The sequence below is a fragment of the Dicentrarchus labrax genome, unplaced genomic scaffold, assembly GCF_905237075.1.
Source record: "Dicentrarchus labrax unplaced genomic scaffold, dlabrax2021, whole genome shotgun sequence".
Classification (NCBI taxonomy): Eukaryota; Metazoa; Chordata; class Actinopteri; family Moronidae; genus Dicentrarchus; species Dicentrarchus labrax.
This window is the reverse complement of record NW_026136715.1, coordinates 16,445,903-16,575,423: the sequence shown is the minus strand read 5'-3', so window position 1 is coordinate 16,575,423 and position 129,521 is coordinate 16,445,903. Positions and strand designations below refer to the sequence as shown.

The window sequence follows — 129,521 nt, the reverse complement described above, 5'->3', positions numbered from 1 at the left end:
TGTTTTACCTAAAGACACATTTCTTCCCTGTCCATTTTTTATAGCATGTTCACCCTTTTCTCCACTCTCTGAAAGAAAAACTGAAATTGATTTGAAAAGGTCCTCTGCCTCTTGCCACCCTGAGTTCCTTTCAAACCATCCAAGGCAGCAGAGGAGGCGTAATAGTTTATTAATGAGATACATCTGTGCACTCTATGGCCACTTGCCATTTCAATTTAAGAGCAATATTGCAAATGAGGGAAATTGTTGGTGGATCTGGGATTATAAAGCACCATTTGGAGAGTAGTGTGTGTGTGTGTGTGTGTATGTGTGTGTACACACAAATGGGAGGGCTAAATATTGGAGCTAAGACAGGAAATAATTACAACAATGTGAAAGGCATTATTCTTGCTTGTGTGTTGATGTTGGAAAGCACTAAGCAATAAAAAGAGTTCTGCAACGCGAGCGCTTCTGTCAGTGGGCGAGATATGAGGATGCATTATTAACATTCAGAAGAGAATGAGTACAGGCACCATTTTAGTCTGTCATTTGAATTGTCATGATTAAATTATCAAGGCAATCATCAGTGTAATGCACTGTGCCCTGCATCTTTAAACTGAAATAGACTTCACTGGGTTTAGCTTTGATTGATTTTATATAAGCAGGTTTTCATGAGCCTTTAAATCACAGAACAGTTTAATTGAGGAGATTGGCAATGAATTAGTTTTAATGTAAGAGAGACCAGAGTGCAAGCAGAGGTTAGGATGTTGACAATTTTATAGTTGGTCATCTTATCTTGACTCTCATTTCACTGATGTTGAGTTCATTTTTGACTTGTAATCCACCCATCTTTCATCCATCCTTTAATCAATCCATACAGCCATCCATCTATCCATCATCAAGTGTTTCTGATTGATTCTTGATTGATATTGATTTTGGCTGATTTTATTCACAGATTGGGGCACTCTTATTGGTTGTTGTGTTAGATATTACTTCCCTCCTAAGTCTATCAACAACCATAAATATTTACCGACACGAGTGACACCAGTATTGACATTCCTGCTCCCCACTCAGAGGTTACAGTATACATACAGTGTCTGTTTGTATGTACTATTTCAATATGCAAATTGCTTCATGGCTTTGCATGTTCACAGGAAATTCTCTCTGATTACTTCTTGACCCAGTGACCCTGACAGTGCATGTGACAACCACGCAAAAGCTCTTCATTAAATGCTTCGTTCGGAGCCAAATGCATTCCCTCCCATGCACTGAAGTATATGCGTCCTCCATCATCCACCACCATCCATATTGGAAGTCATGTTTGTTTCTATGGCAACAGATATCAATGTGGGAACGAATGCACAATTTTCAGTGGAGAGAACATTTGCAGTGTTTAATAATATAATCATGCATACAACTCAAGGTCTTATAAACACACACACACACACACACACACACACACACACACACACACACACACACACACACACACACACACACACACACAAGATGGTCTCATTAATTGTTGTGAAGTCAAGCTGAATGTTTTTGTTTATGGTGGAAACGGGCAGGGGAGGTAAACACCTAGAAAGAACAGATGAGACTGCTTTTACAAAACCACCCAGTGAGCATTTTTCCCCTCATTTGCCCCAAAATCCTTTTAACCCAGGCATCTGGACCATGGCAGCAAACAACTTAAATGCTTTACGCCTGAGCAGTCCAAGTCTATTCACTCCACAGCGGAGAGATGGAATAATGCTCGTGAAAATAAATAAAGTGAAAAGGAGAGGTGGTTCTTTGAGATTAAGACCTCCAAGCTGTATGTGTATATGGGCCCATTAAAGACCAGATGGGCTGTGAGTGTAGGAATAAAAGTGCCAGGCCAGTGTGGTCATAGGAGAACTGTTTTTTTTTAAACAGGAAGTCACATTTGAGACATGACAAGGAAAAAGAAACAACGACAAAAGAGGCTAAAATACAGATAAGCTTCAGTGATTATAAAGAGGCACTTGAGTATCACTGAGTTTAGATTTTCTTACTGCACGATGCACGTGAGTAGGTGTATGTGTATGCATGGGACTTGTGTGTGTAAGGATAAAGGGGGAAGAGTGAAAGTGAGAGGGAGCGAGAGAGAGAGAGAAGACGAAGAAAAAAAATATATGGGGAATCTCTGGTCGGGTCCCATGAACAGAAAGGCATTGGGGTGTAACTGGGGCAGGAAAGGACAGCTGGGTCAGGCCAGAGTTTTATGTATTTATTTATTCATTTATTTATCTATTTTGGTTTTACTTTTTTTGATTTGTTTGTTTTCCTTTTCTCCCTTTTTTGTCCTTCCTTTCTTTGCTTTGCCCTGCTTTTGGCTATCACAGGAGGTTTCAGGTCCATTGCAGGTCAGATCCTCTCAGTCCCCCCATGAGACGGGGCCTGTTCATTTTAGTTTGAGGACCAACTTTATCCTTGAAAGGGGACTTCAGCTGCAATCGGGCCTTCTTTTCCATACCAGTCCATTTCTCCAATCCCCTCTCATCTGCCAGTGCAGAGTTGTGCCCCCATTCAACATTTTGGTTTTGGAAGTGGTGAAGAGATTAATAATATATAATAGATGATACATAAATAAGTATGAAAACAAATCAGTAAATGAACAAATATATAAATTCTGAGGTTCTGTATAATAATAAGTTGTGTGTAAAGTGTGCATGTGAGGAGTCTGTGTATTGCCATACTTGCTATGTGGTGGAAATGGGAATAAAGTCAGAGGAATCGGAGCTTCTCGGATGATGCAGTCAGTAATTGTGAACCGATGTGAAAAGAAAGAGTTTAACATCTCAGCATTTAGCCAAAATGACTGTCCCTGAGAATAATTACATTTCCTTCAATTGACAGTTGCTTTTCCAGTGGCTATTGAAGCGTTCATGCCTCATTACACACAGATGGAGAGAGAGAGATTGTATCAGTCGCCACAAAGATCTGCTGGAATGCATTAAGGACAATCCTGAACACGAAACCAATCATTGTCAATGCTGGCAGCGGACAAACTGCTGACTGACTCAGTGTTCCTAAAGCTGAGGTGTTACAAGACTGTGAAACAGCCAGTGGCGTCTTCCTCTTCTATTAGCATATTCATGTGCAAGAATTGATTCTATTTGACACAACTCGAACACACAGTCTGCAGCTGCAACCTGAGGCTTTGTGCTACCTTATATCGTATTTTAAATTATTAAGGGAGAAATGTTATTTTTACTGACCACAGAAATGCTGTAAAACACATTTAAACACTGACTATGAGCATTTCTCACTATAAATGTTGAGGCCGTGGCGGTGAAATAAACGTCATGCAACCTGTAAGATACCCTTTATAAATCAGTTCACCTATATACCTCTTTGGGCAATGAAATATCAACTGCCAGAGTATTTACATCAAGATTCAGACTCTGCTGGCTTAAACTGACCCTCAATGACAGACTAGCTAGGTCACCACACATTAATTATGGCTCAGGTCAGGGTGAAAAACAGCCTGGGAGGAAATTTGGTTTTAAAATCTTGCCACTGTGTGTGTTCCTTGGCTAACACACACAGTGTACACACATGTAATAATAAGCTTTATTCGAAGCATCTTGCAAAACAAATCTTTTTGCGCAAAAACCAACGACCAAAACCTCATCAAAAGAAATTACCCTCAAAGTCTCAGAACCCAATCTGTAAATCTTTCATAACATTTTAGCTTCAGTCTATAACTGGAAATTGTCAACAAAAAAAAAAATAGATCTGAGATTATATCTTTCTTCATACTAACTAACCAGTGAAGCAATACAGGCTGTTTTTCTTTGTAAAGTTCGAAAATGATTTGGAAACTAGTGTGAGTGTGAGGTCAGAATACGGAGAGTGGTGAATAGAGAAATGAAATAAAAGTATGAATAGTTTTTACTCCATGGAAAGCAACTTTCAAAGCAACTTCCAGAGATTTATGGCTGCTCTGAGGATGCAAAGGTCACTGGTTTCCTTCTGGACCCAGCAGCATACAGAGTGCAGTTGGCTAATGCACGGATGTTGTATCACGACTGATAATCACTTGGTTTCAACATGACACTGTGCTGTGTCATATGCAATCCCTGCAGGCATCTATATGAGCAGCCTGTGATAAATATACTGCAGAGGTGTATGACATTTAATGTTTTTTTTAAATCATAAGACACTGTCAGCGTGAAAAATTTCATAAATACATTTACATTCATACATTACAGTAGTTTACAGTCCTGGTTCAGGAAGGCTGATATTGGAACTGGACAGTATCCCTACAAACAATGAAGTGAAATAAATATTCATGACATGGTTTGAAGCTGTGAAGCTGTTTTCCGTTTTCTCATTTCCCCACTTACCCTTGAGTCTGTCTTGCTGGACTAACTTGTACTACGCCACCAGAAATGAGTTCCAGGGGATTGTGTGAACATCGACACAGATTAATTTACACAAAATGTAAATTTCCTCAGTAGGAATGAGGCTTGAACATGTCTGTGTGCGAGACAGTGAAAAGTATGTTACAAGAATATGCAGGGCTGACTGAAGAGTTTAGATAAGAGCATAATAATCGCAAAATAGGGGGATTATGTTAGTTCACATAATGACTGCCCCAACCTCAAAATAATTAACTCACCTCTTGTCCAATTATGCACTTAAAGAAATTACTTTATGATTAGTCACTTTACAATAATGTTACAACTTTGAGAGTTATTTTTTTGTATATGAGAGAAATGTTGACTTAACTCTGTAATGTTAGTTGTATTGGACTGTCTTATAAACACTGTTTGTGACATATTGCCCCTTCATGTATCTCATTTTTTTTCCAAAGGTAGTATTAACTGCATTGCGGTTTTTGCTGGTGAGTCTCTGTAGCTCAGCAACTACAGGCCTGAGGATTAATTCTAATGTTGACGCCCTGATCTCCTCCTCTAACAGCACTTTCCACCTTTACTGAATTGTCATTCATGGAACTCATTCATGCTTCACAGAAGACAAACTCTTTCCATTTTGGAGGATCCATGAGCTTTTTTATGCCTCACCCAACACTGTTGAACACATTCATTCCCCCATGAGGATTTTGAGGATATGAGGTTTGCCGAATATATCTTTTAAATCACTTTGTAAAACCTAAAAAGCCCTTAATCCACTATGTTTTATTATCTTATTTCACAGTTTTTCTTATTTTATTGTATTTCATTGTTCATTCTATTGTTTGCATTTTTGTAACATTGTTTTAGTAGTAAAATCAAGCTTATTATTATCATCATATTTACACTAAATGCACCATTTCAGTTCCTTCATTCAAAATGTACAAAAGCTTTTTTATATATTGGGATGTATGTAATAAATATTGCAGTCTCTAGGAGCCACCGGTGGGTTTTGACATTCCTGGTTTTGTTCACTTGCATCAGTTTATGTACTTTGTTGATTTCCACCCCAAGTCATGATGCAGATGTCATTCCCAAGTGGGGGTTATTTGGTATATATGTAGGTATTTATATGTATTTTGGAGCCTGCCAAACAGAGAAAAATAAAGATAATTTCCCTTTTATAGATACAGATTCATCTCACAGGAAGCATATTTTTTAGCATCATTTATTTTGTAATTTTCAATCATGAAATTCTCCGTGACCTGGCACACACTGCAGTGCCCAGTGAGGAGGAATGAGATTGTCTCAGCTGAATTCATGTTATATTTTTTACTGACAAATGAAAGCACAGATTAAAACACATCTCACAAACAGATGTGGTGATGCTGGGATCCGGATAATCCCAGTGTTGTTAAGGTATCTGCTGAGATTCTTTGATGTGGTGGCTGTCTCAGATTTAAGATCCTCCACTGCATTTTTAAACAAAATGGTAATAGAAGAATGCATCAGCATCTCTGTTAACGTTGTTTAAATCAAATTAAATTGCATTGTACAGACACGTAACCATACAGATTGAGTTTTTCTCCTACTGTTTGCTATTATCACATGCTACATTCAAATCTGTGTCAATCACAAAGTTGTGATTATATTTAGTTATTCATTACATTGTTGTAAATGCACATGAATAATACATGCCAAGGTCAAGATGTTCTATCATTTCTCTTTAAAAGGATCTAGTGAAGTGTCCGGGTCTTTATCCAAGGGCAGGACATAAGGATCATGCTCCTGTGCATACTGATCACCTACAGTAAGTAACCTTTCACAAACAAACCCAGTGACATGAAATAATGAACACAAGTTGAACCCCATGCTTGGCCATTTCACATTGTTAAATACCGGCTTGTTTCCTACATGAAACTGCTAAATGATGTTGCATATTTCAGCATCAATGGCAAGATTGTAAAGCACGAGTAGACAAGCCCACTGGCATTTTCTCATTTATCTCTAGTTGTATCCAACGATTGTAGATTTGTTTGTTTGCCTCACGTTTGAGACTTCTATCTCTAAAATTCCTGACACTAAAAATTTAATGAGATTGCTTAACCAAAATGTCTGCAGTACCCGTTTGTGTTAAGTTTCAAGTGTAAACATTTGAAATAATTCAAAAAATGTCAACAAAAGGCAGAGAGAAGGACAGAAGTTTAGGGGTAGATGGATGGGACCTTAACATGGGAAAACGTTCACTTTCTGGTACCTACTGAGTGTAAAATAACTGTTGTATGGACTACCGTAAAACTTTAGTAGAAAAAAACACATTGATGACCCCTTTAAGATGAATAGTATTAATTGATTGGTGATTCTCTGACTTTTCTTTTAGCGCCATTATCATTTTAATTTCTCCAGTACTTTGGTTAATGGCCAAACACCTGCAAACTTAATGACATTCCCATCAGCCTTTGGAGCAAGAGGGCTTTTGTTTTCTTGGCAGGCTGACAGACAAATGGATTTCGGTCCCAGGGGAAGTTTTTTGGACAACTGGGGTTTTGGAACAATGGACCACAGTCGTTACCTCATTAAGTTGATTTTGTGCCATAACCTAACCAGACCTCAGCCCTAGCAGCGTCAGAGCAGAATAATGGTGATGTATCAGTTTTGGAAGGCAAGGCCGATAGAGATATTTGCAGGATTTGTTGGAAACACGGCAGCAACCATGTAGAGCAGAATGAATTGCTTATGGGATGTATGTCAACTCATTCAGCATAAAATAAGGTGTGTTAATCCTTTCATGCCACAGCCAAGCAGCATTTTTCAATTTCCATTTCCTCTTTCTACTCTACATCTTATCTACTTAGAAAAATCTCATGCTGTCTAACACAGAGGTCTGACTTCGATACCCAATGGTCAACTTGAGTTAATTAGACACTCCACCACAGAGCATTTGGGGGAATCACCTGATCTGAAATCAAACAGCACTCGGCCTGATTGTACCGCAGACAAAGAGACCGGAGAGAGCACACTAACGCTCTGAAGTCAGCAACTCCACGGGACAAACCTGCTAAATTATAGATGACCTGGACAACTGAAAGTGCAAGTTCTTTTAATGGAAAACTTTTTAAGCGACATGAGGAGAGTGGGAGAGAGAGAGAGAGAGAGAGAGAGAGAGAGAGAGAGAGAGAGAGAAAGCTCTTTAAAAAAAAATATATATATATATATAAAAAAAATAAAGCTCTGTAGCTCAGTAGAGAGAGGTGGGTTTGGAATTAATATTTTATCCTTGCTCTCTCTCCGTCTCCCCTCACTCCATCTTTCTTTATCACTCTCTGTTTCTGACAAGACAAGCTCTGCTCCAACAGTGTCTGCCTTTTGCTGAGGCGTTTCGCGGCCTCAGCCACTTGCTCCCACCGAGACCAATCATAGGTCACGCCTGCCTTCAAGTCATGGCAGCCCTGCTGACAGCCAGCCAGTAGAATTTAAGATTTAGCACAGCGGAGATTTCTCCTGCCATCCAGTCTTACGGTCATACCACTGTATTCTCCATCTTTATTTATTTTTAACTTTATTTAACCTTGGTTGTCCCCCCCCCTCCACCTCTCCGTTGTCTCTCACACACACCATATAACTTTTTTTTTTCTTTTCCGCCTGTCCAGCTGTGTGATGTTTCTGCTTCAGATCTCCACTTTACTGACCTTTCTTTTTGCTCGCTATCTTTTCATTTCTGCTTTAATACAGTACTTTTGGCAATACAATATCTCACCTCCCACACCAGCCACCCACAAACACACATTTTTGCACTCATGTAAGCCTGGTGTTTTATATTTCACCAGCTGCTGCCACGCACATTACGCTTATGCTGACACGAGGGCGTTGTCAATTAGAAGAGGACTGTAATGTAAAACTCTGGGGTGCTCTCAACAGGGGGCTAAGCGCCATTTCAATCAGAATACAATCAGGGATGACACTTAGCTGAACCATGAGTCTGACAGCTAATCCATGACATGTCGTCATAGAAATGCCCATTTAATGGTGATGGTGGAATTTATTCCCTACCTCTTTTTGGAGGTTTTTCCATTTCAAATTGCCACATTATTTTGTGTGCTATAATGCTGCGTGGTATTATGAATGTGTGCGTCTTTTCCCCCCATGCCAACATTTGCCCATCATGTCAAATCATTTGCTAATAGGAGTTAGATGGCACACGTTAACATTTTCAACCCTGACATGGTGGCAGGTGTAACAAGCAGCAGTATTCCTCAGAGAGTATTTTCTGTCTCCGCTCCATCACTAACATCTCTGAGAGTCACCTGGCCTACTCTGAGGAGCGCTCGTCTCACTAACCGGGAGGAACCTTGTGCTACAAAACTGTCGATCTCTCTCTCGAGGGAAGGAGACATCTCAGGGTTGATGGCATGTCATCACCTCATTCTGCTGCTCTTTTCACCTGTGCAGATTATCCACTGAGGGATAGTACAGAATGGAATAGAATTACTTTATTGTCATTGCAGTGCAACGAAACTGAGCAGTAATGCTACATTGACACATTATAAATAGCAATTAAAATGTATAAATAAGGATGAGGTGGCCCATAGTTGCAGAGAAGGCTTGAAACTTGTACTGAATAAGTATATTAGAAATCTGGTACAGGAGGCTCACACACAGTCAGCCAATTAGAAAGGGAAAGTAAGAAGCAGTGTGGCGTCAAACATACATTGTTATACTTACACAATAATAATTATTGTTACAAAATCCAACACATGCTGTACAGCTACTAACATGAAAAATCTATATACTATACATAAAATGCGTACATACAGCGAGTGCTCTCACATTAATAATGAATGCCCACTCATGCAGCTCTCAAAATAGTCTAGTGTCAACATGGCAGCCTGGCATGACAGTAGAAGGATACTGAATATTGGATTGCCTCTCTCATTTCTGCAAATCGATAGCTGGCAGGTCAACGTCTCTTCAGTTTAAAAATCTGACGCACCAAAAAAAAAGGATATTCAAGGTTATAGAGACTGGAGTGCACCTGCAACACGTGGTAAAACTGTCAGCTGCAACTGTCGAAATGATCTAAAACTGAATAACTCACGGATTTAAAAGGTCTGGTGTGTAACATTTAGGAGGATCTATTGGCAGAAATGGAATATAATGTTGATCAACTGAAAATACGAATCACTGTGTTTTCGATACCTTAAATTAGCTGTTTTTATCCACAGAGGGAGCGGGTCCTCTTCTACGGAGTCTGCCATCTTGAACTGCCATGTTTCTATAGTAGCCCAGAACGGACAACCCAAATATTGGCTCTTAACCACCGCTGGCCACCACAATTTCTCCTGCACGCTTGAAACAGGAGGGTGAGGCAAGGGTGTATTAATCCGCAACTACACTGCTAGGTGCCAGTAAATCTTACACACTGGTTCTTTAATGTTGGTAAAAGAAAAAGGGAAACAAAAAAAAGGAATGAAAAAAGTTTTCAGTTTTTCTGCTCTTACTCACAATGAGAAAATCTGGCCTTAAGAAAAACATTAAAGCAAATGCAGATTTCTGATTAAGTACGATTGCAATCCTCCCTTGTGGGCTCGCCTCTTTGTGACATTAATTGTGGAAGCACTCCATAGTGAGTCAAATGGTGTGAGGGTAGAATGAGACTGTGGGAGTTTTGTACAGTATCCACTTAATGATGGCTGCTCTGTCTTTACAGATGCAACTATCTTAGAGAACACGTAAGGAATCATTTGTCTGAAAGAGATTATGCAGGTGAAGATCTGAGGGATTCTTACTCCACATTTGACAATCAGGTCATAATTAAAAATGTTGCCTCTGCAGGGCTGAATGACCCCTTCCTAAAAAGGCTTTATTATCTGTTACTCATGTACACAACACTCTCAGCCTCTGTCCGCATAAGTGGCTCAGTGAATTTCAAACAATCCACCAACATTCTCTGACAGAGATAAGGTTAACAGCCCTTTTAAAGTGCTGAGATGCTGAGTTTCCCGGCAATCTTTTTTTCCCTCTCTGTTGATTAGGCTTATCTTTTCTTGTGAGATGAACAAGCACGTCTTCCAGTATATGATACACTAAAAGCTGCTGATGATTTGTAAAGAATATCACCAGCACGAGATGTCTCACTGGTGTAAGTAATTCATCAAGGTAAACAACGTGACAATAAAAAGACTACAACCAGATACTGAACAAGATCATAATGGGCTGCAGCATCGTAACATGCCAGGACTTGTTACTTGTTGAAATATTGTTCCTTCTTGTAATTTAGTTTCAACAAGGGAGAAATACTGAGCTGCTGCTTTTAAAATAGGATTTGGTTTCACACTCGTATTGATTTGTCCAGGTGCAATCAATAGAAACTTTCAAGGTCTTTTCTGTGCTTTGATGACATCCTGATAGAGAAACAGATGTTGTGAATGTAGAATTGGAAGGTTTGGTTCACCTAAAACTGATGTATTAAAGTGCATTCAAGTAAAAGTCATATAAAATCGACAAACTCCAAACTCTGCAACTTCTTGATCCTGAGCTGTTATCAGCACTGCACGAAAAGGTCCCAGCACAGATTTAGCCTTTTACTGTCTGAGCTCTGGACATTCAGTCACTGCAGTTTCGGCCTGAGAAGATACTAAAAATATCTAGGGCAAATGTCTGAATCCTGTTTTAAGTTAATTCACTCCAACGGAGTTCGAGGCGTACAGCACTCTGCCAAACACTCTCTGCCAACTGGGCCTCATAAAATGGTAATGAGAACGCTGCTGTCTGCTGACAATGAGATAGACGCAGGCAGCTAGCACTGGCAGCAGATCGAGATTGGCTGCTTATTTTGCTCTTTGAAAAATGCTGCATACAGGAGAAGAGAATCAGCTTGGGGAAAAAAGGAAAAAAAAGTATTTATGAAAGTTTGACTTTGTTTCTCTGTCACAATGTCTACAATAAAAAAAAAAAAAAAAACATTCACTCAGTACTGAGCAGTTTCTTCTGCTGACACTGAGCGCCACAGTCTGTGATAGAGCTGTGTGCATGAGTCCCCCTGTTATCACTACTGGGAAAGTTTCATATTTGACAGCAGCAAAATCAAAGCAGTCCATTTATCATAACCTGTCTATTTGGGGATAGCGCTTTAAAAACTCAAGAACAAGCGCTCCATTAGCTCCGAAGCACACTTGCTTCTATTTCTGTAATCTGCTCTCTGCTGCAGTCTCCTGTGAATAGCAAACATCTTTTGTTAACACTTTGAGCCCTGTGTAAGACCTCAACCCCCTGGGGGCTTCTGAAGGTATTAATATTTCACTCCCTGTACATAAGATGAAACTTAAAGACCATCAAACTGACAGAGTGTGTTTACCTAAAGGGTCAGCTGACACAACAGATGGAGAGAGATGAATGTGGATCCAAATCTTTCCAATCTCAGTGGAGGAGAGTATGGAAATCTGCTTCCTTCCTTATGCAGTAAGATGCAAAGAATCAAATGCTTCCTACTGTGTAAACTAGGATCAAGATCCTACTGTGCTGATTTAATGTAAGGTAAGAGCAGTGTTTCATAACACAACTTAAATCATTTTGACCAGGGTTGACCTGCATGGTCTGTTGAATAAATAATTAAGTGGCTGTAACCAATGTTTTAAAGCTGGTTTTAAACATGACTGTTTTATGTAAAAGGGATCACTTGTAGAGAAAAAAACCCACAGAGTTACCCCCAGAGGCTGCAGTTCCCCTAAGCTCTACAGAGGGTTTTTAGCATCTTTCAGATGACTATTTTGGCTTTCCAGCTCTTATTTCAGCTGCAGCAAGCAGCTGTTGTTAGCAAAAAAGCTTTAAAACCCACTGTACACTACCTGCTCAACACCAAACACTAGACAGATAAAGTTAGCAGCTAGATGGTGAACAGTGGATCATATGGGTACAAATACGACTCTAAATGAATGATAATGTTGCTCTGAGTCTGCTGGATGTGTAAATAAACAACTGTATGCAAACTGCAAAATGTTCACCGTATGAATTTTAAAAGACCTGTATGTAACATTATGTTTATAGCTTGTTTCAGCTAACCCCCAACAAAAGTTGCCAAAAATCATTTGTTCGTTGGTTCATCAATAAATGATTTACAATGTGTTTATTTTTTACAATTAGTAATTGATCAGTTCCTCATTTCATAACTTAATGATTCCTCCCTAATTAGTTTTTTTAAATGAACATTTTTATGGGGCTTTGAATATGCTTCCTCTCCTTGTTTGCTTTTTGAGTGTTTTTCTATTTATCTGTGATCTCTTCACACATCCTCCTGCACATTGTATGTGCAGCATTTCTATCTTAAAACACATTGTTTTGAGTCATTAATTGCAATTGCACTGCACATGACCTCTCCTTTAATTTCACTTTCACTGACAGCGAATGTCTTGTCAAAACATCGTATTTATTATCCTAATAAATAAATGTAGCCTACTGGAGCTACTGTACAAGTGTGAGGCCTCATCTTTTATTTAACCTGTGAGGTCTGCTGTCATGCTATCACACCACTGAAGGCTGCACCGCCTCAGTGGATTTTTAAACTTTAGTTCAGGCTTTGAAGTCTGTTAAACGAGACAAGAGGTAATGAAGACAAATGAAGGCTTCCTGTTTAGCCTCATTATTGGAAATCGCTCTTCTGTACAAATGTGGAGCTCTTTGCATTTAGACTTCAGAGGGAACGTCTGCAGTCTTTTTACTCAGCCAAGGTACAGCAATTTGCTTCATAGCAGAGTCAAATTGGCAATTTCAGTTCATCTAAATGACATAGACTGATTTACCAGCTTAGTAGATACAGTCTAATGCAATAACTCCTGCAATAACAAAACTTTGTTTATGAAGTTTGTAATGTTTTTGAACACGTCAGAAAGGAGTTGAGTCGCTGCTACCGTAATTTGGTGTATTGTACTTCGTTATGTTTAAATAATTTAATGTTTTGTGGATGTTTTTTTGGGGTGGGCGAGGGGGAGGGAGTAGACGGGCGTTGCAAACTAGCTTCAGCAATAAATCCTGTGGTATGTGGCATTGGTCAGTGCCAATAAACACTAAATTAACTGGACACACCTTTCAGTGCAGTGCAGTCCAGAACACCACCACCACTAACTAGAGCTTTAAAAATGACAATAGCGCTGAATCATCTCTGCACAGTGTCAACAGAAACTGAACATTACAAGCTCCATAAAGACAGCCAATATATAGCAATGCTATTGTACTGGATTGCCTTTATGATACAGATCCAGCCTAATAAACTTCTCATTCGCCACATATCTGATATCTGTACGGGATACACAGGACCACTGCAGTTATGTACATTACACACACGTATATATCCACTCCAATATACATTCCCTGCCCCTGTCTGCGTCAGATGAAGACCTCCCTTTGTGACCTTTAAAACTGTTGTATCAGCTGTCTCTGTCCTCCATGGAGCCCTAACATGTGCACAGCTTCACCTCAGTTTACACTGGCTGTAATTGATGCTGAGCAGGCCATCCATAAGCATTAAATATCGGCATCTGGCTGGGGCACAGGAAGAGGGAGAGAGATGAGATAAAAGAGCATTTTTCATTCACTTCCCTCTCTGTGGTGGAAGCACTCTAGGATGTTTACCTGAGTATCTCTCTCCCGTTTTTTTTTTTTTTTTTTAAATATGAGAACATCTGGCTCCTTCAAAATCTATGCAAATTATGTCAATTATGGGCTGTTCAATTTTGACTTTTACCAATTTTAAATTTTCAGCAGAACTCAATTATGAAAGCACATATATCATGCTAAATATTCATGCAGTTCTTCTGATTTACTGATCAAAGATATACAGAAAATAAAATTTTTATGTGTTGTGAGTTTCTCTTTGATATAATCCCAGTGTTTCAAGCCCTGTATGCCCTGCATATTTGACACACATGGCAAGAAAACCTTAGCCTATAGAATAAGACACAGTATGATGTTTTACTTGTGTTTCCATCTGATTATTAATGCTACCACTATTCTGATAATTACAATTTATTGCATAAAGAAGTGGGAATATGAAAAAGAACTGGTCTAAGAACCAAGAAACCTGTGAAATCAGATGAAAAAGGCTGCGGTTGGAAAAGACAACACAGGCATCTGAAAAAACTGAGAGAAAGAATAGGGAAAAAAGATGGGGAGAGATGCCATAAAAGTGTCTTTTATGTCAGCCCAACTGGAGCTGCATGAATAACTTCAAACAATTTTCTATGTGTGAATCCACAATTTTGTAAATGATAACTAAAGCACAACAAAAAAGTAGGTTAGCCAGAACGCCAACTAAGAGGAAATCCAAAGGAATCATCTCGTTATTTCAGTTTGCCCTCAGCTATCTCATACCACACAAATAAACAGCTACAAAAAGCTGCAGCATTAATGTGGTGACATCTGCCAACATTCATACTTTGACTAAAGATACAATTTAACTTCTACTTGCAAATCTATTGTCCACCTGAGACGGAGTACATGAAACTCACTTATTCTCTGTGCAAATATACTCAGCTGCCTAATCCTGCAGGTGAGATAAAAGTTAAACTGCTATCAAAGCAAGTGGTACGGATCTCATATTTGATATTTACTGACTTAACATTGCTTTTAAGTGATTGCACACCCTGCAGACAAAAGGTCATGCTGATCACCGTGGCATGACATTTGCAGTAAAAGGCTGTGAATCTCCAGAGCCTAAAAGGCCAGATGACAACATCCTGGGCCGTCACTGCTTGTTGCTGCTGTAAAATGATCTTTCATTGATTTATATACACAAATACAAATGATCATGTACCTACTTTTATACAGTAAATAATACTGCACAGACATTGTATTGATTTGTCTTGCAGTCCCATGTGAATACAGCTACCATTTAATTTACTACAAATCAATCTGTAATTGCAGGTACATGGGCGTATATAATGGCTATATTGCCATATAGTGTTAATAATGAGCCAGCTAATGAGTTGTTACACACAGCCTTGTACAGATTGACTGGTACCTGGATGGTCACCAACCCGCTGCTGTACTGCCCTGTTAATCAACTGTAGACTCACAGGGGGTGCTCACATTAACAGACTGGGCTTCAGGCCTGCAGTGTGTGCGTGTCCTCTGGTTCCTCATTAGCAGCGGAGCAAAGCGTCATTCTGACGTTTGTCTGCTTTACCTGACAGACTGTATTAGGCCTAAACAAGGTTACCCCCATTTTTCTGCAGTTGCTCAGTATAAACCCCTTCAGGGTTGCTGTCAGCACCTAACAAAATACACACACCTCAGCAGTCACCCACAACAACAGCAGAATATTTCTTCCATCTATTCCCATCGGGCAGCATTACAGGGAATGTGAGAAACGAGAAGGGAAACAGTCATAGTTAAGTTTCCTTGTAGTCTTATGAGTAACCGTGTTGGGAAACAATTGAACAGTTCTGCAGTAAAAGCAAGTCTTTACCATCCTCTTCCATAAGTGCATTATGCAGTCCCTCCAGAGAAACGCGATTATGCGATCTCATAATTCAATGCATAATCAGCCAAAGTCCGCATATTTATGCGGGGGCCGCATTTCTTTCAAATACGCCGCACTTTCGCCGCATAAATTGCCAATTTCCGCGCAAAATATGCGGGGCTTGCATGATTTCATAATCCCCGCATTTTCGTTTCAAAAAAGTCACATATATCTTAGCAGAAAGTTGGAAAATGTTTCGTTTACTTCACTCAAGAGCAGCCGTTTTCCCATGTTGCCATGGGAACGTTATGAAGTGACGTAATTACGCGACGTGAACATCATCGAAAAGCTGCAAACCCCGCGATGAAAACCTTACAGTGGTAAGTATATTAGTAGTATGTAAATTTACGTTACAGTAAGAGATTGCACTTTGTGCATTGGAAGCACTTATTTTAACAGAAGATGTCTGTTTTGTATAGCTACCTCTGGAAAACAGGAAGCACACATTTTATTTTTTTATATTTTATTTATTCATTTGTGTAGCATATTCCTTTTGTAAAGCTACAGAACTTGTTTGACTCATCAATGTTTTGTAAGTTTGAGCCATGTGTTTATTTAGGTCTAAAATAAAACAAAATGAAAACTTAAATATTCCCAGCACTTTCTGTGATGTAGTATGCTTCCTTATCATAGGAAGTAATAAGAAATGACTCTTTACATTAAGGTAGTAGCCTAGTGAGACCAGGGTGTTGGGGGAATCACTTTTTTTTTCTTTTTCATCAAACCGCAGTTTTTGCAAGTTCTCCCCAATTTCATCACATAAAATTGCATAAATATCCCGCATATTCCATCGCATTTTTTAAGAAAACGTGCCGCATAATCAAGGATTTTTGCCCGCAACAATCATAAAAAAAACTCCGCATTTTTCTGGAAGGACTGATTATGGCCATGTGGAGCACTTTGCTAAATCAAGAGCAAACGCATCATTTGTCAGGCACATTGATACATCAAAGCATATCCCATGGTCCTGCCAGTACAGCCTCTTTGGGACCTTTATGATCAATTATTCATCATGTCTTTTATTACAGTTTAGTGTAGGCTACCATTGGCATGAATCATTTCTTTAGATGTGTGACATCTGTTAGCAGTAAAAGCAAAATGACAGTGGTCACATTTCATGAATTGAAATTACATCAACTCTGAACAGTGGTCTTTCAACTTTCAGACATGGTTCTCCTTGACATAACCACCTCACATGAAGACTTGCCATAAGCACAGTGGATTCATGCTTTGCTCTAATATAGCCTGTTTTTTGACCATGTTAACCCATTTTGTACTTTCATTCGAGCCTGTAGCCGGCAGACTTGAAACTACTTGAAAAGCAATTTTTCACGACTGAATGGGAGTGTTTCTCTTCCAACTGAATGATGCTTTTACCGCAGATTTTCATTTTTTCGACCATCATCCAATCTCTGGGCCATTTCAGTAATGCACCTACAATATTAGTTCTTTGTTGTAGGGAGAGAAAAAGAGTTTCTGGAAGCCTCTTAGTGCATAAGTCCTCTTTCTTCTTTGTATCCATGGGGCTATTAAATCTAAATGCAAAATCACCTCTGTGAAATCTTGTCCTGATCCACATGAGGAGTGTAATGGAGGCTGACATGAAAGCAACTGAATGTCTGTCATCAGAGCAGTAAATGTATATAAATCTAATCACTTGATGGTCACATTTCTCCTCGCTCACGTGGAAGAAGAGATGATAAACAGCTGGATGTTGTCATCAGTACATTTGTGAGGAGTTGTCAGTTTGTTGTCAAGGGTAGTCATGTGAGGATCGACAAGAAGAGCTTTAACAAACAAATATGTCTGCTCCAGCAAAACTGCAAACAATCTTGGGACTCAACTAAAATCTCTCTTTTGCACGATTCAGCTTTTACCTATTCCTCAAAGCAAGAATATTAGTTATGCCTGAGCCAGAGATAAATGGACTATTACAAACAACCTTAGGCAAATTCAATACAGCACAAGAAACATTATTTGCAGTGTCAGACAGTGTAGTAAACATTGCTTTAATCACTTTTATACACCCTGACCTTCAGCCAACTCTTGTACATGTAGGGACAGTGCACAGCTAAATAATTGTTATGTATGTTTTAACATTTAAGCAAAGACACTACCGGTCTATAAAAGCAAAAAAAGAATTACAGCATGTTTCGTGTGCAATTTTCTCATAGTTCATGTTGTTATTCTTCCTTGTACGACTGAGGATCAATATCAATATGTCCCCCCTCAGGAGCAAGTGACCGTCCATATAGGGAGAATTAATGACCATCTCCAGCCCTATTCAGATCTTACAATGCTTATTAGGATGGCACAGTCAAAGAGTTTTTCAGTCCTTATCAGCTAGGATTTTCCCAAAGCCTGTGTCCTACCAAGATTAATTCCAAAAGCCTTGGAGCCCTCCAGGAAGACAATTAAAATCATCTTTTTCTTTCCCCTTATGCAGCGCTGCCGTGACAGCCAGCCATGAGCAAATTCCTATGCATTATGCAGCCCCTAAAACTGCACCCTTCGCTGGTCTTGGGGGATCTTCTGCGGGCTGACTGCGTGCCCCACCACTCAGCCCACTCCTGAAAGTCTAATGAACTGAGCTAATCAAATCAGTTGAGTCGGGGAATCAACTGGCTCTCAGAATCCACAGTATATTGTAGCGCGCCAGGGCTTGAAGCCTGGCTACAAATAGCAGCTCCTCCACCACTGACACTAGGTGTTGTTGTGTGGAAAACAGAGTGGTCACCAAAGACTGGCTGTAAAGAGGGTTAGACAGCAATCACGCTGCTGTGCTGGTGTGTCAAAATGATAAACAGTAAGAGCACAAAAAGAGACATCACGAAAACCTTACTGGGGACAACAGAGTGGAAGGGAATGAAGTCAAGAAAACGAAATCGGTACAGAGAGAGAGACAGAAGGGGAAACAAAAGGCTGACACAGAGATAAACAGAGAAAGACAGATGGAGTGAGAGAGAGTGCACGCCAAAATGAGAATATGTGTTCTCACCAGCTCGTCTTCACTGGCAACTTGCTCTTAGCCCCCAAGAGACATCTTCGGCTCCTCACACATGCCCATAAATATCTCTGCAGGAGTGTGTACAGCACCACTGCATCATCCCTGAGGGGATATACGAAATAAAGCTGCCACCACCTCTGACTGTACAAATTTGTTGACTCAGATGAATGGAGGCAATGGAGATAGCTCACACTGCTCATTACTCAGATTGGCTCAATAAATAGTGATAAGAGAATTCGGAGAAAGCCCCAGACGACACATTTTTGGCATTTAACGGACAGTTTGGGAGTCACAAAATGTAATTTAGACATCAATGCAACTGTGTAGAACACCAAAAAAATGAAAAGTGCTAATAGTTTCAAGTTCTAGTCGGTAGAACAGAAGAAAGAATGACATACAGGAGGTTAGGAGAAGTGTATATGCAGGATTTAAAGCATTGTTTTTAATAACAGCAGTGGCAGATCACAGACTGTGCAGCCATCTGCCTTCATAGGATCACTGCTGCTGTCTGACAGCACTTTTGTTTTTCTCTGCAAAACAACATGACAGAAAAGACAACTCATCTCTTGACCTCAGCAACCTTTAGTTTGACACATGTAAACAGTGCTGCTGTTTTTATTGTTATGACTGTGCTTATTTTCCTATTATCTTTCAGTGCACCTTGGTTTCGCTGTACAGTGGTGTTACAAAGAAAAACATGAGCTGGGGGTTCAGATTTTAAGTGTTAAATGAGGATGTTCAATAATGTGGGAGGTGAAGTGTTGCTGATTGATTATCAATACAATACATGTGGTAAACATATTTTCTTCCTGTGTGTTCCTGGAGCTGTAGGTATTGTTTTACTGTATGTGCCGGGTATGACTGTTCACTATTCATTTGACAAAAAGTTATACATGTGACGGTAAAAGTAGGATCTGGTAACTAGAAATTAAACATGACTAGGGGAAATAATCTTAAAACATTACCAATAAATCAAAATCAACTTTAGTATAATACACTTGAAGTAAAACTGTAATTAATCACTTGCCAAATTGTCTCTTGACTGTGTAACAGGACCCCATACTGTGTGCAATCATCTTAAGGGCATCCAGCTGTGTAACTTAACACAAAACATAAGATGTGAACGGTAACAGGGACTCCGCTGATTTCCCTGACAGAGCTCGACCCACTCCTGTTCAGTTAATCACCGGCTCAATGTACTCCATCTAAAGCATAAGGTTTTCCACAGGGTGTGTGTGTGTGTGTGTGCGTGCGTTGGGAAGGAAGATAATTAACTGTAAAGCAGGGTATGATTAATGCGCCCGTGGCTGTGAGGAGAGTACGCATGCTGCGTGATAACAGAGGAATGTGCAGCAATCCCAGGTATAATCCTGAAAAGTGAGCAGTGTGCAAACATAGGGGGGAAGGGGGGCTACAATAGGTCGCTGTCACCATAGCAACGCCCCCATTTAGTAGTGCCCCCTCAACCCCTTAGTATATTGAAAAAGTGTATACTTTACAAATATTACAGATAGTTAATGTGATGATGTTTACAACAACAGGATTATGTGTGTTTATAAAAGCATCATGACAGATGAGTCAGCCAAGGTTTTGGAGAGCAAGGAAGTAATCCATCATCCAATATTACAACCAGATAAACACTAGTTTGTGTTTGTTTTTTTATTAAAAATAAGCTTCCAAATATGTGAGAGATTCAAGACATTTTGTCCAGTGGATGAAAAATTACAGTACAAATAAAAATGAACATGAAATATGTATATTTTCTGGTATTTGTTGGATAAATAATCCTTTCCATCTTTAGACTCTCCTAAAATATGTGCAGTTTACAAATGACAAACAAATACAAACACACACACAAATCCAATTGTCATAACAGTTTCCTCTCTCTTGGCGCCATCTTGTGGAGAGTAGAACATAATTCAGTCAATTCCAGAGAGATTTACTGAATCTGGACAAAATAATGTTACTGTTGTAAAACAGCTACAAAAAATAAAATACTTTCTAAATCAGGTACCAGATAAATTAAGATGTAATCTGTGAATGTTTAATCTGATGATTAATATCTCTTTTTTTCCTAGTTCCTCACTTGAGATCGTAATAGTGCCATTTTGTGTACACTGCTTTTTGCTCTAGCATTTTGCATTTTCCGTGTTCCTGATTTTGGTGGGTTTATTGTCGTTAAAGCACATTAGGAATAATTAATATAACTTATAATTAATTATATGGAAGCCCATTTTTGCCATGAGAAAGAGTGATGTAAAGTTAGGAAAGACAAACAAATATCTGTTTTGACTTCATACATCTCCATTAGTAAATCATATACTTTTTTTTTTTGGCATTCTTAATCGTATTTTGATTTTCCTGGCAGAAATGTGCTCCCATGTTGATCTCTTCTTCTTTAAAGTTTAGATATTTTCATCGAGACCAGCAGGGGAGCCAGTGTGTCCCAACATGGTCCGACCGCTAGGTGGCAGTATAACACAACAACCAGCTACAGTCCAACTCCAGAGAAGAAGAGAAAGGAGGTGTGTTGAGTGTTAAAATTGAAAACAGAAATGGCGGGGTCCATAAACTGTTATTAGCACTGTACCTGTGAAACGACGACCAGCTGCTGGTGATATAGACGCAAAACGATGTTGTCGCACAGCAACAAGGCGCAAGTATTTAGCGGAAGAACGCTAAGTGCAGTTAGCCGCACTGTGCTTAGCAACGTCGGCAGTTGTGTTCAACGTTAGCTAGCAACCAGAGGAGTGTCTTTTTCTATCTGCGTCAATCTGTCTTTGTGGCTGAGGCAGTGTTTTACCTGCGCCATGTACACCGAGACAACCACACAGCTAGTGTCCACAGTTTCAGCGAGTGTGTGTGCGAGTCGCTAAATAACATAAATGACCAGCAGGTAGATAAACAGCGGGTATCGTGATACTTGTGACCATTATCGTCCTACCTGCGACACGGCTGGATGCGGGACATCCAGTGAAACCATGTCAGTCAACGGGAAAGTCATCCCCCACACCCCGCTGGCCGTAGACTTCTGGCATGTGCGGAAGTGTCCGGGCACACGGTTGTTTTTCCTGTCGCACATGCACAGCGACCACACGGTGGGTTTGACCTCCACCTGGAGCAACCGGCCCATCTACTGCTCCCCGACCACTGCCGCCCTGCTCAGACTCAAGCTGCAGGTGAATTTACAGCGCAAACATATGTTTGTGGAGGCCCCCTAGTTTCTTATGGCTCCAAAAAGCTGCTAAAGAAATAAAGTCTATGAGGTTAAATCAGTATTCACTTAACTTTCCTTGGACCTAATGATCCTTTTTCAGTTTTCAAAAGGGGAGGCAGTCCTCTTTTATTCTAATTGTTTTAAACTCATGTTGTGTGGTAATCCGAATTTTATTTTAGGTTCTGCTTAAGATCCCAAAGTTATAAGTAGGTCAGGATAAATGATGGGAAGTTATAGAGGAATGAGAAGTGATGCACATTTGATGCATTGGTGCAGCCATTATAAAGGCATTTGAATATTGCTTCAGTGTATGACGTACAGGTGGATGATAAAGTAACTGTACGGGTTGGGGCCTCCAAGAGTTGTTTCTACAAATCTCTAGGAAACTAATGGAGTGATGAACGCTGTTCTTCCGAAAGAGAAGAGAAATTCCCTCATTTGGTGTCTTGATGGTGGTGGAGAACGCTAACGTGTCTGTCCAAAAACATCTCAACTCATAGGCGTTCAGTTAGTTGAGATCTAATGAATGTGAATGCTACAGCATAAGATTATCATAATTTTCACATTTATCCAGTCAGTGACTCCTACCACTCATATGGAAGTATCTTCATCCATTTCTACACAGATTTATGCAAATCAGAGGTCATCAGAGTTGTAAGGGTTGAGAACGGCAGTAGACACATTGCTGCATTAAGCTTTTTTAAAAATGTTATCTTCTGCTGATGATTTCTATTGTTTCTCAGGTGAAAGAACAGTGGATCCATGCATTAGAGCTGGGTGAGCCTTACCTGTTGCCACTGGATGACATCGGCAAGGAGAGGCTGACAGTCACACTGATAGACGCCAACCACTGTCCAGGGGCTGTCATGTTTCTCTTCCAAGGATACTTTGGCTCTATACTGTACACTGGTCAGTATCTGAACGCACTGCAAAAACACACACACTGTTGCCTCTTGGATGTGGAAAATATTTATTAAGCTATGGTTTGTCATACGCACAGTTACTATATCGAGTACAGGATCACTGGAAGTAACAGACACACATTCTTCATTTCAGGTGACTTCAGATATACTCCCTCTATGTTGCGTGAGCCGTGCTTGAGGACCAACACCACTATAGATGTCCTGTACCTGGACAACACCAACTGTGACCCCAACCGCACCCTCCCCTCCAGACAGCGAGCCACTCAACAAATCAAAGAGATAATCCGCAGCCACCCCAACCACAACGTTGTCATAGGTGATATCATAGAGACCTTTCTAAATGTGCATCTACTTTATCCTCATCTCAGCAGGGTGTAAACATACTGTAGGGTTGCAATAAGCTAACCAGAAATTACCCAGGTAATTGCTAATCAACATTTTGTGACCCTTTGTCAATATACATGGTATTTGGGAATGTGTTTTTAGAAACTTCCCTCATTAATTGTAGCTTATCTTCAGTAAAGATAAGTTTAGTGTAGAGTGGTTGGTATTGTTTATGTGACTGTGTATTTGAGTTTTTGCAATTGCAATTGCAGTTATTATTTTTATTCAAATATTTGAGTATGAAGTTGAATTCTTTTTACTCTCCTACATAAAGCTGTGCTCTCTTCATTTATTTCTGTGACCTTGCTGTTGCTCCCTGCACTGAGCAGAAACCATGGAAACACAGACCCTCATGCTCTCTCTTTGCAGGCCTGTACGCACTGGGTAAGGAGTCCCTGCTGTTGGAGCTGGCAATGGAGTTTAAAACCTGGGTAGAAGTGAGCTTTGAGAGGATGGAGACTCTCAAAGCCCTGGAGCTCCCTGACGTCTTCACCACTGACCCAGGAGCCGGCCGCATCCGAGCCGTGGAGCAGTCGGCGATCTGCTCTGCCGCTTTACACCAGTGGAACCAAGAACAACCCACTCTGGCCATCCTGCCCACCAGCAGGCCCCTGGTCTCCTTTCACCCCAACGTCCACGTGGTGCCCTACTCCGATCACTCCTCTTACCAAGAGCTGGAGGATTTTGTCTCTGCGCTAAAACCTACCTCCCTTGTACCCATTGTAGGGAACTATGTACCTGGAAGCCTCTCAGCTTTAGTGTCCAGCAAAAAGCGCCATGAAATCCTGGTGCCTGAGTCAGTCCGACACTACATGTTGAGACAGCCTGAGAGCCAGCTCAACTCATCAGCATACACCAGCCTGCGCCGCAGACATTTCCGACCTCTTGCTCCCAAAGGGGTGGTATTCGAGTCTCCTGTAAGGGGAACCAGGAAGTCATGCGAAGAAGCCTGGGAGGCAGAGTGCCCAGAGCAGGATGCTTCTGAAGAGGAAATGGACACAGAAAGTAGTGAAAAGGGCTCTGAGTGTATCCTTATTGACCTGAGCAAGGACCTCCTCCCTAACAAACACAAAAAATGGGCTGGAGACATGTGGAGTCTAAACATCGTCAAGACAGTGTCTGAAGATATGGTGATGGCAGAGTCGGTGCCACTCAGTCAACTCACCCAGAGCAACTTTGCTCCAATGGAGATCCTGACAAACCCTGAGCCCGGCTTGAAACCTGTCGGGACCACGACAAGGCCTTTTGAAACAAACGCCAAAAATATTAACAAGACAGCATCAAATGATTGCCCTAGTCAGCATAGCAGCACATTGTCAGACAGTGATAGCAAGAGTCAGCACAGTGGTATTGATCAGGACGATGACATCATGTCAAATGACAATAACGTGAGTCAGCACAATGGACACGATCAGAACGACAGCGTGACATTATTGCAAAGCGATAACGATTCCTGCTCTTCGTCAGGCTCGTTGACCGAGCTGCGGCACGAGTACATAGAGGAGCTTGAAAACAGTATTTTAAAGGACCTCCCCTTCACACAGGTGGACATTAAGACATGGGGCCTCCTGCCGCAGCGCTTTGTGCATCAGTTTCCCCTCTGTCCTTTGTATGATGACCTCTCCGATGGTTAATGTGACCTTACATTCAAGTGTTTGCCTTGCTTTAGAGGCCTTTTTGTGTTGTGTTGTGTGCAAAGATAAGTACTTACGTTCTGCCATTTTCTCATTGGTACCTTCCTTTCTCATGTAATTCCTTCTTTGTGCCTCCATTTTGAATGAGTGGTCTTAGAAAAGCAGGCTTGTGATCAAAAGTTCACAAGTCTGTCTTTGGACTGTACCTGTGAAGTGATTGGATAACCTTCATTTATAATTTAAAAATAATTTCTCTTGTAATGGAAAAAACGAATCGGTGACTTATTGCCGTTATATTCATGTATGTAGACATATATAAATACAGGCGTAATTGCAATTACATTTCCACAAGATAGACAAGTAAGCTTATTATTATTTATTCGCCTTGAGAACTAGCTGGTCGGTTTTTTGTTCCTTGAGCAGTTGAAAACGAGAGTCAGGAGAATTTGGAGTGCTTTGAGATTTCAGTGGATGGAGAAGTTTTTGCTGCATTGTGAGTTAAAAGCCAAAATATTCTTGTGAGAAAAAGCTTAAAATCAGTTAACTTTTTTTTTGCCAGATTTGCCTTTTTCACTTAAACTTTCATTTTTATATTTCCACTGTGTGTGAGTAATGGCCGTTATATTTGAAATCTTCCAAGTCTGGTGTCGGTTGTTTCCCTCTTTACTGAGAATAGTATTAAACATTAATAGTGGTTGCTACACTGGTACATTATAATGAAGAATTGTCTTTGTAACTCTTTGCCTATTTGAGGTTTGTGAAGTTTAAGATAAAGTATTTTCTCTTCTACATTATTTAGCACATGTGATAGTGTTTTTTTCTGTGATACTTTCTGTGATACTGAAGATAAAACAGTGTGAAACACTCCTCAGCACTTCCAGAATACTTTTACTATAACATTTATTTAGTAACTGGTCATATTAATAAACAATCCAAGTATAACTGTTGGAAAAAACCTAAATGTCTTAAATAAACAGTTCGACAGTGAAACACATGAAGACTTATATTACATTCACGTGTATTGAATGTCACTATTGCTTCTGATTTTATTCTTACAACAGCTAATGTGTGTTTTATAGTTGGTTTTGTTCCCTTTTTTGATCACCTTCGCCAACTCCAGAAAGTAGCTGCTATTATACTTTGTACATCTTTTAATTAGAGGTGACAAACCAGCGGTGTGCAGCTCGGCTGCTCCCTGTGGGAATCTAACTTTTCACTCTGGCAAATGTTGGACTACGTAGCTCTTATAGACCTGTAAATATCATGAGGTTTGGCACTTTGCCTTTTTGTTTGGGAACTTTTTACTGTATTTTATTCAAATGACAAAAGACACGTTCAAATTGAATGGTCATATTACCTTTTTTTGTTTGTCTTGTTTGAAATAAGGAAAAAGACATCCAAACTTTAAACTGTAATATTTATGTTGCCTACAGGCTCATTGCATGTGAACTGTTTCCTAAATAAATAACCCTGATATTTGCAAATAAATATGTTGTTGTTTCTCGTTTTTCACTTCTTAAGCCTGATCACTCTGCATACTATACAGGACAGAGACTGTCATCAGCCTCTAATGTGTATGTGAGCCAGTTATTCACAGCTGTTTCCTGTTGCAGTGCTGTTGTCCTCCCCTAAGATGGCAGTAGTTAGCTAAATATCTCGATGCTTTTACTTCTTGTCTTGCTTCTCATTTAATCAGGGTTTTAGGCCTCTGCAGCATGTCTGATTTCTGCAAATGAAAGGGAAAAAATCATATATATTTGGTTACAGCGTGCTGAGCAGTAATGACTCAGCTCTCAACAAAATGAACTGTCCCTCCACGATTTGTATATTAACATTAAATTGCAAATTAAGATAATAGAAATGTTATATGACAGAAATTAGCAAGTACCGAACCAGGTAAAAAGTCTGAAAACAACCAGAAACCTGCTGTGCCCTTAATGTGAAAGTCAAGCTCAAACCCATTTAAGCCTGTTAAAATCAGTACAATGTTGAAGATTGAATGCTGCACTGCAAGACTACAGAGCAGGACCAGCTGTCACTCATTTTAGCTACCATAGAAAGGTGGTTTGGATGTCTGCATGCCTTCTGGCACCCTGAGCAACAACCACAGAGAACCTCGTCCTCCATCCACTAATAAAAGAATTCTGTTACCTCTGAGAGACCAAAGTCCACACTCTAATTGTAAAGAGGAAGAAGGGCAAGAACGACCAAAGTTATGCACTGGAAAACAGTATGTTCTCAGAGCTTTAACAGCCTCACTAAGGGGTAATAATTCATTTGCTATTATACAGTACATCTCCTCCTCATCACCTCCCCAGAACATCACCGTGAGCAGTGTAGTAGCTCTAAACAAACAAGTACAATCGATGCAGCCGTATAAACATTTTTAGTTCGCCCTAAACTGAGCACGTCCCATTAGGCTGCTCTTTGAAAAAGGTGCCATGTAAAAAGTAAAGTTCAGAAACCTCAGAGGTGTCATGCTGAGACATCATAAAGTCACCATCAGTGATCATGGGCTGCAGGAGTCTCCTCGTGTGCTCATAAAGGATGAATGACCGGCTCCTGCACGAGGTTTCCCTGCATGTGGGAGGAAGGAGATCTGGGATTAACAATCAACCACTGATGAATACTGATGATGACCTGTGGTGAAGGAAATATTCAAATCCTTTACTTAAGTAAAAGTACTAATACCACACCATAAAAGTACTCCACTACAATCCCTGCATTGAAAAAGCTACTTTCAAAATATTTTAAGCATTAAATGAAGAAAAATGTCCCCTGAGACTGTTATACATCATTAGATTGTTATCAGGGGCAGATCTAGAGGGGTGACTGCCTGGCCTCACCAGTTTGGTGTTAAATGCTGTCAGATTTAACATACTAATTGAGCTAAAAATGGAAATGAACATATAATTGAATGATCTGTTATGGGCACATTTTAGGCGTTTCAAGCAAAGTGTTTCAGTTCTGTGAAAAAAGTAATGTATTTGGAAGAAATGTCATAAGATTTGGAAATTAAACAAGTTATTCATCTACTTTAGATTCTCTATTCAGTGCTTACTAATGTGCCACAATAATGTAATGTCTTAAAATATCTTCATTTGGGTGCTTTTTCATGCAAATATTGAAAATGTGATTGATTGTTATTAAATCAGCATATATATATTCCTATTGATGTATATTTTGCAGCATTTTAACATATGATTATTTTTCTTGGATTGATCTGATTATCTTCTGGATAAATTGATTGTTTGGTTTGTCACAATTACTCAAAACCCAAAGGGACACCTTCAAATTGTCCAATCAATAGTCCAAATCTCTGGAACCACTGAAATGCATTTTCATATGAAAAATGATTGAAACAATTAGCAAAATCATTGCCAATTTATTTTCTGTCAATCGTCTAATCAATTAATCGACAATCATTTCAGTTATGTATGTATATATTGTTAGGTAGGTAGTTTAATCTAAAAGAAGCTCTTCGTATGTTTCGTGTCCAGAATCTTAATTTGAGTTCATTCATTTATCTTTGAGCTACAGTGAAGTAGAAGAACATTAAGTGGCATGAAAAGAAAATAACCAAGAACTACAAATACCTCAAAATTGTATTTAGGTACAGAGGTTAAGTAACTGTTCCTAACAGCAGCTGCGAGTGCCACCAGGCTCTTACGTGCAGATGTTAAAGCCCATGAGATGTCCCACCTTTGTGCAGAGGACTAGGCTGTATCTGGACTCCTCATCAGGACAAAAGAATGGATTGTTTTAGTGCGCTGATGTAGGGGTTTAGATTATAGTCAGTTATAATCTTTCTCGACAGCAGAGGAGGATGAACTCTTGTACTCCTGAGATTGGTTGAATTCTAATCAGGGCGAGACTACGCCTGAGATTGAATTTGCATTAAAATTCCTGCATATTTTACACAAGCCTGCTTTTTTTGCCTGCAGCTCCAGATGCTATTTTAAGGCATTGCACTTGTATTGCAAAAACAGAAAACTTGTTTTTGAAAAAAAAAAAAAATAATAATTTGGGAGGCAAAATGCATTTTATTATTTTTTACCCTATGAGAGAATATGAAGCCCTGGCAGTGAGGCCATGAAATGAAAGGAAATGGAGTGTCACATACCCCCACAAGCAGCACAGCAGGGTATTAGGGCTAAAGTAATGGATTCCTCACACACGCCATTACTTCAAAGTGGAAATCATGAGGACACTGCTACCTGAAAGCCCAATCCCTTTTACCAGGAGTAAAACTGCTCACAGACTGAGGTGACTATTGCAATTCTCTCAACTCTCCCTTAAAAGTAACATTTCCATTAATGATGGTGATCTGATACCAGCTCTGGTTACCTACATCATGTGTGTGATAGATTACAGTTTTACCTACAGAAAAAAATTGCTGAGCAAGGTGTACAATGCTTTGCCAACACAATTCACCCAAGGATCAGAGTGTACTTTAAGGGCTTTTACTTTTCCTCTTGCTTTATAAAGACTAAGGGAATGATCCAGCTGTGTAATTTATAGCTCTGTTCCAGCAAGAGCTCTCAATACATTCTTCAACCGTTTCTAGGGACTAAAATTTGGCTCCCCCAAGACCCACAAATAAAAAAGTCAATGCACAAGACAAGCTAGCACACCAAACTTTTGTTCTGGGTATCGAAGCACTTAATCACAGAGGTCCTACATTCACCGCCACTGTAATAGGTTTCATATGAACCTGAATGAACCTGAATATGAAAAACATCGCCAACTCTTTTGAATATCTTATTGTCAAGTTCATGTCTGGTCCTTTTTTGTATTTAAGCAAGAATATTCAGCTGTGACTGACATGACATTGACATGGTCATGAGAGAAACAGCTAAATGTCCTTGTCTTCATCTGCCATTGTTAAAAATACTTAAAATCTGCACTTTAACCTCTAATAATCAGTGGTATCCAACCTTTTTTGTCCAACATACCCCCACAACCCAATTTTGACAGTATGTTTTATGATGTTTAGTGGCATACTATTATTAAGACCATTTATCCATTGCTTTTATCTATCTAATCCACTCACTAAGTACTTGTATCTGCAACACTTGGCGTGTCCCTGTAGTCGGTTTCAGCTTCTGCTTCAGCTTTAGCTTTACTCTCACCCTCTCACACCAGATTTGAACATAAGCATAAAACTTATATTAAAAATATGTAAAACATAAAACCCACCATGCAAGCTCACATAAAACACAATGTACCTCATCAGATAGCATAAAAACCAGATCCCATAAAACCTGGAGAACGTTGTAATAACTGATCTGCACCATATAAAACTGTATTTGTATTTATTTTTGTGTGTGTGTGTGTGTGTGTTCATGTACACTCACAAATAGATAGATAGATAAAGCTGTTTACATAATAAATCATCTTTAATAACCATAAAGGGGCCATTCTGCTGCCTAATGAGTACCATACAACTTCAATTAAAAGCAGAGTCCCAGATTGAGGCAGGTCACCTGTACAAGCCTGGTGGTGTCATGTTTTGACAAATAAACACAGGTCTCAATTAGAGGCCTGGTCTGGATGATCTTTGGATGTATAAAACCTCTTAGCATACAGTGAACTCTGTTACCATGAATCATCCCTGAACACAAAATCAGCCTAAAGTCATTGCAATTTTTCTCATCTTGCTTTAAGTCGAATAAGGTGGGTTAGAAAATATTGCCAACATGCAAATTAATACATTTTCCACAGGGTTTGGTTTTGAGAAACATTCACACAGAGGGAGTCCTCACCCCGGTAAAGCATCCCATCTTGACTGTACTGGTGTGAAGCAGAGGATGACAAAGTTAAACCCAATGCATCAACTTGGCAAACCGCTTGACTTGACACAACTGAAACAAGGACTTTCCTGGAGGCAAAACCAATGAGCAACAGAGCGGCTTTTCAACTCAGGCCTCAGAGAAAACCTCATTCCTTATTTCATTTGCACTTTAATGTCTAAAAATGCTGAGTCTGTCAGTTTGTAACAGTTCTTCAAAGACGACGCCTCTCTGACGGAGCTATGTGGGAGACGAGCACCAGCTCAGAGCTCAGTGTAGGTGATATCAGAAGAGCAGCACAAGTCTAGGGATAGACAATAAGAAATCCACTGGTTTCTGCGCTTTGTCGTGGTTTCTTTCTGTCCCTCTTTCCCAAACTGTCGCAGAGAGTTGGAACGTTGAATCTGAGTTGTGTCACACCCACACAGTAGCAGTGGCTGTTATCTTTTTGCTCACAGTCTACAGCTATTTCTGTTGCCTCTGCCAGTGTTTCTCTGTGCGGGGGTATACACACACACACACACACACACACACACACACACACACACACACACACACACACACACGTATGTGTTTGTGTGACTACTGAGGGGGTAAATGCACAAGCACGAGCAGGAGTAAGAGGGATGAGACTGAGCACAGCAGTCACAAAACATCTCAGAAATGAAGGATTTGGGGAGCAGAGGTAAAAGCTGCCAAAAAAAAGGCAATTATTTTAAGAAATGTAGCTTTTTCTTTGTTACTTTCATAGAGCTAAGATAATTTCTGAGCATTTCTCTTTCCTACAAACCATCATTAGTGGGGGTTTTCCACAATACTCTGCCCCATCCTAGAAACATATTAACTGAAAAGATTTGTCTCTTCATCATTAAACGCTCAGGATTTTCTTCTCTCTTTTTTTTGAGCGACAGCGCAGTAGTGTACGGTATAACTCATTCATCACGTTCTTTCACATCAAAAGAGACTCAATCAGGCACCCTTGAATTCACCAAGAGAGCCTTTTTTTCTCTATTTTCTCTTCATCCAAGGAGCAGTCATTCATCACTCTCTCTTTGTTAATATCCCATAAGACCATAGGAGGGAGTCTCTGCCTTACATGGGCCCAGATGCTGCTGCTTGCGGATGACTCACAAGACAGTGCTTCCCTATAGGGGGCTCCGTCTTCCCCTCCTCTCTCCTACTGTACTCCTCATGCTCTCTCCCGCTATCTCTCCTCCTCACTACTCTGTCTCCCTCCTCTGTGCACTCTCTAATCTCCTTTACTCCTCGTTCCAGCTTCCCACCCTCTCCCTCTGTCTCTCTCCACCTGCCAGCGTTTTCCTCCCTTCCGATGCCCCTCTCTCTCATCTTTAAAGCCACCACTCGCCTTCCTCTTCCCTCCCATATATCCTCTTTTACTAGCCTCCTCTTCTCCTTCTACTCCAGCCACAGAGATTACAGTCCTGGCTGCAAGTCACTGAAGAGGTAATCTAAGGTGTGTAGTAAATACATGCAGAGAGAGCAGCAGATAGAGAAGTTGGCAGCGTAGGAAGTATTATCTGAGCACTATGTGAAGCTACCACCTACTTTCACTTATTTGAAATCTCCAAAGCCTTTTTCTGCATGACAGGGCTGGTAAAGCCAGGCATTGTGTGTACTTTTCAGTTTGCTGCTAAATGGCATGCATCAACCAGGGAATGGTTCTCACCGCTGAAAATGGTTTATGGCTGCTGGCAGCATCAGCACTCGGCGATGTAACAGCCATTTGATTTGCGTGTGATTGAGTCAGTGTGGATGTTTTACAGTTCTAAGGGACTGTAAGAAAATTGCTAGGGGGAGGGTATTGGATTTCTAATATTTGCTGAAGGGAGGTTAGTCTGACTTTTTTGGAGAGCCGTATCCTTTTTTTCTTTCCCCCATACTTATGTGAGATTTATTTAGGCTGCTTACAGTTTAGAAAGTTGATAATTTAATCAGTCATATTTTCAGTCTATTAGCAATTTACAACAAGCCCTCCAAATTAAATGACAAAATACATTACAGTTAATGTTAATGCCCTAATAGGACACATCTAGCAGGAGGACGACACCATCATTTGTCTGTTTTTTACAAAACTGTTCAAAATGAACAGTTGAAGAATAAATCAGTTTTAAGATGTGACACCGCTATGGTTAAGGTTTGGTTAGGTTTAGGCAATCAGGGTATGAATACGAACATGTACTTAGTTAAGGTTAAAGGGGCCGTCATTGTAATTGTGACATAACAATAATTTGGTTAAGGCTATGGTGGTCATGCCTTAAAAAAGAACAACATTGACAGTTGGTCAGGAATAGGAAAGGAACAGCTGAGTTTTACCAGCTTAGTACCATTGTATTAGTTTAAGATATAGGTGGGAGGACTCATGAGGGGGAGGTATAACTTAATTTAAAGGTTTCAGTCTCCCCTTCACACTTTTCTTTTCTATACAGTTCCTGAAAAGAACAATATTTTTAGCAGTTCATTACCTCACAGTGTATAGAGTACAGTCTGAACAGGGACTAATAGATTAGCCAAGAAAAGAAAATGTGGACACAACAAAAATAAAAATACTAAAACAGCAACAATAAATTAATTAATGTATAGTATGTTAATATAATCAACTACATCTTAGATCAATATTCATTTTTTCAAATGTCTGTTTTAGATTTTAGAAAAAACTATCTATGCTAAACTTTATCCATATTCTGTTTTATTTTTCATAAAAGTGAAGCACATTTTGCTTTTATTCGTGTAAAATGTGCTATTTTATTTTATATCATTTAATGTTTCTGCTTAATTAAACTCTGCTCTCTTTCCTCTATATAAATATAATATAAATAAATATTATATTTAAGGCTCCAATTATCATTGTCATAATCTGATGATTATTTTCTTTCTCTCTTCTTTACTCTATCAGAAAATTAAGAAAACCAGCAAATATTCAGAAGCTGATCATTTCTGCTTAAATATAACTTAAACAATTAATCAGTTATCAAAATTGTTGTAGATTCATTTTCTGTCGACTTCTGAAATTGATTAATCAACAACTTGTTTAACCTGTAAACATATTCTAATTGTTTGATTTGTTCAGTATACAAGCAATTAAAACTTTGTACAGTTCATCAGGTTCAGACTGGGTTATTTAATGTCTCAGTATTCTTCTGTTATGTGTTGGCATGTAGAATCAAATAAAATCTCTTAAATATCCCTGACATTTTCAATTTCAGTGTTGTTTTTGTCCATAATGGGAATGCATTTTTATGAGGAACAGGCTGTTCCAGCATTCAGCAAACAGTAAATAAGGCTCACTCTGCCAAGATATAATGATATTCATTACATTGGACTCCCCCTGAGAAGTCACCACTCTCATACTGTTGCTACTCAGCTCTTCTCCACTGTGCATTTGCTGATCTTATTAATGCACATTAACTAATGCTTTGTTACTCTTTAATGTCAGTTTCATCCCTTCAAGGCAGACAATGATATTTCTTAATCTGCTGTACTTAAGGTTACTCCAAACCAAAGATCTCCACTGTGTCCTTCAGTTTGAATGTAAAATAAGAAGGTAAAAGAAATATAGCATGTTTGTATGTCTTTTAAGTAATTCCAACATGATAATTAAGGTGATTCATCACAATTATTTTCTAGGTGAATGGCTATCCCAGCTGACAAATCTCTAACACATTACCTCATATGGGCGGTAATGGGAAACCACCCACTGCTCCACTCTGGCTCCATTACAGTGCACTGGAAACTCACTCATTCTTCTAATATCTTTCTTTATCGGTCACCTAATGATGATTTATAGCCAATACAAGGGCGGCGAATGAATTGTGGTGGTGAGTGCATTTGTTCTGCTGAGAGAGGCCTGTGTTGTAGCCCTGAGGTGAGTGGAGTTCATTTTGAACAGCAGAGCAGAAAGGTTACAAAGGAGAGGTGTACCATACAGTCAATGAGAGCTGTGAGAAGCAGAAGCTGTAACGATCCTTCCCACTTACTCCAGATCTTAAAAAGAAACAGCTATATAATTTCAATATGAGCTCTACAAATTGGTGGTTCTTCCACCTACCATCAGACATGAAACAGCTCTTCTTCCTGGCGGAGAAGCTGGAGGCTCTTTTAATTGGGTAGCGCCGGCAGTGCTGTGATATACCAGGTGAGATCTGGTTCTGGTTGGTTTCAAGGTTAATACTGAAGCTGCAGTCCACCCTGATCTCTGATTAGAGGGGGAATAGCTTCAGCACACCTCCCGCCCTGTTGAACAGATTAAAAACACTGGACCCCAGAGTGGCTTTGACCCCACTGACTGCAGACTAATTCCTAAATGCACTGTTGTCATTGCTCTGCATAATTCAGTGTTGAAAGCAAATTATTTAAATGATTTTTTTCAGATGATTTAACATCTATATATATTTAACTATATATAGTTATTTATCAGATTCAATTCTTGGCGCAGTTAAAATGTGTTAGAGATAAACATTTCATTATATACTGCATTACCAACTGCCCATACAAACAGTTCATTATTTGCTTAGTTATTTGCTTTCTTACCAAGCATTAGATGAGCAGATTGATACTAATCTCATATCTGTCGAATAAATATGATGACTCCAAACAAAGGAGTCTCGCTGGTGACAACTTCAGGAACTTCCTGCGCCCGGTCGAGCAGTAGGCTGACACATAACTGGATTAAACAAATGAGATATAACATGTTGAGCCTTAGAGGTGCAGGTAAGTGGATTTTGTTGTCATACAGAGCCGGGCAAGCTGTTTCCCCCTGTTTCCACTCTTTATGTGATGCTAAGCTAGCTGCTGCTGGCTGGAGCCTCATAAATAGTGTACAGATATGAGAATAATATGTTCTCATCTAAATTTTGGCAGGTGAAAGTGAATATGCGTATTTCCCAAAATGCCAAACTATTGTGTGACTAAGTGTGTCTTTGCCATGAGACTGGTTTTTCAACATCTATTCTGGCTCATAATATGTTGCCTGCCAGAGCTCCAGAGTAATTGGTGTAATTAGCTCTGTGCAGAACTCTCTTGTGAATGATTTTTGCATATTATGCATGTGAAATGTTATATATAAGAAGGGTATAATTCCATGTCATTAGCTGTTGATTTTCTTCCTGGCTGCCAGTCGGTGGTTATTGTTCAAGCAGTAAGTGGGTGGGCAGGGGAGGTGTTGGCTCTATCTTAGGCTGGTAATTTATGGCTCCAGCTGCTGTCTCCCTCTCCCCAGGTGGACATCTTGATTCGTCAGCAGTGCATCTCATTAGGAGGAGAAAAACACATTTCTAAGAGGAACGCGATCTGCGAGAGGACAGCGTACAACACTGATTGGACACCAGTCTCTCTCTGGGGGATAGATAGATACAAATCAAACATCATCATGACAGCAGCTTTTATAATGTATGACCCAACAGTGACAATTGGATTCATCAAAAAAAGGAAATGTAGTTGAGACAGCTGAGCTTAACTCCATCGATTTTATATAGTCTGCTCACAGGAAAGATTTTGTAATTCTGTAATACCATCCTCACTGTCAACAGTCTGACTATATGAATAAGATCTGCATGCTACATTAAACTAGTTTCTCTATCAACCCCAAAACACAGTGAAACGACCGCGATGAAGTTAAGTTTTAAATTGGTTTTGACAGACATTCACTCTGGATCCAGCAGCATCTTCTTACTCAGTGTCAGCGAGTGTTGGCAGTAAGAGGGCGTTTAGCTCACCTCCCAGCACTTAACTGTTAGGGGTTGACTTAGGGACCATCAATAAATTACTGTTTAAATTACTATTTAAATGACACAAAATCTTCTTCTTTTTTTTAACAATACCTTCATGCTGACTGGCCCATAATAGTAAAAATTATGATCTTTGTTTCAACAGCACCTATGTAATAGAACTGCATTTGTAGTAGAGGTGTGTCCGATGTGTCCAGTGTTGATATTGATTTGGAGTCGTATTACATGGAAGCTATTGAGGCGGGGAAAAAATCAATAATTTTCCACAAAAATATTTCTATAAAATAGAAGAAGCAGTAAAATCCAAAATAAAGAGGTGTGTCCTTTTTGTCCAGTGCAGTAATAATTTTTGGTATTGATTTGAAGTCAGTGGGTCTCATTACATGAAAGATATTGAAAAAACTGCCATTACTTTCTATCACATCAATAATTATGTAAAAAAAAGAATGTAGAAGATTAAACAGTATGTGTGCATATTCAGGCACACTGAATAAATGAACGACACAACAATCAAAATTAGTGTGAAACCAGTTTTTTATGCTTTTTTAATCATAAATTTAATTAATATGCAAGTCACCGTTAAGGTATTGAAAAAAAAATGGTATTGTTAAAATAGTAATTTATTGATGGTCCCTGAGTCAACCCCCAGCAGTTAAGCCTGAGAGTGGGGAGGTGCAGCTCACCGCAAACACTCAGTGATTTAGGCAACTCGTAAATCTACGTCAAATACACAGTATCTGCAACTATGTGTTTTATAAATGTATTCAAAAGACTAAATTAGCATGTGCACATAAAGAATAAGGCAGAACTGCCATCAGGGGCCCGTCAAGGGGAACCAGACAGACAAAACCTTATAGGAACATCACAATTAAGAATACAGCGGATGCATTATAGCCGACTGCATGATATCTATTTATTTATAAACATATATTACGCTTTACAGAATACAGTAATGACTGTTTTATATGAATAAAAGAAGAAACGTATTCATAATGGGACCACTTGGTGACAGAGGGCTCTGGGACGGCTGGATTCAAAATGTTAACTAACTATTTCACACATTTTTAAATGACAGTGTTACAGGAGTGCAATGTTAAATCAGTGTTACGTGTTCCATCTTACTTGCTCAAAGTGACCAAACACACAAAAAAAAGCATCTTGCATTCTGCCAAAGTTGTCAATATTTTATTAATCTTAAGTTAAGGCAATCCATTACAAAGCATTTCACAAACCACAGTATGACGACAATATCATGTCCAACACCTGGTTTGGAAATTATTCAGCATGCAAGTCAGAGACCAAGAGAGGTATGTAAACAACCTGGGATAAAACAGGAGTAGTGGCAAGAACCCATACAGTATGTGTCTCATAGGAACAGAATGGAAAGAAACCAGAGATTCAACATGCTAGAGGTGGCCGTTATCTCTAAATAACATCCGAAATAACCAATGAAGCACATGGCAGATGCACTAATCAGGTGAAATGAAGGCAGACTACCAAACTTCCTGCCATTTTGGCACAAACATGCACATTGTCTAAAGAGGCCAAGTTCAACAACTGAACACATTTTGGCACTAAATACTCTTTATATGGGGCTTATGTACATAATTAGAGTTCAGCCTCAAAGAAAATTCAAAATGAAGGAAAATCAAAGCCATTTCCACTGAGAGAGAAAATAAATAATTGTATTATTGGAAAGACATCTTTTAGACTGCAAAATATGTTTAATAATAATCTACTGTTTTACAATTGCATAAGTGTCATTACTGTGCTCATTTAATATTTATTGATTAGGATTTTTTTTTTAATTTCCCTGTGGAAGAATCAACCTCAGGGAAAAAAAGGAGAAAAAGAGTATAGCTTGTTATAATCTTAGAAGAGCAGCCTACTTTAACTGATTTTGATTAGTATTGATTACATAAAATATGTTTGAAAAGTGCAAACATACGGCCCCAACTCCACTTCACGCTTTAATTTCATCTCGCAGACATTCGGTATCACACTCAGTACATGAGCTGAATGCTGATGCGGACTTAACATGCCTGCCAAATGACGTTCTTTTCCTAATTAATTATCTGTGAGTAATGATAACCTTGTGAAGCAGATTTCAAATAAGTTAAAGTAAATATATAAGCTATCTGAGTTAGTAATTCATAATACTTCTATACTTTACAATAAATCTATTCAATGTATAATATATGATATTATTTCCTTTTGGCTTGAATGGCTGTCTGTAGAGGTATTCTGTTATTTATGTGTGTTACGTAACTAAACTTAATGGCCTCATTTAATTTCTGATGAACAAGTGAATTTGGCAGCAGATTAAATGCTGCTTTGTCTTCTGAGGGAGAAATGTCATCACTAATGAAAAATTAAAATAAGAAAAGAAAAAGCCAAATATGGATCTGGGCCTGTGACAGAAGGAGTTCACTGCCTCTGGACTGAGTTTCTGCAGCATCACCAGACTCTATCTTCTCTCTGAGAGCACTAAAGCAGTGGGAGTCAAAGAACATTAAATGGCTAACGAAGACCGCAAAGCAACGTGAATCAACACAAAACAAAATATAACAACAGTGAGAGATCAGAGCTTCACATTCTCAGAGAACAACACAACAAATCTTTGTAAACGTTAGTTCTCCAGTGTCATTCGATGAAACTCTAAGACTGAATAATCCACAAACACAACGGATCAAAGATAAACTCAGTTCTTAATGAAAACCCATGAATGTTTACTTTTTCCTTGAGGCAATGTAAATAGCCACAGTTGAATTGTAAACAAGTCTTGACTTTGAGTATTGTACAACAAGGCTCAGCGACACTGTCAACTTTCATTACTTGAAGATCGTTAGTGAAGAGCTGTAAGTAGAAAAAGTACTGAACACTGGTTGAGACAGCGTGTATCAGCCACTGCAGCTGGAATAGTCCTAATCTTGCAACAGTTTTATTGTCACTAACATTTTCTGTGTGTACATCTGAAACATGAGACCTGCTGCTGCTGGCAGAATAACACCTGGGTAAGTGAATTTGGATATGTTTCCATATAATAGGCACATTTGGATCGAGATATTGAGAGTGACTGAGAGATACTTATGGTAATGATGGCCATTATAAATAGATAAATTAGGATGTACACCACTTGGTCACAATGGCTGTAACTGGCTTGACAAAATGTGTACACAGTCACTGAAAAGGAACGCAGTGAACAAATGTGAATATATCCACAACTGGATTGAATTAAATCGCAAAACAAGATTGTGAAAATTAATCTTAGGTATTAAAATGTTATATGTTGTGTTAGAAAATGGGTTGTTGTGCATTAGTTTAGTAGTAGTTTCTGGGAACACTCAGTTAAATTGAAAGAGTAAAACACAGTAAACAAAATGCATTACACAAGACACTGAATGAATCAGAAAAGATGGTCTTGTAACAGTTTTTTTTTGTGCAATTAGTTTTTGTTTACTTTAGATAATTAAAAAAATCATAATTCAACATCTGATTATCTTATATTCTTGTTGCTGATTTGTGGTTGTTCAGTTTTCTTTCTGGGGAAACAAATCAATTTAAGGGGGAGGGGGGGAGGGTAATGGGTATTAGCTGACATGAGTCTTTTAGATGTTTATTTGTAGGGTCCTTTAAAAGTACCGAGCAAAATCCCAGACAATAAACTGTAACCACAACAAATATAATGGAAAGAAACACAAACAGCGAGATGACAAATGACATATGGCAGCAGGACTTAAGCTGTACATTTTACTGCTCTGCATAATAACAAAGAAAGCAAGTGTGTGCTTTGAATTATTCCTCTATTGTTCTGTAAACATCTCTGTTTTTACGATAAATATAAGTTAATTTTAATATATCAGTATAGTAATTTTCTTATAAACATTCTTCCTTTTGTCATGTTCTTTAAAATGATGGTGGAAGACAATGTTAAAGCCATGCTTGAGGGGTCCTTTCCATTATTTTCATTGTGGTAGGTGTTGGTTCTTAATGGTTTTCAGCTTATTAACATTATAACCTTTGTGCTTTTTATTTGGACAGTAATTAGTGCATTCTGTTAATATAAATATTAGAAATACGTACAAGACATGGTGCTGGAAAATCAGTATGGCAACAGCTCACAGCAGGTCCTCTACATAATAGCTTGCAATCAAAAATTATCCATCAGTGAAAATGGTTAATAAACTGCTTAATAGGTTTCATCACATGCTTTTATATTACAGTCCTTATCAAAGTAGAAATGGGGATTTTTTTTTTATTACACTGGTCACAAAATATAAGATGGAAAACTACAGGGGAAATATGACTTTAATCCCCACCTTTAAAACCCCCTCAAAGCAATAAATTATTTCTGCAATAAGTAAATAAATAAATAAATTAGTATACACATGATTTCTTAGTTTAACACACATCGATTCCAAAAGGTATCACAAACATGATACACACTGGCACATTCTAATATATTTATGCCTTCAAACAGGCTCTCTCTACGGGTTTACTTGCTATCCATTACATCACCACTTTGACAGGTTTGACAGCAAACAACTAAAACCTTCCTTTTACACCGGACCGCTCTCAGAGCTCTCTTCCTCAAACACTCCCTGATCCTCAGCAGGTTCCCCCAAAGCAGTCTTATTTCTCCAAAGCGAAATGGAGTCTATTCATTTAGACTAATATTTGCGAAAGGGCCTCGAATGCATTTCCATTTTCCCAAAGGACGGTTGTGGAGGCGGGTTCCTAACAGTCCCGACCTGGCTCCACCCCAGTGTGGAGCTGTGAGTGGGGCTCAGACGGGGTTGGTCTGGGGGTGGTCAGAGGTCGAGTAAGCCGGTGGTACGGGGTTCGGTTTAATGGCTCTGCTCTTCATGTACGAGATCAGCTGGTCAGGGATCTCGGCCAGCACGTCTTTAGCCAGCCGCGCCATGCTCAGCACATGGTTGCCTGTGCGGTCCATGTAGTCTCTGAACGGGACAAACTGTTGTGACATGGGAAAGAAATCTATGACTTTATGAACAGAATGTATCACGTGTGCAACTAGTGGCCCGATTACACTTGACAATATGGAGAACTGGGCCAAACATTTTACAGATGATTTTGCTATTGATACTTGACACAAGTGGTTTTAGATTATAGTTCACCACCAAACTGAATACAGTAGCTATCTGAGGCTTACTGAAGACTCCTTAATGTTGTTTTCACTCTCAACTCTACCGGCATCAAAAACTTAGGAGAAAACACAAGCAGCCCAAGCCGGCTGATCACAGTACTTGTGGTGGCCATCTCAGAGCCGCCATAAAACCGATGGGTTGTTTTTGAGGAGGCATATACAATAGGGATACGTGCACAGGCTCCGTAGCTACATCATGACGCCTTAAAGGTCCAGTGTGTAACATTTAGGAGGATCTATTGGCAGAAATGGAATATAATATTTATAGGTTTGTCTTTAGAATGAGCCGTGTTTAACAACACAAGGAGTGTGTCTCTTCTTCTGTTCTACAGTAGCACAGAATGGACAAACACTGGCTCTAGATAGGGCTTTTGTTTAGTGTCTTGGAAGGTCAGCGGTTATTCAGTTAATTACGATCTGCAAGTTCACTGCTAGGTGCCACTAAATCCTACACACTGGTCCTTTTACTCTTTAGAGCATTACCAGTACTGATGCTTCGAAGATGAGTAAGTGTGAAAGTTTCCCTGAAGCTGGTGCTAGTAGAACACCCAAGAGTTTACCCTCTAATTTTGCAAACACTTGCCAATCAGATCATGAGAATTCATGTTGGAAAAGTTTACATTTAAATCTGACTGTGGTGCAAGAGTAAAGGACAAGGGATCACCACAAAGCACCGGGGTTCATCTTCTTAGGATGAAAAACATGCATAGTACATTCAATCGAGATCCATCCATTTGATAAATTGTGTACAAATTGCCATTTTGGGTTGAGTGTGGATAAGAAAACTTGTGGAGTGTCCACAATGTGAGGGGTTTACCCCCTGTGAAGCAATAATGTGTTCATTTTAAAATTAAATTTCATGATGTACATATAAAGATTTTGGTAGCAGCACAAGATGAAAGGAAATCTTTAAGGATGATGATCTTAGGACCCGAACTATATGTATTTCAAGACAACGTAGCTTGTAGTTGTTCAGACATTTTGTTTTGTAATAAAACAAACAATCAACATTACCATGTATAGACTACTACTGCTATCCTGTATGTATAAATACTACTGGGACAAAAATTATCCCATGACAATCTGAGAGTGAGACAAAACACGAGAAACGCCTCACCTGTACAATGTCTCTCTCTGCTAACTTCCCCCGCGAGGAAATCCTGATGTCATCACCATCCAGCTCAACCATGGCTACAGAGAGAAGATGCGATATGAAAAATTATCTCACATAAACAATATTTTCATACTGTGAATTGTTGACATGTACAGTAGTTGTTATGCTCGAGGGCAAGTCTGAACACATTTGAATACAACAAATAATCCTTGATGCAAACAGACCACAGTGGTTCCCTATTCTCACCATCAAACTCAGCTTGGCCAACTCCAACAATGATGATAGACATGGGGAGTTTAGCTGCCTGTCATGAACAAGAAGAACAAACAGTCAGTTGCCACTCAGTTGCCTGGAAGAACACATGTACTGTGTTTTCTGAAAAAAAAAGGCTTGAGATCAGACTTTTTATCAGAGTATGGAGAGGTTACATTTCCAGTTATTTGTATTTTTCTCACAATACACTCATTCTGCACAGTCAGTATTAATCTGCAAGGACCGTTCTCCAGAGACACCAGAGACAGAAACAATAATGGGCAAGATAAAATAAGAAATGCTACATGCATCATAACTTTGTTTCACATCATATTATGTTGCATAGTTTGGGCTGCCCATGGTACTGACAGAAAGTACAAAATACATTATTCAACTCAGGGGCCCCAAGGTTGTTACAACAGCCAGCATAAAACAGAATGTTTTAGCAAACTATTACACGGTGTACACGTTTTAGAGGATGCTTTTACAATGTCGAATAACAAGTGAGTACATAAGGTTACTCGATGTTCTGGACTTCACAAATAAAAGCAGAATTAAAAAAAATGTAGAAACATGAATAAAGTCAAACTTTATTCATAAAATATGATTATTTCAGCTGACACACTTACATCAGTCAGTCTAACATTATTTATTCATGATGTTTACATATAGAAATGTTTCAAACAGTGTTAATATCAAAACAGAAAAGCCAAATGTCCTGTCTTTTAAACTGCAATCGAAACAAAACCTACACCTAAGTAAAGATTTAATAAGGCTTATCTTTCAAACAGCTTAAGGTGTACAGGTTTCTCCACTGCTTGAAACTAAACCACAGTCCTGATGTGGAGAATGTGAAAGCTCTGGCATGAATGAATGATATATTCTTGTGATAGAAATGCATTTACAGGGGTAAAAGTAGGTCAGCTTTCCTGGAAAAACCTCCCAAGGGGAAAGACCTGTCACAGATAGGAGTAAATAGGTGGAGGAGGAGGACCACCCTCTCCATGTTCTCTATCATTATTCTAGCTCCATCTCTCTCTTCTCATTTTATCTTCCCCTCCACAGGCTCATTCCTCATGACCTCTTGCTCTCTCACCAAATACATACATTCTATTTGCCCCTTTTCTGCAGCACAAGACCCCACAAGCACATACCTATAAATGCCAAATCAGATTCTGTATCCAGAGCTGAATTATTCAGTCTACACCATTTGTTACTTTGCCTGTACTGTAAAGTCACTCGGGGGATCTCACTCCATCAGTCTGTCTGAACACATACTCCCTTCCACCACACAGAATCACAATAAACATAGACTGATAGCAGATACCTTCTCATAATAAACCTATAATTGATATTTGCCCCGTTGGTCACATTAACAAAGAGGAGAGAAGATTGCCAATAAAATAACTTCTGTGTAACTGGTAGATTATGTTTTGTTTTTTTTGTAGTTTCCCCCATTAATTTTCTCTTAAAGGTTCAGTGTGTAACATTTATGAAGATATATTTGCAGAAATTGAATATAATGTTCATATGTATGTTTTTATTAGTGCATAATCACGTCCTCTTCTACAGAGGCTGCCATGTTTCTACAGTAGCCCAGAATGGACAAACCAGACACTGGTGGAGGAGTTTAGTGATCTACATTTGTTTTTTAATTCTAGATGTCTCATGCATAATTTAATGCACATTTACCCCAAACAAAGTCTGACATATCTGTATTTTTGTAAACTCTTGGTTCTTTAGGTTTAAACAAAGTTTGGTTGTACAGCGAGTGTTTGGAATGAATGTGGAGATAAAGAGTTAATTCTAATAGCTTACATTTAAACCTTGCTGGCTTGAACTTGAATTTGGTTAAATAGGAAATAACGTGACAAAATAAGTACAACTTATTATTACATTTTTCTTCAAAGTTGGCCATATAGGTTAAACTTTTTCTTTGCTGATTCTGAGTGCAGTTTGTTAAGTGTCTCTAGATTCTAAAATATTCATGGGTTTTATGAAGTTACTGGTCGAGCCGGGGCTCCTATCCAGACAGTAAACAGACAACCAGAGACATAATCTAATACCTGAGCACAAATCAGTTTATATTTTAGCCTACCAGGTCAGAGAGAGACCCTCTTTTATAATTTAAAGTTCTAAAATTAAATTTGGATCTAAAAAAAACAAAACATCAAAGATGACAACAAAGATGGCCCCATGCTGTCCTGTCAGATGTGTGGACATATTAGTCACAGGGGACTAAGCTGGTTTAAAGAACAGATAAAACATTACAGAACAGTCTGGTCAGCAGCAGTACTATTCACAATATTTTAACATATCTCTGAAGATACACCACAGCATCATAGAGCACAAATAAGAAGTCAAAAGTGCAGAGATGAGCATTGCACGTAACTCTCGTTATGATTCCTCTCAGGACGAAGGCTAAATGCCAGGTGAGGCAGGTCATTCAGTCTTTTGCTCTGTGGGCAGAAGAAGGAGTAGCCAGGTCCCAACTGAGAGGCAAGAGGTGGCGGCAGGACACAGCAGGTTCAGCAGTGCAGAGCAGCAGACAAGATCTTAAAAGGAAGGTGTGGCTGTTCGAATGGTTTGATTAACAGTCGCAAATTCCCTTTAAACCCAGTCTGCTGGGGGTCAGAGCACCGTGTCGCTGTGAAGGGTCTACCTGGGTGATGTTAACTCACTGATCTGTTTTACCATTCCAGCTATATTCCCACTGTTAATGACACAAACAATATGCAGCACACAGCAGACGCGCAAGAGAAACACAATGATATTTTAAAAACCAAAAAGGTGCCTCAGATGGTACACTGGATAAGACTCTTCCCTCTAATAAAGTAAACCTGTTGACCTGAGAGTGAATCTCAGCTGAGCCCCTCAGCTGCCCAAGGGTCTCAATAAAAAGGAAAAATATTGGACAAACAGAGCGCCCAAGCACAGGGGGTGAGACAAGTGGAGCAGAAAACATCCCATAAATCCTCAAATCTAGTGCCACTGGCTTATAAACCCCTCAAAGTAACAGAACGCCTTAGAGAAGTGCCACAGTAAGCTAAAAGCACCTGAAATGTCAGTGCCCTGCAGGGGAAGGGAGAGTGAGAGAGAGAGAGAGATGAACATCCTCCAGGTTAGCGTTAGAGCAGCACTTACGTTCACTATGGCCTCCTTCGTCTGAGCCATGTCTGATATGACGCCATCTGTGATGATGAGCAGGACAAAGTACTGGGATCCGTCCTGCACTGCTGCCGCATAGCTGAAACAGAAAAATTATCAGCACAGAATGATTTATGACACGCAGACCATGTAAAAGAAAAGCAAAGTTGAAGACAGATGCAGACGTTTGCAGATGTTTGTGGATTTACAGAAAACTAGAACCAGAGGGGAAATCTAAGAGCAGCAGAGCAGCAACCACTGTGTCAGAAATTAAAAAAAATAAACATTAAAAACCATGGTCTTCTAAAACAAACTCCCCCTCCGCCCATCATGTGACACAAAAGCTTAACATAGACACGCAAAGAAGTAAAATATGTTGTATAGCTCTGTCTCAGAGGTCTATCCAGACACTATTATGAAACCCATCAGAGACACCACAGTGAGTGTGGCCTAGTTTCAATCGCCCATTGCTGGCTGCTGGCAATGAATAATTTATTAAACTGTTTATGCAAGTGCTGCAGTCTTATTCTCTCAGAACATCATTGATTTCCAAGCACATGATTGACAAGCACAGACTGATGAGCGAGAGGGGAAAAAACGTGGCAGATCATGAGAGAACCAAGGACAGGTCAGAGGTCAGCCCCTTCCTGTCACTTTCAGTTTAAATTTGACTATGAGGCGCTGACATTTTAATCAAAGTGCATACCAAGTTAGTGACAAAGGCAAGAGCGATGATGGGTGTTTAAGGGATTAAAGAGACATTTGTCTTCCTCATCTGCCATTCAACCTTGTGAGCCACACTCACTGGAGACATGTGACCACATTATCAGCGTCACCAAACACAGTATTGTATTATAGATAGATCCCTCCATAGTTGACCACATTAAGAACTAGCACATTAAACATATCAACAATTTAACATCATACTGCACATCTAGTTAAGTATGTATTCTGCTTGAACAGCTTTTATCCATTTAAGAGCACTGTTTGCTTTCTGCTTGTGCAACATGCAAAACCTACAGTGCAAGAAGACTTGCATGTTCTGCTCAACATCCAATGTTAAGATCTGTTTCTAGTGGTGTTAAGAGTCATTTGAATCTTTTCATCATTGGTTTACTGGATGACCTATTTCACTTGTACTGAATAGCTGAGGCACTCTAATAGTCTGCAACATCTTTGTGAATAATTTTCAGTATTTGAGTTTTACTGCACTCTTAGTTATACTGCACCCTTTAGGCAAGGAGAGACTGTAGAGAGTGTAGTTTTATAAATGCATAAAGTCCCTTACTGCTTTCAACCCAGACTACTTGAAGCCGTAACGTGACATTTTTTATTGGGCATCAAATGTTCGTGATTTTTATTTATTCATAATTTTTATTCTTTGAAATCACGCAAAGAGGTCTGCAGGGGGACTTTTTTTTTTTTTATCACAGTTGTGTGTCTGTGTGGGTAGTGAACAGGGCTGGATGGGGTATATGTGAATCTGTGGAAGGATATTCTTCTGTTGTATTTATGTGTTGTGGCAAGTCAAAAAGCATAACTAACATACAACAACTAGCATAAAGCTAACTTAAACTGAACCTAAAGAACCAACAGAATTTTCAATTTACATCTGTAATAGTAAAACCTAGTTTATTGTGACTTTAACTTATCAATTTCACTCCATCATGGACAAAACACATTTTCATGACATGTAACATTTTACTTTAATGCTCATAATCAATCATCAGATCAGTATATGAACTTTTAATAAAGGGTTTTTAACACACTATAATGTAGCTTTAAGCAGATATGAGTGTTTATAATTATGTTTATAAACAGTGTGGGCTGATGTATAAACAGATAACGAATGACATTATAGTAAAACACTGTTTAATAATATAAAATAAGTTAAGTTATAATTGTTTACAAATACTATACATTGATAAAAAAACATCCTTATATCTATAAAACATCCTTATATCTATTTACAGTATATGAAATGTTTATATTATACTTATAAAAGCTCAATGGAGTTAAAGTAAAGTGTTACCTCATTGGGTAATTGTTAACAAACCAGAAATACAGGTAAATGCTGAAGATCTAATCTAAAATTTTAATTCAGGTCCTCAGTGCACCAAGTGTGATTCATTAATATTCAAGTCCAAGCCAAGTCATGAGTCATCATTACTGGGAACTCAGCACCAGCTTGAGTCTGAGGTCGGGGGGTGAGACAGTGTACACCTGTGCCGTTTTATAATTTCACTACTGTTTCAATCTTGAGAAGAACATTTCCAACAAATCTGCTGTGTGTGCTTGTATTTAATGTGGTACAGCCCCATCTGTAGACATAACCTACAAATTCACTTTGTACACTTGTTCCATTTGCAATGACGGGAAGTTTGTAATGTTGAATTAAAGCGTTCACAGCATTCACAGTCAAGCTCATTTATTGAACAATGTGACTCATCAGCAAATGGTGGAAAGGCTACATGACATGATTCCATTTACAAGTCCTCTGTCAATCACCTTACCTTAAAACTCTCACCACACTTTTAAAAAGCAATGTAGCACCTGCGCTGCATATGATTACATTTCTATTCATCTCAGCCTGGCAGCTGATTGTTTATTCTCGATTCATTAGTTCTGCACCACTCATAGAGAAACCATCCCTCACTGTCTTAATACCTCTGACGGAGCGTCTCCCTGCTGAAGATTATTTACAGATTGGCTTTCACAGAAAGGACGGCTGTGCCTGTGATGTTCACTGGAACAGGTGTTGGTGCTTGTACCTTGCCACATGATTAACAACAGGAGCGAAGTTGGTTGGTCCATACAGCTGAACCGTCTTAAGGCTTTGATGGTAAGCTTCGAGAATCCCCTCCATGCCGTTGCAGTACGGGTTCTCAATGTTTCCATTCTGAAAAAAACAAAAACAAAACATGAATGTTACAGAAACTATAACAGTAGTCAGAGTTTTATATCAGTGTGTTATAATATTGGAATTCAATAGGGCTTGCTAATCGTAATTGAGTAACTTAATACCGGACCAAGACCTAGTTTTAGTGATGGGTGAAATCGGAAGTGCACCCTGTTGCATCTGTAAACCACGTCCAACAGTGATGTCACAGTGTACTGACACATTGTGAAGTATACTGCTACATCACTGCAGCAAAGTGAGAAGTTTAACGTTCACATATTAGAAAACTGGCTTGTTTACAATAGAAGACTGATATCAATTTAATCTCTTTTTATTCAATATAGACATGAAGTACCTAAATACAAAGACTGGAGTTGTGTCCAAAATTGTTGACTACTCATTAAGATGCATTTTCTATTATTATTATTATTATTTTTGGGGATTTTTATGTTTTTTTATTTTATAGAGACAGCTGAAGATAGGCAAGGGGAGAGAGAGAGAGAGAGAGAGAGAGAGAGAGAGAGAGAGAGAGAGAGAGAGAGAGAGAGAGAGAGAGGGGATGACATGCAGCAAAGGGCCACAGGTCAGAATCAAATCCAGGTGGCTGCGATAAGAACTCTGCCATTGATATGGGGTGCATGGTAAACATACTTCTGGGTTTCTGTACTGAAGGAACAAGTTGAAAAAGTACTGGAATGTACTTGATGAAAAAGATATCAGTCTAACCAGTAGCGACTACATGCTCAGAGGTGAGGAAGCAGCTGGGTGTTTTCTCAATAACCAAAGACCACCCTGACCACACCCAGCTGTGATCATGGGGGCTGCAGGTTCATCAGACTTATATCTTGCAACCCATTAACCCAGTTCAGTGATTGCCACAAGGCACATTTCTAACCTACATATATAACAAATGTTTCAGCCAGGACTGTAACTTTACTTTTAAAATAACTTACAAGACAAGAGCTTGAAAGAGTGAGGCTTCAATTATATGGTGAGATGAATCTTAATTTGCAAATTTTAATGGAAACATGGAGTGATGCAGACGTTACCCTGTAGACAGACTCCTCATTAGGCTGTACTATGCAGCAGCCAGAGCACATTAGTTGGCTGAGAGAAGGCAAATTGATTTAAGAATCCTTCAGCCTTACAGAACCTAATTTGCACTATAAAAGGTAAATGAAATTCACTCTGAATTATGCATGTCAGAGGTGTAGCAGCATTCATCTCAAAATGCACATATCCATATTGCACATGAAAACACACTTATCCATACATGTTGGAGAGAGCATAAGAACATAAACGAGTGCTCACACTCAGAGATAAGCTCCACTGAGAGGGCCAAAATCAATTTCACACAGTCAGACTAACTTTTATGAAAAATTCTGATGATGAATTACAATCTGAGTGTCTGAGATAACAACATAGTTTACTTACCAGAGGGAACTCATGGGAGACCCTCCCATCAGGGGGGAGCTTAGCACCGAATCCCAGGGCAGGGAACATCTTATCACTGTCGTAGTCCTGGATGATCTCTCCCACGGCCTTCAGGGCCATGGCATAGGCATTCATCTGGTACGGGTTCATGTAGTGCAGTGAGGTGGACTGGGATGGATTTCCTTCCAAGACAAAAGAAGTCAGAGTCAGTGATGCAAACCATCAGACACCGAACTGACAGCTGCAACCAGAGAAATATGAAATACGTTCTGAATCAGAGGTGAAGCTCGATGTAACTCGATGTTATTAGCAATACTTGTGTTTATGGATTCCTGTTTATGTTTTTGAAGTTACAGTAACATTGTGATCAATTCCCTTTTATACTGAAATTAATCAGTAACAGTCAAAATATCACATGTAGTTAAATAAATATCTTCAGAATGATCCCACTGCAAGGTTTTAATGCACATAAAAGCTTTAATGGTTGGTTGTTTGCAAAGTAACTAGTGACTAAACCTCTCAGGTAAATGTAGTGCAATATTTATAAAAGTATAAAGTAGCATAAAGTTGAAATACTCAAGTTAAGTACTCAAGCAAATTGAACGTAGCTAGATGCCACCACTGCATATTAGCACAAAACATTTAGATAGATATATATTACCTTCAGAAATGTGTTCCTGACTTATGTACATTTGTACATCTGCTCATGAATATACCACCTTATTTGTATTATTTGTTGTTTGTACTAGACAGAGCATTTAATTTTAGCTTTCCTTAATGCAGTTTATAATCAAGGCTCTCTCTCTCTCTCTCTCTCTCTCTCTCTCTCTCTCTCTCTCTCTCTCTCTCTCGGTCCACAAGTAATTGCATGTAAATGACTTAGTTTACCATATGAGCACTTTAAGAAAAAAGTTTAACAAGAAAATAGGTTATTATTACAAGCAGGGAGAAAACTCCAGCCCCCTCTTTGATTCATGGGGAATGCCACAGTCATACATCAGAGGACGGGAATGGAAGCAGAGCAGGGCGATGGTAGTCAAAACACTCACCATTTGATGCAGTGAAATCAATGGCCACTGTGAAGTGAATCTGAGTCCTGAAACAGATGAATAGGGGAGAGGATGCTGTTAACAAAAGAGAGGCAGGAAAACTCAGCGCCGCAGTTTAATGAGGCTCTCCCAGGTCTGACTGTGCTCTACCTCTCATCTGAGAAGAGGTGTGACAAACGAAACCCAAAACAGCATTGATAATACACCTTTACTGTCTCTGCAACATTGGATCTATTAAGGTTTTTATGAAACGGAGAGAGCATACATTTGCTTAGGGTCAAACAGCATCCGAAGCACTGTTTTGATCTTTAAATGAAACACCGTATTTAATGATTTAACAGCACAGCAACCAAACCACAAACACATCCCACAAAAACCTAGAAAAACTGCTGAAGGCAGAGTCATTTCTCAAATGGTCTCCCCAAATACATAATGAGTTGCTGCAGCTGGCTTAATGATTAGACTGAACATCACACTGAGGAAAAATATAATTATTAACAAGGCACAAGATTTGTGAAAAAATAAATTAAATTAAAAATCCCAATTCCTCACTGGCTGTTTTGACTATTTCCCTTGTTTTTTCAAGATATATGAACATTTACACAATTTTGTATACTGTGCTCCCAATCGTCCGTTATAGTCACATAATAATCATAATAATAATCATAATCATAATCACGATCATCATTATAATCACCATTATTGTCTCTGTTATACTCAGTCGCTATTGTATGATCAATGGAAAATTTGAGCTCTTCCATTCACTGCATCAATCTGAAAAAACAGCCTCACAAAATGCCCAAAAACTACTGAATACTTTTTATTCATGAGCCTGTAATGATAGCCAAAACCTTGAAAAGAAACTAAACAGAGCCTAACTAGTCTCTGCTGGATTTGCACGTTTCCCCAGAGAGACAAACGAAGAGTGAAGGGAAGGGAAGCTTAGATCAAAGTGTGTGCTCTTTCATTGTGATTAACACTGATTGCCTTTTCCTGACTTCTCCTCCATTCAGAAATTCCCACAAGCATAGTATCGGAGATAATGGCGGCTTCCTCCTGGGGAGACTCTGACCCCAGCTCATTAATCAGCATTGAGCCGGACTGCTCAGCTGACAGAGGGGAATTGTTACACTGGCATACTGCCTCAATTTGAAAGTCTCTGCTGATTTCTATGGTTAGTTTTGAATGTTTGACCAGAAAGGCAAAGCGGTGAGTTAGAGTTAAGGCAGAGTGCAAGACAGTAGAAATAGTCACACAGGAACTGTCAGTCAAACTGCCAATTAGATCATCAGAACATTACCTGGGACTTCATCCTCAGTCAGTTCTTGTTAAACTCTACAGGGACTGGAAGTACCAACAACAGGACCTATTACTTTTTTTATCAGTTTATATGGACACAAGTGTTGCATTTATAGCATTAAGAGCTTAAACCCATCGACAACCCACAATCATTTTCTAAATATAAACACTAATAAGATACACAAATACGTGTAACATAAAGAGCTTGAACACATTAATGATGGAAGTATCTAAGAGTCGTAGTCCTTTTAACTAATCTATAATTTAACAAGCTGATATTTCTGTGTCCAGCTTCTCAATTGTGGTAATTTGACGATTTTCTCTGAAATAAACTGAACATCTTTTCAATTTTGTTTTGGACTATTTGTTGGGCAAAAACAATATGAACGTAATCATGGGCAATTCTCACCACTCCCTCACTCTTTAAGTAGACCAAATACAAATGAAAGCTATTTAATATTCACCACGTGCCTGATCAGCTCTACTTCAATTTGGATATAAAATGATATTATCGAGAGTATTTGGAAATTACGTCCATATTATTGGGCAATGCCACACCTCCAGATTTACATCCAGTGCCAACGTTCGGTACCAATGCAAGAAGTTTTCTTTTTGTAGCGAGGATATAAAACAAAATTAAACCAAGTTTAGTTGCTTAACCCTAACCATAGAGTCTCATGGTAGTGCAGGCAGACACAGAAGCCATTTTATAATCACATGTTCCATACACCCTCCAGTCATGTATGTCCACAACCTCTCACAATAGGCGTTTTTATAAATATTTGGCGCTCAGTCATGCACACAGCGGCACTAAGGTTTGTATCCTTGCTGCTACACTGCTGCCTGCTTTTACAAATCTAACTCCCTGTGTTGTACATTAATGTTTTCTACATCTTTTGCAGACATAGTGCTGGCATATTGTCACTGAACAAAATCCAGGTATTGCACAAGGGTTAGGATTGTTGATTTTATTTTTATTTTTTAAGCTTCCTATAATAAATTTGTTTGCATGATTGTATATCAACATACATTATCTTAAGGTATCTACAACATGACTGGTGTCTTGCAGGAAAAAATTAAAACCCCTTTGACTTTTGGTCTAACAACTGCTCCGTACCCAAGGTAGATATTCCTTGTTTTCCTTTTAGGACTAGGGTTTGGACTAATTTACAGTTAGTAGAATAGCCTCCACTCTACTTTGCCTCCATCCCACTCTGTACAATAGTTATCAACAAGGAATCACTGGATGAACAGGTTCAGAAATCAGTGTCTGTGTCCCTTTCTATTAGAGAAAGATACTTAAAAACAAACAAGCCAACAGACCATGGACTCCTCTGGGGATCAGTTTTTGCTGCTGTCTGTGGCTTGTTGCAGGAAGAGTTATATCGGCCATCACACATTATGTCCGTGTTCAGTTGACTGACTTGCAGTGCTTGTTTTCTTTTTATTTCACTTGTGACGCACAGTGGGGATTTGTTTAAGAGCTGAGCTGACAAATTATTTTGAGACTAAAAAAATCAATATAGATTGATATTGACTGATGCTGCAGAATTGTCTGTTTTGTAGGTCTTCTTGCTAAGAACCACTGGCTGGTCTGCAGTTTCTAATTTTATCCCTCCAATCCTCACATCTATAGTCCTTGAGAACAGGTAATCCTTCAGTCATATTTCATTTTTTCTTCATCTTCCTTGAGTAATGCATTGCTATGTGGACAAATTAATATACCATCACTATTTCATACAGAGTTCATAAATCTGACACCAGCCTTTAAATGGCCTTTCCAAACATGATTCAGTGCAAATCAGAACAGGAAGTCCAATAATTCCCTATGGGCTTCACTCTGTCCTTTCATATTATCACTAACTCACTCAGCATCTCCTCTTCCCTCAGTTTTGTTCTCAGCTTAAATGACAGCTCCTCAGCCAGCATTTGTATCACCTTGAATCACAAACAAATGTATCGGTGTCATATTGACTTTCCCCTTCCAGTTAGACAAACACCATATGGCAGGAGACTTTGTAATGTGAAGTCCCTGCAGTCTTGGCAATCTGGATTGGGTGGGATATCGTATAAAATGGAAAACAAAGAATGCAGCTACAGTACACCTACAAACCCATCAGTATGTGCTGGAAACTGGCCAACACAGACTACATCAATGAGCAGATTGGCACAGTGTGTCTCTTGCATAATGAAATGCAGGAACATATACACAAGAGTGAAGGTTTGAAATTGAAGATAATATACAGTTTCATTTCCTTGTTATAAAATGGACTATTTCTATTTACTATATATATTCTATAAAAAAAACAGTAGTGCTATGTAAGGTTAATGATTAATGTATTATTATTTCTCTAACCTTACTTAAAGTAATTTTTGGTTTCCTTGATAAAGGCATGATCATTTCTGATGGACATTTTTACTACCAAGAGCACTTTGCAGCCTTATCTCTGGCTGATGCTCAATTCTAACATCTTTTTAAGAGAGTAATAACTGTGAGCCTAGATCAAAATACAGATTAATTGCTTTACTTAACCAACACAACTAAAACAGTGTGGAGAAAGCTGAAAGTACTTTTTTCAGCCCTGTGTAACGTCTGCAAGTATTCCCTTTAAGGCTGCATACAGCCCCAACAACTACCGCCAAAAGTAGGGCAGCCTGTATGTAGCCTGAGAGGTGAAACACAGAGCAAAAAGAGTCTGTCAGGCACTCACCACTACTCATTGAGATTAGTTTCTGTAAGCACATTGTGATATAACTGAAGGCTATGATGACAATAGGCTCAGATGAAAATAACAATATTTTTAGTAACTCAGAACATCTCTCATCTGGACCTTGGTGACTGGACAGTAAGAGAGATAATATTAAAATCAAACTCTAAAAGAGGGGGTTGGACAGTGGGATTTAGAAAAATGAGGTGGGCATGCCCCCCCCCATCCCCAGCGGAAATGACACCTTTCAATATTTAGTATGAGGCACTAAAAGTGGCAGTAAACCGAAGTAAAAGAAAGGTCAGAGAGGTTGACAGTGGTAAAAAAATAGATGGCAAAAAACTGCCATGACAGTTTCCAGTTGCAGTGATTCCCTGGACAAAAACAAACACTACTGTGTACATAAATCTAAAGCGAAATGCTCTGCTACTGCTTCTCTATAAACTCAAACATGAACAGGACCAATGGTGGCCATGATGTCAGAATGATACACAAAAACAGCACAGAACCTAGCGGTCCAGCACACAGTAACTGAAATATTTTAACATCAATATCACCTCTTTCTTGTATTTCTATGAGGTAAACAGATAGCAAACCACTGCGCCTGCATTAAAATCTAACCTGGCAGAAGAATGACTGTCAGCTGTGAAATATCTCCCTATTTTCAAGAATCAGTAAAAGACAAGGAAAACAAGATGTGTACGCCTGTTTAAAAAAAAAAAAAGCCCATTAAGCTAAATCAATAGAAAAAAATAACAGTATCAGTTTCTCCCATTTCAGGACAACAGGATATTTTGGGATGAAACTATTAAAACTTAATAAGATCTCCACACAATAGAGGCTCCATACAAGACGATCTCACTGTGGATTTAATTTTAAAAGAAACATTTCAGCGTGTGATGAAAAGAATATAAATCTTTCATTAGCCTCTCAGAATCAGCACAGTATGTGGCTTTTGGACTTTAATTACCTCTATTTGACTGTATCTCTGCTCCAATTGAACGTTAATGAAAATTTATGAAAAACCAATTCAGTGTGAAACCAGTCAGGATGTGATGGTGTGTCTGGAGAAGAAATTGCTTTTTTACCATCCGCTTCAAAAAACCATCATGTTAGTTATGACTTGTTAAAAAGGGAGCAGTAAAGCAAACACATATGAAAGGAATCAATAGCACAAATCTAAGACTCATACAGCCTGATGTAGGCTTCTGCTTATATTTCTCATCATCTTTCTGAATGGCAGGGTTGGCAGGTACTTTTTTTCAGTTGCTTTTTATACAAAAGTAATCTCTTCCACCCAGCTACAGTAGTGCAGATGCCAAATCAAAACTAAGTGATCCATTGGACAAACACTCACTGTGCTCTGTGCCAGAACTCATAAATTACAAATTTTGTTCTTGCAGATGTGAATAAATAAAGTCAAAAGTAACAAAAGTAGAATTAAATCTGAATCTGATTCAAACATATTTTTGACCCTAACCCTAAGCCAAACCCTATTTCAGTGGGTAGAAACTCCAACTAAACATACATTTCCAACTTAAACATACTACAAGGAGTTTTTATTTGGTCGTTAAGCAGTTTTAATTTAAAGTTAATGCCTCTACATTACCTACATAAACAAGCTCGTATTTGGTCCGAAATCAATCAAACAAGGAGGTAGAAACATTACCGCTTTTGTCCACAGGGGCCACCAGAATCAACAAAAAATGAAAGGGACTGTCAGCGTAACAGCGTTCATGTCAATGTGTTTTTGTAGTACTGATTTGTTGGAAATGTTACATATTCGTTACCGTTTGCTCAGATAGCGAACATCATTTTCTTCTATCCTGGTGATAATCTGACTTGTTTGTTTCCTCGAATGCTATCTAGTCAATTAAAACATCCTATAATTAGACAAAACATACATTTAATCTTCAGTGTCCCAGTCTCAGCAACCACTGAATGTTTGACCGTCCCAGTGGGGCAAATGTTTTTGTTTCTAATGAGGTTCTGTGAGTTTTTCTCATCCTCAGTTGAAGGGGTTAAGGTTATGGGGGTGTGGCGTATTTTGATAATGTGGGTGTTGTGAAGCCCTTTGAGACAGTAACAGTTATTATCTGACCTAACCTGAGGAATTTTGGGGCAAAATAGGCTCTAAATATAATGACTAATAAGACTTCAAAGGTGCCTAAAGGTTTCCAGTTTAATTGACCAAAGCAGCAGATTCCATTAAACACTGTAAGTCTGGTGTTTCATTTTCCATGGATACAGTTAATCTTACCCATCATGGATAAGCAGCACACTCATTGTTTCATCCTTTCACTGCCAGCACTAGTAATCTTGTTTATTTCCTTCATCAGTCTGTCATGCAATCTGCTCAAAGCAGGGAGTCTGTTGAATGCAAGATCTTTTTTTCCTCCCGCTTTTCTCACTCGATAAATCAGGTTATTTATTGTTGTGTAGCTTTGACGTAGTGAAATTATATATTTGCAGCCACAAATCTCTTAGCTACCATAACTCCACAAGCTCTACTGGATAGTAGCAGTGCACAAATAACATCTTAAAATGTTTAGGATTGTATATCTCTAGAGATGTTGTTGTAGCAAAATGCTGTCTCATAAATACACATCAAAGGAAGGAGGAGAAAGCCACACACTCATAAATCAGATACAATCTTTGTATTTTCAATTATATGAATCAATGTTTCAGCTCATATAGGCCTTCTTCAGGAAAATAATTGGATTGGATTTGAACTGACCTGAGATCAAATTCTGTGGTTTTGTATTTGATTGTGTAACTCGGAGTTGTATATTCTTCTGCAAACTTATTACTTAGTTTAAATAAAACCATCCACATGCTTTTATGCTTTGTGATTTTAACTCCGTTTTTCTATTTTGTACTTGCTGGTTCATAAAATGTAGACATAATATTAATGTTAGAGTTCTTTCCTGGTTATGAATGGCCTCTCTATGGAGTCTACGTTATATATATATATATATATATATATATATATATATATATAATCTGTGTTCTTGTTGATTGAGCTGTGAACTCATTGCTTTGAATGAACTGTCATATTCTGTATTAACATCAGTCAGATGATTCCTGGCTTTTATCCAGAAGAGGATATGTGCAGCAACGCTGATTGATGGATTTCCTTCAACATCAGCAAATATTTATTTTCACAACACAGCTAGAAAAACCAGGGATGACTGAAGCAAGTTCGTAGAAGAAAGAATAAAAGAAAAAAATTACACAACATAGTTCAGGAGCACTGCAGAGAGGTCACAATATTGCCATTTATCTTAACAGCCACAAGTGGAGATATAGATCTCATATATATATGATAAAGTGAAAGAAATAAATGTCTGAATCATTTTAATTATAAATGAGTGTGAGTTAATTTTCAATCCTCGTGTTGAGATGAGTAAAAGTTAATCTTGCCTTCAATCACCTACATATGGAATAGGTTAATATATCGTCCTCTAAAAAATACATATATGTTGGTTTATGTTCTGCCTCCAGAGACAATTTAGCACAAAAACTAAGAGCCTCAAGCAAAAACATAAAAAGGTAGACGCAGAGATAGGCTTGACTTACAGTACGTAGGGACCAGGAGATACGACTAAGTAATATTGACCCATTCTGCATCCCCCATAACTGTCATGTTATTGATGATATCTTCCAGACAAGTCTTATCTCTGCAGCTCCTTGTGATTTTAATACACAAGGAGTCCCATTGTTGAGAGCACTTCTCAAAGAAAAACATTAGGGAGACAATGACAACAGAAGGCACAGAGGCTGCAGTAAGTCTGTCATGATGATTTAAAAGATCTCAAGAGAAAATATCAAAGCACAGATGCTGGAGCGTTTTGGTTTTTGGGGTTTTTTTCAGAGATTTAATTTGATTTTTTTTAATTGACACGATGATGAGTGTTTTTTAAGTAATAGTTTTTGCCGTCAGCCCCTCTTCCCAAACACGACACTGAAACCATACAAAAGAGCTGATGAGCTTTTAACATCTCTAAGTACCACTCTACATAATGCTTCACTCCCTGTGCTGGGTCACATTAATTAATGGGGTAATCTGTCTCTCATTTGTGTCTGAAACAGTTTCATGTGAAGATTACCACTTTTCATTTAACATGATGGATAAAAAGCTGTAACAGATGACTTTAATAACTTTAACAACAAATTTGGGTGAAAGTAATGTGGGTGCAGCCTTTGACAGTAGTTGCACTTATGTTTATTCTAATAAAAATCAGAATTAGAGCTCAGTCAGATTTCTGTTAACGTCAGAATAAAGTGGCTCTTTAGATTGAACCTTTCATAACCATTAGAAAGAAATTTATTGTCATATAAATACTGTTTTTTGGATTACTTTTAAACTATACTCTTCCTACACATGTCCACCCACTTGGATAAAGTTCAAGTTGTTCCCATGAGAGTCTTTCTCAGGGTAACCATCTATAAATACATGCTGTTAACAAGTTAACTAGCCGATCATCTGTTCAACAACTCCAGCAGTAGTATATTCTAATAAAACGTTTACTTCAGTGGACACAGACAGCAGGTAACCAATGAAATGTTTTCTTTTGGTGGTGTATTGTGCATCCCGTATGACAGTAAATCATATTTTTCTCAGCACTCTACCTCAGTGTAAAGCAATCTCAGTGCTCAAAATCAAGGCTGTCCTGTTGTCCTGGGGACAATAAAAATAGCACCTGGGACACAAAGATAAAGTGTCTGAGACAGTAGAGAAATGTATCGTTACAAATAAAATTATTACAATACCCGGAGTCTCTCCCTCTCCTCTTGTGTCGTGCTCAGGCAGTCAGTAGGTGGTGTGTGGGGCACGTTTAACCTCTCTTACTCTTTCTCTACAGATCTTTGGATTAGTATTTGAGCTTGTAAATATTTAAATAGTTTGTTTGATCTTCTCAAACATACAATGTCCCTGTAATGAGTTTGTGATTATTTGGCAAAATAAGAATAATTAACACATAATAATATACACACTTAAAATAATTTCAAAGTGATCAAACATTTAGAAATAAACAAGAAACAGTAACTCAGCCAATGACTAAAAGAATAATTAAATTGATTGTGGCCAAACACCTAGAGTGATTTCAATTAGCAGACAACTAGCAGAACTCCCATGGCAGACCAGAGTGAGTCGATGAAATGATGCAAGTTACTGAAACAAAAATTTTAAATATACTTAGACAATTGTTAAGTCTGGCACAGTTTAAAGCAAAAGGAAAGGAACAATTCAAATTAATGTAATCTCGAGTCCTGATCTGCCATAAATTTGGGCGGGGTTTTTTATGGTGACATCTTTGATCAACAGCTTGGTGGTGGTGTCTTCGTCCCTATATTTGGGAAATAAGATTTTGCCTTTTGTGGAAAAGCACTGTTTATGTTGTAATATTTCTTTTTCTCTTCATGAATTCTGAGTTTCTGTAGATATTTATCTGTTGCGAACAATTATTTGGTATATGAAAGCAAAATCTGATAAAGTGGTACAATGTGGTCTTAAAACAGTTTCAGACAATTTGGACTTCTTGTTTATCTTATATTAGGGTCTCATTTTGGACAGACTGATTACAGACATTTATTATTCCACTGAATCTCTAATATCCCACACATTTATGAACAGTGTGTTATCTCTCACTCCTGTCTTTGAGCTTCCTTCCTACCAAATGTCATGCAGAAATATGTCGGCACCCAACTAAGAGAGTACGTGCCCCAGCATCAGCAAATCCGAGTGCTCATATTTAGGTTAGTAAGTGTTTATCTGGGTTTTTGTGAATATTAAATTACCGTAAATTATCTTAAAATGATTCAACAAAAAACAAGAAACCACTGAAATATGTATCTAAATGCACTACATTCTTTTTTGAACCGACAGTGTATTAGTACTTATTGTTTGTTTATTGTCCTTCGCCCTCCACAATACAGTGACTCAAGGACAAATTAAATCAGAGGCAAACAGATAATAACGGTAAGGGTGAAAACACTGTTCCTTTGAGTCTGTGTGTGTGTGTGGATACAGTGCATGTGTCCACTTGTGTGAGCTGGAGAGAGACCAACAGGACAGATCTGGGACACTCAGCCATCAGTGGCAAAGCAGCAGAAAACTAAAACCAGGGCAGCCACTGATCCACTGAGAAACATTTCCATATGTGACAGGTTGTGGGCCCTTAATTAAGCTCTCAGATTGCCTCCATATTTTATCATAGTCATTCATATTCATTCACACGCACAGTTGTGAATGTGGACAAGGTCGTCTCCTTTGGGGCCACACTTTTATACTCACATGGAAAATTCCAGGCAACTCAGGAACCGCAGTCAACAACAGTAGAGGAAATGTGGACGGGTCTTTGTATTGCAATGGAGAGCAGTGGAGCCGGAGTAATGCATTTAAATCTACTGCGTGAAATCTCACAGCACTGATTGTCTTCCTTACTTTCATGTATTAGTCACAGCGCTGACATGTTTACAATACCCACAACACTTTGTTTTCTGTATTGCTGTAGCAACTTAACTCCCACTATTGACTGATAATCTAATACTGTATCTATGTAAGGTGAAACTACAGAGAGAGTTCAGTAAATTGTGTTTTTCCTCTCACTGCCTACGCTTCTTATTGGTTCTAACAGACAATAACACATGACAACAATCCTGGCTTCTCTCCATTGGCTCCCTGTTCATTTTAGAATTGATTTTAAGGTTTTACTGATCACTTTTAAAGCACACCTGGGTTTAGCCCCAAGCTACATAGCAGAGATGCTGACCCCTTATGAGCCTTACATCCTAGAGTGGTCAAGTTCACAGACAAAGCTTAAACCTAAAAGTGTCTGTGGTTTTGTCCTCAGTTTTGGAACAACCTGCCTGAGGATATAAGGTTTGCAGAATCAGTGGGGGAAAAAAAACACTTTTTTATAGACTTGCCTTTATGTGATGTTGTCTTTTTACTCTTGCTCTTATTATTTAGTAATATTAGTATTTTGGTATTTACTTATTTTTGTCTATCAAGGCTTTCCTAAAATCAACAGCAACATGATGGACAAAACACAATAGATCAAACTACATTTTTATATTTTTGGGGATTTTTCTTTTTCTTATTTGTGATACGGTAGCAGACACTTGAGAGACAGACAAGACATTGGGATGACTCACAATAAAGATCTCTAACCGAATTAAACGGCGGACAACATCTTATACCACTAGGCCAATGTCACACCCCCACATCACAGCACAACCCATCTAAATCAAAACATGCCAGCATGAACCAAAACCCCACTGTCAATAAAATACAGCAAACCGAGGCGAAGGCTCAGGAGGCTGCCACTTAGGTTGCAGCAGCACCACAATCTTTGACAATAAACACTAGCAGCCAGTCACAAAAATAAGTCAGTTTTTCCAGTGGACTGTTTTTACTGAATTCTGTTGCAGAAGAAATTGCAGATGGAGTGCTGGTGTATGTGACAACAGGGGCTATCGTTATTGTTATTACAGGAAGTATCGCTATTGCATATAGCAGCTGGTAATAGGTAGCAAACAGTTAATGTCTTCCCCTCTTCAATCACGTTGCTGTTGTAACAGCATGTGCCTGTTCCTGATAGTTGTTAGGCAAGTAGGGATATATGGGATGGATGGTAGAGATGGGAAAGATTCCCATGTTTACAACTTGCACATTTTCACATGATCAAGATGGTTGTATGATTACAAAATTTGTTGTGTGAGAATTTGAATACTGTGCATGACAATATAGCACCATATCCATTAAATTTGTGGTTATATTGAAGGACAGTCTTTGAATGACGTGAGGCATCCATATTTGTTTGGTTTTCAGGTATCTCTGTATTATGAAGTACCACATGGAATATATCAGTTTTCATAAAAATCTAGATTTCCCAGTCATGATTATGGTTTATATGTGACATTTAACTTTGACTTTAGTCTGAGACTCAAAGATAACTCTGATATGATGTGAAAGTGGCATACAGGATCGCCCTGGAGAAACTTACATGCTGTGCATACTGGAAAATGTGGTCAGTTCTTTATCTCTGCAGTTTGAATGATGCAGAATTTTTTGTATTTTTAATGGACTACATACGCACAAGCACATAATGGACATGAACATAACCAGTAGCTAAATTTATCCTTTACAGTAAGCCTGCGGTTGTTCAGTTTGTGACCAACTATTCACACAGAATGTCACAGCTGTGTATTTACAAAGCTGAAAAAATAAATGTTAAAAAAGATAAAAGTCATTAAGGATCTCATCCAGACATGTTATAGAAATTAAAAAATACCCTGTTTGGAATAATAATTTGTGTCTGATGTGGTTTTCCAACAAAGATTTCAAAGATTTTAAGTATTCTTAAAATATACTTCTTGTCATTCATTGAAAAATCCAAATGTAAGAATAAGCAAAAACAATTATTTTCAATAGTTTAACTGTTGGACACAAGATGTCTCCAACATTCTCAGTGTATGTGCACTGGAGGCACTGAAGTTTCCCCATCTCACTTCTATAATTCACATGATGAATTCAAATTTCAAAACAGTTCTGATGTTGCAAATCCTGCCTGTACATACATGCCTTAAACTAAGATTAAGGTGTGCGGAGGGAAAGATTCTCTCTCCAGCAGCTGAATGTGTAAACAGCTATCAAACTCATCATTCTGCACAGTGAAGCTCAAACATCCAAGTTGAATAACAAAACCCATTTTTGAGGAGGGGAACTTAAATTATATGTTGTCAGACTTTCTGTGCTTATGCCCTAAGGAGCCTGGCACATTGTAATATGTAAATATAGTGTGTATTTATATAAACAACACAACTGTCAGACAAACATCAAACTCACCCCCCTTTGATGTAATCAAGGAAGGTGTGCTCCGACTCCACATTGAACGACAACAAAGACACCTGAGAAAAAAGGTCCAAACAAATTATGTCATGCTTGGTAATTAAGGAAAGCAAAATCTACCAATCTACACATTAACACTGACCTCCGAGCTAACCACCCACCAAATCACTTATCCACGCAGAATGATTTTGACACCTGGGCAGTCTATTAGGAGTACAATCACTGAGAGAACATCGGTGTGGCCGCGCACCGGCGGATGATCAGTGTGATGGATAACTGGCCACAGATTTTAATTACAGAGTCAAGCCAAAGTAAGAGCGGGCAAAGAACTGAGGCAGTTTCATAGCTGTGGCTCATTTATAACATCCATCCTGACTCTTCACTGACAGGACTCAGACAAGAGTCCTTTTATGCATTACTATGGACTTGGTTATTCACTCTGTTTGAGGTCACGCAAATATTTTCCCATCTACTTAAATTCACTCTCTGGATCATAAGCCCTGAGACTGGGAATGGAACAAAAACATTTAACAGAGCTGAACCGCCTCATGCAATCCACTTAGAGGAAACTTCCTGATGAATACAAAAGCAAAGGAAGGCAGGGACGTGCATGCACTGGGGAGGGTTGCTCTTATCTGAGAACTCAGACTCACCGTCCCAGAGTTGATGTATCTCTTTTTCTTTATTTTCTTCTTGGCATTCACCACCTGGTATGAAGGCAGAATAGAAAAGAAGGATAATGATAATGTAAACTTGCAGCACTATTCTTTTTATCCACCCTTAGGCAAGTAATAAAAACATCTTTGTCCTCCTACTCCATGTCCGTGAGGGTAATGGAGCAGAGGGACTGAATCCAATAACCACAGTAGGTGAGAATGAGATAGCATTGATCATGCCTCGCAGCAAGATACAGATTATCCAGGGGGATTTCTATAAGTACCTAGACTGTGCTGTGCATCTTATATGTGCATTGCCAAGCTTGGGGACGGTGGAACGCATATCTCTGTCCCAGCTATCACATATCATTACATTGTGTGTAAATTCACCGGTGAAGAATAATGTGTAAAATGCACAAAAATACACAAATATCTGGCTGATTATGAGCGACTACAGTACCCCCTGCTTTAAATCAATGTTACTTTTAGAGCTTACAGCCAAAAACATGTGCAACAGTGAGCCATTAAGGTCATATATCTACTGCTTATTCTATGGGTCTGCACACAAACACAAAGCACAAGCCTGGAGCAAACAGCACTGTATAATAAAGTAAAAGGTATCTCGCTCTCTTCCTTTCTCCTCCTCTCCTCCGTTCTGCCTCTGTGCTTCCTGATGCTACTCCTCAAACTCCTCCAACACAGATTATGCCTCATAGCAGCGCAACCATCGCTCAGTCACTTCCAGGTTCACATTACGTCACACAGACATCACCCTCAATTACACCAACCTCTATTAGCATTAGGCTGCTGTCATCTCAACTCACAGAGCGAATGTTTGCAGGCCCTGTGCACGTCAGGTTGAGCACACAGGAATCTGCAAAGAGTTGAACACTGCAGGCCAGTGACCTTATCAAATGTTTTATTTGTCAACAGTGAAAAGGTGGCTTCGTGTCGTTTTTGACCACATCTTGAAACTGACTCAAGGGTACTGACCTGGCAAAGAGTGCATGAAGAAACTGCTGTGTTTCAGTTTCTGATTAAAATACAGAAAGGTTTGGGGAAGGGTAATGGATGCACCTCCTTCTGCCATGTCAGCAGTGTGAAAGGGCAAGTCTGCTTGCCACTCACTAATTCTCTCCTTACCTATCCCAATCTACTCACCATCCTTTCCCTCTCACTCTCTTTATTGGCCCTGCTCTTTCCTTAAGCCACCTCCATGACTAATTCAGAGGCTAATGTAACATGGCAAGTGTTTTAATGAGCAGGGACTGATAGGAGCACCCAGTGCCTAACAGTAATGCCCATTCTGACCCTCCAAGAACCATCCAAAAAAACTTTAATCAGCTGCATAGTTCTGTTGTGTTCCCATTTGTATTCTCACCACAGAAACACCCTTCCTCAACAGCTCTGCTGCAACACTTAACCTCTAAGATGCTTTATGCTGTGTAGGGTGAGGAAAGACAGACGAGGCGAGCTGTTCAAATAGCCACAACTCTGGCTCAAACAACCACAGCCTCCTAAGTCATTAAACTTTGGATAACAAGACCTTGTTGAGCCAAAGGGCTCTTAAAATTGCTCTTAAATCGAAGTTGTTTTCTCACGCTGGTACCCAGAAATGAAGGTTTGTTTTTGTGCCCTACCAGAATAACCTTGTCATTAAAAAGGTTTCTCACAGCTCTGTCCAGCCACAGTATGGTCTATGTGATTCACTTGACTTAAAGTATTTACTAATGGGTGTGGACACACAAAGATCTACATTGTGGCCTGGATTATACTCTAGTAGTTTAAAGAGATCAATGAGGAATAGCAGGAAAAAGTAATGTATAAAATAATTAACATAACTACAATTTTTGAGACAGTGTTGTGATCTTAAAAGGTTTTAAACAGAGCTACTTGTCAAAATAAACCTTTATTTAAAACAACAGTCTCTGTCGTTTTAAATAAAGGTTCTCAGAAGAAAAACAGAGGGGGTGATAACAGTATCGACTGTCTTTATCTCTACTCACCTCGTAGACATTTAGCTGGCTCTGACCTCGACATAGCTCTTTGTAGCTGGTGGTGAATTCACCAATAAAATCGTGGCTGGAGAAAAGAGACAAAAACTGTATCAGATACAGTTCATTCAGATATGGTAGAAACAGCCCTGAGAGGTAGAAGATAAAGTTACAGCACAGACACTGAGGCACAGATGGAATCTAATAATCAATTGTTAATGAAAAAAATATTAGCAGTTAAGGAGAAAAAATTGAGAATGTGATGAAAATGTAATGTATGAAGGAATTTAAAGGGACATAGACGGTTGGCCAGACATGGGGAACTTTTGATAAATGACATAAATTATGAATGCACTGTGACTACAGTACTGTCTGTGTGTCTATTACCTCCCATCTCTGTCCCAGTCATACACCTCCACTTTGATTGTCCTGTAAAACACATCAAAAGACAGGAAGAACTGTTTGTGTGAGCAGATTATTGTAACACGAAAGCCACTACCTAAATGTCCTTGGGGGGAAACTTCACAGAGCATTTCTAAAATGACATAGAAGAAAAAAACAAGTTATTAAAGCTCATTAATTGTGAGTGAAGGCTGAATAAAATCAATCAAAGAAAGCCTGCTCTGTGTTTTGCACGCAAAGATACATCCTTCTGTGGATCAAATGAGAGAATTAGATACGTGTTTGAAGCAAAGACTGTGCTAAACACTGAGGCTGTCATTCTTGCATCCAAAAAAAGCGAAACAAGTCACTTTAGAGCGGGTTGGTAAACTGCCATCAATGATTTTAATGAATTGTTTACTAGCAAGTTTGTGTTTGTCACAGAAGAGAAAAGAGGTTGATAGGAGTTGCCAAAAGTTTGGGTAAAGCATTTCCCTGCACAGGCCGAAGATAGAAATCTAACCTCTTGGGAGGGAGCATATTTTGCAAGTTCCCGAAATAAGTTGGAAGGCGAGAAACCAAATAAATAAGCCTGAGAGAATTCACTGAGAATGAGAATGAGTGCTTCCTCTCTCTCTCTCTCTCTCTCTCTCTCTCCTTGATCTGATGGAAAGATCAGCGCCCCCTCCCCCCCCCAACCATCAACTGCTGTCAATCATGTGTCAGCGGGTCCAGAAGGAGGCAAGGTGATGGAGCGCTGCCCTGTTATCCTGACCTGAACTCATTCTGTCTGCATCTAACGTATTTCTCCTCCGAACAAACGTCTGCAATCCATGTAGTGCAGAGAGAGAGATAGGGAAAGAATTGTGTGCTCAAACCATCACAACCAAATCTGTGCTTTTCTCCCTCTGAGTACCAAAACAACATCTAACACAGCCACATTTCAGAGTCCGAGTGAGAGATCAATCAAATCTTCCTGGCTCTCTTGACTAACAGACACAAAAAAGCAAAATGTGTTTTGCCATCGTGACAGATGATTACCTAGTGATCTGTCAGTCAGCATCAGTCTTCTCCCAGCACTACGACACTATTTGTTTTATTATTTTACCTTTACTTAAGCAGGTGAATCAATTGAGAATTGTTTACAATGACAACCAGGACAAATCCAGATATAGAGATTTAGTCCAGATGAAATTTTATTTCCGTTCCTGTACCCACTGCATGTTTGAAAGGGAACTGGGAGAGATTTCACTATCTGATAGCTATTGAAGCCAGATGATTACAAGATTTGACAGATTCACATGAGGCTGAAAGATGTGACTGAGGAGAGGAAGTAAACACGATTCAAGTCTCTGTGTGAATGGTATTCCTGGGTTTTACCTCTGGGTGTATGTGTTTATATATGTTTACAATCTATCTAGCAAATATTGTTACTTCTGTCTACTCTGTGCACATAAAATCTACTGCATGTCAGTTCCAACCTGGAAGAGGGATGCCTCCTCTGCTGCTCTTCCTGAGCTTTCCTTTATCCAAAACCAGGGTCTATAGGACAGAGGATGTTGGATGCTGTACAGATTGTGAAGCCCTTTGAGGCAAATCTGTGGTCTATATAAATTAAATTGACATGAAACATTAAAAAGAACACAAAGGAAAAGCATAGTTGCTCAATCTGTGAAAGCAGCATTATCTATAGAGTAGAAAAGTCTGCGCATTTGATAAACGTCTGAGTCAAAGAAATACAAAGCCTGCACGCGCTGTGGGTCAAAACCAGGCCAACTACTGCAATTATCACAAAGCCATTATATTGTAAACATAATTTAAAATTGAGTCTGCTGAGAAGTGATGAATAGTACAGTACGCTATAGTACACTGCTGTGTAGATCTACACAGCACAGCAAACTGTAGCTACTTCACACAAAACATTGGGGAGACCCTAAATTGCAGCAGATTTCTCTTGCCATCAAAATCCTCAAAGGGAATCAGGCGTCTTTCATGCTTCCACTCCATCTGTCTGACCCAATTAGCTTTTCTAGGCAGGTGAGCAGAGGCGGGATCGAAGTGAAGAACCTCCGTTGACACCCAGCGTGGTGTAGAGGGCGAAGTTTGACATGTTCTTTGACGACTTCTACACACTCTCAGGGCTGTCTGGGTCTACACACTTTCATGCTTATGCACACACACACACACACACACACACACACACACACACACACACACACACACACACAAACACACACACACACACACACACACACACACACACACACACACACACACACACACATAAAACAGGGCTCCTCTGTTGTTCCAGCCACCTGTCAACATCTATAGAATGAGTACAGCCATTCTCTCATCTCCTCTTTCTTTCTGTCTGCTCTTATTTTTTTATTCTCCTGCCAAAACTCTTCCTGCTCTTCAGGTGTCCATGAGTCACCCTTTGCACTGAAGATATTCAGGTAAGATGGGAGATGCCACATGAATCAGAAACTTAAAGTGTTCTGAAATGCAATCCATGAACAGCCAGGCATGGTAGCGTGTAGTCAGAGCCAGTAATAATTCTCTATTTCAGCAGCAGATAAAATAACGGTAAGAAATCAATGGTGTCTAAATTTGACGCACCCAGCCCATTTCGAAATAAGTACACAGCATATTGAAACTCTGCGTGGCTTTCATTTCCCCTGGAAAATCACACTACATCTGAGTGTGTGTGTGTGTGTGTGTGTGTGTGTGTGTGTGTGTGCAGAATACTTTATTGTACATCATTATTCATCCTACCTGTCATAGTCTCCATTGCAGAGTGCTCTGACAGGGATGGAGAAGGGCTGCCACACAGGGTTCAGCGTGTTCTTCACCACTTCAGTCTTGTGGCAGATGGTGAACCTGTACATGCAGGTCGACAGGGGTTTAAAATCCTAAAAGACACATCTCTAAGGAAAAAAATGATAAAATCTTCCCACTACACTTTGCTTCGAGAGCATGTCTGCATGAATTTATCTTTATACCGCTGAGTTCAAGAGATCTCGATCTAATTCTCTCGACCTTGGTTCCCTTCCTCTTTGATGTCCCCACCCTCCTACCTGTCTTTGATAAGCTGAAATGAAAAACCCACGAGAAGCAGAGGCAAGACTCACGTGCCATCCTCATTGCTTCTGTAGAAGACCATGAATGGGTCAGACTTTCCAAAGAAGTCCTTTTTATCCAGTTTGTTGGCACAGAATTGCATGGTGGCGTAATCCTACAGACAGAGGAAAACACAGTCAGATAAATGAAAAGACAAAAAAGTAAAGGACATTGTAAATCCATGCTCCTGCCCCTTTTTGCCTCTTGTTATTTGTTTATACATGCTGTGTGCCAAGATATAAAAGCACTGAAGCACCAAATAAAAGCAAAGTGCTGACTGAATCCTAATAAGAGCAGAGCAAAAGCAGCCAGTGGGCTCTAGTTTTCAAAACCTGCAAATGCATTCATTACCATTTCTTTATTATGCAACTCCTGCATGACAACAGTGGATGGGATAAGGGATATCAAATTGAAAATACCTTGTTGTGCCGAATGTAATCATAGTAACAGTATGAGAGACCATACAGAGGCACAGAAATGGATTCTAAAACCCTGCACATGAAGGAGGGAGGGCTGTGTACAAAAGGATGTGGAGGGTGTGAGTGCAGCTAATGATACATTAGAAAGGCTGGTATTACCATAATTATACTCATTTAGTCAGCATTTCAATGTGTGCTGCCATTACAAGGACAATGAAATGCCCCATAATGCTCTTGGTTCCAGATATTCTCCCTGTGGTCAAGGTATTAGTCTGCATTTTTATAATGATAATGAGGCTGCACATTGGGCACATACTGGACAGGTGAATGTCCACATCAGAACAAACTTTGAAAAGTGTTAGCTGACGGCCTTAATCTCTGTGTTCTTTCTTTAAATCCTTGAGTCTTGCAACATACAGCATACGTAAGTGTCTAATCATCATATGTTGAAGAGTGAGATCTGGTACAAGAAGACATTCAGTGCCTTCAACTAGCAAAAAGAAGCGCTGTTTTCACCCTGCTGCTCTCCCGGGCTTTTAGGTTTTGAAGTGCAGCTATTAGATCTGAATCAGCATGGTGCTGGGCAGGCCCTCTATCGACTGCTTTGACCCACATCAGTGTGGTGCCCTCTGCCTCTGACCAGCCTCTCACTAACCCCCATCACATCACTTTATCCCTCGGACACATCCGAGATACAGAGCAGCCGCTATCTCTGAGGCAACCACTGAGAGAAAGATGGATGCCACTAAATAAATATATAGTAAAAAAACCTCAGAGTATTCTCGTGAACATTGAGCTAATTTGATTATCGTTGTTGTTTCCTATCAAAGTGTATTTTACCCATCAACACTGTGGAAATGTTGAGACAGAAGCAAAGTAAAGAGCTGATTAAAACAGTCAGTGCTGGCTAAATGAAGCAGGGGTGTTGTATATCTACTCAATTTTCATTCCCTACTGTCATTTTCAGTTATTATCTGTGTTTCTACCACTTCTACAATACAGATAGAGAGCATGTTAGTGGAAGATTGCCTTTTTCCAATTTGTGTAGTTGGATGCGGAACAGCCAAGTTATAGAGCCATCCTCTGTGCAGTTTGTACCTGAAGTGTGTCAAGCTCTCCCTTGATGGCTTTTCACAAGACCATCTAATTTTCCAAGTTCCCATTGTGGCTCGTTTTGTGGATTCAAAAAAAAACTAAACACATTATCTTAGAGGAGTTTGCTTAGGTCAGTTTATCCAAGCCCTTAAAAATAGAGGCATCTCGTAACTGTCCTGCTTCGTCCTGACATGGCCTCTACAATTACACTATCATGGCAACACAGTGACTTAAGCTTTCATTAGGCACAGATAACACATACCCACTTTGGTGCCTAGCAGTGTTCTCTCATTACATGGGGGAAAAAGGCAGAACATTCATTTCAACCGCTGAGCTTTAAGAGCAGCAGGGGAATACTGAGTGCAGTCTGCATCCTTCTTCCCATTTCTCTGCACTACCAAGATATCGCTGCATGGGGTAAGTGGCGGAGCAATGCACACTGTCACTTTTGGAAGTGGGACTGGTCTTTCAAAGGAATACAAAGCAGTGTAGACAATACCTGAATTCATGTTACACCAGCTTATGACGTCCTGAGGATTGCTGACTATAGTGAATCACCAAATGAATCATGAGCCAGAGGATGGTATGAATCAGACATTTACTTAGTTCCTTTGTATGGTTCATGCATCACCTGATTCAAGTGTTTGTCTATTATGACTATAAGCCTCAGGTGAAGGATTTTTGTCAACGTGAAGAACAGTTTTATATGTAGCCTACTCACAAAAAAGAAAATAATAAAGATAGTAACAAAGCTCAATTCCATTTTACGACTACAGTGATGAACTGAAGAATACTTTCTTGAGGGAAATCCGTCATACAATCCTAAAAGTCAATGGTAATTGGGATTATTGGTCAGTATAGGAATGGGGGGCTATGATCTGAGCGAATAAAAAAACCTCTCTGTGGTTTACTGCTGTCACATGTAAAGTGTTTGTAAAGTTTACTTCAATTTAAATCAGCCAGAGCTGCGGCTGGACTGTGAGAAGGATCTAAGGGAGAGCGAGCCGTCGCTCAGCATGTCATACATGCCAGAGATAATGACAGCCAAGAGGAAGCCTTTGATCCATGCAGAGGCTGTTGCTCTGCTTAATGATACCTGGCAAATCTTCCACGAAGGTGAGAGCCAACCTGCCTCTTGGTTAACAGTCCATGCAGAACTTCCCCAGTCAATTCCCACTCTGCTGGTTTCAGTTTCCCCAAACAAGAGATGCAGTGTTTACCTCAGGCGAAGCAACAACTCTGCTGCCTCCATTTATTGGTCACAGGTGGATTATAGAATAAACACCATCCAGATGGATGGTAGCAATTCCAAACTGCTATAATTCATAGGTGTGGGACAGAACAGACAGCAGGGTCTTCAGACTATTCAACTATAATGCGCCTTTTCTCTGTTTCCTGTTTTTTTGACTTGAGGCATTTCCACTCAGAGTCACACTTTGTGTAAACAGGGCAGGTCTGGTGTGACATGTCAAGTCTGTGTCTCTCTAATTAAGTCTGGGAGAAAGGAAATGGTCATTTGTACCAGGGATGATCATTTGCATTTATATTACAAAATCGCTTCTTGAAGTGGTGCTTTGCAGTGATTATGCTATCTCCTATCATTGCAGATCCAATGCACCTGATGACTCACAGCAGCCCTTCAATGACTGTGAGCACTGACACTTCAATCCAGCAAGGACCAAATCAGTAATGCTTATCATAGCACTTTTATTATCAGTATGGCTTATCTGTCTCACTCTCACCAGAGACTGTTTATTTGTCAGGAAATTAATTACACTATTAGGAAAATGTAAACCAACAACCTCAAAGCCAGGTACAACTACTGTTAAAACAGGTGTTTTTTTACTCAACATGTATGACTGGAAGTTAAAAAGTTTTGAAACGTTAGATGCTTACATGCATTAAGATATCATAAAACATTTATATAACAGTTGCTCAATGGCTTGCTTTATAGCCTCCGAGGGAGGCCAGTTGTTCTGGCCAATAAGTCTCTACTTTCTTCTGCTCCACTGGCAGCAGTATAATGTGATTATTTACTATCTTCATTTAGCAGTGCAGAGAGAAAGCCAATGGGCATTAGTGGACAAAATCGTGGATTAACACACCACACATCGATAGAAACGCCTGTTTCAGTGATTGGACTGAAGGCGGGCTCATTAAATATCCATTCAAACTCATAGTATATTCACTATGTACACAATTTCCAAATGACAAACAGTTTCATAGTGACATGGCGTATTCTGCTGGTTTAATAGGGAACAGTTATGACATAATATATCTTACTGAAGGCTATTAAACATCCCACTTCACTTCAGCAGGCTTGTGAACATTGCTAAACGTGCATTATGTGACTTAAACAACATGCACCATTTCCCCACACTGTGTCACATACAATTTCACAGTGACATGCCATAATCTATCAGTTACACTGAGTATGTAAAATAAACTCTAATGTACCGTTGTTAAACAGCCCTTTTCAAATCAGATCAGTGAACATTGCAAAACATTTATTATGAAACAAAGTAAAAGATATACTGGTTAAATCCTTTTAGACTTACTCTGCAGTTTCCCAGCTCCTCAGCAGACAAGACAATGGTTCCACATTTCTTCCCAGGTATGCCACTGTGAAAACAAATAGATATGAGTCACTCTTAGTGAAATGGAGTCAAACTCCACACACTGGAGATAGAAAATTGTTAGTTAGTTATTTCAGCAGCAGCTTTAAACAATATTGATGAGTCCAGTTATCTTTTGAAGGAGGTACACCTCCTCTCCTGTATGCTATTCCCACCAGAAAGCACACACAGAAACTTAAATAATAATCTTAAATAGAAAGATTCATAAGGCTTTTCTGCAGTCACATTTTTCATTTCCGGTTGTATAATACAGCCATATTTTTACATAAAATTACAGCTTTATCCCAATATTAAATTACAGAATGGCAAAGTGACATTAGACTGAAAGTTTGACAGCACTAATGAGCACATTATTTTGCTTCACCACTGTAACTGAATCAAAAGCAAGTTATAAATACTGACTCTTGAGTTTTTTAGTACAATGTGGAATAAAACTGCTGAGACACAAAACTCCTCTGATCTCTGTTTGCCAGCACCGCATTGAGACTTTAAAGCTCTGCAGGTCTGCAGTTGTTTACAGCTGATTCCCGCTCCAGCAGATGATCAAGACATATCCTAGGACACAAGAGGTTCCCTCCGTGTCTGTGTTTCTATGCATCACCCCTTCAGTAGCTTGCCAATCCAATGCCGCAAACAAAAATAGAGACATTGCTCCAGAATTGCTCCTAAACGTTATTTGGTAGTATGTTTTGAAGCAGTACAAAATGAGCTTTTTTTTATATCCAATCTCACCAACTCTCAGCATCCAATGAAGCTGTGAGAAGAAGTCACAGCCCATTCCACCCAACTCAGAGCAAGAGAGCACATCTACTTTCCAATCAAACAGTAGCACTCCAGCTGCGGACACTCCTGTCATCTTTCCGGATAAAGGAGGAAATTACACGAGAGCCCTGCTGGGGCCTTAGCTGGAGGACAATCATTAGAAGGTCAGACTTGCTGCAGATCCTCATCAAGCTGTGACAGTTGATCTGACTGGCAGTGATACTGGACTCCATACTGCTAAATGGGAGTCAGTCGACTACAGCAGCAGAAGTTTGCATTATTTACAAAGATGATCTAAAGCATAAACCTGCAATGGTACTCAGGGATGTCAGGGGACCTATTAAGAGATCAAGTGTGGTTTCCTCTTTCTTATCTGCATGTGCAGGAATTATTTATAGTGATTTAAAGAGATATGGTACAGGGTGCTTCCATTAACCTTTACTGGCCTCTATCAGATTTCCCAGACCCACAATACACACAGCAATGCTCTTTAAAAGCAACTGTAGCCCCTGATGTGTCAACTTTGATCAATAGCTCAATATAAATCCACTGACCAAAAGCATCCGACTGCAAATGTTGCATATCCACTAGTGTGTGCAAGAGAACTATCACAATCTCAACATTTAATGAGGCAAAATGTAAAATGAAGACTCTGAGAGGGCAGGCACACTTCATTCTCTGGCTCTATCTTCAAGCTCCATGGAGACCAATCTCAAGGTGAATTAACTGTCCTTGAATAATTTATGTTTCACTTCAAGTCACCACCATGCAGTTTGATGACTCCTCAAAGTGACAGTAAACCCCTCACCAATGAACCCAGTAAACCCTGCATACTCCACAGGTCAAGTTATCTCCCTCAGGTCATGATAATGACCAACACTCCTTTCAAACTGGGAAATGGGAACCGACGATTGGTAAAATATCAGCTCCAGACGCGTTAAGATGCACCACCCTGCTCTAATCTGTGCTACTGAGACGAGAGCAGGTACCAAAAGGGCAATGGTCTTTTAAATGAGGCATGCATTATTGAGTGTGGCCTTTTCTCTGACAATGACTAGTTAACTTGATGAGCAAATAGGCACTGAATTGATAAATACAGTTTCTGTCATTTATCTGTGGTACATAAGCTCATTTTTATTGCGCAGACCAGCAGTTTTTGTACTGAAATGTGACTGCTGGTGATATGAAGTGTGTCCGGCATCATTCGCTCAGCACTCATTCACTTAGGGTTTCTCAGAGGGAAATCGCTTTGATGATGAAATTATGTGAAATGCGCTGCTGTAGTCCTGTAGTATCTGCAATGAACAAGGCCTACAGTCTGACTGCAGTGAGACTGACGTGCTTTAATCAGCTGGACATGTAAATGTGTGTCATTTTTGTCTCGACTGATTCTGCTGTTGCTCAAACATTTGAATATTCAAATTACTACAGTCAAACACCATCAGGGTACTTTGTGATGTACAACAGTCTATAGCTATTCATATTCCAATAATGAATCGTAAGGTGTGTTTCAATAATCGTTTGTCATACTCTCCTTTACTTCCCCTCTGCACCTGATATTGTGTAGCATCACTTAATGAGCGAGGTAGCAGGGTCAGAGGAGCGCAGACCCTCATCTGCAGATAAAGTCCTCAAATACTACTTAACAATGAATCAGTTAATGCGTCTCACGTACCAATTCAAGGTCAATGAGGAGATATTTTCAGAAAATTATTGCAATATGTGATCAACTGAGTGTGATAAGGTAAACTGAGTATTGATAAAAAGTGTATTACAATCATACTTTTCTGAACCAAGTTGTGTTAAATCAGAAACAAAGATAGAATGTAAAATAAAGTTTGTCAATATCAACTGATATCGGGCTCTCACAATTTCAGATTTTCACTACAGAACTATCAGGGCCAAAATAATTCATAATAACAAATGATCTCGGTAGCTATAGAATATATATATTATAACAATATATATAACAGTCAAATCATCTTCAACCTTTAGTGTGTTTTTGTCTCATTCTGGAAAATTAATTACACTCAGTTGTAGCGCTGGCAACCAACATACAGGTGCATTAACATAGGCGCAACCCACTTTGTGGGATTTTGAACCACAAAGCCGGAACGGAAAGAAATGGAAATTATTTAAAAGGCGCGGAACTATTTATACAATATGTGTACTATTAACACAATATCAATATTTTATATTTAAATATCACGATTATCTTAAGTATCGGTATATTGTGCCACCCCTAAGCTGATAGCAGGTACTCAACACTAGTCCACTTCACAGTATATACGAAGGCTTGTTAAACCTATTAAACTATTTATATGCATTGCTTATGTTTTTAGTGACCTCCTGACCTTTCCTCTGCTCCCAGTAAGAGGCAAGAAGTTCCACTTGAACACGAAAATTTTAAAGTCAAACAGACATATTGCATGAAATTTACCAAGCAAATTCCCAGAGGAGGATCACCTTTAGTCAATAAGTTTAACAATGGCAGATTTTTAGCCACACTACCAGGAAGGCTGCAATATCAAAAGCCTTGGTATACTGTACATTTCATAGTGTGCCAGGAATACAAGGTCTTCATTCAAATTATTAACAAACAAAGGACTGAACCTACCAGTAGATAATCTTCCTCTGCATGATGTCAATCATAAGTGTAACAACTGTCCAACAACTTTCAGTGCCAAAGTAAAATATAAGAACATTTAAATTGTATGTGATTCATGAGAAAGGTCCCAATTAAAAAGTTTAGTTTAAGGATGCAGCCCCATCCCTTCTCCACTCAGGCCTGAGGGCGGTTTTTCATGCTGAATGACAGCCATAACAAATAAAGTTTATTTAAAGAATAGAAATTAAAGCACTGAGGCCATTCTATTACTGAATTTCTTTAGGATTTAATGAAACTCACAGCTAAAAGGAACAATAGCAAAGAATGGATCATTTTGTAGAAGCAAAAATGACATCTAAATTTAGTGAGTGAAGTGCAGACATTTGTATAGAGATTTGATGAGGTGGTCTTGTTCAGAGAAGACTGATGACAGCCTATAATTATCCACGGCGTCCACACTTCAAGAGAGTGATTAATATGACATAATAAAAGAATTAAGCCTTCCAGCATCTCAGCAATGCAGGTGAGTAGTGACTGCACTAACCACATGCTGAGCAGCTATGATACTTAACACCATTCACAATTCTCTCTAATTCATACAGTCACTTACAGGCTTCCCTTGGCAGTCAACAGACACTGTGCCATATGGTCCTGACCAACCCACTGCCTATCCATGATGTGTATTGGTGTTGTCGTAAATCCTCACAGGGCTTCATATTTACAGTCACATTAGCATCATGGCAGTGAGGCTACCTCCTCTGCTGTTCCTCCTCTTCAACAGAAACCCAGGATCAAAAAGGACTTCATAAAGGAAACAAACAAACAGAGACAGAAATGAAAGAGGGGCTTGTAGCTGAGTGGCTTCCTTAACCCAGAAGGAAATGGAAGGAAGAGGCGCTGTCATGCTTTTAGCTCACACTGAAACAAAGAGTTAGCCACAGCTGTCTTGACAGATCCCCTGTTTGATCAACTGAATGGAGGAGATCAAGCAGCATATTTCAACATCACCACAATTATTTGGCCAAAGTTTGTGATACTGCGGTTCTGCTGAATACCGATGAGAATACTGGGTCTATCTCTTTTCTGAGAGAGAACACTCACGCCGTTTATTCCTCAAAAAACAAGCATCTAAAATCATTGTGCATGACATATAATATTATGGATATTCAGGCTCAATGTATGGCCTCTATAATTTCCCATCTAGAGGCATGTGCTGTCGTGAAATGGTGATTCACAATGCCTGTATTCTCCATTACCTATCAGTGCGGAGGTGGGGTGGATGGTGGTTGGTGAGATTAAAGTCCGAAGACGGAGAAGGAAGCAATTGTTGATGCCATTCACATTAGGTCATTAGGATGAGGAATGGTCTTGATATTTAACAACGCTGCAACGTGTCACGCATATGAGAGTGGGGGAGGGTTATCTGCTCAATGATATGAGTGAGAGCCAAAGAAAGAGGAAAATCTTTTTTTCACACTGCAGCTGTTGCAGGGTGGGTCCACATATTTCCAGACAAGACAAAATGACTGCAGTGTGTTCATGCTAAGAAGATTTTTACTTTGCAATTTCACACCTAGGGATAAGAAAATTAAAAAATATTATCTGGGAAGGTGGAGTGCAATAAGACAAGAAATAGGATCGTTTTCACGGCACAGTGAGCTTGCCCAGGTTAGTGAATCCAACGAATCTCTCTGGTTGACGAGGGGATATGGGTAAATGAATCTAACTGGTTTTAGTTGAGTCAAAGACCAACAGAGATGGAGGACAGGCAGAATCTGGCTTTGTGCCACTGTAAACGTTTGGGGCAGTGGGCAGATCATAGTTGAACAGAATTAGACAAGGTTGACAAAACTGTATGTGGGTTCAAATGGGATTATACCCCTAATCCCCTTGATCTTCATACACCGATAAGCATCCCTAATCCCTCACCTCAGTGGGATTAAAATAGAGGATGAAAAGTGCACTGGCCAATTCAAAAGGACACCAGAATACCTGAGTTTAGTTCTCAGAGAGGAAAAAGAGAGCTCAGAGTGTTTGTTTGTAAAGCAGGTAGCTACAGGCAACCTTTGCTAAGCTCTTTGAAGCTTTGTTAAAATGAACACAAAGCAAGTAAATAGGGCAAAAATGGGGTGCAGAAAATGTCAGATGGATACACAAAACAACCAGGAGTAAAGAATGTGTTTCCTTTCTTTACAAGTGGAAACTAAGTGCAAAGGCGTGAAACCACATTGTCACCAACATGTCATCCCTCCGTCATCTTTTCGGCATGCACAATCTTAATGAATAAAAATAATCCTGTTACTTATCGGAATTCTGTCAGGGCTCAGGTGGTGGAGCGGGTTGTCTACTGAATAGAAGGTTGGCAGTTTGATACCCACCTCCTACTGTTCACATGTCGAACTGTCCTTGAACCCCAGGGTGCTCTCCAGCACTCGGGATGCACAAGCCAGTTCATTCGTAATTGCCGGTGCCAAGCCCGGATGAATGGGGAGGGTCGCATCAGGAAGGGTATCCGGCGTAAAAAGCCTATGCCAACAGTTACCAATGGTTGGTCACTGTGACAAAGCCGAGAGAGGATTTATAGGAATTCTGTTCACTCCTATACGTTCCCCTAGTTTCCCCTAACACTAAGTATATGAAATACCATTGATGTAATGAGACCATTGTTGAGGTTTTGATTACATAAATTATGGCACAGGCTTTAATCACTATAACAGTGTTTGATTTATTGTGTTTCTAAATAAATGAGGCATTCATCAACCACCTGCAAGCTAAAAACTGCTTGTTTTGACAGAGAAAGAGGGGATTAGGAGAAGCTGTCAATCAGAAAGAAACTTTCCCTCTCGGTCTATAGGCAAAAACTACTCAAAGTCATGACAGCGTTCTCTTCCTTCCCTGTGTTCTCTCCTGCCAACAAGAAAACCCCTTCTCTAGAGGACATAACAAGCCCATTTCAATTTCCCCCGGCAAGAACAGAACATCCCTCTCTATCAGAGGCCAAAAGAGATGCCCAGTTCTCTTTGTTATTCAACGTATGATGTTACCTCACATTTTATTCCACTTTTTCCCACTCAACACCGACATCAAATCACATCTGATTCTCCTCTCCCTCATCCCCGCTGTGTCACGAGGACGTAGCACCTTTAGCCCGTTCACTGGGGCTGGGCAGCGAGTAATGGAATTCATATCATGTTACGCTGGGTTGCCCTGACCTCCTCTGTGGTGGTTACTGCTGACTATAGATTGCAATCTGTGTGGTGACAGATTGTTTTCGTCTGCTGAATAGATTAACAACATGGAAGTGTTAAACTGGGGCAGCAGAGCGCTCGTTCAGAGGCTTTCGGGGTGCTTTCCCACCTTCCCAGCAGATGACAGCGCGTGGCCATGACAGAAATTAACACTGTCTGCTCTGAGTGCAAAACAAATCAGCTAAGCTTATCCGCACAGTAAAAACCTCCGTTGCCCTTGCCTGCTCTTGCACCTGAGGCCTCCATTATTAGTGTGAAGATAAAAATCTATCACCTTATTATCAACAGAGCTTTAAAAGACCTTTAACAACCACAGTATATATTAAATGAACAGTTTCTTTTTATGGCAAAAAAGGGGGATACTTTTAAAGCTTGTGTGACGGCAAAGTCCTTGAAGAGTCATAAGCAGAGCAATTCAACTGAACGTGGGAAGGCCATTTGAAAAAACAGAGCTGTGCTGCTGAGGAGGGAGGCTTATGAAACCAAAATGGTACCTAATAAATGCCTGTTTCATCAGACAAACAGGGTTCTTGTACAATCAGCACAGTTGGTGTTTTCCACACCTAAGCAGGAATACACATTATTAGAGAGGGACCTCTTGTTAGTACTCAGCCTTGGAGCCCAAATTGGCATTTAGCGAGGCAGCAGAATGCTCTAATTGTGTGTGATGTCCCGAGGCAGAGGATGCTGATTACTGTAAGCCGTCTAAAACACTTCACCTTCCAGTTAAGTAATACAGGCAAAGAAACATAGTACCTGCCTCCCTCTCTTCATTTACAGGAGAACTTTTCATTTTCACCCAAAAAAAAAAAAATCTCCCCCTTCCTACTCATTATTTAAATCTACAGCATAAGTTTTTCGAGTTTCATCTCAGAGGAACTGCGGCTGTGTAGCCCGGAGTCAGTCAGCCAACTACATTAACCAACAACTTTCAAAGAACGGTCTCTGAAGTAAAGATGAGACGAGTGATGCCCACTACTTCAGTTTTCTCTGAGTAAACTTCTGGTGAGTCATGCAGCTCAGACATTTTAAAGATTTACCTGACCTTTTAATATACATTTTGATGGTGAGTCAAGAGAGTTTGGATCAGAAACATGAGAGCAACGGTGTAAGGAATGGACAAAGAGTTAAGTTATTCAGCCATCACGTTTATATTCAAGACCCCTTTTCCAGGATTCTCATTTTAAAACAAGTAAGCTGCCAACCAACTCAGCTAACGTTTGCTTAATTAAACAGCTAGCTGCAGCTCATCAAATTAGAGAGCATCAGTTTATAAGCTGGAACAACAGGAAACTGTGTGAAATCAAATAACAATGAATTTCAATGGTGAATCTGCCATAATTGTCACTGTTAAGAGTAACTAAGGGGGGTGGGGTTAAGCAAAGGATCAATTACAAACTACTAATCATTACTGTTTCTTATTGTTGTCTTACAGTAAACAATTATTATTTATTTTATCCACTGATGGACTGTGAGCAGCAGAAACACAGAGACAACTACATTACAGGTGGGTAGTGGGTGAGAGCAGCACAGTACAGCTTACTACTGTGTGTAATATAATGCAAGCGCAATCTAAATTTCTGAAATGTAATCTAATAAAATACCAGAAACTGCTGTTCAAAGAATAACCATGGAGTTAAATCAACACCTCTGACTCAGTCTCAACAAATATCAAACATTATAGGTTTCACAGATATAGTATTTATTACATTGCTGTTGTGTTGCATTACATCGTACTGGTGCTTCTATATTTAATACTTAGTCTAAAACTCAGCTATAGGGAGAAAAAAGGATTCTTGAGCACAGATATGATGTTGAAATGTCCTCAGTGGACAAGGATGAGAGCTTGAGGGAGTATTATAAAATAATTCATGTCTATACTAAATAGATTTAATTTGATACTATCTATTTTTCAGATATCATACATTTTGACTTGTTTTGGCAGCGAGTCAATTAAAACATGGTTGATTTGATGGAAGAGGAACCAAGCTTCATTTTAACAACATCATTATCATTCATCATTCTGTTCACTGTTTATCATTCAACAGCAACTCTAAAGTGAGCAGTTATCATTTAAACATGTGCACCGGCCAATGTGCCAATCAAAGTTTAATCTTGAAGAGTCAGTGTTGATTGTTCTGACTTCGTGTTCCCTGAGGCCCCGTCACACAGCTGAATGTGACAGACCCAGTTTGCAGCCATTTGGAGCTCCGGTCTGCAACAAGAGAGTCAGATACACTTTTTGTTTAGTTTATTCTCAAGGCTTTCTGCTGCTTTGTTGATGTTGGCAACTTCCTGATAGCGACTATTTAAAACAGATGTAATTATTATCTTCAGAAAGCAGGCTGAACCTTAATGTGGTCCATGACACATTGGTCACTGCACATATTATAGAAACCAGAGAAAACAAATGACAAAAAATCTGTGTTTAAAAAAAATGATGTTTATCAAATCAAACTTCTTGTGATTTTGATCAAATATTGACTCTGCTGCTTTAATCAAATCTGCCATGTTTTAATCAAATCGTGTCTTCATCAAAACAAGTTAAAGTTCAAGGGAACATTTATCAGTTTAACTACACTTTCATCTTCTGTTTTTATTGTTTAATATTTGAGTTCCACCCTTGGGCTCACTTAAATCTAATTTCTGCTTGGCATCTGACTTTTTAGTTTAACATTCAAAGTGCCACTGCGGTGCACAGACACATCTCAAAAGTTTATGGCAAAGACTAAAAGAAAATACAGTAACGTATGCTGTTCCACTGATAACTGGCATAAAATCAATATTACATTAAACTTCCAGCGTATTCTAGCGGAGTATGACATTTACTTTAAAATATATACGTATATAATAACTAACTGTATAAAACTTACTGTATCAGACCTATAACTTTCCTCATAACTGCAACTAGAGACAGTAGCTGACGTTTTATGTCAGCATAAAAGTGACACATGAAGTTGCTTTTGTCGTAATTTGTCTTCAACTTCTTGTCTAAGTTTTGGTTTAAAGAAAATCGTGTATCGTTACATCCCTATGTACCATGAATTTGTGTTAACATTTACCTAATGTTTTGCACCATTCTGGTATCTAAGGTACCTTTGTGCTCAGTTACCACCTATATGTAGTGTTGAAACAACTGAAGGAGAAGATTATTCCTTCCTTTTGATGATGCTTTGCTTACAACAGGTGCGATAGAGTTTAGATTTGCCTTTGATGTGAGCTGCAGCTCTCAATTTATTCAATTCATCATGCATGTTTTGTTATAGACAACATTTTATATTTATACAAATCCCTTCCCTCCCTTGGCTCCCATGGGTACAGCCAGCACTCCAACAACAGCCACTGTAGTTTTGCTTATGGCTCATTTCCTGCTTCAAGCATACAGCAGGAGGGCACAGTCACAGTAGGCTAATGGGTTTAACATGCTAATGTTGTGCTGCATTCATATGCTCTAGTGTGTGGTATAATTTAACATAGCAACAGAAAAGGTTACAGCCATTTGTATAATGAACACTATTATCATGTTACCTATACAACCATATTATGATTCCTTTCCACAGGCAATACACATAATCATAGCCATGAGTGCTACATTACAGCTAACATGTTTTTCAGTAAAAGATGGCATTCACCTGCATCAGTCAATTAGCTTTGCATTTCCTCAGCTACCAATAACTTTGATACATTCTTCTCATTAAAACCAGATTACAAACGGAAAAATCATTTGTATCACTGTGTCAGTTCACTGCTTCATAGCTCACATTCCTTCCACTGACATATGATTCTGTCTTAATAAAGGCATGCAGGAAAAGCCATACGTCTCTTCTGACCTGTTATTTGCCCGGAAGCGAATGCCAGAACATTACGTTTGTCCCCATGTGCATAGCACATACAAATTCAGAAATTATTAAGGTAAATTATTGAGTCACGCGTGGGTAGCAGGTTATTTCCGTTTACACAAACGAGAAAGAGTGTGTGTGTGTGTGTGTGTGTGTGTGTGTGTGTGTGTGTGTGTGTGTGGTGTGCGTGTGCGTGCGTGTGCATGTGCAATGTACAGGGAGCACAAGGAGCTCCACAACATGATGAATATTTGGTGCACTTACACACCAACATTCCCCAATGATTCATAAATCATTTATTTTGGGGTCAAGACTTTATTTTTCAAGACTTGTAGATAATGTTAAGACCAATCTGCACTGCTTACACATTTTAAAGGGAACTTAATTCCACTGGGTTTATGAGTTTATTAAGCAATACATTATGTGGAACATATTTGTTCATACTGAACACATCTGCAAAACATTCTTTGTCAGTAACAAGTTTCCTTTGTTTTCAAAGAATATCAACTCTGAACAACTAAAGCATAATTAACTTTTTTGCGGTAATGTTTAAGAAAAGTCTAAGGTTAACAAAAGATTGTGGTCTTTAAGTAAAAATCAGTACCGAGTTGAGGAGAGGTGACGTCTTGACTTTTAATAAAAAACCAACAACCTTTGTTTGTGAGTCTTTTTTCCCATGTTTTCCTGCCTCTGCAATCTTCAAATAAAGGCTTTTTGTAGCAAAAATGTAGTATATTGAGACACTGATATGTGTGGACTCACCGGTAAAAAAACAATTAAGGGTTGAGACTTAGCTTTCATGTGAAGCTTAGAATTATGGGTTAATTTAATGGTTTGGGGAGGCGTGTAGCAGTTATGGTTACTGTAAGACTAGGAGAAATCATTCAAATGTCCTCACAAGTACAGTAGTACACATTATTTGTGAGCGTCTGTGTGCTGGATGGAGGGAGGAGGACGTAAGGCAGAGCAAGAAAGAGGGGGTGAGGTTTGGGGGAACAAAAAGAAAGAGAAAACACAATGAAGAGAAAGGGGGTCAAAGTAGGAAAAAAAAAATCTGGTGGATGGAAGGAAGGAGAATAAATGGGAGATGAAGTGTGGAAAATAGGGAATGGGGTGCTGATGTGCTTCTTAAGCAGGTCATTGGATGCAGTGTGCCTTGGAAAGGCTCGTTTAAGCATGGCTAACAGATTTCCTCAGTTCCTGCGGGAGCAGTTCCTCAAAGCTCCGATCCAGAGAGGCACTGTCACTGTCAGGACGCATGACAAGGAAATGGGGCACATAGCCATTAAACAACTTCTGAGCTATCGTCTATCACAAGAGGGGAGGAGAACTTTATTACCCATGGATACTGTTTAGCTATTCAGAAAGAATAGAGCTGAACAAAACTGTAACTGAATGTCATCAGGAACAGAGAATCAAAAGAAACCTATACTTTCTGAATTGCTACTCTTGACATGAAAGCTGCTGGGACGTTTTCATAAGCGCTCATTTCTTCAGTTCTTCAGCAAACTGTGCTCTGTAACAGCAACCATATCATCAACACCCTGTGCTGCAGCTAAATTGGGTGTTACATCAGTGCAGATTCTCAGTGGAGATCAAGGTGCCCCGCTGAAGCTGCAGAATCAATACTTTTGTCCATCATGTCTGGGGGCTCCAGAGCCTCCTGCCTGTCTGATGTGGGGAGTGAAGCCTAGTTTACAGCATACTGGTGAACACTGTCTCTTGATCCTGCTCATCCTCTTATTCAGCACTGAAGGGCACCGAGCGCCGTAATCCACCGCCACCAGTCTCTGGCAGAGTTCATGGGCGACACCAAAGCTCTGTTGTTCACACAAACCAGCAACGCCTCATACTTCACATAGAGGCGAACACACACACACACACACACACACACACACACACACACACACACACACACACACACACACACAGCACTTCACAGTCTCAGACACAAAAACAAGCTTAGTAGTTGGTCAGTTAAATAGCTCAAAGAGCTGCGCGCATGTCTTCGGGAGCCAGGGGCTTCAGGGTTTCATATTTCCCAATTTACATTGAAACAGAGTTTATAACGCCATGTGTCTCACGCTGACTTCAATCCACTCTCCGTGCTAGATCGCCTCCCTAATGACAGTAATTGCATTGAGGAAGCCCCCGGTCGTGTTCAATTACCCATTCCCAACCAAGCACACGGGTCTAATCTCGCAGTGTAATATACGATACAGATGGCTCTAGAAGGCAGACATATTCATCACCCCCTCATCTTTGCTGGAACATGTGAAATCCAGCAGGAGAAACATGTCACATTTGAATGAGCTGAGAGGAGGCACTGAGTTTTCATTATCTGATAATATCTGAGAACTCGTGTTTGCAAAGTTGAAATTGTTCTATTTGTCTCCTTGAGAGGATAAGTAAGCGAAAAATCTCTTCCTAGCTCTGTGTGGCTCTTATTCTTGTACCACAATTGTGCAAAATCAGAGAGTGACGACAGTAAAATGAACACTCACCCCAGAGGTTTCTCCAGGCGGCTGGCAGGTGAGCCCACAATCTCTCCCAGTGTACAGTAGACCTGTCCCAGGAAGTCCTGCCATGGGGGGGAGCATAAAGTGGGATGGAGAGAGACGTAGGTTTGGGGCAAAGGATGGGGGCATTCAGGTGGATCACGGGGTGGTAACAAGGAGAGTCGGTGAGGAGTTAAGCATCGTTATAAGAATTGTACGGTTATAAATTAGGACGTCTATAGGCAGACACGTACGTTAAAGTCGGTTGGCTTCCAGGGTGGAGAAGGAGGAGGAGGAAGAGAGAGAGACCAGGCAGCAGCAGTGACACAACAGAGCATATCATGGAACAGAAGGCACACGACTCAAATACCAGACTGTCATCAACCAAGTGCAAGAAAGAAGAGTAGATATGTGAAAGAGCAGATAGGCAGAATGGCAACAGCAGAGGGTAAAGAATCACAGAGTCTCAGAGGGAGAAAAGGAAAGTGAAAGAGCACAAGAGAAGGAAAGCAGAAGGAGTTTCAAAGCTTGTTTCCAGAGCATGCAGCACGATGCAAAAACACAACAATAAAAGCATCACAGCGACAGAAGCATAACTAATGATGAAGATTTTGGTAGTATGCAAACCAAGTGCTGCAAATATATTCTTTATGTGTCTTTATAGTATGAGTAGGAGTTTATTTATCAAAGCTTTCAGCATAAATAGTGACACTAACATACAGTCACCTCAATGGGTTGTTTACCTGAATGTATGTTCTACAATAAAGTGCTGTCCCTTTCAGGCAAAACTGCCATTTAGGTAAATGTGTATTGTTTTCCAAATCTGTGAGCTGTCTTGGAGATGAAAATCGAAATTGCAAACAACACCACAGAGCACAAAGGGAAATGTGCTGAAAAGCTTTGATAATGATGTGCAATGCTTCATGTCTCTCTTTTTTTTAAAAAAGGTAATGAGGGTATGCCAGATGCAAATGAATCTTTGATTATTAAGGCTCCTGAGGAATAAAATACCTAATTTTTCTCAAAATGAAGCAGGTGGAAGATAAAGAAATATAAACAATATTTTGGCAGATGAAGCATAATTCACTCATTATTCAAAAATATATTTGAGCATTTAGACGCCATAAACTTTGGTTTGCATAATACCGAAATATTAAGGACATGCAATAATAACAAGTCAAACTAATTTTAGAATTCAAATGTGAAGTCAAACTCCTCATCTACAAAAAAACAAGAAAAGTTCTTCACTTACATGCTTTGCCAGATCTGGACTTTTAGAATCAATATCATACCTGAAATCACAGAGGCCACAAATCACAGGGGCAAAGATATGGGAATTAATCTTAACTTACAGATGAATAAAGAGTCTCATAAAAGAATACTGTCTGCAGCATGGACATTTACTGCCTGTCAATCACACACCTGGGTCACTGAGGGAGCAAAAGGGGACGGCCAGTGAAAAAAATAATAGGGTAAGCAATAATGTGTCAGTTAATTAAGGAAGTCATACTATAGTTTATGAATGTAATTTCCGCACTATGCCTGGGGGATCATATTGAAACAATCTACAAATGCAGAGAAACTTTTTGAGCATCTGCCAGTCAAACTTAATGTAAAAGTAATTAAACCTCAATATGCCCTGGCTCCCACCTCTGTGATAAAGAGAGATGTAAATGAGTAACACTAATTGTGAGGGGATGCACTCCCTCCTTTGCTGTTCCAGAGTCGTATCATGATAACACGCCAAATGAATTCATTAAGTGTCTAAAAATCCTCAGAGACCTGCAGCTCCGTCCTGGATAGCCCATTGGAGAGTTCATGCTTGAAGGGAGGAAAAAAAAAAAAAAAGGACAGATTTTTGGAAGCATATCTGTTCTCCTTGAGGAGAGAGGAGGAGGGGGGGAGAGAGGAGGATAATGATCCCGACTCTGTTCTCTGAGATCTCAAAATGAAACTGCACCTTCCTGACCCTCTCACTAGTCTGGCCTTTTCAAGAGGAGGAAGGGAGCTGTATGTGAAAGAGAGGAGGTCTGGGGTCTTTTTGAGCTTTATGGGACATATCATACATTTGTTTTGCTTAGCAGCAGGGAGATTAAGGATAAAACTTTATATGAAATATTTATCACCCATATACCAATCTCCCTTCAACGAATGACTACTGAGACACTGCACCAATGAATAATTCCACAGGAGAGAGCCCAACTGGTGACGAGAGAGGGAAGAGAGGAGAAGAGTGACTCGGTGAGAGAAAATGAGAGACAGGAAACAGGGAGAGGGGATGAAGAGACAGATGGGGGGTAGAAGGAGAGGGAATGAGGGAGAAGATGTTCAGCTTGTGGTAGAAACAAAGGAGAAGAATTGGAGGACTGGGTTGGAGAGGGCAGCACATCAGTGCGTGTCCTCAGAGGACCGGATCAAACAGAATAACTCACACGTCAAAGCGCAGGTTCTGCTTCTCCTCAAAGAAGTAGTCCAGGATGTACTTCCTGACAAAGTCTGGGTTTAGCGTGTTGTCTATCACCTCTGTTCTCCCAAACTATGTCAGAACCAGAAAAGAAGAGGAAACGAGAAGAGCTTTGAAACGGCACACCATGCAGTCACACAGAAGCATCTACTACATCTACTGCTCACCCAACCCCCTCTATCTTCCCCTGGCAACAGTGTGATCTCACAGCTTCGGATAAGCTCAGATTTGATTAACAGAAGTCGGTGATCACACAGTGTCAGCTCTTCTTCTCCACCTCTTCTTATTGTGTTTGGAAGAGCAAGCCTAAGGAAAGCATTTTATTGAGTCCAATTACACTCATTTAATTAAAACCACATTAACGCCACTGTTGCTCTCAGAGCCACTTCAAAACAAAGGGCTGAGGATGGGGAGGAGGACAAGACAAAGCCTGAGAGACACAGTGACTTTCACATTCTGTCTTCACACAGGGGAGCTGTCACAAATGATGGGAAGATGGCAAACTATCTCCTGGTCCACGGCGCTAAAAAGAAAATGGGAACCCAACGGCACAGACACTGAAAAGAGATAAGTCAGTGTTACAGAGCAAGACCTTGTGATGAGTTGATGTGCTGATAAACAAATCAACAGACACAGAAAGTGCTGCACCCCCCGCACCAGCACACGCACATTAATTGTATCCAAAATGAATAATTCAACGTCAGAGAACTGATGTTGAGCTGCATAAATAAAAGATCCCCAGTAGAAAGTGTTACCATAAACTGACACAGTGAATTAATAATAGCAGTGTTAGGGCTTAATGAGCAGATGAAACTGCAGGATTACAGGCTCACACCTTTGTGATTACATCCAGAGGGGGTAAAACTCAAAGTGGGTCTTAAGAGGGGAGCTATGCAGAGTAAGGTTACACCAGCAGAAATATTTTAACGGAAGCCTATGCTAATGCAAAGACAGTCAAGCTGGATTGTGTGTAACATGTGACAGTTTGAGAGAGTGGGTTTGCTGAAGTGTAACCTGCCATCAAACATAAAAGTGTGTCTAAGCTTATAAAAGTTTAACTACTGTGTGCCACCTCCTCTCCTCCCGTTCTTCCTCTTCATCCCTGTCAGAAAGTGTGAGAGCTCCCTTCCAGCAGATGCAAAGGAGGTGAAAGCTCCACCGAGCGAACAGGAGCCTATTTCAATGATAGGAGCTAAACGTGGCAGCAGGGGTCCAATAGCATATTCAATTTGGTCTCAGGCCAAACTTAACAAAGGAAGAATCAGCACCAGAGCAAAGAACAGCCACCTGAGGAAATAACAAATCTCCCAATTCACACATTATTCCTACCTTGGCAAGTACACAGTCAGTAAAGCCAGAGTTGCAAAGCATTACAATTAACTGTCAACCCCCCCAAAAAAAAAGATCCCTGCTAGAGGGTTATCTGGGCGCTGGCAGTGTGCACTTCTTCCCCTCCAATAACCCTAACTAGGATAAATTGTGAGCTGCAATGTCAGGAAATTCTTCTTGGTAAAAAGATTAATGTTTAGGAGTTTGGCTTTGCTTGAATTTAGGGGGGTTATATTGTGTCAGCTGCTCAGTTAAGTGAAAGCAGTAGAAACCTGTCAAGCACTAGGAGTAATTACAGACGAGGGAGTTAAAGATTAAGACTGTAAAGTCAGGTGGACGGGCAGCGGCTACAGTTTTTATAGATTCGACTTATGTTGTCAAAAATTAGTCAAGGGGGCACAGGTGTCAGGATGAGCTTATGACTTATGTTGTCAAAAATTAGTCAAGGGGGCACAGGTGTCAGGATGAGCTTATGAAGGCATCCTCCTGAAATCAAAACACAATTCATCGATAGCAGCAGCATTTATTTTTATACTCTTGTCTTGAAGAAGCAGCTGCCAATGGCGGGAGTTTGCCCCACAGAAGAGTAATTGGATTACATACAGTTGGTGTCGCGGTGAAAGGTGCTCCGTCCAACCATATCTAGTCTCAGGAGAACAAAAACACATTACATGACAGAGGGGCAAAAGAGGCGCTTAGCTTTATCAATACTGCACAGCTTGACTCTGCTGCTCACAAAGCCAGCTGTCGTCTGCACTGAAGACACAGGCCTGTATCTCTTTCAGGGAGTGACATTCAGGCTGCACCCACAGTCTGTGAGCTTGAGGTGGGGCAGTGTAACCAGAGGTGACAGGTGTAGGAGGCTCTTCTCGCTGAACACTGCACTTGATGATTGTCTACATTTGCATGTTAATTAGTAAAAATACTCTCTGGCTTTTAAATGAATGTCACTGTGTTGCTACCAGCACCAAGGTTTGCTTTACTATGAGTTGAGGCCAGCTGACCGCCCCTGAAAGACATACAATTATAACCAGCAAGCAACATGCTCAAGTATGATCTGAGTGATTACCACTGCAAAAATATTGTTTTTTAAGTAAAGCAACTAAACACTCAAGTCATTCAGTTTGTCAGTAAATTGGTTAAAGAATTGATCAAACATCCAACCACTCCATCATTCAGTCAATCATTCATGTTAATTGTCCCTGCTGGGAAATTTGGAATGCAGTTAGGTTAGTACAAAATGCCAATTACAGACACAGTTTGAAGGTTTAAAGGTCCAGTTAGTAACATTTAGGAGGATCTATTGGCAATAAATGGGAAATGGAATATAAAATTAATAGGTATTTTTCATTTGTGTATAATCACCTGAAAATAAGAATCATTATGTTTTTGTTATCTTAGAATGAGCCATTTATATCTACAGATGCTGCTCCATTCATTGAGGCCGCCATGTTGAACTGAAATTACACTGCTAGATGCCACTAAATCCTACACACTGGTCCTTTAAGCAATAGTTTGACATTTGAGGAAATACACACAGTCAGATGAGAAGACCAACACCACTCCGGAGTATCTGAACACTTCCAAGAAGTTACTGTCCCCGGCAAAGAAATAGTAACTCCCATAATACTGTGACTCGTTTTTTTTACTTCGGTTTTAGTAGGAATGAAACAAACGAGATGTAACATATTACTTTGTGAGCTTTAGAGATGCTGGTGGGCAGAGATTTTCACCTGTGAACGGAGTTGCTGTTTAAGCCCTGCAGTCTTTATGCTGAGCTAAGATAATCATCTCCTGGTTATAGCCTCATATTTGCAGTACAGACATGGTGGTGGCATCGATCATCTCGTTCAAATCTCAGCAAGAAAGCAAAAAAACTGGTTTAAGGGTTAGGTTTTGAATATGGTTTAAGTAAAGCAATGTTTATGGTTAAGGATAGGCAATACATTATATTAGTGACAGTCCTAGCAGAATAGCAGATCAAACATTAGTATGTATGTATTGTGCGTGAGTGTGTGTGTGTGTCTGTGTGTGTGTCTGTGTGTGTGTGTGTGTGTGTGTGTGTGTGTGTGTGTGTGTTGCTTTGTTCTGTGAGATGTAGTGTCTCTCATCTATGTTGAAATCCATACTACAAACCTTCCTCCCTTTTAAAGAGCCCACATGCACCGACACACAGATTATAACTGAAACCTTTGTATCTTAGAGCTGACTATTTCCCACTCACAAATCTGTTGTGTCACACCACTGTGCACTGGCGTGACACCAGGGTCTCTGTGGAGTCAATAAACATTGCACTCAAATTCAATCAAAAAGGATTTGAGTGTGAAAAGTATCCATCTTCCTGTTAGGCTGCATCTATACACAGTGTTTATTGTGATATACAGCAAACTCTGATTTATCTTGCTTGTAGCTATTTTGAAAAAAAAATTATGTTTGGGTTCATAAAAATGGTTGGTCTGCCTTAGATAAAAAGGAATATAAGAGTGTAAAAAAATTCTTGAATTATCAAAGTTCTTCAAATGTAACTTAAATTACTATTTCTCTGTATGTCCATCCATTGAGATTACAGGGACGAATATAATCCCAGAAGGACCCTCAATTCTGCCTCAGTCACTGCTGCTCTGGAGCCATGTGGCTATTTATTGTTTGTTTGTTTATTTATTCAAGGAGGGACAATGCACATTAATTAACATGAGCGCTTGAGTCCATCATGTAACTGTGCCAGATTTAGCCATTGAGGCTAATTTTCCTCTGCACTCTCAATAGCGGTGGCTACTAGTGTTGAGTCTCCCTAGTGGTTCTAGCAATGGATTCCACCTCCAAACAAAGAAAAGTCTCAAGAGGAAAATAGAAAGAGATTTGTTTGCTTCCAACACTGCTGGCTTTCTGGTATGTTTGGTCCGCAGAGGCAAATTAGCATTATATGGCTAAAATGTGTTTTTGGGCTCCAGGCAGATTTTTATTTTTATTTTTTTTGACAAAAATTGCTCTTTTGATAGTAGAGGTTGCTGATCCCTGCTCTACTTCATCTGCCTCTCTGGTCTCATTAAAGCCAACAGCATGGGGGGACTCTGACACAGACGCAAATCTATATTGATACAAGTATAGCTGTCACCTTAATCAGCCAGTCAGTCACAGCTAACACAGTGCTGACCAGCGCAGGCATATTCACAGGTTCAATCAATTGCAAATGATTGGCACTTGCAGCATTTACCTTGAGAGAAAAGAGGGGAGGAAAGGGAGGGTGGGGGTTGTAAACAGAGAGCAGGCTGTCATGGAGAGGAGTCAGGCTGATTGAGTTGTGTTGACACAGGGACGGCTGTGATCTCTTACCTCTCTCCACTGTTTGGACTCCACACCCTGCGTGTACAACACAACCACTGGAAGGAAGGGAGGCGGAGGCGAGGGAGAAAGAGAGAGCAGAGGAATACATTGTCACTAAACAATCTCAATCAAGCATCCTTCTTCTTCAAATGGTGTTTGTTTTGTTCTCTCTTTGCCGGCATTCATCATTAATTATCCTGCCACGCCTTGACAGCATAATGAAGTGCCAAGCTTGATGATGGAGCCGCGCTGCATCGAATTTGGGTATGATGTCCACATGCAAAGAACAAAGCTCTAAAGCAAGATTGAAGGCTCTCTGGAGCACAATTTAAGCCACGCAATCAAAACACAATTTCTTAACAGTGGGTTTCTCCTGATTCCTATTTGATTTTGTGACTTCAAATGAAGCTGAGGCTGGCGAACACTACGTGACCTGTCATATATTGCAAGGTTCATCTTTGGGCGAATACAAAACAGGGCGAGTGTGATATTTTCCTAGTAGCTTATTTACACAAAGGGCTTGAACCTCCTCCCTATTATGTTAAATGTCTCCTCCGTTCTCTATCCTTTAGGGAGTATCAAAGAAAATGCCTTTATGGCGGTTCCCCATGTGTCTCACCAAAAGATCGCCATTTGTATTCAAAGGCTGGTGTTATACTCTGCATGCATTAAGGTACTTTCCGTAGCTCTCAGTGAGGAAAGGTTGTCACATTACTGTGCAAATGATATGCAGTTATTGAAGGAACACTTTGAAATAGCAGAGTAAACTGAACTAAAGTTAAGCTCAGCGAAAAGTAAAAAAAGTAAAGCTTCGCAAAGGAGAGGAGTTGTCCATGAACCATATTCTGTGCAAGGAAAAGCTAAGCTGCAATTAGCATCGTAAAAAGCTGAGAACTTACATGGGTCGGATTTGGAGAAAGTGTCTCTGTCCAAGAGATTCCTGTAAGAGAAGGAAACATCAAAATGTCATTGAAGTCCAGCATGTGTTTAATTATTCTAACGGAATTTACTGCTGTGTAATAGTCCCATCTTATTTTGTAAAATATGTAAATGTTTGGTCTTACACAGTTTAACCAAAATGTCTATACACAAAGATCTACAACATAATCGCATGGTAATTCACATCCACACTTAATTTCACATACTGTCCTTGAGTTTTCATTTCCAAGTGAGCAGTACAATAATAAGCACATTAGAGCTCAGGGAAAGGACACAGAGGACACAGAGGTGCCAGTGAACACATTGGTGCTACAAAGCATTCAGAGTGCAAACCTTCGCCAAAGCTGCACAATCCTCTACATTTATTCTGAGAGAAAAAACGTTATCAATTAAAAAAACACGTAAAACGAACAAACATGCCGTTTACATGCCTGTTTTTTGTTCATTCAAGTAAGTATAGTAGTTTCTTCTCAAAATAAAGCGATCTTGAAAGAATTCCAAAATGTCTGTGTCTGTGTTTGATCTCTGCGTTTGTTCTTTTAACCATGGCCTTGTTTTCTGCTAAATTGGACTAGTTGATTTGATTAGATGTTGCTAAGAAAGAAAATGACAAACAAACAGCACCAAAGACACAGAATAACATATTTTATAGGTAACTAATTAACACATATGTGCCATAGAAAAGAACAGAAGTGACAAATACTCACACTCACAGTTGCAGCCTAATATGACCCGATTTTTGAATGGTGATTTAGTTACTTTAGTTCTTCTACAGTAAGTTTGCATATGCTCTTTGGACAGCCATATATACAGCAAAGGATGGACAACATTTCAACAGAACTACAGTGACGAAAATGATAAACAAATTATTCTTTATATTATCATAATTTTAGAGACTACATCCACAGATTCAAATTTGAATCATTTTTGTGCCAATTATATGAGCGGTCGCCCTGCTCAACCGGAGAAGGACTCTAATTAAATCTGCAACAATTATTCTATCAACGAAATATGTATTGGCTGGTTTTTAAATAAACAATTAATCATCTAAGTTATTTTTCAAGCAAACATGACAGCTTCTCAAATGTTCTGCCTTTCTTTGTCTTGATAAACTGGATATATCTGCATTTTGGACTGTAAACAAATAATATTTGATTTCATAATTTGAAGACTTGTGACTTTCGGCTCCTTATCGCTCAAATTGGCAAGATGATCTTAAGATTTATAGAAAGGCCCTCCGTAATGCCAGAGGAGCCTATTACTCAGCACTAATAGAAGAAAATAAGAACAACCCTAGGTTCCTCTTCAGCACTGTAGCCAGGCTGACAAGAGTCACAGCCTATCGAGCCACATATCCCCATAAACTTGAGTGGCAATGACTTCATGAGCTTCTTCTATAATAAAATTATTACTATTAGAGAAAAATTAATCACCAACTGCCATCAACAGTTATCAGTGGCTCTCCAAGTTCAGGGACCTGTCAATGTAAACTTAGATGTATATTTAGACTGTTTTCTGCTATCGATCTTCATCAGTTAACTTCAATCATTTCTTCATCGAAGCCATCAACCTGTCTGTTAGACCCGATCCCAACTAGGCTGCTAAAGAAGTTGTCCCTTAATTGGCACTTCTTTACTGGATATGATTAATCTTTCTTTATTATCAGGATATGTACCACAGTCCTTTAAAGTAGCTGTAATAAACCCCTTCTAAAAGTCTACTCACCCAGGGGTTTTAGCCAACTATAGACCGATTTCTAACCTCCCGTTCCTCTCTAAGATTCTGGAGAAAGTAGTCGCCAAAGAGTTGTGGACTTTCTACATAACAATAGTTTATTTGAGGATTTTCAGTCAGGATTTAGAGTTCATCATAGCACAGAGACAGCTCTGGTTAAAGTTAATAATGACCTTCGACTGCTTCTGACAATGGACTTGTCTCTGTACTTGTATTATTAGATCTTAGTGCTGCATTTGACACCATTGACCATGATATTCTTTTACAGAGACTGAGCATCAAATTGGCATTAAAGGAACTGCCCTAACCTGGTTTAAGTCATACTTATCAGACCGTACTCAGTTTGTACATGTTAACGATGAATCCTCCATAAATACTAAAGTTAGTCATGGAGTTCCACAAGGTTCTGTACTTGGACCAATACTATTTACTTTATATATGCTCCCTTTAGGCAACATTATTAGGAATCACTCCATTAACTTTCACTGTTATGCAGATGATACGCAGTTATATCTATCAATCAAACCCAATGAAATTAATCAATTATCTAAATTACAAACATGTCTTAAGGACATAAAATCGGATGACCTGCAATTTTCTGATGTTAAACTCAGAAAAACCGAAATTCTTGTTCTTGGCCCCAAAAACCTAGAGACTCATTGTCTAAAGATATAGTCACTCTAGATGGCATTAACTTGGCCTCTAGCACCACTGTCAGGAATCTTGGAGTTCTCTTTGATCAGGATTTGTCATTTAACTCCCACATAAAGCAGACCTCTAGGACTGCCTTCTTCATTACGTAATATTAGAAAAATTAGACACATACTATCACAGACAGATGCAGAAAACTAATCCATGCATTTGTTACTTCAAGGCTGGATTACTGCAACTCTTTATTATCAGGTTGCCCCAATAAGTCCATTAAAACGCTCCAATTAATTCAGAACGCTGCAGCACGAGTACTGACAGGAACTAGAAAAAGAGATCACATCTCTCCGTACTAGCTACTCTCATTGGCTCCCTATAAAATGTAGAATTGAATTTAAAATACCCTCCTCACCTATAAAGCTCTTCATGGTCAGGCCCCTTCATATCTTAAAGAGCTCATAGTACCCTATTACCCCACTAGAACACTACGTTCTCTGAATGCTGGGCTACTTGTGGTTCCTATAGTCTCTAAAAGTAGAACAGGAGCCAGAGCCTTCAGTTACCAAGCTCCTCCCTGTGGAACCGGCTAGTTGTGGTTCGGGAGGCAGACACCCTCACCACTTTCAAGAGTAGGCTAAGACATTCCTCTTGATAAAGTTTATAGTTAGGGCTGGATCAGGTGAGTCCTGAACCATCCCTTAGTTATGCTGCTATAGGCCTAGACTATCGGGGATTTCCCATGGTGCACTGAGCTACTCTCTTCCTCTCTCTTTCTGCACTCATTCATGTCCCTTTAATGCATGTTACTAACTCCACTTCTTCCCCGGAGTTCTTGTGCTTTCTCGTCTCGCAGGTTCTCATGGATCCTGGTGGAGCCTCCTGCCATGGTCCTGCTTGACTGCCATTGCCAATACTGTTGTTGCTGTGCACCTGTCTGTCTGTCTGTCGCTCTCTCTCTCTCTCTCTCTCTCTCTCTCTCTCTCTCTCTCTCTCTCCACCCCAACTGGTCGAGACAGACGACCACCCACCTAGAGCCGGAGGATCTGTCCTAGGTTTCTGCCTTTTAACAGGCAGTTTTTCCTTGCCCTTGTCGCCAAGTGCTGCTCATGGTGGTACTGTTGGGTCTCTGTAATTAATGTTAAAGAGTTCGGTCTAGACCTGCTCTATTTGAAAAGTGTCCTGAGATAACTTCTGTTATGAATTGGCGCTATACAAATAAAATTGAATTGAATTGAATTGAATTGAATTTTACTGACAAAACAATTATTCAAGAGAATAACTGGCAGATTCATCAACAATGAAAATAAATGTTAGTTGTAACTTACTAATAATGCATACATGGTTTGGGTCCAAAAAAGTGAAAGTCTAAGCAACTTATTGGAATGAATGGTGGATATAGAGTTTCCTTGAGTTACAACTGTTACATTTAACACATAATGAGCTCTGTCGCAGATTAGTTAGTACTGCAGAGTCAAGGTGAAGAGTCATGTGCCTCAGAGCAGAAAGCAACAAGCCACAACACAGAGTACATATGAAGAAGTATTTTACCATTCACAGCAACATAGCACAATCAATAAAATCAACAGGTCCATCAGTATGCATCCATATGCCAGGGTTAGATTCAAAGCTCATGTAGCATCCATGGGAGCATCCTAGAATCACTGCAAAAGGCTGTTTCATGTGTTCATAATGTTGTGCAGCGGCATTGGGTACGCAAGTCACACTTATTCTGACCAGTTCCCTATCTGTCTCCCGCACAATAAAAGAAAACAGACTACTCTTGCATACCTACAACAGCATTTCCCACACCCTAAATCCTCCAAAGCCTAAAATAAAGCACAATCTTGCTCGTTGTGGAGGAGCTATCCAGTTCCCTGACACCCTTTAAGGCAACCTTGCATTCTGATTGACTCATTCAAGATAAGAGCTGCAATCAACATGAATATTATTCATTCATTCTGTATTCTTAGCCTCTTCCAGACTGGATTTTATGATTTCTGGAAGCTGGAGCGAATTTCTGTCATTCACTTTAGGACTCATGGACCCTCTTGTATGCCCCTATGGTAGATAAAACATTATAAAGTGCCCTCAAGAGTGCCTTTTGAGTGGAGAAAACGTGATGAAGTGCCCTCTAAGGTGCTAATCCTAACCCTGACTAAGCTGTTAAATGCATCACAACTTTCTGTGTGCTGCCCTTTAGCATTTCCTTCTATTACTGTACAAGATCCAATAAAGCAGCTGAAAAATAAGACTGCTACCATCAATCACTTCATTCAACATTTTAGATGAAAGTCATTTTCCAGATGATCTAATAAGCATATCAATCTAATCCAATGTAAAATATGTCTTGTTTCTGGTTTCTGGTTGTGAGCAGCGTCAATACATAACTTCTTAGTTCAGAACAATCCTCATCCCTTTAGGGGACCGCAGGATTTCAATGAATATAGATGAGAGTTCAGGACTGAATCCAAGCAACAGGACATCATTCATGTAAACGTAATTCCACATTCCTGGAAACAAAATCTTCTGTCACAGGGATACGTGGGGGGATAATAGATGCAGCTTCGTTGGGTATTAGCCTTGGGCTGACCTGACTACAGTTGGAACATTGTCAGTGTAATTATCACTGGGGATAACAAAGCCATCCATGACTAACTGCCTCTTTGTATCCACCTGTTACTGTCTAGCCTCCATTACCCTCCGACAATTAGCTTGTCCATCACCTTTTCCCATCTCTCAGTGTAGTAGAGGATGTGCCACATGGAAAAAGGGAAGCAGGAAAACGTGACTACCTGTTTCTCTTTTACACAATGTTACTGTAAAATAAACAAAAAAAACAAGCATTTCATTTGAGTTGCTGAACCTCACTTTTCTTTTCAACATTTCTATTCCAAGAAGAAATGATTAGTACACAGATTTATACAAATTAATCTACCATCTTACGTGCACATGGCCAGGGAAGACACAACGGTGCCGCAGGATGGATATTAACATCTGAGATAATCCATCTGCTTTCACTGAAGTAACGCTGCCTCTTTCAAATGTTAACTCCTTCTCTCTTCAAATCTCAGTGGGATAAGAGAAGATCATTATCCCGGAAGCTGATGTAGAGAAAGTTTGTTGATGAAGATATAAGTTCATTGAAAGTAGGACAAAAGTAATTAGATCCAGCTACTTTTCATCCACACCACATCAGCCTTGTTTCATACTGTAGCACATTTGAGATCCCTGTGACCATCCAATTTGAAATATGTGAATGAAAATGGCAAACATTTGCTATTCCTCTTGATCTCACCACCTTCATTAAAACTGCGAGTGCAATAATCTCCTCTTGTCACTGGAGCATTTAATATTTTATCGCATGTGAAGCAAGAGTCGGAAGTGCATTATTAGATGCAGAACAAACAAAACTACAACAAATGAAATTCAATTCAATATCACTGGAGAAATCAAGACAAATATCATTTTAATGGCTTTCTTTTTCTGTCTAATCACCCCTGACAAAGTAATGTTTGTTTATTTACCAGTGAATTAAGCTTGCAGTTATTGGTTATGCACACTTTAATTAATAAGGCAGTATCAAGAATCTCTTCAGATGCTGAATTAGCATCCCTCAAATAAAGCATGTGCTGAGGCTGTATAAATGTGTCATACAAGTATTTAGCTTGGCTAAAACATTGCTTAATGTTCCCACTACAGTGAAAAGTATGAAGGAGGTTTGACCTCTAAAACATAGTTGCTGAACTCTAATTTAAAAGAGTATATCGGGGGCACACACTCCCTCTTGGTCAGATCCCCAGAGATATTTTAGTAGCTCCTTGGTCCATGTGGCTGATTATTAAACTAAGAAACAGGGGAATAATTCCTGCACCTGCAATGCCTTATATTCAGCACTCCCTTAATTCACCCCCACTTTCTTAGACTTGTCAAAATCATAATTGGCACCTTGGAGAAATAGCATCTAATTCAGTGGAAAGTGGTTTTAAATAGTCTTGAATCTGGCTGGCCAATTCCAGTATGAGCTGCTGCCTCATTGGTTCTTAAAAGGACACGACAAACGCAAGCTTGAAAGTCAAGTCTCTGACTGGGTTAGAGGAAGGAAAATCTAATATAATCTCTATTACATTAGAAACAATGGGAGATGGCTGGGAGGAGAAAGTGAAGGATGGTGTCACAGCCCTCTTTTTTTTGACTGAGGACATTATCTTTCCACTCACACACCACAGGGTGAGAAGGTCTTCTTTTTGTCTAATATATCCTTAAGCAGCTTCTCCAAGGTCAAAGGGTCAGAGATCCAAACAGGGGGAGATATACGCTGCTGCAGAGGTTGGCTGACCCTTTACAACCTGGAGGAATCCCGTTATTTTGACTGAAATATTCAGTTTTCCTTGAGAGGTATTTTTGCATTTCATGAAGAAAATATGTACGGTATATTATGCAGGAAAGGTCACTAGATACTGACGTGTAAGTGCACGGCTGAAATGAAAACAAACAAATTAAAATCTCATGCACTCTCTTGTGCTGGAGATGATCTCTGCTTGGATGGTGACAGTTGATAATACAGAGTAATGTTACTTTTGTCTGGATCTAAAAAACTCCCTAATATTAAATTCAACATGCAATCTGGACCCTTTATTAATGACAGACCCATCTGCTGACCTTCATTGCGATGGCACCAGGTGTTTTCTTCTCCTCCAACTGTTTAATTATTCAGTTTCTGTTCAACCTGGGATCTCTCCGGGTCGACAATACCTGCAGCAGAGCACTCCCTGGGCGACTGTTTTGCTGGCAGTGACAGTATCTCAGTCATAAAACAGCTCTTCTGCTAGCATAATAAATGAGAATGCACATCCGCTGTGACACCATGTTTCAGACTAGGTTTTGGTGTGTGACTAATGTCCGGCCAGGGAATAATATCACTGTTAATTGCATGCTGTAACAGCTCGGGGTTTGTGCAAAAAAAGGTCCTTTCTTTGAGAGGAGCTGCAGGGGATGCACACACTGATACTATATGGTTGTTATAACCCTGGAAGAGCACTTTGCACTTAGTCTACTGTGAATTCAGGCCAATTTCTCTTCATCTCTCAATTCCATCTAAAAAAACAAAGCTGCAAATATCTTTGCAGTCACACACTAACCGTGCACTTCACAGACTGGCAACATAAAGCACGTTAAATTGTACACTAGGAAAAGAATCGGGCACAGTAAAGCATTTCTAAGCTCATACATATTTGGTCTTTGAATTGACAGTAACTGATCATTAAATCGAGATAGAGAACAGAACCTCTGCGTGGATTCAGCCAAGTGTGGAATAGAGAGAGCAAGGTCGACCTCAATAGTGATCATGATAATAAAGCGCGCTAAAAAACTCTCTCTCTCAGAGGATAACACTAATTGATGTTAGTGAGGGATGAGATAGCTGCGAGAGGACCATATAGGGTGGGAAGAGAGAATTGGAGCTGTCTAATTGGTGGTGGACTCATGTTGAGCCTCAATAGGTGAAAGCAGCACACAGTAGGTGGTGGTAAACCGTAATGAGCACGAACTGACGAATACTAACTAGCACTGTAAGTATTCAGAGGTATGACCACCGTATGACACACACACCTAGCCACTCAAATAGACACACTAATTGATCTGAATGTGGGCTGGAAATAGGTCTCCTCTACAGTTTCAAAACAGATAAATGGACTGAATAATAATAATCAGACTGAATTGGCATTTCACTTGACTTCACCACATGGAAGCTGCAGCAGCAGTTCCTAGAAGCACTTAAGGTTTTTCAAAACAGTCAATAATTGTTATTTCTGTAAATCGACTTTCAACAACTTGTACAGGTCCAGGAATCTCATCCACACTATTTTTCTGAATATGATTAAACCTACTACAATTACTTTTTGACTGGTTATGAAATAGTCTTAATTTAATATTGATGCCTCTTTATGACCTACATAAGCACACAAACCCATCAGCGACAGCATTGGCTATTTCTGTAAAGTTATATTTAATCTCTGTCCCAAGGTCAGATTCGGTTGGATTCCCTTCAGAATCAATTATTGTAATTGTAACTTATTTGTGTCATACTTTGTGCTACTTAAAGGTCCAGTGTGTAACATTTAGGAGGATCTACTGGCAGAAATATAACATAATATGCATAGCTATGCTTTCAATTGTGTATTAATCACCTCAATATAGGAATCATTACGTTTTTGTTACCTTAGAACGAGCCTTTTATAAGTACAGATACCGCGGGGCGCCTTCCATAGAGTATGACATGTTTCAGAAGGGACAAACCAAACAGCCTTAGACAGGTGCATTCACGTTTTTCACTTCGAAACCGAAATAGTTTCTCCTACGTGCTTGGAAGGGGAGGGTGAAGCAAGGGAGTTAAGATCTGCAATTACACTGCTAGATGCCACTAAATGCCACTGCATTTTTATTTTAACTCATGTATTATTAAAAGGCAGTTTATTATATCGACTTGCATTGTCGTGGCCCTTGTCTCCAAAGAGCACCTTTGTTCACTGAATTTTGTTTTTAAAGCAAAGATGCACTCCAGCTTTTCCCTCTGTGTCTGTGTCCACTTGAACAACCCACTGATGTGGTATTCATGACATTCATGATTGAATTTTTAGCATTTTAATTACTTTGCTGTAGACAATTTCTTGTTCCTAGTATGACACTGAAATTCAAAAAACACTTAAGTAGCAACATGACTTAAACCACCTGAACACCAAGCATATCATATATTTGTCAAAAATACATCCTTGAGTGTTACATTTGAAGGCATCTAGCACAAATAAAACTAAACAAATTTAGAAATTAGACTAACTGGCAGCTTCTACAAAAGCCTGTAATCATTTCACAGTTTTGTAGCTTGTGAATAAGTTTATCTTCACACATTTTGACTGATAATCTATTTCTCCACGGTGAAAATTAACTGTATTTGTACTTTTCAAACCTGATGTTTCAGCTGTATACACAGCTTCTTAGCTAGAGCACACACACATTCTCACCCAAACAGACAGAAATGTCCCTTTTGGCTACAGTATAACATATCAACTTCAATGTATCTAACAGAAAAAAATACTAACTCAGATAGATCTACAAAAAAACGACAATAAGCTGACAATGAGTAGCGTGTTTGGGCCTACGGCTAAGACTGTCAATGTATGAGAGACCTTCAACATATGCAACATAATGTGGCAAAATCTTCACTGAGCAACATGTCACACTTTGTACGTATCTGCCACCATGTCTCACATTTCCAAGACAAGCTGTGATGTTAGGTCAAATATCCCCCCACACCGAAATCCACTAACATACTCTGCTGACCCTTGAGGTTCTCTGGAAATAGTAACAAAAGCTGCTTGATACTTCTGAGCCGAGAGGGACTGCTTTCATTTCTTATTGCTACACTACACTCTTGACTTGTCCTGTCATTGCAATCAACACTTTCAGTTGACACGAGCAACATGCAGTGAGTGTTATAAGCCACTGGCAGGGCACCACAAGTGTGTTTCCATGGGATCCCCCTCTGCTGTCATATATCCCAAATGAGAATATATTAATAACACTGACACCACCACAAGCCAAGTGTCTGGGATCCAAACTCATTTTCACTGTGTCAGGGGTTCATGCATAATTATCCGCTCCATCGACCTGTGAGACTCGCCTGCTGCAATCTTAACATCCCCAAAATTGGAAGAAAAAAAAATCTGCCTCCTCTCTGCACCCTCGTGTCTCTCAGCCTCGATCCCCAAAACAGATGCGACACATCACTTACACACACACACACACACACACACACACACACACACAAGCCATCCTGCAGGATAAAAGCTGCAAGCTCGCCCCAGGTCAGTCTTAACCCAGAACACAATATGAAAAGAACGACGCAGTAAATACACTACAAATTGAAAATTCTCTCTTACTCAGAGAGATCTTGTATTAATATTTTATGCGATTACACAATGCAAACTAGTTCAATTCAAACTTGCTTTCTGCAGGGGCAAAACAACAGGATGTTTCAAGCTGAAAAACCAGGTCAGAGGGTTCGACTGAATGGGTAACCAAGACTGAAGCTACAACAGCTATTAACACTACAACAACAGCAGAGTTACAGGCCATAATAATGCATTCAAATAAACAATAGGTTGTTAGACAGGCGGCTTGAATCCCAATTGCTCTGCTCAAGCAATTGTTTTTGACAGATGGAGCAGCGATGCCACACATCCTAATCGTCCTGATGATTTCATTAGGCCTCCCCCCTCTGCTGCAATGATTGCCTCAGGAAGAGTTCAGATCAAGAAGCATGCTGAAAGTTTTAAGATTGACCCCGGGGAACAGCAATCAGTGGCATTGTGTTCCAGGGATCCTCTCCTGTGAGCATTTGTCACAGGATGCTGGAAGTCATGTGACCTTTGTGTGTTTCACCAGGTAATGAATCCCTTGGGAGCAGAGTGGCCCGGTTGAGTTAGATCCCCCCAGCCATGGAATGCATTGATTGGATGCAGTGCTACTCTAATCAATCTATCACAGCAAATGAATGGTTTCAACGAACAACCAAAGCAACGACAGAGAACAGGAGGGGATGGACAAGATGCAGCGTCTTCGTCCTGATGAAAATGGTCGATGGGGGTTGATAAAGTTCGACGTTAAAGCTGTCAGGTGGGAGGCTGAGCGCGGTGGAAGCGAGGGTGGCTTTGTCAGCCGATTTCACTTTTAACAGCATACCTGTGGTGTGTTTTGACACGTTGCAAAGGACTAATAAATTCCTATAATATGCCCTCTGTTTCAAATAAAAATTCAAGCTACATCCTTGTGCTTGGTGGTTTTGTTGTAGTATAGTGTATGTCATGTTCTTGCGATGATACAGTGTCCAAATCTGGGCTTTTCATCAGATTATTATGTATTTTTCTTTCCCTTTATTCTCCTCTGGATGGCGACTATCTAACAAATAAGATGCCTAAAAGTAATCTTTCAGGAGCAATAAATTATTTTTCCCTCGCTCTGTTCTGATAAGGGTTGTAAACCTTTGTCAGGGTTCTCAAGCTTATCAACTCTGCTCCCTCATTCTGGTCACATACAGTACGCAGCACATTTACAAATCATAACTTACATCCAGTACTTGGATCTGTACTGACAAACCAAAGAAAAACAGCAGGAAAAAAGTCTATTCATTAAATGAAGATCCATGTTCCTTTAGGGGCTTTGTGAATTTTTTGTGTGTGCACATTTTTTCCAACATTCATTACCAAAAGTATTCTTCACAGTGGAACACTGGAAGCCCCAATTTCCCTTAAGTCATTGTACATGGGAACTCAGAGACGGTCTGGTAAACTGAGATATAGAAAGGGCACATTTTACAATCCAGCAGGATTCACATTTACTACTTTGCTCATAATTAAAGCATGATGTAGCAAACCACACAGACAACTTATGAAATATTCATCAGGGCTGCTTGAATATTAACTAATGAACACACTCATTACTGCCACGTAAGAGGTGGGATCGCGCCTGTAAAAGCACCAGAGGACCACAGGCCCTAACCCACTGAACTGTATTCACTGGCATGCGTTTGCAGATAGAGACCACTTGAGTTTGAAGAGTCATCTTATTGCTGAGTTGGAGTGTAGCCCTTGCAGCTAAGAAGCAGATGCTCTGGGCTCAGCTCACTGGCTGACCTGTGAGCAAAAACCAATCAGAGCCATAGACGGTGAACAATGTGCTATCACAGCGATATGCACTTGTTTTGATAAGGGGGTGTCTGCTTCAGTCACTCAAGCTTGTCAGGGGGCTTGCTGCAATATTGGCAGAGGGTTATGAGAATGCCTGTAGGGCCGCACGCAGCAATTCAATTCCATGTGCGCTGCAACCTCAGAGCTTTCAGGCTTACTAAATCAATTACACAGAGTTGTGGAGCCTGTGCGTCTCACCCACATAACACCCATTGTTTCAGTCCGTTTCTATTGGAAAGACCAAATACACATTCGCTGATAAGTGGAAGAAAAGTGAACAGCCATGCATGGAGCATGCATGGCTGTTCATTTCATATGTATCCAACTTTTGAGCTGTCTAGTGATCTTTGAAGCAGTCCTCAGAGGTCAGACATGAGCTACTGTAGCAATATCCACAAGTCACAAAGAAGAACAGCAGGACCTGAAGTCTTTGCATCTAAAACAGACAATGTTTCAAGGCCCAGTGAAGGCAGGAATTATTTTTTCTTCTCTATCAAACTGTGTCCTGGAGCAAATCTTTGTTTGGCGAGACATTAACGACAGACAAGGGAACTGCAGACCAACAGAGCCTGGGGGCATCAACACAGATCTCTGCTTAAAGTATGAAGGTCTGGGGGAAAAAAACAAAAGTGTCTATCAAGAGGGAAACAACACGAGTCCAGCTGCTCCTCACAACACATGCCCTATGATTGAAAACACACACAGAGTAATCGCACACAACCTAATGCCACACACACCTACTCTTATACACACAATTCAATAATGTTGGTTACATAAACATACAGGACTCCTACAGTAAAGCAATGTAGGGCTGAAAGCTGTTTAAAAAGCCCCCCACCCCCTCATAGCTGCACCATCCTCTCAACATGTCAACACTATAAAGGTTAACAGATTTGTCCTGAAATGTGACTAATTAATTAATATCCTAAATGGGTTATAAGGTCACCTAAATGGCAACAGCAACACCGGGTTTGTCGAACATCTTCAGAATTTCAAAATGGATGACAAAGCAGCAGTTTGCAACAAGAAAAAACAATCAGTTTCCTCTCCAGATAACTGAGTGGATGGAGGTTTAGGGGAGGAAAGCAAACGAGAGGTGTGAAGAAAGCAATGGCAGCAGGATGTTATTCTCTGGCTTGTGGCTTTATGTACATTAAAGCAAATCTCTATGGAATCAGTTTCAACAGCAGTGCTCATGGGAAGACATCTTTTGCATGCATATAACACTGATGCAGCCAAGAGCTACAAAGAGCTCAACTCTCTGTCTTATGGCAAAATGATGCACAGCCCAGGAGGCCCTGGAAACACAAATTAAAGTCGATTTCCATGAGAAACGTTGACTAAACAAACTGTAGCAACTGTACTCGTCGACCATACAGAGCCACGTTGCAGCAGCATACAGTATACAGTGACTCTACCTGCCACCAGCTGCCCCACCCTATCCAGTCGAAGCACTTGCCATATTAGTGGTATTTTGGGGGGGGGACCAGGGACACCATTAAAGGCTACTGGGTGAAAATATTTAGCTCTAATTGTTTTTTTTCCCACGTTTCTGTATCAAACTAGTGCCGATTTCGGCGCATGTCAAGCGTTTAAACAGCTTCACACGACACCGTGCCTCAGGGGAAACCTCACAGGCACGCCAACAAACTCCACGACGGTCGATATCTCCTGTGGCACGCGACTTGGCGCGCGCAAAACACAAACACACAGCGCGGTAGACGCACGAGCTGGGGATAAGCGTAAATCTTAACAATAAACGGGACAAACAAACAAACAAAAGCGTTAAAGTTTCAGGATTGTCAGATTTACAGATTACAGTTGTCTACTTCAGTGACTGGACATTACAGTGATAATGAAGTGCTGTATGATGTTTATAAATTTACTATTCTAACGAAAAGTCTCTAATATGCTTAAATAGTCTAATGCCATCTGCTATGTCTGTGTGTCTTTACAGCAGAGCAAAGATCTCTGCGAGGATTTTCTCTACACAGCTTTGTTATTTTACCATTTTTTAAAGTTTTCTTATTCTTTAAAATGTTTAAGGTAGCTGTTTTTCATAAGGAAATGACACACGGCGACGTTTATGTTGTTGTTTATTTTCAGCACCAAAATGTTAAACTGCACGTTACCCATCCCTGTGTCCTGTCCGCTCACAGCAAAACGCACCCAAAGCGCGCGGAGCTCCCCAAAGCCTTGACGCAGAGACAGCAGCATCAGCACCGGAGTGGACTCACCTGCAGGACACGGTGATCTCCACTTTGGTGGCCGGGATGCTCCCGCTGATGGGGTCGAAGTCACAGACCGTGGCCGTGGCCTCCAACTTGTCCATAACGTCTCCCTCCATGTGTGCAGGAGACGCAGGCCAGCTCCCCGGGCCGCGTGAGTCCCTCCGAACCTGGAGAGCCGACGGTGGAGAGCCGGAGCGCAGCGGGCGAGCGAGCAGCAGCGGATACGGTCCAGACAAACCTCCTAAGTGCTGTCCATTGGACGGGCAACAGCATGGAAAGTTTAATAGGAAAACTGCAGCGGCGACACGATTGATTTGACTGAAGTGGGATCACATGCCAGGACGCATCAGCGCCAACTCCGCTCTTCTCCAGGCAAAGAATGAGCTCCTCTGGCAGAGCAGCGTTTGAAAAGTAAAAGCTGTGAACTCCACCCCTCCTGTCTGCATTCTCCTACATGCTGGGCTGCGACTGGCACTCGTTGCAGATGCAAGCTATTGATCTATGGCTGGACGGATAGTTATTCTGCTCCAAATTGGTTTTAAGAGCCTCTAAGAGAAAATAAATAAGCACCGAGGGGCGAGAAAATTACATTGGACTGTATTATCTCTCTCCAATTTAAGAACATAATATATATAATATAGTTTAAATATTTTGAGTGGATTCATGGAAACATCTACTTAAATTGATCTTTCTGTTTTGGTTTAGGAAAGCTGCAGGGAAGATGAAAAATGACTTCAAATTAACGACAAAATTAAACGTAGTGTTGAAATTACATTAGTTCCTCCAGAACCACCATCATTTATTACTAATTGAAAGGCTGCCTGATGCTCTTTCAGCATCTGGACAGCTCCTCCAAATTTTTGCCGTTCGAGACACAGCCTTGTTTATCTATAGCCAATAAAAAGTGACGTTTGTGTCCCTACACCTATAGTATATTAATCTCTGGGAGGCTGTATGGGAGGCTGAGCTCTCCCAGGGGAGCCTCATTTCTGTTTCATCTTTTTACCTGATTGAACAGCTTGGTGAAATTCAAACCTTCAACCTGTCAAACAAATAATTCAACTGCTGTGGATATTCTGTGGACATTGTGTGTAAAGAGAAAGAGAGAGGGAGGTGGGGTGGGGGGTGACTCCATTCATCACAGAGACCAACTACCAGGAAATCTCCAAGGAGAGGATCACTGCACAGAGTGATTGCTTCTCTCTTGCAAAACGCTTTTTAAGAAATCACACCACATCGCTCCCTATGTTCCCCTGAAACTATTCACAACAGGTATCAGTGGTAAATGGGCAACCTGCTCTCACAAGGAAATGGCAAATAAACTCTCTCCAAATCATCAAAGGTATAAATTCTACCTCAATTTATGACATATGGAAATCACACATATGCTACTAACTGAAATGCCCACATATGTTCACACACAAATCACTCAACTGTGGAAACTGCGTGAGATCCCTGCTACAGAGGCTATGCATCACTCTCTGAGTGTCAATTCTGAGCAGCGAGCATTGTGGGAGGTCTACATGCACAGTGGCGACGCACTACTATAGTTTCACCTCTACACCTGGGAGTTAGAGCCAGGCTGATGCGGCCATGAGGCCTGAACATTTCGGACACAGCACCACCACTGCGCAGCTTCATCATTAGTCATGTTCACTCGGTAATTAGGCCCTGTGGTGGTCCTTGGTTGGTTGATTTTGAGCTCCCTTTAGTGCGCTGCTCCCTGCCGCCTGCTGTGAGTCTCTCCACTGTTCCCACAAGCAGCCGCCCCACTTCCTATAGCTGTGGCAGGACTATAATTATGGCTGTATGAACCCTCTCTGCGGGGAGTGTGTGTGTGTGTGAGCAGTGGTACCACCCAGACCTGTTCAGCATCAGTGGCAGGCCTCAACATCAGCAGGGGGACGTGGCCAGATGATGGGGTATAAACTCCAACATCACTGGTGTTCTGCTGCAACAAGAGCAGAGGCTGGAAGTACATTTATTTGAGTATTTTCAGGAAGTTATTTTTTTACATTTAATTTGGTATAACTTTGTAGTACTCCACAACATTTTAAAATAAAATATAAAACATTTTACTCTACTACATTTGAGTGTTGTTATTTTTCAGGTAAAGATTATACTTATGATAATGAAATCAAAATACACAACAGTATGTAAAGTATTTAAAATTAGTAGCCCACCTGGACCAACTTGCTTCGTTGGACGGTAAATATGATATTATATATAAATAAATAAATAAATATTTTTTTTTATCTAACTTTTCCTTTAAAATGCTACTAATACATAAATGTAGCAATAATTTAACACTATAAAAAGGGGAAATTCTTCTACTTTTAATACATGACTGATAAACTTTTACCTGTAATGCAGTACTTTTCTATTGTGGCACTGTTAAAGCTGCATCAATCAAGTTTTTGCCACCAGGGGACACATTGAAACAAGTGACCAGATGCACAGCCAGCACAAGTGTGCGCAAAACAGACTTCGGATCACAAAGGCAAAACGCAGTAACTACATATAACCTTTATCTGGCTACGTTTCATACCAAAAATATTACAGATAAACATACCAAATGCAGTATCTACAGTTTGCTCTACAGGTTGTTGGTATAAATTCAATATGACTATGAACAGATCATTTTCACTGTCTGTTTTAAAGGTGGCTGAAAAAAAGGGATCCATCCACTCTCTAGGGAAGCATCGCTGCAGCGACATCGGCAGTGCTGCCGCTCTAATGGTTTGTGTCCACGGGATCAGTCGTTTCCACACTTCCCATTGATTGTCTATGTGAGCAGCTGTGCGATGCATTCTGGTAGTGCCATGATGCATATCAAGAGATGGTGCGTCCCGTCGCCTGCTCCTTATTAGCATAAAGTTGAGGTCCAGGCTACTTTATGTAAATCAGGGGTGACTGGCAGCGCAACTCACTAAATATGGAACCTTGAAAACCTTATAAACAAACTGTTGTTGATCTAAAACGAAGACAGATTCAGCAACTGCGTAGCTAATTTCCTGCTTAAAGGCATACTATGCAGTTTTCCAGTTTTGTCAAACAGCTACCCCTAGAGTCGCTGCGGAGTACTTGTATTTAACGTTAACTGTCGTAAATACCACTCACCAGAGCCATCTCTATATACGGCTCTGCGTCTCTGCACTCACGGCCTGATCCCCTCCCCCCTGTATACCGGTACATGTTCAGTAGGATGGAAGCGTCGGATATCGAACAGGCAAAGATAGACGCCGAAGATTTCTTCCTTTGAGGCTGCTTCTTATGTCGCTGATGTATGTGACGTCGCACCGTAAAGCAATTTGTGATTCTCGTGAGATTAGGCGGGGCGCCATCTTCAGACTTGCATTGTCGGTTCTGCCAGCGGCGTCCCTCCCCAGCGTTGCTATCGGTTCTATTCGCTATACTACGAGTTTGTTTACCATTGAAATGACTTTGAAGCTGTTACATTAAGGTACAAATCTTGCATAGTATGCCTTTAAAATGTTTTCAGAAACACATTTCGGTGAACCATTTTCATAATATAAGAGAAAAGTATCCAAATGAGCCGCCATGTTGGTGTAGTTTGAAATCCAGGAGCAGAAAGTGTTTGTCCAGTCAGGTGCAGGAAGGTGTAGCCTTTTGTTGGTCAATATAGCTGCAAGCGTCCAATGCTGGGAAGTGGCGCAACCCCTCTCATCCAGAAACGCCCTTGTGGACACATTCCTTAACAGGTTAACATGGGCGCCAAAATAAAAAGAAGGACGTACCATGACACATACGCTGCAGACCTGTGCAGTGTGGCCAGAGATTTAGCTATACTAAAGCTTAGTTTAGTTATTGATTTATTTTTCCCTAGTTGTTGTCTGTAAATGAAAGATACTGTATCTAACCAGATGAACTGACACTTATTCAGTGTGTTATTCCACATAATCAAATAGTATGGCAGCTAAATTAAGTCATGATAAGAGAAAATTCTGTAGCTGCCATCTCAATCTTTGGCACTAGTGAATTTAATGTGATTTGGTGTAGTGAAGCTACCTTTAAATTGATTTCAACCTACATATCAACAGTACTGGGACAGTTGGAAACAAACACAGTAACACTTGATAATAACAGTCAAACTAAGACAAAAGCAGAGTGCAGTATCAGTAATAATCAGCATGAATAAATATTCAGAAAAAAACAATAATAGAAACTAACAAACCCATACATTAATTTTGCCTTGATATTTTAAACCGCTGTGTAGTTTTAGCCCCATTCATGACCTTCAGTAGCCTACAGTATGCTGCTATGGAAACCCCATGCTGAGGTCACAAATGGGCAAACAAATAAACCTTAACTTCAAGTTGTTTTACTCAAACTGGTCTCACTTGTATCTGAAGCATCAATGTGCCTGCGCTTATAAAGGTGTTGCTAAAGTTGCTAACTTGTTACCAAAAACATTTACACATCAAGCAGACACAAAGCAACATTAAAATTCATTTGGAGTCCTGTTTCTGGCCACCTGACAAATTAAAGTCCAATATTTACTTTGTCTCTTAGCTGTGGTATCCACCAACTCTAGACAGGGTAAGGCGGGTAATGTGCAGTTGGTTTATCAGAGCTTTTTTGCTGAATATGGCTGCCTGTTGCTGCTTGTAGTAGAGCTGAAGATAAGAGCAGTCAGGCTCAAACATATAGGAAACGATGAGCTACAAGAGACTCAAAAAGCTGCAGAGTTGGGTGATAACAGTGGATTTATCATTACAAGGGACATAACTCTAAGCACAATTTGTAATGCTGTGCTTCTACTTTTAATTGAGTGTTTTTCTACTATGGAACTGCTATGTTTATTACTGAAACTAGGGGGGCAGTGAAATGCACAAAAAACTCAAAATGCCCTATCTAGAGCCAGTGTTTGGTTTGTTTGCTCTGGGCTACTGTAGAAACATGGCGGTTCAACATGGTGCTCTAATGAAGATTATGATAATATGGAAAAGCATCTGGCAAGAGGAAGAGAGAAAACATATGTACACCTGCATCCTGCTGGCATTTCCTGTTTTTATGAAAAGGCGTAGAAAAGACCAAACACACTATCATCTATTTTCTGAAGATATTCCATGCGTCTACTTTGAAATGAACATCTGTGAAGCAACATACTGTAAATGTACCGTGGAAGAAATATTGGACGTAAATTCTCTAGATGATGAATTTTATTTGTTTTAGTTTTATGTTTTGTTACAGTTTTTCACTCTTGGTTGAAAAGCACACACTTTTCAAGGACAGGTGTGCCATCAGTGGCAAAGTTTGTTGTGTCCCAAACACAAACCCACCAACTACTGAAGGAATTAACTTAATTTCAGTATGCCTCTCCTTGCCCACTGAGAATAAGTTTTGTGTTATAATACCCAGACAGAGTTATACTTGAAGGCACAAATTTGCAGCCTGCTGGCATCAGACAACAGCAGTACAAGATCGCGAGGAAAATACTGACAGTGGAATTTTTTGCAATCTGTTTCAGGCTCCAGTTGTGCTAAAAATGTGATGATGTATATTGTTTTTTGTATTTTTATTACATATATTGTTTTTTCAACAGTGTTTGCACATTTTCTTTGTTGGCTTGTACAGCATCTTTTTATTGTTTTTTCATTTTCTGCTTTTTGTGTTGAAACTTTTCCTATATCCAGTATGGCCATAAGGCATTTTGTAGTAATAAATTTTAGTAACTGATCTGATATAACACAATCCATATGTATTCTTCTTTAGCTTTTTTGTTTAAAGCACCAGTGTGTAGGATTTAGTGGCATCTAGCGGTGTGTTTGCAGATCGCAACTCCATCGCTTCACCCTCCCTTTCTAAGAGCGATGGAGAAACTACAGTTGCTGCAAAACACCTGAAACGCACGAAAAAAACGAACGCCCCTATCTAGAGCCAGTGTTTGGTTTGTTCGTTCTGGGCTACTGTGGAAACATGACAGTTCAACATGGCGGACTCCACGGAAGGCAACTGTTTGCAGATATGAACAACTCATTATAAGGTAACAAAAACATAACAATATATTAATATGACACACTACTGAAAACATATGTACATTATATTCAGTTTCTGCCAATAGATCCTCCTAAATGTTAAGCACTGGACCTTTACCTATAAACATTGACTATATCAAACTCTTCTATGATCATTTTAGACAACTCAAGAAAGTTGATCAGCTAAGTCAAGAACAGCAAGGCAATGTGTGAAAAAAGATGATGAGAAAAGATGAAAAAACTGTAATAATATAGAAGACAAAAATCCAAAATCATTACACATAAACATTTGGCACAAGCAGACACACACTTTGAACTCTGAAGTTTGAAAACTAAAAGAAAGGCTCCACTCTCATTCTTCTGTGAGATAAATCAACAATGCCCCTGTGCTGGGCTGGAAACACATTTATCATTCTCCATTGCAGATGATCAGATCACTGTCAGCACTGTGGTTTCTCTGAAGAGAAGGAAACAGGGACCATTAAATCCCTCCGGCGCAATGACGTTCAAGTCATAATGAGGGGAACAATGCGTGTATCTTCAGTCATAGCGAACCGCTGCACAGATAACAAATGAACAATTGTCGTGTTCAGTCCTTCGCTGCTCCATTGCTGTCCAATTGAGCTGCACTGATATGAGGTGGATGGAGCTTCACCAAGCAAGCAGGCAGGAAGAGTGTGACAGAAATGGCAAGGTATAACCACTACAGAGGGCATCACAGGACAGGGTATGTGTGTATATGCATGACATGTACTGAATGCATGTGTGTGTGTATGTATCAGCATCACTTTGTGTAGCAGAGACTCATCCGTTACACTGATTGAGCAGCAGGAAATGTGATGTCGGCCGCCGCTCTTCCACCATCACTGAAACACTGGAGCGTGGCTGTTTTCAGTGGTGGTGACAGCAAACGGCCGTGTTTTACTGTGGTGAAGCTCTGCCACTTCCCTGTCAGGGAGTTCATTATCTTGAGAAAGAGATTCATAGTCCCGTAAAGTGGAGGCATCTTATTATAGAGTACAGTGGAGATATTTCAGACTGTCACTTGTATGTTCTGGCTGAAACCTGCTGCAGAATTCAAACATAAAATTCCTTTTGTGGTGTGAATCTCAGAAATTCTCTTGTGATAATATGATGAGAATTACACTCACAGGTACAGTTGCAGTTATGTAAGTATGCTTTGAAAAAGCTCAGGATCACAGATTTGGCTCTCTGTGGTTTTGCTTTGAAATGCTGCACACGTAACACGGGGTAATTCATTCAAATCATTTTCTCTCTAAAAGAAAAAAGACCGAAAGAAATCATTGCTTTTATTGAAAGCTGTCATGCATGCAAAAATCCTTTTATAATTCCCAAGTGTGATTGCAAGTGGTAAAAAAAAAAAAAAAAGCTTGCACATTTTAATAAAAGAAAATAATACTGTTTTTTTTTTCTCATATCCTCTGACAGATCTGTGGGTTAGGTATCTGTGACAGCAGGGAGGACTCAGCTATGCGGCGGGCTGGCTGCAACTGACAGGTCTTTTTTCTTCTACCTCATATCTAAAGCGAACTTTGACTTTAAATTCAGCTAGTTGGGCCATTTGTACTATTAATTCTGATAATGTAAGCCAAAGTAATTTGTTTGGTAGTAAAACCATATGCTGTGAAATTTGTCAGCTGTTGTAATGATCCTGGAGAGAGAAATTATCGTAGAACAACTTAAATCATCATTAACAGTTCTGGACTGCACACATGGTTTTCCTCAGAGACCATGGAAGGGTTTCTGATTATTTCTCGTTTGTCTTCACCAAGCAGCAACCTCAGTGGCTGACAATTTAAACCAATATGGAAGAAACAAGAACGGCCATTTGTGGCTGGCAACATAAGTGAGGCAACCTCCATACGGCACAATTAAAATGCCCAACTTTACAGCAGATAAAAACATGTTCACAGCATGGTACAAAAAACGTTTTCAGTCTCTATAGCTAAATTTCCTATTCATGACAACTGTACAGGGGGTTCTGACTCCCCAGTCTTCATGCATGTTTGCAACTACAACAAAAGTGTCACCCTCTCTTGTCTCCGGGAACATATGACATCACTTCACTATCTTTGTAGAAATATCTGTTTCACATTCTGTTTGCAGAATGAGTAGATGGACCAATCAATGCATCCAGTTGCTCCATTTAAATGCCAAGCTGAAACAGACAGAAATGATCCCCAGAGAAGTAATTTAGGGCTCCTCAGCTGGATGAGCTGCCTCCCTATGAATGCCAAGAGCCCATAAACTTGTTAGAGACATAATCTGGAAAAGTTAAGGTCCCTCACATCTGCATGCCTCTTGAGGGTTTCTCTGAATAGCGTCGTGTTGCCGCACATCTCCTCGCTTCACTTCACAGGCAACCCATCATCCACCAGCCGCCTGACCTACATCCAGCCATCCCTGTGCTCACATCGTATACATATTCATCGGGCTCTCTTAATCATAAGACAGCCCCTTGAGCAGAGGAGAAAACTCTCTAATTAGTTGCTATCATCCGATGGCAGCTCTTTGGGCTGCGTTTGTCTTGCCTGCCACATGTTTTTTGTCTCTGTGTGCTGCTGCAGTCGTTTCCATGCAGGTTCAAGGCTGGCTTTCATCTGCCATAGCTGTGGTCACTTGTAAAATAAGATTTGTGATGAGTTCCTGTGACTCTCTTTCTGCTACGTTATGTCTGGTAAAGTAAACACACAATGCACTGTTGAAGCTGCCTGCTTAGAAGTTCAGAAACCACAGCACATGATCATGGTTGACTGAAGTTTGTCCCTGCTTACTCTCAGAGAAATAAATCAAAAGTACGCTTGCCTTCCTCTTCTTCTTGTTATCCTCTCAGTCCAGACATTTACTGGCCTTTCATGCAAACTGTAAAAGAGAAAAGACCAAACTAAACCAAATTTCACAGCACTCTCCCTTCCTCTTGTTAACAAAATGACTGATTGCTGTGTCAGTTGAGATTGTAGGCTGATCAAACTGGGAGCTCATATCATTGCAATCCAACAGATACTGTGAACTGCATCAGATTGCTGGTTGCATAAAAATATCAAACCATTATTCATGTGAAAAGCCCATTAACACGTGATGTTGAGATATACAAATACATCTGGGTCTGCAACAAACTAAATTATCATGAAAGAACAAACAATTACAGAAGGAACAAACACTGCATTGCATTACTCTGCATACAAATTAAAAGAGTCGACCAGTTTATTATTTTGTTTTGCCCTTCCATGAAATTGGAGGACAAAGAATGAGCAGCTCCAAAAACACATTGAATCCTCCTCCCATGATGCATCTTGATAGCATCTTTTGTTACCCTACCTGTCTGGTAAACACCTACGTTTTTCAAATGCCACATCTACTTCACAGCGCAGGTTTTCTGGAAAAAAGTTGTATCCATAGAAAGACATTATACAAATGTTCAATTCCCAGAAATTGCAATGTCTTAACCATTACATTTCTGAAGTTGACATGTGAAAGTGAAAATTGTAGAACAGTTGGGATTGGACGTAAAAAGGAAAAACTAACATTAATTGAACCTAATCTGATAGGTTGCAGAACTCTCTAATATCTACATTCTTGTCTGGCGACTGACTGGAAAATTGACTGTGACATGTAAAAGTGGTTGAGTGCCCCTTTAAATTGCAGGTTATTTTCAAATGTGGGCAACAGTGAGGTCAGACCTCATGAGTTATTAAGTTTAGGCAACTCAGTGGTTTGACAGCTCCAGAGAGGATAGAGACAATCCTTAAAAATGTGATTATGTAGAAAACACTCAAACAATCTGCAAAGAGACACATTTTATTCTGCAAAATTAGATGCAAAATAAAAGAGAGCTGCTCTTCTTCCACTCTTGATGTGCTAATATCTTCAAAGGCTTCAAAGGGTAAAAATGTCAGAAAGACAAACAAAGGCAAAGTTGACAGGTTCCTCCTGTTCTCCAAAAACTAATCAAAAAGAAACTCTTAACAAACATACACATTTTTTTACTTTTATACTTGTGAGGACACTCATCATGATTAACTCATAGAGAACTATCACTCAACTTGTCAGTCCTCCTCAGCTCTATGGAGGTTTATAGTCTTTCAGCTCATTGTTTCGCTTTATTGTTTTTTACTCATCAGCATTGTTTTCAGCCAGCTGCCAAAACATTTCCTTCCGTCAAGATTTAAACTGAAGTTGGTCCTCACAAAAACAGTAGACACACACACACACACACACACACACACACACACACACACACACACACACACACACACACACACACACACACACATTTTTATTACTGTACTTGTGGGGAAATCATCCCTTAACACCAAACTAGCCCTAAAACATAATAACTAACATAACTGAAAATAGTGAGCAATGGTTACAATATCTTCTATTTGCAAACATGTTGTCACTTTAATAATGGTTCTCACGAGGATAGAAGTACAATAAAATACACACACACACACACACACACACACACATTTGACTCCTTGGCAGCTTCCACAGAGTTGCAATTTATTTTTAGGAGCCGAATTGGCAAGTAATTCCTTCATTATCGCTGCCTGCTTGCATGAACCATAAACGTCATGGTGTCCAGTGTCAATCAATAAAAGAAATGGAATTGAATTACCTCAGAGGCAGGGAGCCTGAGAGAAATGTATCATCTGTTCATCCACTGAATCCCAGGTCGCAGCATCATCTAAATTTTCCATTTCAGCCTCTACATGCCACAGCAACACACCTACTAATCATTGTACCTCAGAATGCTAACTGAAGCAATTTAGTTTGTGTTGACTGACACTCAGCAGCTCCACTGCTCATCTTCAATGAAATAAGAATGATTTAGATGCTAAATAAAAACCGCTTCAGTGAGTGGCATCATTACTGAGGCTGAGGCCGGTGTCCAACTTTTAGGGAGAAAATAAGAAGCGAGCTCCTCCCAAAGGATTTTGACTTCATCTATTTGTTCAACAAGCAGTGGTGCTAATCTTAACTGCTGCACCGCCCTGTAGCCTCCTGCCCCTGCAATGCCGGGAGGCATGGAGACATTTCCCTCCTACCCCTGATTAAAGTTTGCTTTCCATCGTGGGTGGGAGGGACTTTCATCACAGTGTTTTCCCCAAGCTATATCCATGCAAATCATTGCATTTATCCCTTGTGCACTGTGTACAGTATCGGTGGAAATGAACGCACAGCCAGTGATATGTGAACATTGCCACAGCGAGACTCACAGCAGGCACAGTGCACCACCAATGGCTCACTGAGGAGAAATAGCAGGATTCCACCCACACAGATCAGATGCAGGTGCAGGGGAGCACTGCTGAGCCGGAGCTACAAAGGAGGACTACCATTACAGCACACATCCCCAAATATTATCAGAAGCGATGTTCCGGCAAAGTAGAAAAATATATGTGGCGTAGTCCTGTGGTCTGTGCTTAAATACCACTGTGGTTGAGTGAGTGAGGACACTAGTTGTCATCCTCAGAGCATTAGCATGTGAGGGTGTGAACTCCTGTCTCTGGAGTGGACCTGCACATGTGTGACAGCATGATTAATGTGACTCCACACCCTCTGCGTTTTTCGACCCTCGTGGCGCTCACATCTAGATAATGAGGAAAGCCTGCTCGCCAGCTGAAGCACCCCCGCTCTCTGTGCACATGCCCTCCGGTGCAGCCATCACAGCCAGAGGATGCTTGGAGCAGGATTTGCCATTATAGTTTTCCTCATTACAAAAGCAGCATGACTTTAGGAGTTGATGGGCATCCACATGCTCGCAGGGGCCCGGGGAAGTCATCACTGTCTGGGAAAAAAAACTCATCAGTGGCTAGTGCGGGGAGCAGTACGGGCCTGCTGTGGTGTCATTAACGCCAGCAGTCTTTAACCCCGTGAGCTATTCCTTACCACCCCACCACCAGCAGCTGCCACTTGACAATTTCCATCGAAATGACAGCTCGCCCGCCTCCATTATTCTCCACAATCAAACCAGCCAAAAGGCAATGAAATGAAGGGACTCATTACTTACCTATTGTGAACACTTTTTTGCAATCACACAATGTTTACTGTTTGTCCTTTACACTTTTCAACAATTGGTTGTCGTATCTATAGGCAGAGCTTATACAATCAATAACTTTACAGGGTAAAAACAGACATATCCTCTTCATGAGCAACCTGTAGGCCAGATAACAAAAGGATAGGCAACCTGGGTGCTGTTATGTTTAATAAACGACTGTGTGTTTGGATTTAGAGAGACTGTCTGTCTGTGATGGAAAAGAGAGTAGACAAGCTGAACATACTGGGTCAGCAAATGCCTAATAAAGTTCTTAGATGCCCATTTATGCTGTCCAGTATTTAGCCACAGCCACAGCTTTATGTGATGGAGCACCTCTCCTTTCCTTTGTGGGTAAAAGAGAAGTAGTTAATGGCTTAACGCCTGCCAGTGTGAAGTGATTTAAAACTAAGCTGGTTTTTCTGTGCTCTTTTCTGCCTGTGCCTCCATTACTGCGATAAATCAACTCACAAAGCTAAAACCAACTGTAATTCCAGGGTAAGGAAATCTGTAGTATAGACAAAACACACTTTGAAGAGAAGACAGCAGACAGCACCAAATGTTACTCAATCTGAAATAGACTAGAAATCTCTGTGCATGCTATTCTACTTTACTTAAAGCTTGATCCAGTCACAGATTACAGTTGCTTTACATGAACTGGCATCATCACCAGTGACTGTTTCATCACTGTGTGATGCTAATAGTGTTTTTTTTTTTTAAACACTGCTAGCCTTCTTGAAAAACTGTGAGAGCAAACGTGTGTGTGTGTGTGTGTGTGTGTGTGTGTGTGTGTGTGGTGTGTGTGTGTTGACACTGGAACACACTAAGTATATTAGCATGCTTTCTAAGATCACTCTTTTTTCAGTGTGCCATTGATGGGCACCACTGTCCCACAGTGCAATGCTCAAAGGACACGGGGGAGCGAACCTCAGCTGCAGCGACGGTGGTGAAACAGCTTCAGTAAGACCACAGAAATAAAAAATTACTATCAAATCCAAGAAAAACATTTTGCTTTCTTTTGAAAGGACTAGTCCAACATATTCGCAAAATAGGTTTATTCACTTCATGAGAGTTGGATGATAACATTTATGAAAAGAAATTCTTAGATTTATACTTGAAGATCATTTCTAATGGTGTGTTAATGTTAGATTCATAAAAGATACTGAGCAAAAGAAAATACTAATTTTAATCTAAAGAACATGGCGTCCTTTTTTTAATTAAAAATCTTCCATCTGGAAATTAATTACTCACACCTTTTAAGATCACGTGTGTAACATTTGGGGGGATCTATTGGCAGAAGTGGAATATAATATTCATTGGTATGTTTTCATTAGTGTGTAATGTAGAATTGTTGTGGTTTTGTTACCTTAGAATGAGACGTTTTGATCTACAGAGGGAATGGGTCCTCTTCCATGGAGGCCACCATGTTTCTACAGTAGCCCAGAATGGACAAACCAAACACTGGCTCCCGACAGAGCCTTTCACATTTTTTGTGAGTTTTGCAGCCACCATATTTCTCCCACACGCTTGGAAGGCTGAGCTGCATTCAAATGGTCAACTGACAACTCCTATATCACATTGTTCATAAAGCTGATGCAAAGTTCATGTATACAGCCTTATAGCCTACACGGTTTTCTGCGTAAGTCATACTTAAGGTCACAGTTTCTCATACGTCGGTTTTATAAATGAGGTCTCAATAAGATCAGTACCACTTTCATGTCTGCACAGTAAATATGCAGCTGGAACCAGCTGCTGGTTAGCTTAGCTTAGCATAAAGACTTGAGGCAGCTAGCCTGGCCTTGTTGAAAGGTAACACAATCTGCCTACCAGCACATGCACATTTTACTGAACACACACATTACGTCCACTGGTTGTCTGGATGGTCACTGTCCCCCGTCGAGACATATTCCAACATTTAACTTCCCATAAAACTTAATAAAAAATGTTTTTTTTTTACAAATTAAATAAACAAAATATTACGTATATTTTTAAGCTCTTCTTTTGTTTTGACAGAGCCGGGCAGCTGTTAGAAGATAACCACCTGCTAGCGCTTCATATTTAGTGTGCTAGCAATCTTCTAATCAAACTCTCAGCAAGAATGAGAGAAGGAGCATACTAAGAATTATTTTTAATGGCAGTAGCTTTCCAAAGGGGCGGTTTGTTTGACCTCCGTCTGATCATATCTTGCTTAGAGTTAGTAGTTTACAAAATGGTAAACTACAGTTATTTCTAGAATGGTAACAGCAAATCATGTATACTATGAATATTTAGTAGGACAAGCTTGATACAATTATAGTATTGGGACATAGACTTAGAGAGAGAAATAGAGGACATGCTGTAAACTAATACCCTTTTACAATCCAAACTAGCAGAGTGGGCTGAATCTGCAGTAGAAATCCTTCACAGCCCAATTAACAGCAAGAATTTCCCCACAGCTCTCGCAGCACCGCCACGGCAAATTTTACTGTCGGGGGGGATCCTTCTTCCTATCCCTTCTGCTACAAGGTTATATAACTGCTAGAGCATCACTTACACATACACTGACAGAAAACAGACACTCTCTCACACACATGCAGTGACTATCTGAAAAAGCGCACATATTTTCCATGAAGAATCATACAAGAACTAAATAAGAAAAAGATTTTTAGAAAGAGAACAAACATTGCTGTGTGGCGGTTGCCCTCAACTCTGTTCAGGGCACTTGACAGACATATTGATGGTGACATTTCAAAAGGGCGCCGCACATCATGATTGAAATTATAGGTGTGTTTTCTTTAATCACTGGAGGGCCTCTGATATTATACAAGCGTGAGTATACACACGCAATCAAAGTTCAGAGCCTCAGGTCTATGCGCACCAGCGAGTCAACCAGGGGAGGTTAGAAAGGAAAGAATAACGATGAGATTCACCCCGAGATAAATTTGCCTTCTTGTCACACGTGCCCTTGCATAACTGCACCCCTGCCTGATATCTCATGCAGTGTGTGTGACATGAAGCCGGTGTCGTTGCACCAATAGCAGCTGTGTTGGGAGAGACAGCAGCAGTGTTTTCACAGGGATTCAGTCTGTCTGGAGGACTGAATGATGACCCTATCTCGCACTTGATATCGTGTTCACACACACACTGGGCTTCAGTCCCAGAAACAAAGAGGTGCATCCTGGAAATAAATACATTATTCACAAATCCAAATGAGGAAGGCAGGCAGGGAGGGAGGCAGGGAGGGAGGCAGGGAGGGAGTGTCTTTTAAAGCAGGTGTTTGAACATGAAAATCAATGTGACTGAAGATTTTGTGTGTTAATATAATGACTCTGGAGGTTTCAGAAGCCTCTTCAAAGAACATTACGCCACAAAGGATTTATGTAAAATACACTGAGGGTCTTTTCCAACATCAAAAGATAACATAGGAATACCCTGCAAGAAAAATAAACATTACAGGACTCTTAAAAGGTAAAATACTTAATTTTCCTGTCTATTGCTCTGTGTAAACACTGTATGGAAATATAAATGTGTGGACAGTCACTTGTCTGGCTGCTTGTTTGAGTGGAAGTACACTCTTTCAATGTATCCTCTGTGCATACACTCTCATAAGTGACCTGACTCAATACACTTAAAGGTATACTGCCCCCTTTTGGACAATCTTGGCTAATAAAGGAGTTTTTCATCAATGCACAGAGAGAAAGGGCGTGTTGAGGCATTTTCAGTGTTTTCATTTGTTCTTTTTCACAGAAAAGCAGAGCATCTGTGGTGGGGGAAAAAATCTCATTAGTGTGACACCAAACACATATTCCAAGAGTTGTAACTAACATGGGTGCCCCAGTTATCCCCAAAACAGTAGTGCTGGGTTGCTGAGGGTGTGAAAGCCCATTGTGCTCTTTTTCTCTGTCTAAAATAACAAGATGCATCTGGCTGAGGTCTGGATCGGCTCCTGCTTTCTGCTGCCAAAGCACACCAATTCTAACAGGGATAGGATGAAAGAAAATTGGCCTCAAAGCTGGCTGGACAAGCATCTATGAAGCTGTGGTACCGTAATGAAGGGAGGGGGGGGCAGCATTAGTGCTGGGTCAGGGAGGATAAGGTTTGGGTTGTTTTGTGAACACAAGCTGTTGCTCTGAGAGGAGCACAAAAATGTGGATGCTTATCTGGTGTCCTGGGCAGATCTGCTGCAGCCATTACAACACCTGCACTAAACTCACAGAGCTCATTATCTTTAAACATAGTTGCTGTAGGGAAACAAAGCCACAATACAGCTGAGGGTCAAGGTTATTGAAGTAACCAAGGGGGTGTTTACAAGGATATTACAATATGCACAAGGCCAGTGAGAGGGGATACTAGAGACACACTTAGAGACCGTTTCCCCTCCTGCATTCTGATTGGAGTGGTTTATTAAACTGAATACTAAATAGAGAAGACTAACATAATCTTATTATTCTCCTGAAACCGTCATCAATGGGCAGCACCATCCTCTGGGCCAATCATAAAAGAAATCAGTGCATGACTTTAAACGACAGTTTCTCAGATGAAATGCCTCTTCATCTCCGATTGGCCCCGGCATCTTAATCTGCCGGAGCGTGGTGAGAGCTGCTTGTTTTAATGCTGAAAACTGCATATGTTACAAAGACAGGCCGTTACTTTGGTGGAAAAGGACGAGAAGTCATGTAACATTTAACAATAATACAGCAAAAACAACATGTGATGATGAGAGAATATCTGTCATATTTCCAGAAAACATTATGATGTGCTCTGCTCGCCGTCTCAACAGCAGACCATAATCACATCAAGGAATAAGCATGTCGCTCATTTGATGAAAGTTGGCCATAAATGTAATAAAGCTGCCAAGGTTATTAGAAGTGCCACAGGCCATTTTACAACAGCTCACACACCTCATATTGGATCATGAGAGAAATATGATGAACCAAGGAAGTATAGCTTGGCCATTTACCAAGGACCCAGGGAGGTTTAATGGCTTGTGACTGAATCCATTCATACACATTAATTCCAATTGCAGTGAGTGGTTTGTCTCCGTGAAAACTCAAAGACGTTTTAAGTGTTGCTGCAGCATTTTTGTTGATATGATGAACTTTATACATCCAGATACAGTGCAGATCCTAATTAGTATTGAAAAGTAATAAAAGTATTGTTCATGGTCATCTGGGGAATCTAAGTCCAATCTTCAGCATTCATTTACTTTTAACTCGGTTTTTGGGCTCCACCAATTCCTGAGGGAAATATCTGGCTCTTGCTGCTAAATGTTCCACTTTCTTCACCAGCTAGTCGCTGTCTGGGTTTAATGTTGAGTAGGTAGTGTACTGTTGGTTAGAGCTGAGGGGAACTAGAGACGAGTGAAAAAAATGTAGTCAGTTCAATGTAAACATTTGTTCCTGTATTTTTTAAATATGAACCCCAGAGAGAGTTGTTGTTGCCAAGGAAACAACTAATAAGGATCGAAATGACCAAAATAATGTTGCTATAATTATACTGTACCGTATAGGGACACACTGTGAGGAGAAACAGCTATACAGTACTGTACAGTAACTGTATGGGTAACATAATGTATGTAAAGTTGTGTCCTTTTAGAAATAAACTCACAGTTACATGATATAAAGATTTAGACATGTGTGAATTTACGGCACCTTGTACTTTAATCTGTACATTAAGCGGGAGCATTTCACCTTGTTGCCAATCTATTCACTGCCATCCTAAAGGTGAGATACAGCAACCCAAACCCATGCCTCCGTGTGTTTATCCATCACTGTATTTGTGTTCTGTCAGCCTCAGAGAGCCAGGTGAAAAATGTTCACTCACTTGTACCCCTCTCCACTTTTCTCTTTCTTGCCTCTCTAGCTTGTGAATTTGCTGCACAGGAAACCAAACTGGCAAATCGTTTTAACAGCCTCTCTGAACTGCAGTCAGGCACAGGAATTATTGAACAAACAGATAAACAAACCCGACTCCCCGAGGTCTGAGAACGACAAGGCAGAAGAGCTCAGCTATTAGGTTTGCTTAAGAATTCACTCATCGGAGGTAAAGAACCCAAATGTATGCTCAACCCTCGAAGTCATTTATGTGTAAATAGGTCTGTGGCTCCAGTAATGCATGTTGAGGTTGCTCATTGCTCAAAGGTGTCTCATTTAAAATTTTCATTCATTTTGAAGACATTAAAGTACATCTAATTACCATTAAACAACACTCACAATGACCACTGCAACATCCCTGCTTCAAGTCCAGCTGGTCAACTTTTAATGCATGCCATTCCTCTTTCTCCGTTCATTTCCTGTCGCATCTCTATTATTAAGTATTAATAAAAAATACCCCAAAATACACACAGCAACAACAACAGACACTCTCTCTTAACAGACTTTCTGAAGACAGGAATTTGGGTTGATTTTCTGCCAGTTTTCTGTCAGGATAGAGCCTGGATGGGGTGATGGATAGGAGCCCCAGGCCCCCCAGACATGTCAAAAGCCTCCGATTTACTCGGTGTCAGTTAGTTTGTGGTAATCTTATTGAGGTTCCTTTGTTACCTTTGGCTGCTGACAAACAAGTTTTAATTTACATGTTGTACCATCAACTTCAATATTTTTCTGAAATTTGCCTGATTGCTTTGTGGCACAACGAGAAATTCTATAAAAACGAAAACATCAAAGACGCATCTGTTGTGCTCTCTTCAGTTCACAAAAAGATCTTAAAAGTTAATGGAGAGACAAATGTACGGTGGAATGACTGAAAAGCCAACGCAAACAATGTCTTATTCTCCTCAGTCGAGTGAAAGAGAAATGCTGCTTGAATTTATATTCAGGAGACGGTGAGCGTTCTTTAGTTTGTAATAAGGTGAGAAAATGGAAACAGTTAAAACCTTAATCCTTCTGCTAATGTCAGATCCTGTCTGTGATGGGAAAAAAGCTTGTAAAATCAAAAGCAGCTTAGAAAAGTTTTTATTAGCCACCTTTTGTTAACATCTGCAATTAATCCAGCCCATCAACCCCTAAGACAGACATCACATTTCTTCTTCATTTGGGAGCTATAACACTATAGCGCTGCTCAGGGTCAAAAGCAGATGGTCATGAATTTATCTTTTAATTCCTAACACAACTGGATTTTGGATCTTGGTAAGACCTTCATATCACTACAGGCTTTCATTAAAACAAGCCTGGATCAAGGTTTTATGTCAGAAAACAAACAAAGACAAACAAAGAGGTTAATCCTCCTGCAAGTGTTAAGTATATGTGGTTGTGTGTGCATGAAGCCTTGGTGCAATGCCCACCTTCAATCATTTTTTTCCACCAAGATGCTTTCACTACA

General features: G+C 39.9%; 2 protein-coding genes across 3 annotated transcripts; one reads left to right on the top strand and one right to left on the bottom strand.

The window, feature by feature from the left end:
- The first annotated feature begins 21,391 nt into the window (after nt 1–21,391).
- On the top strand, nt 21,392–26,529 carry dclre1b (DNA cross-link repair 1B). Its single transcript, XM_051425679.1, has 4 exons — nt 21,392–22,062; nt 22,844–23,009; nt 23,157–23,339; nt 23,777–26,529. Exons 1-4 carry the CDS (start codon nt 21,865–21,867, stop codon nt 25,039–25,041), a joined length of 1,812 nt encoding a protein of 603 aa, XP_051281639.1. The 5' UTR covers nt 21,392–21,864; the 3' UTR covers nt 25,042–26,529.
- An 11,206-nt stretch (nt 26,530–37,735) lies between these two features.
- On the bottom strand, nt 37,736–110,640 carry cpne5a (copine Va). 2 transcript variants are annotated; one of them, XM_051425415.1, is made up of 21 exons: nt 110,175–110,640; nt 95,776–95,816; nt 94,886–94,932; nt 90,192–90,295; nt 89,012–89,051; nt 88,014–88,028; nt 87,766–87,842; nt 74,727–74,790; nt 70,666–70,769; nt 70,310–70,414; nt 67,541–67,582; nt 67,166–67,241; nt 65,157–65,210; nt 64,501–64,562; nt 51,640–51,686; nt 50,591–50,772; nt 49,029–49,156; nt 46,255–46,357; nt 43,105–43,162; nt 42,862–42,935; nt 37,736–41,552 (listed from the first exon to the last, which is right to left on the bottom strand). In XM_051425415.1, the coding sequence occupies exons 1-21, from the start codon at nt 110,282–110,284 to the stop codon at nt 41,364–41,366; spliced, it is 1,722 nt and encodes a 573-aa protein (XP_051281375.1). In that variant the 5' UTR covers nt 110,285–110,640; the 3' UTR covers nt 37,736–41,363. The 2 variants fall into 2 exon arrangements, with proteins under 2 accessions (XP_051281375.1, XP_051281376.1); XM_051425416.1 differs by lacking the exon at nt 88,014–88,028 and having other exon boundaries at nt 110,175–110,639.
- Between the last annotated feature and the right edge of the window lie 18,881 nt (nt 110,641–129,521).

Bases quoted from the DNA above. Each gene is read 5' to 3' on its own strand.
- cpne5a (XM_051425415.1), bottom strand. From the start codon at position 110,284: ATGGAGGGAGACGTTATGGACAAGTTGGAGGCCACGGCCACGGTCTGT. The intron at 67,242-67,540 runs GTAATAGACACA...TCTTTTCTCCAG, and splicing joins GACTGGGACAGAGATGGGAG to CCACGATTTTATTGGTGAAT. The intron at 42,936-43,104 runs GTGAGAATAGGG...TTCTCTCTGTAG, and splicing joins TGGCCAAGCTGAGTTTGATG to CCATGGTTGAGCTGGATGGT.
- dclre1b (XM_051425679.1), top strand. From the start codon at position 21,865: ATGTCAGTCAACGGGAAAGTCATCCCCCACACCCCGCTGGCCGTAGAC. The intron at 22,063-22,843 runs GTGAATTTACAG...ATTGTTTCTCAG, and splicing joins TGCTCAGACTCAAGCTGCAG to GTGAAAGAACAGTGGATCCA. The intron at 23,340-23,776 runs GTGATATCATAG...CTCTCTTTGCAG, and splicing joins CAACCACAACGTTGTCATAG to GCCTGTACGCACTGGGTAAG.